The sequence below is a fragment of the Trichomycterus rosablanca genome, chromosome 5 (genome assembly GCF_030014385.1).
Source record: "Trichomycterus rosablanca isolate fTriRos1 chromosome 5, fTriRos1.hap1, whole genome shotgun sequence".
Taxonomy (NCBI): domain Eukaryota; kingdom Metazoa; phylum Chordata; class Actinopteri; order Siluriformes; family Trichomycteridae; genus Trichomycterus; species Trichomycterus rosablanca.
The window spans coordinates 50,081,098-50,198,741 of record NC_085992.1 but is presented as its reverse complement, the minus strand read 5'-3'; the positions used below and the strand labels follow the sequence as shown (position 1 = coordinate 50,198,741).

At 43.2% G+C, this 117,644-nt stretch overlaps 2 protein-coding genes and 1 long non-coding RNA gene across 3 annotated transcripts; all 3 read right to left on the bottom strand.

The window, feature by feature from the left end:
- Positions 1–4,862: 4,862 nt before the first annotated feature.
- zdhhc5a (zinc finger DHHC-type palmitoyltransferase 5a) lies at positions 4,863–41,527 on the bottom strand. The gene is made up of 11 exons (XM_062996283.1): positions 41,254–41,527; positions 29,149–29,270; positions 28,887–29,044; positions 28,581–28,753; positions 27,710–27,812; positions 25,959–26,050; positions 25,458–25,584; positions 23,174–23,288; positions 15,866–15,978; positions 8,920–9,818; positions 4,863–6,393 (listed from the first exon to the last, which is right to left on the bottom strand). Exons 1-11 carry the CDS (start codon positions 41,406–41,408, stop codon positions 6,150–6,152), a joined length of 2,301 nt encoding a protein of 766 aa, XP_062852353.1. The 5' UTR covers positions 41,409–41,527; the 3' UTR covers positions 4,863–6,149.
- Positions 41,528–42,340: 813 nt separating this feature from the next.
- On the bottom strand, positions 42,341–65,654 carry LOC134315225 (uncharacterized). Its single transcript, XR_010012476.1, has 2 exons — positions 65,402–65,654; positions 42,341–42,559 (listed from the first exon to the last, which is right to left on the bottom strand). It is a non-coding gene; the product is annotated as an uncharacterized LOC134315225 (long non-coding RNA).
- Positions 65,655–98,961: 33,307 nt separating this feature from the next.
- On the bottom strand, positions 98,962–103,112 carry rtn4rl2a (reticulon 4 receptor-like 2 a). The gene is made up of 3 exons (XM_062995333.1): positions 103,055–103,112; positions 101,397–101,623; positions 98,962–101,071 (listed from the first exon to the last, which is right to left on the bottom strand). Exons 1-3 carry the CDS (start codon positions 103,110–103,112, stop codon positions 99,977–99,979), a joined length of 1,380 nt encoding a protein of 459 aa, XP_062851403.1. The 3' UTR covers positions 98,962–99,976.
- Between the last annotated feature and the right edge of the window lie 14,532 nt (positions 103,113–117,644).

Sequence of the window (117,644 nt, the reverse complement as noted above, 5' to 3'; positions counted from 1 at the left end):
GACCTTCATCAGTGGTCACAGGATGCTGTTGGCTGGATATTTTTGGTTGGTGGACTATTCTCAGTCCAGCAGTGACAGTGAGGTGTTTAGAACTCCACTCATACCAGCACAACACACACTAACACTTCAGCACCATGTCAGTGTCACTGCAGTGCTGAGAATCATCCACCACCTAAATAATACCTGCCCTGTGGTGGTCCTGTGGTGGTCCTGACTATTGAAGAACAGCATGCAGAGAAGCAGATAGTCTACAGTCAGTAATTGTAGAACTACAAAGTGCTTCTATATGGTAAGTGGAGCTGATAAAATGGACAGTGAGTGTAGAAACAAGGAGGTGGTTTTAATGTTATGGCTGATAGTTTAACCAGATGAAGCATTTCATGCGTCCTACCTCTAATGATAATTCTAGATTAATTTATAGGCTTAATTTAACATAGCTGCCTACTGATCTGATCGTCTTCTAATCTTCTAATCATTTCCTTTTATTTAGACTGAATCATTCCTACTGTTATTTTCTTTATTATTATTAAATTAACGTTTCTTTATAGCAGGAACTGCAGTGACCAATTTTTAATGGAACGTGGGATCATTACATTTCCATCAGTAAAGCGTCGTCCAGAGACCTCGCTGTGTTCAGTATCCAGCTGCACGTCCTGCGGTTGGACGATTCTGTTCACGTAGCTCATCCCTCGCACCCCTGACCGTATCGTGAAAATAAAACCTGGATCGTTTCGCCATCGTTCAGCTGCTCAAGCTGCCGAGAAAAGCGCGTCTGTGTTACGGTTCTCGTGTAAGCGCGAGTACGTGGAACTGAATTCTCGCCGCCTGGTCCACAGACTGATCCGGGCGCTGCATGATCATTTCAAACCATAATTACTGTAAAGTGTTTCACTTCATTCCAGATGTGACTGAGATGGTGCGTTGGAACCAGAGCGTTTGGATTGATGTGTGACATAAAGATAAAAAATAAACTCACGTCTGCTTTAACAGGGTCTTGATTATGTCGACTGTGGTGTTGTGCTGTTGGATCGCTGGACGCCCTTGGTCTGATCACAACTGATTAAATTGCATCGTTCAAGTTCTTCTTAATGTTTAATGTTTTTAGTTTCGTCTGAACGGACATGTTCAGTCAGGTGACTTCAAAACCGGTTTGTTTATTAGGATTATGAGCCGATGTTTCACACACTTTGGTTTCATTCATGACAGAACAGCTACAGTAGTGTTCAAAAAAATAGCAGTGATTTAAAAAAAAAAGTGAATAAAGCACAAAATCATTAATAACTTTTATTTCCATAAATGCAAATGCACTGAAAATGCTACACTTTTAATTCTAAATGAAAACATTAACAATATTTAGCCAGTTTGTGTTCATCCTTTACAGAAAGTTAAGAAAAATGAATATCCGGCTGTTCAAAAAAATAGCAGTGCAGCATTTTTCTTTAAAAACTCAAAAAATGTATCTATAAACTGAAAATGTTTGAGGTTTCACTTTACTTTAAATTACTGAATTAATATTTAGTGGCATAACAATTGTTTCTGAGATCTGTGTTGCATGGAGTCGACCAACTTCTGGCTCCTCTGAACAGGTATTCCAGTCCAGGATGATTAGACGACATTCCACAGTTCTTCTGCAATTTTGGGTTTTGCCTCAAAAAAACGCGTTTCAGATTTCAGTCCACAAGTTCTCTATGGGATTGAAGTCAGGGGATTGGGCTGGCCACTCTATTACCTCAATCTTGTTTGTCTGTAACCAAGATGTTTTGGGTCATTGTCATGTTGAAACACCCATTTTAAGGGCATTTCTTCTTCGACATAGGGCAACATGATCTCCTCAAGTATTCTGATATATTTAAACTGATCCATGATCCCTCGTATGTGATAAATAGGCGTAACACCATGGTATGAAAAACATCCCCATATCATCATTTTGTACCACCATGCTTTACTGTCTTCACAGTGTACTATGGCTTTAATTCAGTGCTCGAGGGTCATCTGACATACTGTCTACAGCCACTAGACCCAAAAAGAACAATTTTGCTTTCACCAGTCCACAAAATGTTGGGCCATTTCTCTTTGGACCAGTCAATGTGTTCCTTGCAAATTTGAACCCATTCAGGACGTCTTTTTCTTAACAACAGGACTTTGCAAGGAGTTCTTGCTGGTAAATTGGCTTCACTTAATCATCTTCTGTACTCACTGGTAACTTCAGATGTTCCTTGATCTTTCTGGAGGTGATCACTGGCTGAGTATTTGCTATTCTGGCTATTCTTCGATCCATTCGAACAGTAGTTCCACGCTTCCTTCTGCGTCTTTCAGGTTTTGGTCGTCACTTTAAGGCATTTGAGATCATTTTAGCTGAGCAGCCAATAATTTGCTGCACTTCTCTGTATGTTTTTTCCTCCACAATCAACTTTTTAATCAAAGTACGCTGTTCATCAGAACAATGTCTGGAACAACCCATTTTACCCAGTATTTCAGAAGGAAATGTACTATGACCAACCTGTGCGACATTTGCCCCCCTCCTACCTTAAATAAGGGCCAAAATTGACACACGTTCTTCTGCAGAATGAATGACTTCACCAATTGAACTCCTCACTGCTATTATTTTGAACAACCCCCTTTCAATCAATGCTTCGATTACTCAGAATGAACGGCATGCACGTCCTAATTGTTGGGTTTGTTTTGTTTTCATTACTCTACTACACTTTCAAGTTAATTATTTGCAATGTAGAAATATATTTTCTACTAAAAACAGTGATTTATCAGGTTAATGGTGTTGGACTGCTATTTTTTTGAACACCACTGTAGTTACACATTACCCATGATTCATCAGTTGCACGTCTTTGCACTGTAGCCTCACGACTAGAAGGTCCCGAGTTCGATTCCCAGGTGGAGCAGTCCGGGTCCTTTTCTGTGTGGAGTTTGCATGTTCTCCTTGTGTCTGTGTGGGTTCCCTAATCAGTTGCAGCCTAGTGGTTAAGGTACTGGACTAGTAATCAGAAGTTCGCTGGTTCAAGCCCCACCACTGCTAGGTTGCCACTGTTGGGCCCTTAACCCTCAACTGCTTAGACTGTGTACCGTCACAGTACTAAGTAGAAAAGGTAAATGTAATCAATCAATAAATGAATATATATTTTTAGCCCCGCCTACACTGTAACAGAGGTAAACATTTCCAATCACTTCCATGGCCACAGGTGTATCACGCTTCCCCGTCTGGCGATCCGATGGACGAGTCTGGGTTTGGCGGTTGCCAGGAGAACGGTACCTGTCTGACTGTATTGTGCCGAGTGTAAAGTGTGGTGGAGGGGGGATTATGGTGTGGGGGTGTTTTTCAGGAGTTGGGCTCGGCCCCTTAGTTCCAGTGAAAGGAACTCTTAATGCTTCAGCATACCAAGAGATTTTGGACAATTTCATGCCCCCAACTTTGTGGGAACAGTTTGGGGATGGCCCCTTCCTGTTTCAACATGACTGCGCACCAGTGCACAAAGCACAAGCTCCATAAAGACATGGATGAGCCAGTTTGGTGTGGAAGAACTTGACTGGCCTGCACAGAGACTTACAGTACTGTGACAGCATGCAATCTAATCAATTGAGGGTTAAGGGCCTTGCTCAAGGGCCCAACAGTGGCAACCTGTCAGTGGTGGGGCTTGAACCGGCAACCTTCTGATTACTGGACCAGCACCTTAACCACTAGGCTACAACTGCCTGGCATCGAGCGTTTGGTGATGTACAGATATGATTCATGAGTTTGGATGGTTTGAATCAGAATGTCGACTGAGAGTCAGGCCTTCTTGTCCGACGTCAATGACTGACCCAACAAATAGCACAATTTAAAATCATCATAGTAGCCGCTCAGGTGGCGCAGCGGTAAAAACACACCCTGGAACCAGAGCTGGGATCTCGAAAACATCGTATCGAGCCTCGGCTCTGCCTGCCGGCTAAGGCCGAGCGGCCACATGAACGACGATTGGCCTGTTGTTCAGATATGGGCGGGACTAAGCCGGATAGGGTCTCTCTCTCATAACCAATGCAACTACGACTGATTAGAGGCGCCTGCACAGAGATGAGAAGAGAGTGCTCTCAGGGTGTGTCTCTCCGTACACAACGCTGGGTGGCACAACACTCGTCAAAGTGTAGGCGATAAGATGCATACGGCTTGCTGCCCACGTGTCGGAGGAGGCGTGGGTTAGCTTCGTTCTCCTCGATCAGAGCGGGGATCGGCATAGGTGGAGAGGAAGCGCGACGCAATCGGACTAAAGGCGCTAAAGGGGGAGAAAATGCATTAAAAAAAAAAAGAAAACGTCAGGTGTCCACATACTTTTGGCCATATAGAGTCTGTCTGTAAATCTAGTGCTCTCTCTCTACACAGACGCATTTTACGCCATCCTACACTCCCGAGAAGAGGGCGTGTCTAAATTCTTAGATCCCTTAAAATGCTCCTACTGAGGCGCCTTAATTCTGAGTGATGATCTGACTGAACGACGAGGGAGCATCCGACGCCTCCTCAGCGCCGAGGGCAATCCCAGCATCCAGTGCGGCACGACGTGGCGGACGAATATAATGCGGAGCAACCAACGGAGTTCTATTCAAATGTAAATAAATTCTCATTGATGTTTAATGTGTATGAAGGAGTAATTATACAAGTGTCGTTTATTTGTAAATTCGGGCTCGTCAGGGACGGTTTAACCGTTTGGTCTAAGTAGAGCGTCTAAATAATCTGACTTGTGAGCTCCATGTCTTATTAGAATCCTCTCTACTGAGGCAGCTGATCAGGTAGGCAGCAGGCAGCAAGGCAGCTCACTAGGATTACAGACAGACCCCAAGAGTGGTCATTAAAGCATCAATCAATTCTAACGCTCGACTGGTTTATGAAGTGTTTATTAACAATGCTCGACCACACACACACACACGTCCACTCATTCACGCCGATCTACACCGTCCATCCTCCCGTCCTTCTTCATGTACACACTGATCCACGGCCGAAACGTCCTGATTTTATTATTATTAATTCTGAGAAGGCATCGACCGTCCAAAATGTTGAATGTGTGATCAGTCCGGTCATGATTTACAATTCAATCAGATACTGTCGACAGTTTGAGGAATCACTGAAACACGAGTCTTGCAAAATACCCACAAAATCTTGTTTGTTTTTTTCTTTTAAAGTAGAAATGAAATAAAAAAAAGGCATTTTCATTTCAGTTCTGAATACAGCAGTCACTCACTGATCGGTTCATCCACCATCCGGACAGAACCGTGCCGCTTTTAAAAAGAATTGGTCTGCAGGACGAGGGGTGCAAGCGAGAGTCTCTTTAACGGGAACGATGACCGAACGCGGCTCGGAGACACGAGAAACGTACAAAGTGACATTTAGTGAAAATATATCCCCACCATACGGGCGCTGACCCGGGTTCAGGTGTGTCTGGATGCTACGTCTGATAAAGATCAACTGGACACGAATCCCATCAGGCCTGGTATAAAGACAAGCAGAAGGTCCTTTGACTTGTAGATCTTGGAATCAGAAGTGCTCAACACACGTCGTGTGTCAGATCAACCAACCGCCTCGAACCTGGCCGAACCGCCTGATCCGGGCGACTGCTACGTCTAAATTCATAAAAAAATAACGTAAAAAATTTAAATAGAATAAAAGCGATTTTTCCTCGGGTTCCAAAGCCGCCGCCTTAAACCATCATCTTTATGAAAGGGAGCGCAAATCAAAACAGATCGACTCCGCTCCGGGTTCGATTCTCCGGATCCGGTCTGATCTGATCTGAGCGATCTGAAGTCCCAGCGATCGTTTCAACCATTAAAACAAAAACATCGGAAAACGAGCGACGAATTTCTCTATACATAAAAACCCCACGTATCATTTACATCTTTCATAAAGCGTTATTTTACTTTCCTGTTTGCTTTGGCAGTCCAGCGATCTGCCGCATTCAAGTCAAGACCAGTCTTAAAAAAAGGGGGCCGTAGAAAAAAGGCTATGCGCCGAAATTTAAGCGACGGATTTCTCCTCCCCCTCCTCATCATCATCATCACTATCATCATCATCATCGTCGTCGTCTCACGAAACAATATAAAAGTAAATCCCGAGTCTGGAGTCGTTCCTCCACCAGATAAAAGTCGGGTTAGATAAAGTGGCCGCGCGTTCCTCAGACCGATATCTCGTAAGTGGTCCCTCCGACGCCCGTCACCTTCTTGACCCCGCCTCCGGGCTTGGGCGCGGCGCTCTGAGAGGGGGAGGTGGCGGCGGCGCTGCCGGGGTAGGCCTGACCCGGGCGGGTGGACACGCTCAGTGGATGGGAGGGGGAGGACGGGGTGGATAGAGGAGACTGAGGAACAGGCGATCTGGGCTGCCCGTTGGTCCGACTAGAGGATTTCATCTGAATCTCGTCCCTGGATGTGGAGGAAAGAGACGACAGAACGTCGATTAAAAAACGGATAAATGAATAAAATACATTCCTACGTAGAGCTGGACTCACAAGGAATTTTGTCGGCATCAGTCGAACACACTCTTGGTTATGATTTGAATGAGAACGGCGTGTTAACCAGAGCATGACCATGATAAATATTATAAGTTAGAATTAAATAAGAAACATGCTTAAACATCATCATGCAACGAGCAACTGAAGAGCTTCAGGATTAGTTCACAAAGACAACAGAGAGAATTAAAACCATATTGTCTATTATCTTTCTTTATAATTATAGTCCGATGCCTAGTTCACTACAAGATTATGTTATACAAGATATATACACACACCGATCAGCCATAACATTAAAACCACCTCCTTGTTTCTACACTCACTGTCCATTTTATCAGCTCCACTTACCATATAGAAGCACTTTGTAGTTCTACAATTACTGACTGTAGTCCATCTGTTTCACCCTGTTCTTCAATGGTCAGGACCCCCACAGGACCACCACAGAGCAGGTATTATTTAGGTGGTGGATGATTCTCAGCACTGCAGTGACACTGACATGGTGGTGGTGTGTTCGTGTGTGTTGTGCTGGTATGAGTGGATCAGACACAGCAGCGCTGCTGGAGTTTTTAAATACCGTGTCCACTCACTGTCCACTCTATTAGACACTCCTACCTAGTCGGTCCACCTTGTAGATGTAAAGTCAGAGACGATCGCTCATCTATTGCTGCTGTTTGAGTCGGTCGTCTTCTAGACCTTCATCAGTGGTCACAGGACGCTGCCCACGGGGCGCTGTCGGCTGGATATTTTTGGTTGGTGGACTATTCTCAGTCCAGCAGTGACAGTGAGGTGTTTAAAACTCCACTCATACCAGCACAACACACACTAACACACCACCACCATGTCAGTGTCACTGCAGTGCTGAGAATCATCCACCACCTAAATAATACCTGCTCTGTGGTGGTCCTGTGGGGGTCCTGACCATTGAAGAACAGGGTGAAAGGGGGCTAACAAAGCATGCAGAGAAACAGATGGACTACAGTCAGTAATTGTAGAACTACAAAGTGCTTCTATATGGTAAGTGGAGCTGATAAAATGGACAGTGAGTGTAGAAACAAGGAGGTGGTTTTAATGTTATGGCTGATAGGTGTATCTATATAATAATTATGATGTTATGGTCAATGGATAATGTATTTATTTATTTGGGTTTTACACCACCCTGTTATGGCATGATCGGTGTTATGTTTAAGTCATTTCTTCCTTGTTTCTATTTGTCCATTTATATTTTTGTTTTCTGGTCAATAATAAAGCCATAAAATCAGAATGACTCTGATCCGAATGAAAGCTATTAAGCTGGCAGGCTAAATACTAATCGATGTGCTAATTAACTGGCTTTAAAGTGCACTGCTTATACAACAGAGTCGGGATTTGACTCCACACCCTTCTACTGGGTCCTGTTCTAAATATGTTCACTGCAGGCACACCAGAGCTGACATCTCGAACTCGTGAGGTCGAATCTGGGCGCCTATAGGAACATCGATCGGCTCGTTTGTAGGGTTGGATGCCGGAGGGGATTCATCATGACTGCTGCAGTTATGACCTCTGCTGGCTGATCGATGGTGCTGCACAGAGACACGGGATCATGGAGGTCAGTGCGTGACTCTACGTGTCCAAATGAACTCGTCTTGCGCAGGTGATTAGAAGCGGTCACGACTGCACACGTGTGGATTAACCATCAGATCCAGGGTTACAGCTCCACGTGTATCTGTGTTTATCTGGATTCTCCTCCCTGTTTCACTTTTAAACTTGTGTTACAGCTCCAGCTTCTGAGAAATGGTGAGAATCAGAATCAGCTTCTCCCAGAGACTAAAACGCTTCTGGTTGAAAATAAAGCTTAACGTGGTTTAATGTAGTAAAAGAAGGAGACAGGAGCACTAAACTTCTGTTCATTATTACTGCTCATAAGTTCCTCCACTAATCACATTCCTCACTCGCTGTTTTACTACAATACGTCACGGTAAGCTTTGTTCACATTAAGTTTTTTATCAAACAGTTCGTCTCATTGGAGGAGCTTTGAAAAGGTCATCAGCACAAAAATCGCGAGCCCAAATGCAATCCTGTGATTGGATAGGACTAGATTGGCTCAGCATATTAATGTGAACAAAGCCTGCAAGTTTCCATCACCAAAATTCATGCAGAAAAAAAAGAAAAGCACCATAAATCGAGATCACTTCGACTTCTGAAGTTCCTTAGCTGAAAAGAGAAAAGCAATGCACCACAAAACACCCATGCATGAACCACGCAACAGTGCATGCAGACACGGTGAGCAAGCGTCGACCAGAAACCCAACAAGCCTGAAAATGAACAGCAGTAAAGACGAGCTGATAGATGGCGAGACGTCCACTCACAAGAGTCTGGGAGGAGGAGGAGGAGAAGTAGGAAGAGTAAGAAGGAGGCGGCAGGAGGCAGCGCGGAGCGTCGAAAGGCTGAGGGTGCTACTCACTTGGGCGCCTGGATGCCCCCGACCCCGGTTGAGGTGGAGGCGGAGGCTTTTCGCACCAGGCGGTATTGCATTTCGGCGGCCGCGGCGCTCGAATAGGACAGAGACTTGCCTAGGGGAGGGGGGTGGCCGGCACGCGGCGGGTGGGTGGACGGGGGCAGTGGGGTGTCCGTGGAGCGTGCGCGGTAAGGGTTCGAGGGCCTCTGCTGTGCCGGATCGGACAGCAGCGGGGGGCGGGAGAAGCGTGGCGGGCGGTGCTGCTGGTGATGATGGTGGTGGTGGTGGTGGCGCGGCTGGGCGTCGTTAAACAGGCGCTCGCGCTCTCGCTCCGGCAGAGGCGGCGAGGAAACCGAGCCGCGCAGGTACGAGGAGCCGCGGTGAGGCGAGGCCAGCAGGACCGAGCTGGAGGCGGAGGGCTGGTGGAGCTGCTCCTCGCGCTGCTGGGCGATCTGCGCGGACAGGAACGGAGACGTGTACCCTAACGGAGCCGGCGCGCCCGGAGAATCGAAATTCGGGCTTTCGGTGGGCGTGAGCAGGCTCTCGTAGGACAAGCTGCCATTGCGTGGATTCACGGGCGGCGTCTGATTGGCCGAGCTCTTGTAGCTAGACGTCTCGGAGAGCGGTGCGTTGTGGGCGCTGGAATGCACGCTGGAGGAGCGCGAGGCACCGCCGGAGAGCACCGTGGGGTCGGAGAAGGACGGGTAAGAGCGGCCGCCGAAGGGATAGCCGGAGATGGCGGGGGTGGACGGCGCCCCCTGGGCTCCGTGGGGTCGCTCGGCACCCGAGCGCTCCCCCCCCCCTCCGTCGCGGCCCTCCAGACTGGGCTCGGAGCGGAAACCCGGCTGCTGACTGGACTGGAGGAGAGAGGAGGACGACTCCTTCAGACTGTCCCCGCGGCTCATCTACAGAGAGCGAGAGAGAGAGGAAGCAGGGAAGCGAGAGAATGGAGGAGAGAGAGAGAAAGAGAGAGAGAGACAAACGCTATTAAAACCTGAACATTAAAAGCATGGCTGGAGTAATACATGAAAGAAATTTAACAGGAGAACGAACGACACTGACGCTGGAGATGGTTTGGCGTTGCTGTTTTCTCTTTGGCTTTAAAACGATCTGTTTTTGGTCAATAAAAGTAAACACTGCGTTTGTGGACGGGTAATTACGCACATTTAATGAAATATTTATCAAGTTAGACTCTTGAGCTGGTTCTGCACCGCACATTTCCTTCAGATGCCCTTCCTGACACGACCCTCCCATTTCTATTCAGGCTTTTTTATTTATTTATTTATTTTTTAGGATTTTAACGTCATGTTTCACACTTTGGTTACATTCATGACAGGAACAGATTCATCAGTTCAACTTTTTAATATCGAACACAGTCATGGACAATTTCTTATCTCTAATTCACCTCACTCGCACGTCTTCGTACTGTGGGAGGGAACCCACACAGACACGGGGAGAACATGCAAACTCCACACAGAAAAGACCCGTACCGATCAACCTGGGAATCGAACCCAGGACTCTGCCGTGATGCGACAGTGCTACCCACCGAGCAACCGTGTCACCTGTATTTAGGGATGGGACGGGCATACAGAGCGACACAGAAAGGACCCGTACCGCTTTACCTGGGAATCGAACCCAGGACCTTCTGGCTGTGAGGCGACAGTGCTACCCACCGGGGCACCGAGCTGCCCTGTATTCAGGGTTGGGACGGGCATTTAGAGCGCACTGACAAGTGACTAGGCTGTTTCAGCCACCCCCTCGGACATTAGCCAATCATGTCCATGCAGGCGTTCGAACCCCGGATCCCCAGATACTTTACCACTTTGCACTGTGCCAATACTTCGTACAAGTCATACTTACTTCCTCCACGTATTTTGTGCATTCCTGTTATGCTATTTTTGATTTAGAACGAAGCTAACCCACGCCGCCCAGCAGCCGTATGCATTTCATCACCTGCACTTTGACGAATGCAGCTCAGCTCAGCGTTGTGTACGGACAGACACACCCTGAGAGCGCTCTTTTCTCATCTCTGTGCAGGCGCCATCAATCAGCCAGGTCAGGTCGTAATTGCATTAGTAATGAGAGAGTCCCTATCCGGCTTAATCCCACTTATATCTGAACAACAGGCCAATCGTCGTTTATGTGAGATTCGATGAATACGATGTGTTAGAGATCCCAGCTCTGGTTCCAGCGTGTGTTTTACCGCTGCGCCACCTGAGCGGCCGTTTCCTGACTCTTAACACAGCCCCAGGAATAAACTAGAGCCCAGTAAACATTATCTGTCAGTGTTTTACTGACCCCTATTTAAACACTGCAGAAGCAGCGAAGTCTTCTTCAGAAACATGCTGCCCAACCCCACCCTCATCATTAAAAGAAAAAAACATGATTCCTGAAAGTGATGCTCAATTAATGCAGCCTGTGATGAATCCAAAACATTGAGGCGGATTTATTTGTATCATTAATCCACTATCTGTGCACTTGATTAATTAATTCTTGTGGCTTATAAGAGAAAGTGCACTAAACTGTAGACGTAATGAAGGTGGAATCTCATTAACGAGGCACTTTTAAGAAAGCGCCGGGTCCGAGCAGCCAGCTTACGTACACAGGCGCGTGAAGCCGAGATGCAGAGAGCAAAACGAGCAGCGGAAGCTTTAAGACGTTAAAGAAACTTCACTGGTGGGACCTCGTGTCCACATTTAATCCAGTTCCAGCACCACTGTAACTAACACGCGTGTGCAGCAGACGACTGTTTGGAAAGTCACGCACTGATCTCCATTATCCCCCGTCTCAATGTGCAGGAACCACCATCAACCAGCAGAGGTCGTGACTGCAGCGGTTATGAGGAAACCCTACCGGCCTCCCTCCCTCGGTCCGGCGATCACTGTCCGTGCAGAGCCGAGATTCGAACTGACGAGCTTGAGACGTGACATTTTCTTTCTACCGTGTGCAAGATTGATTATTGTATTTAAGCAAAACCTTTCTGTACACAATTCAGAGATACACAGCACTGTAAAGCAGAGCTCCCCAACCACCGGGCCGCAGACCGGTACCGGTCCGTGGGCTATTTATTACCGGGCCGCACAGAAAGAATGAATAATTAGAGACGCTAGAAAAGCAGCATTCACGGCTTCTATTTCGGGTGTTTTTGTCTTATTGTCATCTTGTTGTAACGAAAGAAGCTCATTTTACACCGTTTGTGAGCAACCTTGTCAGCCTCCTGCTGATCCGTGAAATTATATCTTATATGAAACCGGTCCGTGGTTCAAAAAAGGTTGGGAAACGCTGCTGTAAAGGAAGTGAGGGCTTAATTAAACATTAAATAATAATAATAATTGTAAAAAATATATATTTTATGCCTTTTTTTCCCCCATTTTCTCCCGATTTAGCGTAGTCAATCTGTCTTCCGCTGCTGGGGGATCCCTGATCGCAGTCGAGGAGGGTATATTGCTGCTCACGTTTCCTTTGCGGAACCCTTTTTCACCCATGCCCTCTGCACAGGCGCCTCTATCCGCCAATCAGGGCCCTTACACAGCGTTTGAAGACCCCGCCCACACAGTCCGGTCATCCCTCCCTGCAGGCACTGCCGATTATGCCCGCTAGTATATTAAATAATTATTAAAGAAACTAAGGAAAGGATGATAATGTACAGAGAGAGAGAGCAAACTGGACATTCAGGTACTATTCAGGTCTATGGTTGGGCTTTAAGGAATAGTTCAGCCAAAAATACAGTTTATATTTATTTAATCATTATTCGCTTTATCAGACTCACAGTTTAAACTCTGTGACCTGCAGTTGGGACTGAATATATTGAAGCTTAAGATCCTTGCTCAGGCACCCAACCACCGTATTGGCTATGTTGGGGCTTGGACTAGCAATGTTCCGATTGCCTTTCTAGTACCTTATCCACTAACCTGTTTTTCTGCTATGCATGTTTAGGAACTACACAAATCCTAACCGGTGTCTGGTTGATTGAAGCCGTCAGTGATATTCGTTTACTGCGGTCTACACTGTATTGCCAAAAGTATTCGCTCGTCTGCCTTCACACACATATGAACTTGAGTGACTCCCATTCTTAATCCAGTGTTTAATATGATGTCGGCCACCCTTTGCAGCTATAACAGCTTCAACTCTTCTGGGAAGGCTTTCCACAAGGTTTAGGAGTGTGTTTATGGGAATTTTTGACAATTTCTTGCCCAATTGCGTCATGCTTCCTCTCCACCGATGCCGATCCCCGCTCTGATCGAGGAGAACGAAGCTAACCCACGCCCCCTCCGACACGTGCGCAGCAGCCGTGTGCATCTCATCACCTACACTTTGACGAGTGCGATGCGGATCAGCACTGTGTACGGAGAGACACACCCTGAGAGCACTCTTTTCCCGTCTCTGTGCAGGCGCCATCAATCAGCCAGCAGAGGTCGTAATTGCATTAGGTATGAGAGAGAGAGACCCCATCCGGCTTAATATCCCACGGCAAGCAGAGCTGAGACTCGATACGATGTATTCGAGATCCCAGCTCTGTTCAAGCCGAGCGCTGAACAAAGCGGCTGTTCATTGTTAATCTGAAATTAATTAAATAAATGTTTAAAAAAAAAGTCTACCCAATTTTTTCTACCCGAAGTGAGTCGAGTTTCAAAGATTTCAAGTCTAGGGGGCGTCGGGTCACAAGGTACCGCTGTACTTTACTCGTACTAGTTGCTAATTAAGTAGCTTTCTAACAAGCAAGTCGGACTGGTGGGTTTGTTTGTTTGGATTTTAACGCCATGTTCAACACATTTGTGTCATTTAATGGCAACAATAGGTATTATGTATCTGTCTTTATATTTTGGTCCATTTTATATTTTCATCCTTATTTTTATGGCTGTGTGGTAGGTTAGGACTGTTCTTGTGTTGTCTTGTGTAAGAACTTCTTTTGTGGTTTCAGGCATGTGCACTTGTTCTCTGTACCTGGGGCATTCCATCAGAATATGTTTTATTGTTACAGGTGTTTGGCAGATTTCACAGGTTGGGTTTTTTTTTCTCCTTTTACCAGGTGTTGATGTCGATTCGGCACCTTGTGTATGTGACTTGATCTATGTGTCGTCCCTGGTGAATTCTTGGTTTAGCTTTGACGTTTGGGTGTATTTCACTCCTTGATGTAGAGATTTATTGATGGTTTAAAATCTGTTAATGGCATTTTGATGATTGTTGTATTTTGTCTTGTTTTTTTCTCTACCTAATGGATACGCTTTTTCATTCCCTGCGATCCCGCTGTGTCCTGGTTAGGGTGGCCACATTCATAGTCACAAAAAGGAGGACATTACACCTAAAAGGAGGACGTCATACCAGGAACAGGGGGACATGATACTGCAACACACAGAATGAATCCAGAAGCCATATAACAGAGTTTTTGACCAATTTAAGCAAGAATTCTATAACAAATTACTGTTTTACTCACTAAATGTTGTGTCTACTTTTCATATTTAAGTCAGTTCTTCGCTGCCTCCAAAAGTTTACTTTTTGGCATTTTCACAGCGTTCCTGAGCATGAGAGCTGACTAACTGACTCAGGTAGAGGTGTTTACATAACAGAGCGGGCGGGCTCAAATTCAACCACCCAATCACAGACTAGCATTTAGAGGCGGACCTTCTGCGATTGGCCAGTGGTAGCTCTACTGTATAAGCAGTCAAACGAGGCTGTTAGACCAATGAAATACAAAGCATTTGTTTTGACATGTACCAGAGCCAGTGACGGATAATATTAATCAAAAATGTAACCAGTTCACTCCAATAGGAGGATTCTCAAGTGTCCGTCCTAGCGTTGCGTGGATGGAGGGCTGGCAGCTGAAAAGCCGGACTGTCCGAACTAAAACCGGACGTCTGGCCACCCTAGTCCTGGTACTCAGCATAGCTGTATGTCATATTCCAGTTCTGTTAAATTGCTGATTGTCTTTTGTAGGTTATTAATGACAGGGTGGTCTGATGCGCATAATTCTAGCGCTTTAAGGCATGATTGCGAGTCTGTGCATAGTAAGATTTTGTGTTTTTGTTCTTTTTCTGCATATTTTAGTGCCATAACTATGTAGATGAAGCTGGGTTGGGGTAACTTTTCTTTGTCTGTGAATCTTTTTGTAAATACAGCTGCTGTTGTCTGGTCTGTGGTTTTGGATCCGTCCGTGTAGATTGGTAGGTGGTGGGGATATTTTTCTCTGACTTTCTCTGAGAAAGTTGTTAAGATACATGTTTGGGTGTGTGATTCCTTCCCTCTTGTCTGCAATGTCGAAGATGATGTTGGGTGTTCTGATTTCCCACTGAGGTATGGTATTGTTAGGGTTCTGGGCTATTATATTTGAACTTAGTTTTAGGTCATCAATGTATGGTTTGATTCGAATCCCAAAACAATGAATTTTATTTTCGGACTGGTGGGTAAGCAAGTTAAATGTACATGAAACACTTTTGTAACCTTAATTCATTTTAATCATTTTGTGATCAAGCAAAGCAGAAAATGATCTGAAGGTAAAATGCTTCGATCAGGGCTGAACTGTGAGCCGCATTATACCTGAGCAATCTCTCAATGTCATTTTGGGATAAAATAGAACAGTTTTAGCACTTTGTTTTGGCTAAAATATTCCTTAAATGTTAGTAAACAGACTGAAGGTGCTAGACTAGGAAAAAGGGGGCTGCTTATAAACACACACACACACACACACAAGAACACAAGAGTACAGTGACGACTTACTGATAATGTTCAACTGAAAGCCACTGGTTCAACCAAATATAAAGAAAATACATAATAAATAAAAATAATAATAAAAAAACAAACATAGAGAAGCACAGAAATGATTAATGACGAATCCATTAAGAAATAAACACAAACAAGGTCACAAAACAAATATGAATTAATATTACAATCACACGGTCAGATCAGTACACACACACAAACACACACAATGTAAACACGGTCATTTCCAGGTTACCTGGTTGGCGTAGGCGTGCGTCAGCGCTGCGTGGTTCCGTCCCGGACTGCTGTACGTTGGTCTGTACTTGTACATCGATGGAGTTGGCGGAGCTTTGTTCAACAGGCTGCTCTCTGAAAAACACACGCAGGATATTTTTATAATCTAACTCTAATTCTAATTCTAAAGTGTAAACTGGACAAATTTGGTCAGAATTTATTTAATAATCGCAAGTACTGTGGACCCCTGAGTTACGAACGGTTCACCATACGAACATTTCGAGTTAGAACGATCTTTTTCAACTTAACGTATGGACAAATTACGGATTACGAACCTAAATTTGCGATACACGTGACGTCACGAACACGTTCACTCCGACCGTCTCTCTCTCTCTCTATATATACAGTGTATCACAAAAGTGAGTACACCCCTCACATTTCTGCAGATATTTAAGTATATCTTTTCATGGGACAACACTGACAAAATGACACTTTGACACAATGAAAAGTAGTCTGTGTGCAGCTTATATAACAGTGTAAATTTATTCTTCCCTCAAAATAACTCAATATACAGCCATTAATGTCTAAACCACCAGCAACAAAAGTGAGTACACCCCTTAGTGAAAGTTCCTGAAGTGTCAATATTTTGTGTGGCCACCATTATTTCCCAGAACTGCCTTAACTCTGCTGGGCATGGAGTTTACCAGAGCTTCACAGGTTGCCACTGGAATGCTTTTCCACTCCTCCATGACGACATCACGGAGCTGGCGGATATTCGAGACTTTGCACTCCTCCACCTTCCGCTTGAGGATGCCCCAAAGATGTTCTATTGGGTTTAGGTCTGGAGACATGCTTGGCCAGTCCATCACCTTTACCCTCAGCCTCTTCAATAAAGCAGTGGTCGTCTTAGAGGTGTGTTTGGGGTCATTATCATGCTGGAACACTGCCCTGCGACCCAGTTTCCGGAGGGAGGGGATCATGCTCTGCTTCAGTATTTCACAGTACATATTAGAGTTCATGTGTCCCTCAATGAAATGTAACTCCCCAACACCTGCTGCACTCATGCAGCCCCAGACCATGGCATTCCCACCACCATGCTTGACTGTAGGCATGACACACTTATCTTTGTACTCCTCACCTGATTGCCGCCACACATGCTTGAGACCATCTGAACCAAACAAATTAATCTTGGTCTCATCAGACCATAGGACATGGTTCCAGTAATCCATGTCCTTTGTTGACATGTCTTCAGCAAACTGTTTGCGGGCTTTCTTGTGTAGAGACTTCAGAAGAGGCTTCCTTCTGGGGTGACAGCCATGCAGACCAATATGATGTAGTGTGCGGCGTATGGTCTGAGCACTGACAGGCTGACCCCCCACCTTTTCAATCTCTGCAGCAATGCTGACAGCACTCCTGCGCCTATCTTTCAAAGACAGCAGTTGGATGTGACGCTGAGCACGTGCACTCAGCTTCTTTGGACGACCAACGCGAGGTCTGTTCTGAGTGGACCCTGCTCTTTTAAAATGCTGGATGATCTTGGCCACTGTGCTGCAGCTCAGTTTCAGGGTGTTGGCAATCTTCTTGTAGCCTTGGCCATCTTCATGTAGCGCAACAATTCGTCTTTTAAGATCCTCAGAGAGTTCTTTGCCATGAGGTGCCATGTTGGAACTTTCAGTGACCAGTATGAGAGAGTGTGAGAGCTGTACTACTAAATTGAACACACCTGCTCCCTATGCACACCTGAGACCTAGTAACACTAACAAATCACATGACATTTTGGAGGGAAAATGACAAGCAGTGCTCAATTTGGACATTTAGGGGTGTAGTCTCTTAGGGGTGTACTCACTTTTGTTGCCGGTGGTTTAGACATTAATGGCTGTATATTGAGTTATTTTGAGGGAAGAATAAATTTACACTGTTATATAAGCTGCACACAGACTACTTTTCATTGTGTCAAAGTGTCATTTTGTCAGTGTTGTCCCATGAAAAGATATACTTAAATATCTGCAGAAATGTGAGGGGTGTACTCACTTTTGTGATACACTGTATATATATATATACAGTATATATATACACAGTACAGGCCAAAAGTTTGGACACACCTTCTCATTCAATGCGTTTTCTGTATTTTCATGACTATTTACATTGTAGATTCTCACTGAAGGCATCAAAACTATGAATGAACACATGTGGAGTTATGTACTTAACAAAAAAAGGTGAAATAACTGAAAACATGTTTTATATTCTAGTTTCTTCAAAATAGCCACCCTTTGCTCTGATTACTGCTTTGCACACTCTTGGCATTCTCTCAATGAGCTTCAAGAGGTAGTCACCTGAAATGGTTTTCAGGTGTGCCTTATCAGGGTTAATTAGTGGAATTTCTTGCTTTATCAATGGGGTTGGGACCATCAGTTGTGTTGTGCAGAAGACAGGTTACTACACAGCCGACAGCCCTATTGGACAACTGTTAAAATTCATATTATGGCAAGAACCAATCAGCTAACTAAAGAAAAACGAGTGGCCATCATTACTTTAAGAAATAAAGGTCAGTCAGTCCGGAAAATTGCAAAAACTTTAAATGTGTCCCCAAGTGGAGTCACAAAAACCATCAAGCGCTACAGCGAAACTGGCACACACGAGGACCGACCCAGGAAAGGAAGACCAAGAGTCACCTCTGCTTCTCAGGACAAGTTCATCCGAGTCACCAGCCTCAGAAATCGCAAGTTAACAGCAGCTCAGATCACAGACCAGTTGAATGCCACACAGAGTTCTAGCAGCAGACCCATCTCTAGAACAACTGTTAAGAGGAGACTGCGCAAATCAGGCCTTCATGGTCAAATAGCTGCTAGGAAACCACTGCTAAGGAGAGGCAACAAGCAGAAGAGATTTGTTTGGGCCAAAAAACACAAGGAATGGACATTAGACCAGTGGAAATCTGTGCTTTGGTCTGATGAGTCCAAATTTGAGATCTTTGGTTCCAACCGCCGTGTCTTTGTGAGACGCAGAAAAGGTGAACGGATGGATTCCACATGCCTGGTTCCCACTGTGAAGCATGGAGGAGGAGCTGTGATGGTGTGGGGGTGTTTTGCTGGTGACACTGTTGGGGATTTATTCAAAATTGAAGGCACACTGAACCAGCATGGCTACCACAGCATCCTGCAGCGACATGCCATCCCATCTGGTTTGCGTTTAGTTGGACCATCATTTATTTTTCAACAGGACAATGACCCCAAACACACCTCCAGGCTGTATAAGGGCTATTTGACCAAGAAGGAGAGTGATGGAGTGCTGCGGTAGATGACTTGGCCTCCACAGTCACCGGACCTGAACCCAATCGAGATGGTTTGGGGTGAGCTGGATATATATATATATATACAGTCATGGCCAAAAGTGTTGGCACCCCTGAATTTTTTCCAGAAAATGAAGTATTCCTCCTGCAAAAATTATTGCAATTACACATGTTTTGTTATACTCATGTTTATTTCCTTTGTGTGTATTGGAACAACACAAAAAAGCAGAGAAAAAAAGGCAAATTTGACATAATTTCACACAAAACTCCAAAAATGGGCCGGACAAAATTATTGGCACCCTTTCAAAATTGTGGGTAAATAACTTTGTTTCAAGCATGTGATGCTTGTTTAAACTCACCTGTGGCAAGTAACAGGTGTGGGCAATATAAAAATCACACCTAAAACCAGATAAAAAGGAGAGAAGTTGACTCAGTCTTTGCATTGTGTGTCTGTGTGTGCCACACTAAGAATGGAGAACAGAAAGAGGAGAAGAGAACTGTCTGAGGACTTGAGAACCAAAATTGTGGGAAAATATCAACAATCTCAAGGTTACAAGTCCATCTCCAGAGATCTTGATGTTCCTTTGTCCACGGTGCGCAACATAATCAATAAGTTTACAACCCATGGCACTGTAGCTAATCTCCCTGGACGTGGACGGAAGAGAAAAATTGATGAAAGGTTGCAACGCAGGATAGTCCGGATGGTGGATAAGCAGCCCCAATCAAGTTCCAAAGAAATTCAAGCTGTCCTGCAGGCTCAGGGTGCATCAGTGTCAGCGCGAACTATCCGTCGACATTTGAATGAAATGAAACGCTATGGCAGGAGACCCAGGAGGACCCCACTGCTGACACAGAGACATAAAAAAGCTAGACTGCAGTTTGCCAAAATGTACGTGAGTAAGCCAAAATCCTTCTTGGAAAACATCTTGTGGACAGATGAGACCAAGATAGAGCTTTTTGGTAAAGCACATCATTCTACTGTTTACCGAAAACGGAATGAGGCCTACAAAGAAAAGAACACAGTACCTACAGTCAAATATGGTGGAGGTTCAAAGATGTTTTGGGGTTGTTTTGCTGCCTCTGGCCCTGGGTGCCTTGACTGTGTGCAAGGCATCATGAAATCTGAAGATTACCAAAGGATTTTGGGTCGCAATGTAGGGCGCAGTGTCAGGAAGTTATAGGAAGCGATTGATTTCAGTTATTTTTTTCAAAGCGTGTGCAACCAAATATTAAGTTGAGGGTGCCAATAATTTTGTCCGGCCCATTTTTTGAGTTTTGTGTGAAATTATGTCAAATTTGCCTTTTCTTCTCTGCTTTTTTGTGTTGTTCCAATACACACAAAGGAAATAAACATGTGTATAACAAAACATGTGTAATTGCAATAATTTTCTGGGAGAAATACTTCATTTTCTGGAAAAATTTCAGGGGTGCCAACACTTTCGGCCATGACTGTATATATATATATACAGTGTATCACAAAAGTGAGTACACCCCTCACATTTCTGCAAATATTTCATTATATCTTTTCATGGGACAACACTATAGACATGAAACTTGGATATAACTTAGAGTAGTCAGTGTACAACTTGTATAGCAGTGTAGATTTACTGTCTTCTGAAAATAACTCAACACACAGCCATTAATGTCTAAATAGCTGCAACATAAGTGAGTACACCCCACAGTGAACATGTCCAAATTGTGCCCAAATGTGTCGTTGTCCCTCCCTGGTGTCATGTGTCAAGGTCCCAGGTGTAAATGGGGAGCAGGGCTGTTAAATTTGGTGTTTTGGGTACAATTCTCTCATACTGGCCACTGGATATTCAACATGGCACCTCATGGCAAAGAACTCTCTGAGGATGTGAGAAATAGAATTGTTGCTCTCCACAAAGATGGCCTGGGCTATAAGAAGATTGCTAACACCCTGAAACTGAGCTACAGCATGGTGGCCAAGGTCATACAGCGGTTTTCCAGGACAGGTTCCACTCGGAACAGGCTTCGCCAGGGTCGACCAAAGAAGTCGAGTCCACGTGTTCGGCGTCATATCCAGAGGTTGGCTTTAAAAAATAGACACATGAGTGCTGCCAGCATTGCTGCAGAGGTTGAAGACGTGGGAGGTCAGCCTGTCAGTGCTCAGACCATACGCCGCACACTGCATCAACTCGGTCTGCATGGTCGTCATCCCAGAAGGAAGCTGACGCACAAGAAAGCCCGCAAACAGTTTGCTGAAGGCAAGCAGTCCAAGAACATGGATTACTGGAATGCCCTGTGGTCTGACGAGACTGCCATGGGCCTCATGGCAGTTTTCCAACAGGATAACGACCCCAAACACAACCTCCAAGATGACAACTGCCTTGCTGAGGAAGCTGAAGGTAAAGGTGATGGACTAAACCCAATTGAGCACCTGTGGCGCATCCTCAAGTGGAAGGTGGAGGAGTTCAAGGTGTCTAACATCCACCAGCTCCGTGATGTCATCATGGAGGAGTGGAAGAGGATTCCAGTAGCAACCTGTGCAGCTCTGGTGAATTCCATGCCCAGGAGGGTTAAGGCAGTGCTGGATAATAATGGTGGTCACACAAAATATTGACACTTTGGGCACAATTTGGACATGTTCACTGTGGGGTGTACTCAGTTATGTTGCCAGCTATTTAGACATTAATGGCTGTGTGTTGAGTTATTTTCAGAAGACAGTAAATCTACACTGCTATACAAGTTGTACACTGACTACTCTAAGTTATATCCAAGTTTTATTTCTATAGTGTTGTCCCATGAAAAGATATAATAAAATATTTCCAGAAATGTGAGGGGTGTACTCACTTTTGTGATACACTGTATATATATACACACAGTGAGCGAACATTCGGACAGAGGACAGAGTTTTTCCTGTGTTTTCTTTATATTTTGTAAAATTCAATATTAAAATGTCCCCAGAGAAGGTGCAGAGAAAGCGCAGTGGTGTTTGTTGTTGTATAATGACTCCTGCCAGTAGGTGTCACTGTGTATCGGACAGTGAGTGAGAGAGAAGAAGGAATTCGACACAGTAAAGTATTCTTTCTTTCGTGTAATTACACCTACAAAATACAACATTACTGAAATAAAGAAGGAAATATTAGAGAAATATGAGAGTTATTGTTGTTTCTGGTAGATATGTTTTATATAAAAAGAAGTAAATGTATTATGGTGTATGATACAGCACACGTACTGTACTGAAATGTGATGTGTGTGTTTATGTACAGTACAGTACTACTGTGTATTGTTGTTTATTATTGTTTATTACAGTGTTATCTATTCTATAATTTAAGATTTAATGGAAAATATACTCATATTTATAACAAAAAAGAGCATTTAAGACATTAGAGAGGTTAGGGGTGGGGGGGGGGGTTTGGATGGTCTGGCATGGATTAATTCTATTTACATTATTTCTTATGGGGAAAAATAGGTTTAACTAACGAACATTTTGACTTAAGAACAGAACTTCAGAACCAATTACATTCGTAAGTCAAGGGTCGACTGTATTTGTAGGACGGTTAACTGTGAGCAAGAATAATCACGACAGGTCGACTGAAGCGTTCGTAGACTCGAACCGTGAGTAAAATATGCACATGGTGAACGAGGGGGCATTGCAGAACTGGACATGGTGAGAAAATGTCAGGCTACTAGAAGATGGAGGGCAAAAACCAACGTCAAGGACATATTCTCCCTTTTTCTCCCAATTTAACGTAGCCAATCGGTCTTCCGCTGCCGGGGACCCCCGTGGCACCCAAGGCGGGTGTATATTCGCCGGACACACGCTCCTCTCTGACACGTGTAGGGTCCCACCGACCACTTCTTATTCTCTCGTACTGCGGTGGATTTGCACGTGAGGTCGTTTTCACGCACGGAGAGCCACGCCCCGATCTCCACTTCTGTACCAGGGTCCTTACACAGCGTTGAAGACCAAGATCAAGTGCCATATCATCATTTCGTAAGTTATCTTTTCAGCATGCTAAATGCAGACATGTTGATGTATACGGAACACGGTGCTTCAGATGTCGTGTTGAGTACCTTCGGCGGGTGCTCTCGACAGGCCCGGGTATCTGAGCTCAGGTTTAGGAGGAGGAGGAGGAGGAGGCTCAGCATCAGCAGACTGACTCTCCATCATCTCTAAACTGCTCTTAGACTAAAAAAAGAAAGAGAGAGAGAGAGAGAGAGAGAGAGAGAGAGAGAGAGAGAGAGAGAGAGAGAGAGAGAGAGAGAAACATCGAGAGAGAAACGGAGAGTTAAAAAAGTCACTTTTCACCAGTTGTGCAATTGTGCCTCTTCCCCGGAGTCAAGTTTTCATATTTATCAAAACAATCGGAATAAATAACAGAAAATCTGATTTTGGACTGTCGGTGCCAATTCAGTAGCAATTCAGTGTGTCACTAACCAGTACAGAGCACTTATAACCTGTACAGAGCACTTATAACCAGTACAGAGCACTTATAACCAGTACAGAGCTCTTATAACCAGTACAGAGCACTTATAACCTGTACAGAGCTCTTATAACCAGTACAGAGCACTTATAACCAGTACAGAGCTCTTATAACCTGTACAGAGCACTTATAACCAGTACAGAGCACTTATAACCAGTACAGAGCACTTATAACCTGTACAGAGAACTTATAACCTGTACAGAGAACTTATAACCAGTACAGAGAACTTATAACCTGTACAGAGCACTTATAACCAGTACAGAGTTCTTATAACCAGTACAGAGAACTTATAACCTGTACAGAGCGCTTATAACCAGAGGCACTTATAACCAGTACAGAGCTCTTATAACCTGTACAGAGCTCTTATAACCAGAGGCACTTATGACCTGTACAAAGACACACTTATAACCTGTACAGAGACACTCATAACCAGTACAGAGCTCTTATAACAGTACAGAGCTCTTATAACCCGAGACACTTATAACCAGTACAGAGCACTTATAACCTGTACAGAGCGCCTATAACCAGTACAGAGTTCTTATAACCAGTACAGAGAACTTATAACCTGTACAGAGCGCTTATAACCAGAGGCACTTATAACCAGTACAGAGCTCTTATAACAGTACAGAGGCACTCATAACCAGTACAGAGCACTTATAACCAGTACAGAGCACTTATAACCAGTACAGAGCACTTATAACCAGAGGCACTTATAACCTGTACAGAGACACTCATAACCAGTACAGAGCACTTATAACCAGTACAGAGCTCTTATAATTTGTACAGAGACACACTTATAACCAGTACAGAGACACTTATAACCAGTACAGAGCGCTTATAACCAGTACAGAGACACTTATAACCTGTAATAACAGAGTAATTGAGTGTTCCTGTGTGGTACTGTTAGTACATTCAGACACGTTACGCTTTATTTAGTTGAAGCTTTTTGTGGATTCAGAACCTGGAGCTGCATAAACACACGTGAAGTAAATCCAGTTAAACACAGATACATGTGGAGCTGTTAGACTGGGTTTGATGGGTTTAATGGTTATTTCACACAGATGTTTGTTCGTGTCGTGGAACTTTAGTGTTTTATCGCTCGAGTCGAGCGCTGAGCAAATCGGTTATCCGCACCGAGAGTCGCGGTGAGAGTGAAGCACAAAACGCTTCTCACGTCACTGAACTAAAGAAAACAAGAACTGAGACAAACACGTCACGTCTTCTCATCACCGACAGCTGATCCATGCAGCAGCACAAATCCCCACAGTTAATCTACACGCTCCACCATCATGTTACTCTTTACTCTCGCTGTGTAACGCCCACCGTTGATGACGCAGCTCGGTTACCAAAATCTGGTGGAAACGCGGGTCGGTTCTCTACAAAACACCAAGGTTCGAAGAAACCCGAACAGAACCGGTTCAAGAACCAGAACCAGAGTTCTTTTGGTGGAAAAGCGCTAAGTATGGCACTTTCTTTTTCTTGTTTTTGACTCCACGATTAGTGTGTATTGTTTATCCTATGCTAGGAAGTGTACAGTACAGGAACTTTTATCTTTATTTGTACTTTTATCCCATAACTTTGGTAATGTTCACCCTACAAATCTGGTCTGATTGAATACCCAGGGTGCTTCGCTTTACTCAACAATTTGTTGCTCTTTTTTCCAGACTCGTCTTGTTGCCGTGCTTGAAAAATCAATGTTTCATTAATTAAGATAATTTTTGTCTGTCTGTGACCAATAAAATGCCAATTTATGACCGAATTCAACATCGATTATCTGCTTTTGCGATTGCAGGTCATAAACATCGATAGAAGCTGTAAGAGCCGAGGGAGGAGATAAAACACTGGAGGAGGAGGACAGGCGGGAGTCGGCGTACCCGGTGCAGATCTCCCTGAATCCCGTTATCAAGCACTTTGGCTGCCAGTTGGGCCTCGGTGAGCTGCGGGCGCAGAAACGGGGGCCGGACGGACACGGTCTGAGCCTTCTTCTTCCTGCCCACGTACCTGAAGAGAGGAAATAATCAAAATTAAAATAACAACATTAAGGTTAAGGCACGAGACTAGAGATCGGAAGGTTGCTGGTTCAATCCCTACCACTGCCAAGTTTCCACTGTTGGCCCCTAAGCAAGTAAATCAACTTGGATTATAGCGGCTGTAAATGCCACACATGTAAATAAAAGAGGTGCTAATCACATCACATCACATCTTATCATCACCGAGTAAAACTCGTCTGGCCCTGTTGAGCAAGTCTGGTTGCATTGCTTCACTCTCAGTACAAAAGCACTTTTACTGCAGGACTCATCACACTTTTCATATCACATTAACAGACATACATTCGTTTTAAAGAATTAGAATAGAGAATGAGCTCGAGGCCGAACCTGGGCGCCTGAGAGCTGCACAGGACACGCGTCACGTTCCTCCAGCAGCCGTTAGTGAAGGGGTTCACGCCTCCTCTGAACTTCCCCGTCACCTACACAGACAGAGGGACAATAACAGGACGGATTCGATCAGGTCTAGTCTGACGTGTACAAAACAGCCACACACGACACAACGAACTCATTTAACACAAAAAAAGAATGACAAGAAATATCAGAAACAAAATATAGTTGACAAAGAAAGTAATAAACTGTTTATAGAGCAGGAGCAGAATACTGTTTGTTCTTTTGAGGCGCAGCACAGAGAAGATCACGTGTGTAGAGAAGCACACTTTGACTACATTGATGATGGAATCCACAATGGGACAAAATGCACTTAGCGCGTAAACACACACACACACCAAACAGAAAAGTCTCTAATGCCAAGTTCACACTACACGACTTTCCAAGTCGTCAGATCTCTGTACAGTTCACACTACACGACTGGATCTCTTGTAATCGGGAGTCTTTCAGGTCAACGCGAGAAGTGACGAGGGGTTTAATGACACCACGTCCAAAAATGCACGTCAGCAAGTAGCGAGCGATCAAAGTTTGTGCGCTGATGTGCAGCGTAAAATCAAGGAGGAAAAATAAATGAATCCGAGTGGATTTGGCAACACGACCAGCATGGCTCGTTCTATAGTGAGTCGGAGGTTAATAAATATTGTTTGCAGTGCAGCGTGGGTATTATGTTTTGTAGAGAACGAGAAGGTCAGAAATACTGTAAAACGTGTGTGTGTGTGTGTGCTGATGTATTCTGATATAAACTGTATTACACCCCTGTACCACCTGTTTACCCTCCTCCCCTGCGTTTCCCCTCGCGCCGTATCCTGCGTTCTCATTGGCTGTTCGACACCGCACTCATTGCCAGTCGGGTCGGATCGAGTTGTTGGGTAGTTCACACACAGCGATTGCGAGCCGAGTCGCTCCCGAACCGGCAAATCTGGCGCCGACCCGTCAGCGAGCGAAAATCAGGGCAAAAATCGTGTAGTGTGAACCGGGCATAACTTGCATGTCTTTGTACTGGCTGGAGGAGACCGGAGCTCCCGGAGGAAACCCACGCAGACACGGGGAGAACATGCGAACTCCACACGGAACGGACCCGGACCGCTTCTCGCTGTGAGGCGAGAGTGCTACCCACCGAAACCAAAAATCGTGTAGCGTTCAGGCGCCTCACGTTTACCGGTTCATCTGCACCATGAGGCGTCCTGGCGATCCTACGGCAATTCAGTCAGCAATCGCGCGGTCGAAATGTCCAAGATGTGGAAGTGTAAAGCAGCTAAACACATGACACGGGGTAACTGAGTCTGGAAAACTAACAACCGATTCTGTGGACGCAAAGGGGGGGTCAAAACACGGATGTGAATCTTCGCATTTGAGACAGAACACGAAGCTTCGCACCGTCGCTAGATGTTCTAGGTTTACATTCGTAGCTTGTATCGTAGCTTCTATTTATTCTATCGTTCAATTTATGAGTGTAATTTAATGAGTGACGTAAATTGTGGCTCTTTTCTTTAAAAATCCCTGAAATCTTATGTTGTGAACTGTTCGAATGCAGCCATCAGCTCCCCTCCACAACAGTACGCTCAATTATTACTCGACTCAGAGAGCAGAATAAACATGCCTGCCATGAAAGGATGTTTAATTGCTGAATCTTAACAATTAATTGCAAGCAATTATGAAAATTACCTGCGTTAGAGAAACAAAACACACACCTGCTCATTAGTCGTTCTGCCTCTCGCCACCAGTACAATGTGGAAACCAGTAAGACCTGCTACTGGAATGAAGAAGAGTCCAGCGACACACATAACAGCCATACTAAACAAAAGAGTCAAGGGAACAACACGGTATACAGATTATATACACCGATCAGCCATAACATTACAACCACCTCCATTAAAACTTACCATACAGAAGCACTTTGCAGTTCTACAATTACTGACTGTTGTCCATCTGTTTCACCCTGTTCTTCCACAGAGCAGGTATTATTTAGGTGGTGGATGATTCTCAGCGCTGCAGTGACACTGACATGGTGGTGGTGTGTTAGTGTGTGTCGTGCTGGTACGAGTGGATCAGACACAGCAGCGCTGCTGGAGTTTTTAAACACCGTGTCCACTCACTGTCCACTCTATTAGACACTCCTACCTAGTCGGGTCACCTTGTAGATGTAAAGTCAGAGACGATCGCTCATCTGTCGCTGCCGTTTGAGTCGGCCGTCTTCTAGACCTTCATCAGTGGTCACAGGACGCCGCACACGGGGCTGGTGGACTATTCTCAGTCCAGCAGTGACGGGTCTTGCTGTGTCTGATCCACTCATACCAGCACAACACACACTAACACAGCACCACCATGTCAGTGTCAGTGTCAGTGCAGTGCTGAGAATCATCCACCACCCAAATAATACCTGCTCTGCGGTGGCATGCAGAGAAACAGATGGACTACAGTCAGTAATTGTAGCACTACAAAGTGCTTCTATATGGTAAGTGGAGCTGATAACATGGACAGTGAGTGTAGAAACAAGGAGGTGGTTTTAATGATCAGTTTAACATCGATGCATCCTTTAACGTCCTTATCACAGGAGGATACGTGACCGCTGAGTGGACTCGGTCCAGCTGCTGTGTGTGGTACAGGATGAAGAGCAGGCCGAAGCCAAACACGCCCATGATGTGAGTGGTCAGAGAGAGCAGGAACAGGAAGAAGTAACGGTAATTCCTTCTGCCTATACAGTTATTCACCCACGGACAGTGGTGATCAAAATCCTACACACACACACACACACACACACACACACACACACACACACACACACACACACACACACCATTTTATTTCATTTAGAACCAAAGATTTACACGGCATGCAGGACTCTGTTTATTTAAATTTGGGACGTACCTCCACGCAGTTGTCACACACAGAGCAGTGGGAGCAGCGAGGCGGTCTGTAGAAGCGGCAGGTGGAACACCACTTCATGCGCACCTGAATGCCCCTGATCTCCACCGTCTTGTACAGGGGCGCTCGGAAATCATCGTCCTTATCTTCGTCTTCCTCTGCTGTTCAACACAGAGAGAGAAACAATCTCACGCCTGGCTCGGTCCTTACCGGTCTAACATTAAGTGAAATGTCTGAAACGTTATGATCGGGGTTGTTTTCTTACCCCTGGGGAAGATCCCGGGGTCCATGAAGGTGGCCATACAAAAGTTGGCCAGGACAAAAAGAAAGATGACGCCATTGTAAATGGGCACGGCGACTGAAAACTGCTCAGAAAGCCACGGGCACCTACGAGAAAAAAAAACAAAAACATAAATGATTATTATTAGTATTAATTCAGATCCTCATGAGTCACTGCACACACGCACACGCACACGCACACACTCTGTCTGGTATGTTCATATATTTAATAATTTCCATAAAAACAGGTGGTTGTCATGGAAACACAACCCATATTTTGAGGTATATGCTGGCTACTTATTGATTCACACACACACACACACACACACGGATACAACACACACATACGGATCAACACTCACAGTAACACACAGATACAGTAACACACACTAACACACATACAGGAACGCATATAGACCAACACTCACAGTATCACACACACACACTTACAGTAACACACACACACGCATACAGTAACACATACACATTAACACACACACAAACAATAACACACACATACAGTATCACACACACACAGTAACACACATACAGTAACACACACGCATACAGTAACACACACAAGCAAACAGTAACACACACATACAGTAACACACACATACAGTAACACACACGCATACAGTAACACACACATACAGTAACACACACGCATACAGTAACACACACATACAGTAACACACACACACACACGCATACAGTAACACACACAAGCAAACAGTAACACACACATACAGTAACACGCACATACAGTAACACACACGCATACAGTAACACACACATACAGTAACACACACGCATACAGTAACACACACATACAGTAACACACACACACACGCATACAGTAACACACACAAGCAAACAGTAACACACACATACAGTAACACACACGCATACAGTAACACACATACAGTAACACACACATACAGTAACACACACACACGAATATAGTAACACACACACGCATACAGTAACACACACATACAGTAACACACGCATACAGTAACACACACATACAGTAACACACAAGCAAACAGTAACACACACATACAGTAACACACACATACAGTAACACACACAAGCAAACAGTAACACACACATACAGTAACACACACATACAGTAACACACACATACAGTAACACACGCATACAGTAACACACACATACAGTAACACACACGCATACAGTAACACACACATACAGTAACACACACATACAGTAACACACACAAGCAAACAGTAACACACACATACAGTAACACACACATACAGTAACACACACGCATACAGTAACACACACGCATACAGTAACACACACGCATACAGTAACACACATACAGTAACACACATACAGTAACACACGCATACAGTAACACACACGCATACAGTAACACACATACAGTAACACACACGCATACAGTAACACACGCATACAGTAACACACACATACAGTAACACACAAGCAAACAGTAACACACGCATACAGTAACACACGCATACAGTAACACACACATACAGTAACACACGCATACAGTAACACACACATACAGTAACACACACGCATACAGTAACACACACATACAGTAACACACAAAACAGTAACACACATACAGTAACACACACATACAGTAACACACACGCATACAGTAACACATGCATACAGTAACACACGCATACAGTAACACACACGCATACAGTAACACACACATACAGTAACACACATGCATACAGTAACACACGCATACAGTAACACACACGCATACAGTAACACACACATACAGTAACACACACGCATACAGTAACACACACACAGTAACACACACGCATACAGTAACACACACACGCATACAGTAACACACACGCATACAGTAACACACACATACAGTAACACACACGCATACAGTAACACACACATACAGTAACACACCCGCACAGTAACACACACGCATACAGTAACACACACATACAGTAACACACACACATACAGTAACACACACATACAGTAACACACACACATACAGTAACACACACGCATACAGTAACACACACGCATACAGTAACACACACACAGTAACACACACACACACGCATACAGTAACACACACACGCATACAGTAACACACACGCATACAGTAACACACACATACAGTAACACACACATACAGTAACACACACGCATACAGTAACACACACATACAGTAACACACCCGCACAGTAACACACACGCATACAGTAACACACACATACAGTAACACACACACATACAGTAACACACACATACAGTAACACACACACATACAGTAACACACACATACAGTAACACACACATACAGTAACACACAAGCAAACAGTAACACACACACAGTAACACACACATACAGTAACACACACGCATACAGTAACACACACATACAGTAACACACAAAACAGTAACACACACGCATACAGTAACACACACACACACAGTAACACACACATACAGTAACACACGCATACAGTAACACACACACAGTAACACACAAGCAAACAGTAACACACATACAGTAACACACACATACAGTAACACACACGCATACAGTAACACATGCATACAGTAACACACGCATACAGTAACACACACGCATACAGTAACACACACATACAGTAACACACACGCATACAGTAACACACACACAGTAACACACACACACACGCATACAGTAACACACACACATACAGTAACACACACGCATACAGTAACACACACATACAGTAACACACCCGCACAGTAACACACACGCATACAGTAACACACACATACAGTAACACACACACATACAGTAACACACACATACAGTAACACACACACATACAGTAACACACACATACAGTAACACACACGCATACAGTAACACACACACGCATACAGTAACACACACACACGCATACAGTAACACACACGCATACAGTAACACACACATACAGTAACACACACATACAGTAACACACACGCATACAGTAACACACACATACAGTAACACACCCGCACAGTAACACACACGCATACAGTAACACACACATACAGTAACACACACACATACAGTAACACACACATACAGTAACACACACATACAGTAACACACACATACAGTAACACACACATACAGTAACACACACATACAGTAACACACAAGCAAACAGTAACACACACACAGTAACACACACATACAGTAACACACACACATACAGTAACACACACATACAGTAACACACACGCATACAGTAACACACACATACAGTAACACACACGCATACAGTAACACACACGCATACAGTAACACACACATACAGTAACACACACACACACACGCATACAGTAACACACACACGCATACAGTAACACACACACGCATACAGTAACACACACGCATACAGTAACACACATACAGTAACACACACATACAGTAACACACACGCATACAGTAACACACATACAGTAACACACACATACAGTAACACACACGCATACAGTAACACACACGCATACAGTAACATACACGCATACAGTAACACACACATACAGTAACACACACGCATACAGTAACACACATACAGTAACACACACGCATACAGTAACACACACATACAGTAACACACACACACACACACACGCATACAGTAACACACACACGCATACAGTAACACACACACATACAGTAACACACACATACAGTAACACACACACATACAGTAACACACACATACAGTAACACACACACATACAGTAACACACACGCATACAGTAACACACACACAGTAACACACACACACACACACGCATACAGTAACACACACACGCATACAGTAACACACACGCATACAGTAACACACACATACAGTAACACACACATACAGTAACACACACGCATACAGTAACACACACATACAGTAACACACCCGCACAGTAACACACACGCATACAGTAACACACACATACAGTAACACACACACATACAGTAACACACACATACAGTAACACACACACATACAGTAACACACACATACAGTAACACACACATACAGTAACACACAAGCAAACAGTAACACACACACAGTAACACACACATACAGTAACACACACGCATACAGTAACACACACATACAGTAACACACAAAACAGTAACACACACGCATACAGTAACACACACACACACAGTAACACACACATACAGTAACACACGCATACAGTAACACACACACAGTAACACACAAGCAAACAGTAACACACACATACAGTAACACACACGCATACAGTAACACATGCATACAGTAACACACGCATACAGTAACACACACATACAGTAACACACACGCATACAGTAACACACACACAGTAACACACACACACACACGCATACAGTAACACACACATACAGTAACACACACGCATACAGTAACACACACATACAGTAACACACCCGCACAGTAACACACACGCATACAGTAACACACACATACAGTAACACACACACATACAGTAACACACACACATACAGTAACACACACACATACAGTAACACACACATACAGTAACACACACGCATACAGTAACACACACACGCATACAGTAACACACACACACGCATACAGTAACACACACACGCATACAGTAACACACACGCATACAGTAACACACACATACAGTAACACACACATACAGTAACACACACGCATACAGTAACACACACATACAGTAACACACCCGCACAGTAACACACACGCATACAGTAACACACACATACAGTAACACACACACATACAGTAACACACACATACAGTAACACACACACATACAGTAACACACACATACAGTAACACACACATACAGTAACACACACATACAGTAACACACACATACAGTAACACACACACAGTAACACACACATACAGTAACACACACACATACAGTAACACACACATACAGTAACACACACGCATACAGTAACACACACATACAGTAACACACACGCATACAGTAACACACACGCATACAGTAACACACACATACAGTAACACACACACACACACGCATACAGTAACACACACACGCATACAGTAACACACACACGCATACAGTAACACACACGCATACAGTAACACACATACAGTAACACACACATACAGTAACACACACGCATACAGTAACACACATACAGTAACACACACATACAGTAACACACACGCATACAGTAACACACACGCATACAGTAACATACACGCATACAGTAACACACACATACAGTAACACACACGCATACAGTAACACACATACAGTAACACACACGCATACAGTAACACACACATACAGTAACACACACACACACACACGCATACAGTAACACACACACGCATACAGTAACACACACACATACAGTAACACACACATACAGTAACACACACGCATACAGTAACACACGCATACAGTAACACACATACGCATACAGTAACACACACGCATACAGTAACACACACACATACAGTAACACACACACATGCATACAGTAACACACACACACATACAGTAACACACACACATACAGTAACACACACACATACAGTAACACACACGCATAAAGTAACACACGCATACAGTAACACACATGCATACAGTAACACACACACACGCATACAGTAACACACACACACATACAGTAACACACATACAGTAACACACACACACACACACACGCATACAGTAACACACACACGCATACAGTAACACACACACATACAGTAACACACACATACAGTAACACACACGCATACAGTAACACACGCATACAGTAACACACATACGCATACAGTAACACACACACGCATACAGTAACACACACGCATACAGTAACACACACACATACAGTAACACACACACATACAGTAACACACACACATGCATACAGTAACACACACACACATACAGTAACACACACATACAGTAACACACACACATACAGTAACACACACGCATACAGTAACACACACACACATACAGTAACACACACGCATACAGTAACACACACGCATACAGTAACACACACGCATACAGTAACACACACGCATACAGTAACACACACATACAGTAACACACACGCATACAGTAACACACACATACAGTAACACACACATACAGTAACACACACGCATACAGTAACACACATACAGTAACACACACGCATACAGTAACACACACACATACAGTAACACACACACATACAGTAACACACACACGCATACAGTAACACACACGCATACAGTAACACACACGCATACAGTAACACACACGCATACAGTAACACACACATACAGTAACACACACATACAGTAACACACGCATACAGTAACACACATACAGTAACACACACGCATACAGTAACACACACACACACGCATACAGTAACACACACACACATACAGTAACACACACATACAGTAAAACACACGCATACAGTAACACACGCATACAGTAACACACACGCATACAGTAACACACACACACATACAGTAACACACACACACATACAGTAACACACACATACAGTAACACACACACATACAGTAACACACACGCATACAGTAACACACGCATACAGTAACACACATGCATACAGTAACACACACACACGCATACAGTAACACACACACACATACAGTAACACACACTCATACAGTAACACACACGCATACAGTAACACACACGCATACAGTAACACACACGCATACAGTAACACACACATACAGTAACACACGCATACAGTAACACACACATACAGTAACACACACGCATACAGTAACGCACACATACAGTAACACACACATACAGTAACACACACATACAGTAACACACACGCATACAGTAACACACATACAGTAACACACACGCATACAGTAACACACACACATACAGTAACACACACATACAGTAACACACACACATACAGTAACACACACACACGCATACAGTAACACACACGCATACAGTAACACACACGCATACAGTAACACACACGCATACAGTAACACACACATACAGTAACACACACATACAGTAACACACACGCATACAGTAACACACATACAGTAACACACACGCATACAGTAACACACACACACGCATACAGTAACACACACACACATACAGTAACACACACATACAGTAAAACACACGCATACAGTAACACACGCATACAGTAACACACACGCATACAGTAACACACACACACACACGCATACAGTAACACACACACACATACAGTAACACACACGCATACAGTAACACACACATACAGTAACACACACGCATACAGTAACACACACATACAGTAACACACACGCATACAGTAACACACACATACAGTAACACACACATACAGTAACACACACGCATACAGTAACACACATACAGTAACACACACGCATACAGTAACACACATACAGTAACACACACGCATACAGTAACACACACGCATACAGTAACACACGCATACAGTAACACACACGCATACAGTAACACACACATACAGTAACACACACATACAGTAACACACACATACAGTAACACACATACAGAAACACACACACAGTAGCACATACAGTATCACAAACACAGTAACATTCACACATACAGTAACACACACATACAGTAACACACACACAGTAACACACATACAGTAACACACACACACATACAGTAACACACACACAGTAACACACATACAGTAACACACACACAGTAACACACATACAGTAACACACACACAGTAACACACACATACAGTAACACACACACAGTAACACACATACAGTAACACACACACACATACAGTAAAACACACATACAGTAACACACACATACAATAACACACTCAAATTAAAACACATATACTAACACACAGCGGCGGCTCCTGCCAAATCTCTCAGGGGGGGGCAGTTGTTGCGATGATGGCCAATATGACCAGTTCAATGGGTAAATTAAAGCTTAAATAATTAACATCCTAAGTCATCTGTCAGTTCGTTCTCACACATAAGTTTGAACATGGAGAGAGAGAGAGCAGCTTTACCATTAATCATAAAATAAAGTAAAGACTTCACACTAACAATTTAATTCAGTCCTCATGAGATAGCATTTTATTTTAGGTGCAGCAGATCCAGAATAAAGATCGGGGGCATCGGGGCTGATGTGCAATGAATAAAGAAGTACAATTAAACAATTGGGGCGATACAATAAGTGCAATCACAATTCACAATTTAAAAATGACATTACTTACTTGTAATTTACTTGTAACTTATATGATTTCCCCCCTTTGTAGATACTTGATGTTTAAATTTGGTCTGGGCGGCCCTAATTCTTTAGTTGCTAATTTATCCTGATTACTACGATGACTGAATGGCATGTCCCTTAATGACACGATGGAGTTGCTCCGAACTGAGGTGATGGTGGTCATGTTGACGAGATCGCGACACCAGGTTACGAGTGACGCAGGCACGTAAGTGCGAGCCCTCCCGGAACCCATACAGATGGTATTACAGTACCTGCAGTTCGGAAAAAAAGAGCCTTAACATGAGAGTCTATGAGAGCGATCCGGTACTGTACAGGGGCGGTACTGTACAGAACACAACTCGCTGCTGATTAGACTACGATATTCAGAGGCAAGACAGACTCCAGAAGTGTCACAATTTCTTCCCTTTCGCCCTTTGGTGGTGCGAACCGCCCATGCTAACACACACAGTAACACACTAACACACACACACACACAAACTAACATACACTAACACAGATGCAGTAACACACATTCATACACTAACACAGATACAGTAACACACACCAACACATCAACACACACAAGGTAACACACATGATAAAGAAAAACAGTAACACACACACAAATACAGTAACACACACACACACTCACAGTAACACACATACTAACAGAAACACACACACTAACACACAAGCACAGTAGCAAATCACACACACACACACACACACACACACATATAGCACAGTAAAACACACACACAAAAACACACACAAAGTAACCCAAACTAACACACGCAACAGACACAGTAACACATACAGACCAACACTCAGTAACACACAGATACAGTAACACATACACACACTCACAGTAACACACACACAGGTACAGTAACACACACACTCAGATACAGTAACACATACACACACTCACAGTAACACACACACAGGTACAGTAACACACACACTCAGATACAGTAACACATACACACACTCACAGTAACACACACACAGGTACAGTAACACACACACTCAGATACAGTAACACATACACACACTCACAGTAACACACACACAGGTACAGTAACACACACACTCAGATACAGTAACACATACACACACTCACAGTAACACACACACAGGTACAGTAACACACACACTCAGATACAGTAACACATACACACACTCACAGCAACACACACACAGGTACAGTAACACACACACTCAGATACAGTAACACATACACACACTCACAGTAACACACACACAGGTACAGTAACACACACACTCAGATACAGTAACACATACACACACTCACAGTAACACACACACAGGTACAGTAACACACACACTCAGATACAGTAACACATACACACACTCACAGCAACACACACACAGGTACAGTAACACACACACTCAGATACAGTAACACATACACACACTCACAGTAACACACACACAGATACAGTAACACATACACACACTCACAGTAACACACACACAGGTACAGTAACACACACACTCAGATACAGTAACACATACACACACTCACAGCAACACACACACAGATACAGTAACACATACACACACTCACAGTAACACACACACAGGTACAGTAACACACACACTCAGATACAGTAACACATACACACACTCACAGCAACACACACACATGTACAGTAACACACACACACAGATACAGTAACACACACACACTCACAGTAACACACACACAGGTACAGTAACACATACACACACTCACAGTAACACACACACAGGTACAGTAACACACACACACACATGTACAGTAACACACACACACAGATACAGTAACACACACACACACTCACAGTAACACACACACACATGTACAGTAACACATACACACACTCACAGCAACACACACACACATGTACAGTAACACACACACACAGATACAGTAACACACACACACACTCACAGTAACACACACACAGGTACAGTAACACACACACAGATACAGTAACACATACACACACTCACAGTAACACACACACAGGTACAGTAACACACACACTCAGATACAGTAACACACACTCACACAGATACAGTAACACACACACACAGGTACAGTAACACACACACTCAGATACAGTAACACACACACACTCACAGTAACACACACATGTACAGTAACACACACACACACACACACACAGATACAGTAACACATACACACACTCACAGCAACACACACACAGGTACAGTAACACACACACACACTCACAGTAACACACACACAGGTACAGTAACACACACACACTCACAGTAACACACACACAGGTACAGTAACACATACACACACTCACAGTAACACACACACAGGTACAGTAACACACACACACACATGTACAGTAACACACACACACAGATACAGTAACACACACACACACTCACAGTAACACACACACACATGTACAGTAACACATACACACACTCACAGCAACACACACACACATGTACAGTAACACACACACACAGATACAGTAACACACACACACACTCACAGTAACACACACACAGGTACAGTAACACACACACAGATACAGTAACACATACACACACTCACAGTAACACACACACAGGTACAGTAACACACACACTCAGATACAGTAACACACACTCACACAGATACAGTAACACACACACACAGGTACAGTAACACACACACTCAGATACAGTAACACACACACACTCACAGTAACACACACACATGTACAGTAACACACACACACACACACAGATACAGTAACACATACACACACTCACAGCAACACACACACAGGTACAGTAACACACACACACACTCACAGTAACACACACACAGGTACAGTAACACACACACTCAGATACAGTAACACACACACACTCACAGTAACACACACACATGTACAGTAACACACACACACACAGATACAGTAACACATACACACACTCACAGCAACACACACACAGGTACAGTAACACATACACACACTCACAGTAACACACACACAGGTACAGTAACACACACACTCAGATACAGTAACACACACACACACAGTAACACACACACATGTACAGTAACACACACACACACACACACACACAGATACAGTAACACATACACACACTCACAGCAACACACACACACTCACAGCAACACACACACAGGTACAGTAACACACACACACACTCACAGTAACACACACACAGGTACAGTAACACACACACTCAGATACAGTAACACACACACTCAGATACAGTAACACACACACTCAGATACAGTAACACACACACACTCACAGTAACACACACACATGTACAGTAACACACACACACACACACACACACACACAGATACAGTAACACATACACACACTCACAGCAACACACACACAGGTACAGTAACACATACACACACTCACAGTAACACACACACAGGTACAGTAACACACACACTCAGATACAGTAACACACACACACAGATACAGTAACACACACACACTCACAGCAACACAAACACACACAGATACAGTAACACATACACACACTCACAGCAACACACAGTACGCACAGTAGCAAATACACACACACACACACACACACACACAGTAACACACATATAGCACCACAGTGTTGGCAGTCATGCAGGACAGTAGCACAGCGTCAGCGTTTTGTGGTTAAATGCTGCATGAACGAAATCTGAGAAGCAGAACTACTCGTGCTTGTGATCCTACTCATCCGTCTGCGCTCCGATACTCACGTGAAGCAGAAGAAGAGCGTGGTCGCTCCCACCAGGAAGGCGGTGGCCGCCGACACCGGGATGTAGCGGCTGGGCCGGAGCGGGCGGGACGGAACGGTGGGGTGGGGTGGAGACGCAGGGTCGGATAAACCCCCGCTCTTACTGCTGCCCGGCATTACCCAGGGTGCAGGAGGTGAATCCGCCACCGAGAATGCCCCCTTCTTAACGAGAGTGTGTGTGTGTGTGTGTGTGTGTAAAGGAATCGGGAGGGGGGGGGGGGGGGGGGGGGCACTAAGGGAGGAGCGGCACTTCCACCCTCGCTCGACTCGGTGCTGGGGAATTACAGAAGGTTAGCATGATCACAGCAAAATAAATAATAATACAAATAATAATAATAATAATAATAACACGAGGAAGGACTGGAAAAGCGATCGGAAAAAAACAGCTGATTACAAAACATAAAGATTTTAAAGAGAATTAAAAAAGCATCATGTTCGATTTAGTGAGAACGATATAAAAAGCAATACAACAACAAGAAAACCCAATGTGGCTCAAGCATTTTTGGTGAGAGGAACCAAAGAGTAAAATAAAAACATTATATTAGTGTCATCAACGAACAATAAACTGTATTTTCTTTCTCTGTGGCTTCAAAAAGTAAAAAGTAATTTGGTTTTACACCTTCAGAGGTAGAACAAATGTTTTGAATGTGACCTAATTACAAGAAACGTATGTTGAGCGTCGTATAAGCATCACCCGAGCCTGATGTCTGGTTTATATGGAAGATTTAAACCAGAAAAAAAACTAAAAAGGAAGTACAAAGGGGTGTAAAAGAAAAATAACAGCGCAGTGACAGATTTAGCGTGTGTGTTTATGAGGACGGTACACAAATGGCTTCCAGCTGTCGCGAACGTCCGTCTTCATCTGATCAAACACGAGCGATATTGCACTTATTGCACGTACGGGCCACGCTCAAGTCTCTCTTGTAACAGCTCGCGTCAGATGTGGTCCAGCTATAAGCCACGACGCAAACCTCAAACTGAGACCGGATTTGCTTTCTAACAATCCCAGCGTGTCGATTTAGGTACAAAACAAAGCTGGGAGTACTGGAAGCGATGGAAAAATCACTTTTATTTTGTACTTGTGTGCCCGTTTCTCGGTGGGTGTGGTCCCGGATAAGCGGCCTGGACCATGTTCACGGGGGCTCAGGAGAGTGCGAGTGATCCTGCGAACGGAGGAAGGAGTCCGACGGGTTGCCAAGTCATAGCCGTGCCCCGGTCGTGCTGCTCTCTGGGTGGAGGGGTGAGGCGCCGGGTGTTAAGACCGATATCTGAAAAAAAATGACAAGACAAGAAAACACATTAGTCATCACCGGCAGTGATGGATGAAGCTCACTGGTGATGTTTTTAGTCACGTTGCCTGATGTTTCAGAACTGAGCGAATGTTAATATCAAAGCAAGACAACACAGCGACTTCAGACTCGACTCGTGACTCGCAAAAAAATGACTCGTAAACAACAAAAGTCAGCAGCCTGTGTTAACATAAGTTACGTGTGACAATTATATATATATATATATATATGATCCAACATCATTCCGATCGTGTCATTTTCTGCTCTCTAATAATAATAATAACGCTCCGGCCGTCTTAACCCACAACGCACGCAATGTGTAAATGTTCCAGCCAGCTTCCGGCGTAGTGATGAAGCGTCGCTCCCTACTTAAAATGGTGGAATACCCTACGTAGTGCACTTCACAGGAACAACCGGGGTGAATGGAACGCTCCTACAGAATCGGTGCTAATGATTGTAAGAACCGCTTTCTGAACCAATCAGAGCTTCTGATTGTAATTGTTAGTAAGAAATGCTGTTATCTGCATTTATTCAGTTTGCGTCACACAGATGACGTGGTAATGAAACGCTCGATCGGCTTTCTAACGACTTCCTGTTTTACTTCACGACCGGGAAAAGTTTGGAGGTTTTTAATTATAAGCACATTTACAAAATAACGGATTCTGTTCCTAATGGGACGCACGCTTATAAATGTAATAGCATCTGGAAGAACAGAAGCTCAGGTAAGCAGCGGTTATGATGGTTTTTGCTGTGTTTGGGATTTTGGCCGCTGTGCCGTGATTTATCGAGCGCTTTTGTTCTGTAATGAAAACAAAACGTATCAGTTGAAGCTTTTAACTGGAACCTTCTTGTTACAGAAATTACATTCATTTACACAATGAGGAGGAAAGTAAAGACACGAAGTAAAACGGCTAAATACACTCGCCAATCTGTTGTTGTTTTTATCTGAACTTACCGATTATTTCTTTATTTCTACGCTACATTTACAATATATGTTTTGTGTTTATTATATTGACTCAGACTCGTATTTTGTGACTTGTGAACATCTCTGATATATATATATTTATTTATTTATGCATTTTTTCTCCCTTTTAGCACATCCAATTGTCCGATTGCGTCATCCTTCCTCTCCACCAATGCTGATCCCCGCTCTGATCGAGGAGAACGAAGCTAACCTAAACTGACGAAGGTCTAGAAGATGAGCGACTCAAACAGCAGCGATAGATGAGCGATCGTCTCTGACTTTACATCTACAAGGTGGACCGACTAGGTAGGAGTGTCTGATAGAGTGGACGGTGAGTGGACACGGTGTTCAAAAACTCCAGCAGCGCTGCTGTGTCTGATCCACTCGTACCAGCACAACACACACTGACACAGCACCACCATGTCAGTGTCACTGCAGTGCTGAGAATGATCCACCACCTAAATAATACCTGCTCTGTGGGGGTCCTGGTTATAAAAGCATGCAGAGAAACAGATGGACTACAGTCAGTAATTGTAGAACTACAAAGTGCTTCTATATGGTATAATCCGTCCGACCGTGTGTTGCTAAAACAAGCTGCGTTTACAGTCGGTTTGTTTCTTTCACTCGCGTGGTGATTTGTTCTAAACCGAACCTTTACCGACATGTCTTAACCTGAGAGCGACACGCCGACTGTGAGAACATGAACGCTAAATGACACGTCTGTGAAAAAGAGCACAAGAATGTAAAAGATGGGATATAAATACGTACGTAGGTTAAGATTAGTATTTGTTCTGTGTTATTAGCACATAAAGAGTCAATTATTATTATTATTATCATTATTTGTAATGCATTTCTGCCCAATTTTCCTCTAAAAGTCGTATTTAACTACGCGCTTGCACTGTGCTTCATCTACTCCTGAACGATCTACCACGCCCTCTCCGACACGTGTGCAGTAAGTACTAAGAGACCCACATGTTGACCACGATACAGGCAACTGGATCCACTGACATGGTGCTGGTGTGTTAGTGTGTGTTGTGCTGGTATGAGTGAATTTAAACACCGTGTCCACTCACTGTCCACTCTATCAGACACTCCTACCTAGTCGGTCCACCTTGTAGATGTAAAGTCGGAGACGATCGCTCGTCTATCGCTGCTGTTTGAGTCGGTCGTCTTCTAGACCTTCATCAGTGGTCACAGGACGCTGCCCACGGGGCGCTGTTGGGTGGATATTTGTGGTCGGTGGACTATTCTCAGTCCAGCAGTGACGGTGAGGTGTTTAAAAACTCCAGCATCGCTGCCGTGTCTGATCCACTCATACCAGCACAACACACACTAACACACCACCACCATGTCAGTGGATCCAGTTGCCCGGATCGTGGTACAAATCGTGGACAACATGTGGGTCTCTTAGTACTTTTACTACGATCCAGGCAACACAAACGAAATCTACTTAATTAATGAAAACTGTGAGAATCTGGTCCCACTGTGGTTTACAAGGTGTAGCGTAAAGCCTCCACAAGGGGGCGGCCGCGTACAAGTTCATTAAAATTTTCAGCGTTTATCCAAAGTGACTTACAGTACTGTGACAGTATACTGTCTAAGCAATTGAGGGTCAAGGGCCTCGCTCAAGGGCCCAACAGTGGACACCTGGCAGTGGTGGGGCTTGAACCAGCGACCTTTCGATTACTAGTCAATTACCTTAACTGCTAGGCTACAACCGCCATCACTGAAGTGTTCATGTGCCTATTACTTTTCTCTGACGCCCATTCAGTAACCAACCGCTTCTTTTCACCTGCACTAGACGGAATCTCCGCACTGAAAGTCACGCACCGAGCTCTATTATCTCCCATCTCTAGGGGATGGTGCAGCACCATCGAACAGCCAGCAGGGGGTCGTTTGTTTGTTTATTAGGATTTAAAAAAAAAAAACGCTGCTTCACCGGTTCGAAGCTGGGCGGCTGTATGAGCAACGATTGGCCGGTTGCTCAGTTGGGGGGCGGGACAAAGAACCGGATGTGGGTCTCTCTCTGTCAGAATGCGATTACGAGCTCTGCCGGCTGATTAGAGGCGCCTGCACAAGAGATGAGGAAGAGCGCCCTTAGGGTGTGTCTCTCCGCACGCAACGCTAGGTGGCGCCACACTCATCAATGTGCGGGTGGCGAAGATGCATCCGGCTGCCGCCCACGTTTCGGAGGGGATACGGGTTAGCTTCGATCTCCTCGGCTAGGGCGGGGTTCGGCATAGACAGAGAGGACGCACGATGCAGATTGAACAATTGGACGCGCTACAAAAATGTTAAACTAAATATGCAATAAGCTTCTCCTGAACTGTAAAGAATGTAAATGTACGCTCAGGTGGCGCAGCGGAGTCGGGGTTTCGAATACATCGTATCGAATCTCGGCTCTGCCTTTACGACTGGGCTGGGCGGCTGCATGAACAACGATAAAAAGTCCTCATAATAAATAGGTCCTCATAACTGGTGCGACTGCGGCCCCTGCTGGCTGACTGATGGCGCCTGCACAGGGCTGAGGAATAATGCCGATGGGGGCGCGGCCCTCCGTACACGGTGCCCGTCGGTGTATGAACTCGACTCGTGCAGGTGAAAAATGCAAGTCTGTACTGACTGTACAACCGGAGGGGGCGTGCGTCAGCCAGCGGTGAAGGGTCGAATCAGTATAGAGGACGCAGTCAGGGTAACTGGACACGACTAGATTAGGGGAGAAAAATTGGGGGGGAATAAACGTAAAGAAGCACTAAATAAATATCCGACACAAATCAGGACCGATCACAAACGTTAGAGCGTGTTAGGACTGAGCAACAGAGCAGCAGTTCAGAGGAGACGAGTCCGTGTGAAAAACCTCCCGTTATTAAGCCGCCAGGAACGGACACGCATGCCGACCGCCCGCGTCCGTGTCTGTACTCGTTTAATTTATCGCTATGACACAAATCTAATCGCTTAACATGATCGATCATGTCTTCGTGTTTAACAAGTTCAGCCGTCGGCGCAAACGCAGATTCGATACGGGGCGACGACCCACGGGCTGAGCCGATGAGACAAGACGAGGCAAGTCGGGGTTTTACAAGATCTCGGTCGAGCGGGCACTCCGACGTGACGCTGGATTGATCTGTATCCTACTGCTGAGTGAAAACGCATCTATAAGCGTCCGTGCGTTATGAACTTCTATTTCTTATCTGTACAGTAAGAGGGCTGGGTGGTATGACCAATGATTTGGATCAGATTCTGACGGTTTCACGGTATGTTTTATTCGGTCAGGATTAGTGATCGAAAAATCGGCATTTTTTCGATAATCGGCATCGGCCGATATATGTGCGCACAAGGCCGATATTTAAACGTTGCCTCCGTCAGCTCAGTGACTGTATACAGTCATTGGTCTGGCTGTTGTTAGAGCGCCCCGTGTGTCCATTTTGCCACTCTCCAGGCAGACATCAGTGAATGCACAAGAACGAGACTTTTTTGTGAGATTGGGACCATTTATGAGAAGAAAAGGAACAGGCTCACTGGAGAAAATGCAGAGAAACTTTGTTTCCTGCATTACAACTTGCTGATTTTAGACTGGGACTACTAAAAAAAGAGAGGCTGAGAAAACATTCAGTGAGGATATTGCCATTTTATTTCAAGACTGGAAACTGTTTCCTACAATTTGCTGCTCTTGACTTGGACAGGGTTTACAACCTTTTTTGTCCCCAAATATTCCACTTTAACTTCATTATTTTTTATTCACAAATATTTTTGTTAATATTTTATTTATATTTTGATTACTTATCTGAATGCTCAAACACAATGCACACACAGTTTGGTGCTTAAATAATGGCTCCTTAAAAGAAGTTCTTCTATGTGCAACTGTCTTCACTAAGCATGTTTGTTCATTCTTAAAAACTAAGAGATACTGCTATATGCTTGTGTATGTTAAGTGCACTGAAACCTTTGAAATAATTTGTATTTTATTTAAAGTTTTTATTTTTTTTATTTTATTTTTTGAACGGCCAAAAGAGCAAACAAGAATATACAGTGATAAATAAATGTTTATTTAAGATCATTAATTCTGTTTTGTTGTATTATTATTATTGTATTTTTTTGTTGTAAAAAAATGGTATTATCGGCTTTATATATCGGCCATCGGCCACTTCTTTCGTCTAAATATCGGTATCGGCATCGGCCATTAAAAAACCCATATCGGTCGATCACTAGTCAGGATCGTGTCTCCTAGATGAGGCAGATCTGGCGTTTGTGTGCGTGTACGTGTGTGTTTGCCTGAGCCTACGATAAAGCCTGTGGTGATTGCAATGAAGAAAAATCAGCGCAGCAACTAGGGTTGGGCGGTATGACGGTATTACGGTATACCGCGGTGTTTAAAAATGTTGACGGTATTTAAAAAAATGTGAAGCGCCAAATTTGAACCTTAAAAACGGAGACTTTAGGACATCCGCGCATCCACAGTGAGGGAGGGGTGGGAGGGGTAGGCGGTTGGAGCTCACTGATTGGTCGTAGTGATGGAAATTACGGCTCCTTGAAGGGAGTCGGATCTTTTGGCTCGGTTCCTTTTAAAGAGCCGTTAAAAAAAAAAAGACTCTTCGTTCCTCGGGAAGCGCTACTGGGTAAACTATAAGACCCCGATATTAATATCGATGATGAACAATCATGAACATTTTGCTACCTTGCCTTAAATGTAGGTCTAATTCAAACAGTTAAATGAGAAAAAAAACGTACTGTGGTTGCATCGCATTAAGTTTCAGAAAAATCCTCTCATGTGCAGAGACGTGCCCGTGTTTATTTCTGCTTTAAAACATAAGCGCCATGAAAGAATCAGATGTAACATCATTAAATACGTTTATTTCTCAGTTATTTGTGCTCGTTTTCTGCATGTTCTCTCTGTAGCTCGGTTACGTCTCTCTCTCTCTCTGTCTCTCTCTCTGTGTCTCTCGCTCGCTCTCTCCGCGACATTAAAAGAGTTTTCGGATTTGAATTTCGACAATAAACAGCTCTCATTATGACTGATTGATGCCAAGCGGAACGGGTGGATTACAGCCGATAAGAACCGCGCAGAAATAAAAATATATATTATAACGGCTCCCAGAGACGCATTTACACTTATGCGTAAAATATTTATTATAGATCAGACAGGATAAGCAATGATTGATGTAATAAAACATTTGAATACTGTAATTACACTGTAAAGTTTGTCCAACCTAGGGCTGTCGCGGTGAAAGAATTTCCCCTTGCGATATTCAGCCTGTCTCAATATCGCGGTACGCGGTAATATTGCCATTTTTTTTTGTTTTTGAAAATTACTTAATTGATCTGGATTTTAGAGCTATATAAACAAGCTTTATTGTTAGGCTACGATTCGATATATTATTGCTTTATAATGACAAAGATGAGGCGGCTTTAGGACAAATGAAATGCGTGTTTAATGTTAAATACAGAACAGAGCAGGGATGCGCGTCTTTTCTCTATTAAATAAGGTTTAAATTTAGCTTCTAGAAAAATAGAATAAAGAATAAAGTCTGTAAGAGTTTAAACCTGCGTTATCATGCGCGCTAGAAGAACCAACACGTTCACCTGATGTGGTTTAGAGAGGATCTGAGTGGGGTAGCGATGTTCCCCTCGGTACTAAAACTCTCTCTGATGGGGCTCGTTACACTAATACACGTGTACTGTACCTGCATGCGACTTTACAATGCGACAAACTATCTATTGAGTAGGTATAATTAACATAACAATATAAACTACATTTCAAGTTATTATTCGTTTCAATACATTTTTATTCAACGAAAAAATACATTTAAATCATTCCAGCAAGACCAGAAAGAGAATATTTGCAGGCTGCACTGCCATATTAACCCTCATTAAGTGTTTTAGTACGCCGAGGCTGTTTGAATATAGTCTAAATTACAAGTATTTACTGAGTGTGAACTCAATTTAATCATTAATAAACTTGCCTATAATTCATGTTGCGATTATTTACATTTTAAAACACAAAGCCTGAAACTCAGCAGCAACGCATGCGAACAGGTTGCGGGAAAATGTCGCTCCTAGCTCATTTTCATTACGAATTTGTTTAACATTTATTACGCCCGAATGTAAGCGTATAAAACAAGATGGACCCTGCAACAATAAAAAAAAAAAAGAGAAGAAAGAAAGAAAAAACGTGAACACCGCAGTGTTGCGGTTGCTCGGCATGCCCTGCGGTTGGCCGGTCTACACCGCGACATTTCAAAATTGCGGTTAGCGCGACAGCCCTAGTCCAAACCCCCCAAGCGGTAATACCGTATACCGCGGTATTTTCTGAAGACGGTATGACGGTATGAAAATCGGCAATACCGCCCAACCCTAGTATCAACACGACGCTCTGATGGTGCGCACTTTCAAACTGAACAGTACGTGTCCAAATACGTAGTGTTCATCGAACGATTTCGAACAATAAACTACAAGTGGAGGGTTTAAGGATCCTCAAATCATTGACCGACAGGTTTTTTTAATGAGCTGAGCCATAACAGTTGTAACGATACACTACCCACGACGCGATGCGATTCACGATACTGGGTTCACAATCTAAATAATGAATGCCCTTTCATTTCTGAGGTAGGTACAAACTATGCAAAAACAGTTTTAAATTAAGCCCAATCTGGCTGAAAAACCCCGAATCTGGCAACCAGGCATATAGCGCCAGTGATGTCAACCAGGCGAGGTGTATTTGAAGTGTGTTTAAAGTGAATATTGATTCATTATACATGTCAAATCGATTTGAATTGTGGAATTTTTGAATCGGTTATTGACCGTCTTGTGGTGCATCGTTACATCCCTAGTTGCCTCTCGGATCAAACGCTAGCCAACATGATCAGATCATTTATAATAACTGGCCTGCGGACCACAGACGTGTGTCGTGGCCCTCAGACGCTTAAGGAAGGCTTACAGACGTATAAACACACAAATGTCTAAACGTTAAAGGGAACCTTGACGCTTGACGGGTCCTTAAAAGCAGAAAAGTAAGACGTGCTTTCTTTCATGCACTCCGTTCATCTCTGACTCTGAATCTTTTAGTTAAATCCAGCCGAGAGCTCAAAAAAAAAAATCAACCAGGCTGAGATAAAGCAACGGGTCTCTGAGTGGGGGGGTGAAGGATAGAACTGAGCAAGGATTACGTACGGGAGCGCAGAAGCCTGGTACCGTCAGGTCCATCCTGCCAGAGACGTTACACAAACCGTGTTGCAACGAGAAATGTTCAATTACAGGGGGCTGCGCGATAAAAACAATATCGTGTCTGATAACGAACACACAATTATAAACCACAAACCACAAAAAATCATTCACATTTATGTTATGACAAAGAAATAGAATAGAACGCCTTTATTTGTCATATATACATATTCAGATGTACAGCACAATGAAACTCTCTTTTCGTGTATCCCAGCTTGTGTGGAAGTTGCTCAGAACTACAGGGGTTGGACAAAATAACTGAAACACCTGTCATTTTAGTGTGGTAGGTTTCATGGCTAAATTGGACCAGTCTGGTGGCCAATCTTCATTAATTGCACATTGCACCAGTAAGAGCAGAGTGTGAAGGTTCAATTAGCAGGGTAAGAGCACAGTTTTGCTCAAAATATTGCAATGCACACAACATTATGGGTGACATACCAGAGTTCAAAAGAGGACAAATTGTTGGTGCACGTCTCGCTGGCGCATCTGTGACCAAGACAGCAAGTCTTTGTGATGTATCAAGAGCCCCGGTATCCAGGGTAATGTCAGCATACCACCAAGAAGGACAAACCACATCCAACAGGATTAACTGTGGACGCAAGAGGAAGCTGTCTGAAAGGGATGTTCGGGTGCTAACCCGGATTGTATCCAAAAAACATTAAACCACGGCTGCCCAAACCACGGCAGAATTAAATGTGCACCTCAACTCTCCTGTTTCCACCAGAACTGTCCGTCGGGAGCTCCACAGGGTCAATATACACGGCCGGGCTGCTATAGCCAAACCTTTGGTCACTCGTGCCGATGCCAAACGTCGGTTTCAATGGTGCAAGGAGCGCAAATCTTGGGCTGTGGACAATGTGAAACATGTATTGTTCTCTGATGAGTCCACCTTTACTGTTTTCCCCACATCCGGGAGAGTTACGGTGTGGAGAAGCCCCAAAGAAGCGTACCACCCAGACTGTTGCATGCCCAGAGTGAAGCATGGGGGTGGATCAGTGATGGTTTGGGCTGCCATATCATGGCATTCCCTTGGCCCAATACTTGTGCTAGATGGGCGCGTCACTGCCAAGGACTACCGAACCATTCTGGAGGACCATGTGCATTCAATGGCGGTGCCGTGTATCAGGATGACAATGCACCAATACACACAGCAAGACTGGTGAAAGATTGGTTTGATGAACATGAAAGTGAAGTTGAACATCTCCCATGGCCTGCACAGTCACCAGATCTAAATATTATTGAGCCACTTTGGGGTGTTTTGGAGAAGCGAGTCAGGAAACGTTTTCCTCCACCAGCATCACGTAGTGACCTGGCCACTATCCTGCAAGAAGAATGGCTTAAAATCCCTCTGACCACTGTGCAGGACTTGTATATGTCATTTCCAAGACGAATTGACGCTGTATTGGCCGCAAAAGGAGGCCCTACACCATACTAATAAATTATTGTGGTCTAAAACCAGGTGTTTCAGTTATTTTGTCCAACCCCTGTACGTTCTGTCACGAAGAAGTGACGAGGGGTTTAACGACACCACGTCCAAAAATGCACGTCAACAAGAAGCGAGCGATCAAAGTTTGTGCGCTGATGTGCAGCGTAAAATCAAGGAGGAAAAATAAATGAATCTGAGTGGATTTGGCAACACGAGCAGCACGGATCGTTCTGTAGTGAGTTGGAGGTTAATAAATATTTTTGCAATGTTGGTGTTTTGTTGTTATGTTCTGTAGAGAACGATCAGGTCAGAAATACTGTAAAACGTGTGTGTGTGTGCTGATGTATTCTGATATAAACTATATTATCCCCCGGTCCCACCTGTTTACGCTCCTCTCCTGCGTTTCCCCTCGCGCCGTATCCTGCGTTCTCATTGGCTGTTCGACATGTCACTCGTTCCCAGTCGCACGTCTCGGATCGGATATCTGACGTGCTAGAAAACCCGAGCGCTCGGCGAGCCGGTCGGATCGAGTCGTCGGATAGTTCACGCTTAGCGATCGAGAGCCGAGTTTCGATCGCCGAGTCGCTCCCGAGCCGGCGAATCTAGCGCCGAGCGAAACTCAGGGCAGAAATCGTGTGGTGTGAACCGGGCATAAGCAACCTTGTGGTGAAATATCTCTGTAGACCTGTTTTCAGTGCGGATGGGAACACTGTTACCTGCCGGAGGGCATCTCTCAAGCCCTCAAACAGGCTTGTGTTCCTTTCAAGGAACCTGTAAAGAACATTTTGTGGTTTTGCACTTTTTTTTTAATGTAAGGCGGTTCTGCTGCACATTATTTAAAGTGAGAGTTTGTTTGTGAGCTATTCTTAAAAAGGATATAGCTAATTAGGATTTCTATTTTGCTTTAATTATTGTTAGTTATCGTTAAAAAGTCTGAGTTAAGGCTGGGCGGTATATCGTAAATATGGATATATTCGATACCACTTTTTACACGATGTTGAAAATGACCATATTTGATATATCGAGTATGCATAGAACACACAGGTTACCTTTAGAGAACGTTTAAAACTGGGGATGTAACGATTCACCACAATACAGTTAATAACCGATTCAAAAATGTCACGATTCAAATCGATTTGACATGTACTGTATAATGAATCGATATTCACTGTAAACAGCAGAGGGCACTGGCGCTATACACCTCGCCTTGATGACGCCGCTGGCGCTATACGCCAGGTTGCCAAATTCGGAGATTTTCAGCTAAATTGGGCTTAATTCAAAATTGTTTTGCATAGTTTGTACCGACCTCAGAAATATAAGGGCATCATTATTTAGATAAATAAAAGATCAGCACAAATACAGGATTTTATTGTGTCTTTCAAAGAGACGTAATAAAAGGAAACTTTGTCATAATTTGTCTTCAATTTCAGTCTGAAAAAAAAAACGGGAAAAAAATCGTATCGTGAACCCAGTATCGTGAATCGCATCGTATCGTGGGTAGAGTGCATCGTTACCTCCCGAATTAAAACACAAAAGTGCTGAGCGGAACGCTTTCCTGCATGGAAACTGAATCACTGAGTCGATGAGTCAGAATCGACTCTTTTCAGACGAATTATTCATTGGAATCAAATCAGAAAACTGTGCTCTTATCTGCGGTAAAGATTCGTTCGTTTTTCTCACTCTGTGTGCAAAACGACTCCGGTTCGAGAGATTCAGATGTATGAACCAATCAGAGCTTCCGAATTTATAAGCTCCATTTCATTGAATTAAAAGTAAACTGTTCATTAGGGCGGCCACTAACGACTATTTTTCTATCGATTAATCTAACGATTAATTTTCCTTCAAAAAATGTAACTCAGAATCTCATTTAAGCTTCTTTTATTTTAACAACAAACTGTACAGTATAATAATATATTTATTATTCATATTCATATGATCACATTCTCAAGTGCAGCACGTGTTGATGGTGCTCCGTACACAAAGCAAAGTGCTTCAACTTATAGCAGAAATAAAATAGTGAGATGTAGCCACGTCTCATCAAGTCCGACGTACGGTAACGACAGAATGAGGCCAGATTCTAACCTACACATTCACTCAGCACTCACTTCACTTTCTGAGCCGTGTAAACTAGGGATGCACCGATCCAACTTTTTCAGTTCCGATACCGATCCGATACATATACTTTGCATATCGGCCGATACCCGATACCGATCCGATACCATTGTTGAATTAATAAACCGTATACTTTATCATGTGGGAAAGACTTAAGGCATCAGGATCGACTTAAACATGACTAAGTCTGCAAAACAAAATATAATTAACACAGATATAAATGTACTGAACTGCTATTTATTTGTCAATAAAATAATAAACAGGGTTATTTTCACTCGACGAGTGAGCATCCGACGCTGCCTTGGTGACCAAAGCAATCCCAGCATTCATTGCAGAAAAATAAACATAACTGAAAGGGGCGGAGAAACGAATGGAGTTATTATCAAACGTAAATAAAATATGACTGATTTTTAACTTGTATAAACTTGTACCGAGTGTTTTTATTTGCAAGTTCGAGCTTGTCAGGAAATGTAACCGTTATCGGTACATGAAGGGAGATGTTATATTGACGTTAGCGTTAGCGCTGTGCTACCTCAGTTCATTGTTTTTAATGGCAAGATGCTAAATGCTAAACCCGATGGAATCGCTATGTAACGCGTTCGAATAACCTGATTTATGAGTTGATGACTTATTAGAATCCTCTCTACTGAGGCAGCCGCTTATGTAGGCAGTAAGGCAGCGAGGCGGCTCACTAGGTTTTCGAACACACCCTAAATGTAGCTGCTGACGATGAGAAAAACAGTAGTAGCTTAAATAACTTTTTCAAATAAACTTATCCGTAAATATTTAGTGCAAACAGTAATTCAAAATAAAATATAGCAGCTAAACATGAGTAATAAACACGTTGCCATCGAACTTGTTAGCATAGCAAGCGTGAAATACCTCCATGCAGCCGACGCTTCGGCTCGCTCCATGTTGCTGTTTTTGTTTGTGTTATACGCCATACGTCAGCAGCGCGTCCTGTATGGGCTTAGCACGCGTCGCAAACGAACTAAAGTGAACGTATCGGCCCCATGGATCGGCCTGATTATCCGATATCCGATCCATCTCATTTTGGTCATATCGGGACCGATATCCGATCTTAATATCGGATCGGTGCATCCCTAGTGTAAACAAAGTGGTGAGTGTTAGGGGTCATTCATATGAGAAGCTTTTTGCGCTTTGTCTAACTGAACTCGCTAAGAAATACGCTATTCCAAGATCTCCAGGATTAAGAAGCGTAATGAAACAATATAGACGTGCGACATGGCGCCGGTGCTGCTGTGGTACCATCAAAGCTTTACACAGTGAACAAACCAGCTTCTAGTTTTGTTCCAGTTTGAAGTATCACCAAACTTTGGATGATTTGGGTCTTTGAAAGCTCTACACGGCTGCAGACGGCGTTTTTTAAGACGGCGCTTAATGCCGCCAACCAGTGACCGGACCAGATACGACTGAGATCCTGCACACGGCGAGTAGTGCTGAGGGAATCATACGAACGCTTATATGAATGGAGACGTTGTAGAAATTATAAAGGATCATTTATAATCAGAGATGGGACGATCGATCGGCTATGAATCGGTATCGGCCGATTTTTAATCAAAATATACTATCGGCGATCGGCCGATATTTCCTAAAAGTAGCCGATCCGATCGTGTGATATATAAAAGATCACGTTAAGTTAACAGCTCAGTGGATCGATCCAGACGCCAACCATCACATCACCATTCATCAACCATCGTACAGAAACCACAGTGAAAGCTCTTCATGACCTAAAATAACATCATTAACGTTGTGCATCGTACATACGATGTAATTTTGCTGATTGTAATATTCACTTTAAAAAGATAATTCAACCCGGTCACATCTGAGTCGATTCTATCAGCACGTTATATAAACTCCTGGTTCACTTTGGTAAATCGTAAGCGGTTCTTACTTGTGATGTAGATGAGAACAGAAAACGTTACAGAGCCAATCAGAGGCAAAAGTTTATTCATGACCAAATTCATTAGTTCAGGATCATCTGCTGAACTTTTAGCTCCTTAGACGGAACGAGTCTGACGGTCGGTTACAGATCTGTGGTAATAGCAGTTTAATGAAGCTTTTTAATGTAAGAGAGTCACACAGAATGTTCTGTAGTAGCTGGTGTTTATGCATCGACTTGGCAACAGCCCAACCGTTAATGTTAGTTTTATTGATTCTCCAGAGGAGAACTAGAAGGATGTCGTCTGCAAACTGAGTAATTATTTACACAGACTAACCACAAGTCGAGATTATTTAAACCCAGATTAAACCGTCTTACATAAACTGTGGCACAAGAACCATTGGCACTGGAAGTACCTCCAACTGGTACACCAGATGGCCTTAAAAATGCGCTTCGTGCTCTCAAGTAAATGGAAGGTTTTATATTTTTAATTAATTTAGAGTTTTGTGTTTAATAAAAAACAGGATTCGCCAGACCAATCAAGCTTCTTCCATTGCTTCAATTTCCGGTTTGAAATGCCCATGTGACCACTGTATTTGTTTGCTTGTTTAATTCTTAACGCCATCATGGCTAGCTAATAGATTATGTAAACGTCAAGGTGGTGGGTCCATTTCTTTCCCCATGTGCATATGGTTTGTGAGGGTCTAACTTATACGGTGTTTGTAACTGCAAGTGATTCCAAGAATTTAAGCAGTTTTTTGTTGGGTACTGATGTGAACATTTCCTTGACCACTGTAGGTGCTTTCAACACTGGACGTTAACCAGAATGGGCACTTTGGTCAGCGACTACACAGCCCTGGATACAAACGGGTTTGATTATAACAAGGTCACAATTGTTTAATTAGTTTTAAAAGAAAATGTGGAGGAAGGTAGGAAATAATTACCTTATTATAATAATAATAATAATAATATTAATAATATAAAAGGGTATTTTGCCTTTCCCCTGTATTTACGCGCCCCAGACGTTTTTTGCTGTACGTCATGGGCCCGGGGCTTGGATATGAACAAGGAAGACAGTGATCGGAAAAAGGAGCATGGAGGCCGGCGTTGCGAATTTCTCCCACTTGCGGAATATGCGCACGCCACTCTTTTGTGGTCGCTCGGAATCACGTTGGGAGCTGCGACGGACCCACACCACGCCAACGGGCTAAAAGGTGGTGAGCTACCTGGGTTGAGGAGGGGCCGCCGAGTCCCGGTTTAGTTTAAAAGATTTTGCTCTCCTCTGCAAACTACGCGGTGGCCGCCGAGCCTTTATTAACTTTTGAACTTGGGAGTGTGCATGACAACGTAGCTTGGTCTTTGTTTTGTAGAGTGGTACCTCGGTAGACGTCCTTAATCCGTTCCAGATCCTTGGACGTATACCAAACGAATTTTTCCCCATAAGAAATAAAGGGGAAATGATCAATCCATTCCCATGAAAAAAATCCTATTGTTATTGGCATATTATACGTTGATGGGGTTGTATAAAATAATTTATAAAACGGAAAGTTCCGGTCCTAAAATCTGATTGGCTGAGCCGCGTTCGAAGCCGTTGTAAAATCCCCGATATAAGCGCACCTATGACCACCTCACATCGTTCCATATTAATACGCCACTGAAAAGAACAAGTACAAACTTGGTTGAACACTATTTTAAGTCATGTACTATACATGGAAATGTCCAGATTAATATAAACAGTAATCCTGATCATTAAGCGAGTGTTTCGTCCAACAAATAGTGTAATAGATTGCGAATGTTATGTTCGCCCTCATGTTGCCTAGCAACACGGCACACCGTTAACGGGACTACAGTACCTGTAGCACGGTACCTGAAACTTCACAGAGAGTTATAGCGCGGGTTGTTCACTGAATGGTAGCAACTGGCGTAATGACGCTCGTGGCTTTGTCTCGCGTCAAGCTACATTTTTCGTGTCCAAACAGGACGTATACCGAGGTTCCACTGCATTCGTATTCGTAGTGCATTCGTCAAGTGTCGGGTAATCGGGGTTAAGAAATGATTTAGCTTAATAAATACATTATACGATTGTTAAAACTTTGTTTGTGCGGTGAGCTAGGGGAGAGGGAATTTACGCCGCCCCCATCCGAAAAGGTGTTTGTACGTACAGTGGAACCTTGACTTACGAGTGACCCGACTTACGGATTTTCCGAGATACGAGCCGTCACTTGGTGGATTTTTTGCTTTGTGATACGAGCCGAGATCCGAGTCACGAGCTCAGCTGAGTTCAGTTCACCTGGTTATCTTGCCGTACAAGCAAGTGAAAGCGAGGAAAATGTGACGAAAAAGCCAAAAGTCAGTGACTTTTTTTTTTTTTTTTTAAGTCGCAATTATGTTTAGCGATAAAGTGTAGCATAGTGTGTAAGTTAAATTTAGCAATATATTGTAGCATTAAGTGTGTAGCGAGTAAGTTAAGTGATAGAGCACGAAATGAAACACTCCCCCCAACTTCCTCCGCCAGCATCTCCGTCTGATTTTTAAGGTAAATACACTTAATAAAACCAGTTTATTTCTTTACATTCTCTTTAATTATGTATTATTATTTTTAATACATTATTTGTTATTTATAAAGTACATTTTTCTTATTTAAAAACACATAACAAAAAAAATCGGTGTGGTTTTTGGGGGGGCTGGAACGGATTAATAGCGTTTCGATTCATTTTAATGGGGAAATTTGATTTGATATACGAGCAAATTGAGTTACCAGCTTGGTCACAGAACGAATTAAACTCGTAAGTCAAGGTTCCACTGTACTAGCTTATTTCCATTCCATTGAACCAAATATATCAAGGATTAGAATTTAGAGTGCAATGTTACATGTTCACCATCAATAGTTACATTATTTGCAATTTGTGGCTTGTCCCTCGTCAGACCACTGTCGGTGGGAACTCCCCATGGCCGTCTATAAGCATCCCTTAATACTTAGACCCAGTAGTCTGGCCAAACAATTCAACCCTTATCAAAGTCTTTTAGGTTTTATAATCACGTCAACTGATCACATCTGCGTGTGCTCGAGTAACTACTGTCAGCCCAACATTTTATATATTCCCGACCGCGACATGCACAATTGTTGATCCTAATATTTTGGTTTATTTTATTAGGATTATAACGTCATGTTTTACACTTTGGTTACATTCACGACAGGAACGGTAGTTACTCGTCACACAAGGTTCATATCAAAGACAATAAAAAACATTTGTTGTAGCTTAGTGGTTAAGGTGCTGGACTAGTAATCGAAAGGTCGCTGGTTCAAGCCCCACCAATGCCAGGTTGGGCCCTTGAGCAAGGCCCTTAACCTTCCGTTGATTAGACTGTATACTGTCACAGTACTGTAAGTCACTTAGGATAAAATGCGCCTGCTAAATGGCGAAAATGTAAATGTAAAATGTAAAAGACGTAACTCTCTAGTTTACTAGAGTTTTTGGACTGTGGGAGGAAACCGGAGCTCCCAGAGGAAACCCGCGCAGACACGGGGAGAACATGCAAACTCCACACAGAATCAAGAATCGAATGGAACCCAGGACCTTCCTGCTGTGAGGCGACAGCGCTACCCACCGAGCCACCGACACCGGAAAATCAGTTGGAATGCAAAAAGCCTTTTGACTCATCAGTTCACATCATGTGCGCTGTTTCTCAATCCTGACCAAGTGACAATAAGGACTTTAGAAAAGTCTCACATGACGTTAATGATTCATCTGATATTACAGCTGTCTGCACCTTTATGAACATGTAGGATTCAGAAACCCGGTTATTAATCACAGGCAAACGTGTAATAACTGAGACAGGTCGTGTTGATATAGTGGAAATTAGGGCTGCAACGATTAGTCGACGTAATCGATAACGTCGACTATAAAAATGTGTCGACGTGGAATTTCATTGTCGACGCGTCGTTATTATTGCAACGCACTAAAGGGACTGCAGGGGGCGCAGCGTCGCTTCCATGGCGCGGCGGGGAGTTTATGAACACAGAGAGGCAAAGACAGAGAGACCGAAACTTTCTAAAGTATTTCAGCCAAAATAACCCAAAGAAACGAGCTGGACGCCGACGCTACAGAGCAGAGTCGTGGTTTCACGCCGGCAACACGGTGAAACGCCTTGCAGCCGTGATGACCAGCGTTATTACGATAAGTTTGTACACCGCTTTGTGCTTTAACCAACGTAGTTCATGTTTGTTAATGCTAGAGTACTTGTCGGAAAACTTCCTAAGAGTTCGCTATTTTTCAGGTTTGTTACGCATTAAGTGCAATAGTTAATCATTTATATGAGTAACGTTATATAACTTAACATTATAGCCTAACGTTACCCTGTCTCGTCTTCCATATTTTTTGCTCTCGTTAATAAGAGCATTCGTTCTAAATAATAAGCCTCATCCACTTAATGATCGCTAGTTAGCTCAGCAGATAATTCAGTTAAGATATTTAACCCGTTATGGTTTAGTTGGCATAGCCGGTACACTATTTGTGATTAACTATGATACATAGCCTTCAGTTTGTGATCATTAATACAGCTTTCTCTTTTGCTCTTTCTATTAATAGCACTAAGCAATGGAGTGTGGATGTGATGAGAAGAGGTTCATGCACCCCTCAGATGGCTGAGATCTTCACAGACAGCATTCACATGTTTCTCAAGCACATGTTATAAATGTTCTGAAACATAACAGCTTCTAATTCTGTCCAAAGCTTTCTTATTTCATTGAATTTTTTTTATTGTGATTGTGTATTAATGTTTCAAATATATTTAATTAAACTATCAAGCTTAAGTTTCATATTCGTGTTTCATGGGTCATTATTTTAATTCGATATTGGAACTTAAAGAACATAACAGGGTTTTGTTATGTTAAGGCAGAGATGGGAGGGTAGGACATAAATAATCGTCGACTAGCCGACTAATAGAGAAAAATAATCGTCAGATTAGTCGACTACTAAAATAATGGTTATTTTATTTTAGTGGAAAGGGGTTTAAATACCGCTGAACTGGAGAAGATGGTGCATATAGACAGAGGTAGTGGTAGCCTGACTGATAATGTACTGGACTAGTTTGTTTGTTTATTTATTTATTAGGATTTTAACGTCATGTTTTACACTTTCGATTACATTACACAGGAACGGTAGTTACTCATTACACAAGATTCATCAGTTCACAAGTTTATATCGAACACACTCATGGACAATTTAGTCTCCAACTCGCCTCACTTGCACGTCTTTGGACTGTGGGAGGAAACCGGAGCACCCGGAGGAAACCCACGCGGACACGGGGAGAACATGCAAACTCCGCACAGAAAGGACCCGGACCGCCCCGCCTGGGGATCGGACCCAGGACCTTCTTGCTGTGAGGCGACAGTGCTACCCACCGAGCCACTGTGCCGCCCGCCCTGCACCGGACTAGTAATCAGAAGGTCGCTGGTTCAAGGCCCACATATATATTATATTATTATATATTATTATTATTATATTAGATAACATATTATATTATAAACGGTTAATTTGGCATAAATCAAAAAATACTTAAACTCTACAAAGAACGTACGAACGTATAACATAAAAAATTTCTATTACATTATGAAGGTGTGTGTGTGTGTGTGTGTGTGTGTGCGTGTGCGTTTTGGGTGTGTTTGGCCGCTCGGTGGTCAGAGCGGGGCGAGCCACCGCTGTCAGCCCGCTTACGACCGCGCACGCAGCGCATCACGTCTCAACTAGACCGCGGTGATGAAAATGCGGCCTATATGGGTGGGGAATTCTCACCTGTGTTTTACACACATCTAACCACTTTTTTAAAGCACAAACAGCTTAAAAACAACGGCATGAAACACGCCTGTACATTAATATGTACCTAAAGCGAATGAAATGATCTATAATGTGTAAAATAAGCGTCAGGCTAATTGAAATGAGATCCGCAGGCCGGTGAGCGAGATGCCAAAATGCACTTACCTCAGCGAAGCTATGACAGCTAGCCGAGAATTACGGTTAACTCGAGTAAAAACACCACCAAGCTTCATGACACGCGTTAATTCGATTAGCAGCAACATAACAAAACAGATGTGACATTAATTATAAATAAAAAATGCCTACAGAGAAGAAGCAGTTGGGCGGCTATGTAGCATAGCATAAGAAACTAAGCTAGCCGAATAGCTAGACATTGCTAGGAGTCATTCCCGAAGAGTCGATTCAGCAAATTTGACCGTTGAAAATGAGAGTCGATTCCTTAGCTCGGAATCGACGAAGCAGAAGAGATAAAGCAGATAGAGGTGAACTAGGGCTGGGCGGTACGACCAAAAATGTGTATCACGGTATTTTTTTAAGATTCTGACTGGTTTCACGGTATATCAGGGTATGTTTTGTGTATAGTACTGTCATAAGTACATAAAATATGAAGGTTTTGAGTACTTGGCTTCACAAAATGACACAATATACTGTATGATGGAATCAGGACGTGTAAAACAGGCGCAATAACAAATAAACACCTTTAACAAATAAAACCACGTTTACAAACTCCACTGTACAACCTGCCCACAGGTCTGTTGTAGAAAAGTGGACGACTTTAAATCTCTCTAACTCCAGTCCGCTTATAACGTTGGTTTAGCGACTGACCTGAAGTATCCAGTGTTTTAATTATGGCTCTGAAAGCTTCTTTATCGACTGTCTGTAGAGGAATCGTGTCCTCGCGTGTGTGGATCGTTACTGCGTCCGTAACGTCGTCGTTTGCACCAGCCGTGGCTTTTTTTTTTTTTTTTTTTAACAGTATTTTAGTCTGTTCTAAGCTGCCGACATCCGGTGCATATTTGGTCTCCCTCTCTTCATCCTCCATCTGTTTTTTGTTTGTTTTTGTCACCATATAGAGAAAACCTCTGTCATCTGTTAACACCGTCATGTATCTAATCTGCACGGCGTATGGCGGTATATGAAAAATCCATACAGAGTGAGGAATCAAAGACCGTCATACCGCATAGCACTAAGTAGAAGTAACAATTAAACACACTATCAAAAATACACACATTCATGGATCGCCTTATTTTAACTAACTAACTAACTAACTAAGACAGATACATTACACGTGTAACCTAATACCTTACTAGTACATGCAATATGTTCCTTTGGGGAGTCACTGGATAAAAATATGATCTGGCTGTAGATGTACTAGACAAATTATTTTAAGCTGATGCTTAATGCCTAAAAAGTTATGATTATTTACACGACAGCTTTAAATAATGAGACACGATAACAGATAGCTATAGGATTAATCATACTAATGCATCTATTAAAATGAATGTAGGTAATTTTGCTAGTTTTAAAGACAAGTGCCCCACCCCAGTTCTAGATCAAGATCATTTATTGTCATTCATCAGCACACACAAGTATAAAACAACATAAAGTAAATTTTTCTAGCTGTTCTGGTGGCGCAGCGGTAAAAACACACGCTGCAACCGGAGCTGGATCTCGAGTACGTCGTATCGAATCCAGCTCTGCCTTACCGGTCGAGGCCGAGTGGCTATATGAACAACGACTGGCCGGTTGTTCAGGTGGGCCGGACTTAATCTCTGGCTGATTAAGAGGCGCCTACACGGAGATGAGGAAGGAGTGCTCTCAGGGTGTCTCTCTCCATACACAACGCTAGGTGGCACAACACTCGTCAATGCGTGGGTGGCAAGATGCATGCGGCTTGCTGCTCACGTGTCGGAGGGGGCGTGGGTTAGCTTCGATCTCCTCGGTCAGGGCAGAGATCGGCATAGAAAGAGAGGAGGCGTGATGCAGATTGGGCAATTGGACGCTCTAAGGGGGGAGAAAGAGGCACGTCACATCTACTGATGCCCGGTGACAGCCTGGCGACAGCCTGGCGACAGCCTGGCACCCTCTCTAAGGTATCTTTTGTTGTGTACAGGCTGTGGATCAAACCCTACCCTGATTGGGGTTGAGTATAAAAGGACATCATTAATTGTACAGACACCTTGTGTCCAAGAGTAATAAAATCATAGCACAAAATGTAATTCAGCTTGCACATTTTTCCCTTATACAGTTAATGCACATATGCACCTTACCTACTTGTAAATAATCTCTATTGCACACTTTTTTTATCACTGCTATATTGTTTATTTTATTCTATGTTTATATATATATATAATATACCCTTTCTGTTTTTTACTTAGTCTGTCAGTGTACCGAGCCGTACATCCTCATTGCACACTTTGCCTGATGTTGCACTGTTCATGCTGCTGCTATATTGTTTGATTGTTTATTATACGTTTAGATATAGTGTCCCTTTTTATTATTTACCTTGATGTATGTATGTTGACACCTGCACCAAAAGAAATTCCTTGTACATCTGGTACTTGGCGAATAATAAATATTCAGATTCAGACATATTATTTGACTTCTCAGATAAAAAAGCATATTATATCATTAATACTGCAGTTACATTAATGATATAATTCGCTGGCTCTGTACTTGTTTACTCTGCACAATGACAAAGTTGAATCTAATCTAATCTACATGGCACGGTGGTGCATCTGGCTGAGTGGGTGCAGCACATCATCTCGGGTCCTGGACCTGGGTTTCCTTCTTGTACTGATGTCCTACAACCTCCCCAAACCTTTAGAAGGTGAAATAGCCACTCTAAACTGCTCATGTGTTTTATTATTTGTAAATGTACAGCAGTTGGTACTGTAAATTGAATGGGTGATTAATAAGACAGTGGGAATCGACTCGTGGAACCGACTCTGAAATGAATGAGTCGAATCCTAGATTCTTTTAAAATCGAAAGCGCTAATACTGTACTATCTATTATTAAATCCTTTCCAGGAGACAATTTAATCTAAGCCAGAGTTACATTTTAAAGCAGTCGAATATAAAATGCGTGTGTCTTATTATTTAACGTTTACGATTCAAATGACTCTATTGAGTCATTTAATAAACACAATCTGATAACGCTGTGTGCAGTCAATGTAAATGTCAACGTTCGCTCAGATAAGAAACTGAAACATCAGCTTTTTCATTTGTTTAGTTATTTATTTTTTATTTATTTTAATCCAACCAAAAAAGGAATTAGCTTAGCTGCCAGGCTCAAAACTGTCCGGTTAGCTTGTGCTAAGCTAACGTTAACCAGTCGTATATTTCAGTATGTGTTAATAACAATAATAAAGCAGCGACTAACCTGTCAGTCCTTTAACGTTCACTCTTCAGTACTGGTTAGTCAGTGTGGTCTGTAAAAACACCGGATATCCAGTCAGATACAATGGCTTTAATCCGTTTGATCTTTGGGTGGTGGAGCTCCTCCAGCTAGCCAGGCAGCTAATCTGGTTCTCTATATTAACGTATTTCTTCCGATAGCTACATTATACGGCGTGACAGTTTATGTTATAGCACCTCTTATAGTACAAAGGAACGCCGGACTTTCCCATCAATTTCCGTTCACCGCAGGATTCGGTTTCCACGAGCGGCTGGCCACGCCCCCTTCAATCCGGGAATGTCGATCGGATCATCCCGACCAATCAGAAAGCGCCGACTTGCATATTTAATTAGGTCAGGAACCCACAACCTCTCAGGTCCAGCACGATTCATTGAAACAAAACTCACCTGCCACATCTGCACTTACATTTTCACTTACACTTACATTTTCGGCATTTAGTGGACGTCCAAAGCGACTTAGAGACAGTATACTGTCAAAGCAGTTGAGGATTAAGGGCCTTTATGTGATAGGGCTTGAACCAGCAACCTTTTGATTACTAGTCCAGTATCTTAACCTACTGAGCATGGCCCTAAATCCTCATTGAAACAAAACTAACCTGCCACGCCTACACTTACGGCATTTAGCAGACGCTTTCATCCAAAGTGACTCACAGTACTGTGACAGTATACTGTCAAAGCAGTTGAGGATTAAGGGCCTTTATCAAGGGCCCAACAGTGGCAACGTGGCAGTGATAGGGCTTGAACCAGTGACCTTTTGATTATTAGTCCAGTACCTTTTGAGCATGGCCCTTAATCCTCACTGAAACCAAACTTACCTGCCACGCCTACACTTACGGCATTTAGCAGACGCCTTTATCCAAAGCGACTTAGTTAAGGGCCTTTATCAAGGGCCCAACAGTGGCAACGTGGCAGTGATAGGGCTTGAACCAGTGACCTTTTGATTACTAGTACAGTACCTCAACCTATTGAGCATAGCCCTTAATCCTCACTGAAACAAAACTCCCCTGCCACGCCTACACTTACATTTGGACTTACAGTACTGTGACAGTATACTGTCAAAGCAGTTGAGAGTTAAGGGCCTTTATCAAGGGCCCAACAGTGGCAACGTGGCAGTAATAGGGCTTGAACCAGTGACCTTTTGATCACTAGTCCAGTACCTTAACCTATTGAGCATGGCCCTTAATCCTCACTGAAACCAAACTTACCTGCCATGCCTACACTTATGGCATTTAGCAGACGCCTTTATCCAAAGCGACTTAGTTAAGGGCCTTTATCAAGGGCCCAACAGTGGCAACGTGGCAGTAATGAAGCTTGAACCAGTGACCTTTTGATTACTAGTCCAGTATCTTAACCTACTGAGCATGGCCCTTAATCCTCATTGAAACAAAACTCACCTGCCACGCCTACACTTACGGCATTTAGCAGACGCTTTCATCCAAAGTGACTTATGTACTGTGACAGTATACTGTAGTGCGACTTAGTTAAGGGCCTTTATCAAGGGCCCAACAGTGGCAACGTGGCAGTAATAGGGCTTGAACCAGTGACCTTTTGATTACTAGTCCAGTACTTTAACCTACTAAGCATGGCCCTTAATCCTCATTGAAACATAACTCACCTGCCACGCCTACACTTACAGCATTTAGCAGACGCTTTCATCCAAAGCGACTTAGTTCAGTACCTTGCTGCACGTATTATTATGCACAAGAGTAAAGCGGTCGAAAGTATGTGGACACGCCTTCGGGTTTCATTCGCACTCATTTTAAACCTTGTATTTTTTTTTTTATTCCTTTGTTGTAGCCTAGTGCTTAAGGTACTGGACTAGTAATCAAAAGGTCACTGGTTCAGGTCGCACTACAGCTAATGTTGCCCTGGACAAAAGTCTGATGCTCTACCGACTGAGCTTTCCAGGCTTGACCATGAGCATGGCCCTTAGTCCTCATTGAAACAGAACTCACCTGCCACGCCTACACTTACATTTTTGTCCAAAGTGACTTACAGTACTGTGGCATTTAACTGTCTAAGCAATTGAGGATCAAGGGCCCAACAGTGGCAACGTGGCAGTGACGGGGCTTGAACCAGCGACCTTTTGATTACTAGTCCAGCCTTTTAACCACTAGGTTACTACATCTGCATGGATTACTGTACATCAGAGTATGTAGATACGCCTTCAGGTTTCATTCGCACTCATTTTAAACCTCATGTATTTCATTTTCACTATTTATTTTATTCCTTTGTTGTAGCTTAGTGCTTAAGGTACTGGACTAGTAATCAAAAGGTCACTGGTTCAAGTCCCACCACTGCCAGGTTGCCCCTATTGGACCCTTGAGGATGGCCCTTAATTCTCACTGACTTACATTTACGGCATTGAACAGACTTTTTTGTCCCAAGTGACTCACAGTACTGTGTCATTTTACTGTCTAAGCGATTGATGATCAAGGGCCCATCAGTGGCAAATTGGCTGTGACGGGGCTTGAACCAGCGACCTTTTGATTACTAGTCCAGTACCTTAACCACTAGGCTACATCTTATTTCTTTTTTGTAGGACAGTTGTAGCCTAGTGGTTAAGGTACAGGACTAGTAATCAAAAGGTTGCTGATTCAAGCCCCACCACTGCCAGGTTGCCCTTATTGGGCCCTTGAGCAAGGCCCTTAACCCTCAATTGCTTAGACAATATACTGTCACAGTACTGAAGCAAAGCACCACACCCACACACACCTACTCACTGACGTAACACACCTCAGGACAACCTGCAGCTGCCAACCCACAATTTGCATCAAAATAGGAAATAAGAGGAAACCAGAATGCCCCAGGGGAAACACATTCAAAACATGGGGAGAACATACAAAACTATAAACTATATATAGTGACCAGGGATTCCAGGGCCCTTGAGCTCCCTACAGCTGTGTCACAGTTGCGGCCTTAATAAAAAACTTAATAAATAGTAACTTAATAAACTTAATTAATAAAAATCCAATCCTTTTTACCCTCTTTCCCTCTGGCAAAGATTAGCTGCCAGATAATAATGCTCATGGTTTGGGAATGAGATGTCCAACAAGCTTATGTTTAGGTGTCCACATAGTTTTGGGCCATATAGTGTCCTTTTGACAATGTCTTAACCGCTTATCCAATTAGGGTCGCGTGGGGGGTGCTGGAGCCTATCCTGGCTTCCCAATGGGTGCAAGGCACACAGTAACACCCTGGACGGGGCGACCAGTCCATCTCAGGGTACACACACACACACACACACACATTCTCCTATAGGGCAATTCAATGTCTGGACTGTGGGAGGAAACCCACACAGACACTGGGAGAACATGCAAACTCCACACAGAAAGGACCCGGACCGCCCCGCCTGGGAATCGAACCCAGGACCTTCTTGCTGTGAGGCGACAGTGCTACCCACCGAGCCACCGTGCCGCCCTTGATTGTTATGTGTACCTAGTAAGTTGGTCATTTTTTGTATTTATACATTTTAAGGTGGTAGTATTTACATTATATAAAGAATTAAGTCACGTTTTGGCTTCCTTTGTGTAGCCAACTGGAATTTTTGTCGCTCTCGATCTTATTTTACTCCAATAGCGAGAGCCTTGCATTGACAGAATGTGTGTGTGTGTGTGTGTGTGTGTTTGCTTGTACTGCGTTTGTGTGAATTTATTAAGCCAAGGATTAGAAAGATGGTCAGAGCTTTAGTGATAAGCCAAACCACAGACAAACACCTCCTCCCCAATATCCCCACAAAGCCGCCCAACATCTGTCACACTCCTTTTTTGGACCGAATAACACAGCTGAGATAATAATCTAGGGCAGAAGGAGCACCGCCTTTATTGTCATATATACACATACACAGGTGAAGTAGAATGAAATTCTTTATTTGCATTTCCTTGGTTCGTTGGAAGCTGGGGTCAAAGCGCAGGGTCAGCTATTTTACGGTGCCCCTGGAGCGAGAGCCTTGCTCAAGGGTCCAACAGTGTTGAATAACCCACCAACACCTGATAAAAGGAGAAAAACCCCCAACATGTGAAATCTGCCAAACACCTACACTATATTACCAAAAGTATTCGCTCACCCATCCGAATCATTGAATTCAGGTGTTCCAATCACTTCCATGGCCACAGGTGTATAAAACCGAGCACCTCGGCATGCAGACTGCTTCTACACACATTAGTGAAAGAATGGGTCGCTCTCAGGAGCTCAGTGAATTCCAGCGTGGTACCGTGATGCCACCTGTGCAACAAGTCCAGTCGTGAAATTTCCTCACTACTAAATATTCCACAGTCGACTGTCAGTGCTATTATAACAAAGTGGAAGCGATTGGGAACGACAGCAACTCAGTCACCAAGTGTAACCATGTAAAATGACGGATGCTGAGGAACATAGTGCACAGAGGTCACCAACTTTCTACAGAGTCAATCGCTACAGACCTCCAAACTTCATGTGGCCTTCAGATGAGCTCAGGAACAGTGTGAAGAGCTTCATGGAATGGGTTTCCATGGCCGAGCAGCTGCATCCAAGGCTAACATCACCGAGCGCAGTGGTGTAAAGCACGCCGCCACTGGACTCTAGAGCAGTGCAGACGTGTTCTCTGGAGTGACGAATCACGCTTCTCCGTCTGGCGATCCGATGGACGAGTCTGGGTTTGGCGGTTGCCAGGAGAACGGTACCTGTCTGACTGTATTGTGCCGAGTGTAAAGTGTGGTGGAGGGGGATTATGGTGTGGGGGTGTTTTTCAGGAGTTGGGCTCGGCCCCTTAGTTGCAGTGAAAGGAACTCTTAATGCTTCAGCACACCAAGAGATTCTGGACAATTTCATGCTCCCAACATTGTGGGAACAGTTTGGGGATGGCCCCTTCCTGTACCAACAAAGCAAAGCAAGGTCCATAAAGACGTGGATGAGCCAGTTTGGTGTGGAAGAACTTGACTGACCTCAACCTGATAAAACACCTTTGAGATGAATTAGAGCGGAGACTGTGAGCCAGGCCTTCTCGTCCAACATCAGTATCTGACCTCACAAATGTGCTACTGGAAGAATGGTCAAAAATTCCCATAAACACACTCCTAAACCTTGTGGAAAGCCTTCCCAGAAGAGTTGAAGCTGTTATAGCTGCAAAGGGTGGCCGACATCATATTAAACACTATGGATTAAGAATGGGAGTCACTCAAGTTCATATGCGTGTGAAGGCAGACGAGCGAATACTTTTGGTAATATATGCCCCAACAAGTTCACAGGACAACACAAGAAGAGTTTTAACCCACTATACAGCCATAAAAATACAAATGAAAATATAAAATATGTGTTAAACATGGCATTAAAAGCCAAATAAATAAATAATGAAATATTGATTGTAAATATTATATTAAATATTCCATTTCACATCCCCTGCATGTAAAGATCTATGGACTGTGGCTGATATTTGAAGATGCCATACCTAAAAAGATAATAAGAAAATTTTATTATTTGTGTAGATAAATCAAAAGATCAATAGTACCGACACTCCTACATACACGAGGTAAATAAAAGCCATTCAAAGCTGTTAAAATACCAGTTGCATTGACTCTGTGATTACAATTGAAGGCTTGGCCTGCTCATAATGCATTCTAAATAAAGAGGATAGTACAATAAATGTGACTCTGCATGAATAACACACACAGATGCTTTTGATATTTTCTAAAGTGTTTTGTATGTGAAAGACTTTCTATTTCATGTTGGTCTGCTGTGCAGAAAAACAAACACTGATCAGCCACCTCCTTGTTTCTACACTTACAGTCCAGTTTATCAGCTCCACTTACCATACAGAAGTGCTTTGTAGTTCTACAATTACTGATCTGTGTCATGCTGTTTCATGCTGTTCTTGTGTGACACTGACATGGTGCTGGTGTGTTAGTGTGTGTTGTGCTGGTATGAGTGGATCAGACACAGCAATCCATTCTCTGTCCACTCTATTAGACACTCCTACCTAGTCGGTCCACCTTGTAGATGTAAAGTCAGAGACGATCGCTCATCTATTGCTGCTGTTTGAGTTGGTCGTCTTCTAGACCTTCATGAGTGGTCACAGGATGCTGCCCACGTGGCACTGTTGGCTGGATATTTTTGGTTGGTGGACGATTTTCAGTCCAGCAGTGACAGTGAGGTGTTTAAAAACTCCAGCAGCGCTGCTGTGTCTGATCCACTCATACCAGCACAACACACACTAACACACCACCACCATGTCAGTGTCACTGCAGTGCTGAGAATCATCCACCACCTAAATAATACCTGCTCTGTGGTGGTCCTGTGGGGGTCCTGACCATTGAAGAACAGGGTGAAAGCAGGTTAAAAAAGTATGTAGAGAAACAGATGGACTACAGTCAGTAATTGTAGAACTACAAAGTGCTTCTACAACCCCTGGCAAAAATTATGGAATCACCACTCTTGGAAGATGTTCTGTCAATTGTTTAATTTTGTAGAAAAAAAATAAATCACAGACATGCCACAAAACTATCATTTTTCAAAATGTCAACCCTCTGGCATTAAGAAACAATAAAAAAAAAGAAACAAATATAATAGTTGTGGTCAGTCACAATTGCTTTTTTTAGATCAAGTAGAGGAAAAAAATATGGAATCACTCAAATCTGAGGAAAAAATTATGAAATCACTCTGTAATTTGCAGTTTAAAAACAAAACATCTGCAGCAGATTAGATTTGCTAATTATTCTTCAGTTTAAAAAGAGTGCTTACACCTCGGAGAGCTGTTGCACAAAGCAGATTGTCATGAATCATGGTTCCAACACAAGATATGTCAGTTGAAACAAATGAGAGGATTATAAAACTCCTTCAAGAAGATAAATCATTGTGGAATGTCGCAAAAGATGTTGGTTGTTCCCAGTAAGCTGTGTTTAAAATCTGGACCAAGTACAAACAAAATGGGAAGGTTGTAAAAGGGAAGCATACTGGTAGACCAAGTAAGACATCAAAGCATCAAGATAGAAAACTTAAAGCAATATGTCTTGAAAACAGAAAATGCACAACAAAACAAATGAGAAACAAGTGGCCGGAAAGTGGAGTCAATGTCTGTGACTGAACTGTAAGAAATCACCTAAAAGAAATGGGATTTACATACAGAAAAGCCAAACAAAAGCCATCATTAACACCTAAAAAGAAAAGAACAAGGTTAAAGTAGGCTAAAGAAAAGCAATCGTGGACTGTGGGTGACTGGATAAAAGTGATCTTCAGTGATGAATCGCGAATCTGCATTGGGCAAGGTGATGATGCTGGAACTTTTGTTTGGTGTCTGTCCAATGAAATTTATGAAGATAACTGCCTAAAGAAAACATGTTAATTTCCACAGTTGTTGATGATATGGGCCTGCATGTCGGGTAAAGGCACAGGGGAGATGGTCTTCAATAAATGCCAAAGTCCACATTGAAATTTTGGACGCTTTTCTTATTCCATCAGTTGAAAGGATGTTTGGTGATGATGACTTCATTTTTCAAAATGATAATGCATCTTGCCATAGGGCAAAGGACGTGAAAACTTTCCTTCAAGAAAACATATAATGTCAATGGCATGGCCTGCAAATAGTCCGGATCTCAATCCATTTGAAAATCTCTGGTGGAAATTGAAGAAAATGGTCAATGACAAGGTTCCAACCTGCAAAGCTGATCTGGCAACAGCAATAAGAGACAGTTGAAGGCAGATTGATGAAGAATACTGTTTGTCATTAGTTAACTCCATGCCTCAGAGAGTTTAAACCATTATAAAAGCCAGAGGTTGTGCAACAAAGTAATAATGGTGCAGTGTTTTCTAATGATTCCATAATTTTTTCCTCAGATTTGAGTGATTCCATATTTTTTTCCTCTACTTGATCTAAAAAAAAAGCAATTGTGACTGACCACAACTATTATATTTGTTTCTTTTTTTATTGTTTCTTAATGCCAGAGGGTTGACAGTTTGAGAAATGATAGTTTTGTGGCATGTGTGTGATTTATTTTTTTTCTACAAAATTAAACAATTGAAACATCTTCCAAGAGTGGTGATTCCATAATTTTTGCCAGGGGTTGTATATGGTTGCTGTATATATAGCTCCATATGCAGTACCCTTGGTTAGCCGAGAGGTGGTGAGAGTGTCCTTCCTTATTTTTCTGTATGGATTCTAGGTCGCTGTTCCTGTCAAATGGCCACTGGAACAACTTTATTACCAATAGGGGGTCTAGTGGTCCTGAATTGGTAATACAGATGGACTTCATTACTTCATTAATCCTTCAGAGCACTGAAAATCCTAAATTTATTGTTTGTTTTATCCAGTTCACCAGGCGAAAGGTAGGAAACACACCAGACGCTCCACCAGTCCATCACAGGACAAACACACACACATCAAGGGCAATTTTAGTATCTCCAACTAGGTGGTGGATGATTCTCAGCACTGCAGTGACACTGACATGGTGGTGGTGTGTTAGTGTGTGTTGTGCTGGTATGAGTGGATCAGACACAGCAGCGCTGCTGGAGTTTTTAAACACCTCACTGTCACTGCTGGACTGAGAATCATCCACCAACCAAAAATATCCAGCCAACAGCGCCCCGTGGGCAGCGTCCTGTGACCACTGATGAAGGTCTAAAAGATGACCGACTCAAACAGCAGCAATAGATGAGCGATCGTCTCTGACTTTACATCTACAAGGTGGACCGACTAGGTAGGAGTGTCTAATAGAGTGGACAGTGAGTGGACACGGTGTTTAAAAACTCCAGCAGCGCTGCCGTGTCTGATCCACTCATACCAGCACAACACACACTAACATACCACCACCATGTCAGTGTCACTGCAGTGCTGAGAATCATCCACCACCTAAATAATACCTGCTCTGTGGTGGTCCTGTGGGGGTCCTGACCATTGAAGAACAGCATGTAGAGAAACAGATGAACTACAGTCAGTAATTGTAGAACTACAAAGTGCTTCTATATGGTAAGTGGAGCTGATAAAATGGACAGTGAGTGTAGAAACAAGGAGGTGGTTATGGTTGGTTATGGTTAGTTAGGGTGGTTATGGCACTGTCACAGCAATAGAGCTTTTCTACCGCAAGGGGGCAGCAGGGTACAAAAAATAAGCGATTCCCCCAGAACTACTGCTGGCTGAAAAGAGTCTTTTATCACACCTGATTGTTAATTGACTTAATGATGTTGAACCAGATGTTTTAGCTTGGTGCACCTTATACCACACAGATCAGTGATCACAATTGGAACTGGTGATGTCTACCCCATCAGTCTTGTCCACAAAAGGTCTGTTTTACAACAAGCACACGTTGGTCAGGTGATCTGCACCTTATTGTCATAAATGCATTAATAAACTACACAGAACCAGATTAGAATTAGTGAATGACCATGTGTGATTAATGCTTCATGGATTACGTGACGCCATGAGAAGCGAGTGAGAGTAAGTTTTACTCATTCATGTTTCTCCTCCACCATGTCATGCATTATTAATAGTCAGGCCCGGATTTAGAAAGGAGGGGGAACAAGCCCCTACACTGACGCCGAAACACAGACGCGCACGCAACCAACATGCCGAGGCTAAAATTTCCCTGGACTTTATTATCAGACAGCCCACACGTTCGTATATCTAGCAGATGATGATGTGCACCATGTGGCGAGTGATCTAGCCTACTCCCAGCATCACAAGCATCCTTACCCGACATTAGGAGCCATACAAACCCACAGCCAGACTGTCACTGGAAATATGGAGATGGTGCCACCCACTGATGCAGATTTCCTGTGCAGAAATGGAAATCACTTTTGCAACCTTTTTTCACAATGATTATTAATACAGATTTAAGATTATGAGTTATTTACATCATAAACACAGTAATTATACCGTATGGTATTGCAGTTGTACCATATATCAAGTCTATCTGTTATGCACCGATGAGGCATAACATTATAATCACCTTCTAGTTTCTACACACAGCTCCACTTACCATATAGAAGCACTTTGTAGTTCTACAATTACTGACTGTAGTCCATCTGTTTCTCTTCATGCTTTGTTAGCCCCCTTTCACCCTGGTCTTCAATGGTCAGGACTTCCACAGGACCACCACAGAGCAGGTATTATTTAGGTGGTGAATGATTCTCAGCACTGCAGTGACACTGACATGGTGGTGGTGTGTTAGTGTGTGTGGTGCTGGTATGAGTGGATCAGACACAGCAGACAGACAGACAGAGAATGATCCACCACCTAAATAATACCTGCTCTGTAGTGGTCCTGTGGGGGAAAGCAGGTTAAAAAAGCATGTAGAGAAACAGATGAACTACAGTCAGTAATTGTAGAACTACAATGTGCTTTTATATGGTAAGTGGAGCTGATAAAATGAACAGTGTGTGTAAAACCAGGAGGTGGTTTTAATGTTATGGCTGATCGGTGTAGTTATCATATTTATTTATTAAAATCTGTCTCTTTAATAAGATCAGCTTCACTAACCACATGCAGCGTGTAGCGAGTTATCTTTTTTTAAATAAAAGTTTTAATCAATTTGTATAACGTGATAGGTCTACTTTCTATTATACAGCGGTACCTTGAAACTCGATGACAGTTGAGATGTAAAGACGTTGAGTTTCAAGGTATTTTTTCCCATAAGGATGTTTGGGAAACCTGTTAATGCGTCCATGGTCCCGTAGAACTGCATATTTTTAGGCTCATGTAAAATAATGAGGTTGTTTTTGACACTTATACACTGAAAATAACACAAAGATAAGATGAACACACTGAAATACAATAAACCTGCACTTTAGCTTTGCTTCTTAATTGTTTCCTGATGCTTCTTAATGTGGAGATGCTTGATGTTGGAATATCGTATTCCGTTCAGCACCGGCACATTCACATGAGAAGCGGCAAAACCGCTTTTGTGCTGCAGTGCTGTTATTTCCTATGAAGTGTGGTGGTGGTGCACAAGGCTCATTGATGCACGTGTGGTCCGATCCAACAGACGAGCTGCTGTAGCTCAAACTGCTGAAGAAGTTCATGCTGGTTCTGATAGAAAGGTGTCAGAATACACAGAGCAGCACAGTTTGGTGCTTATGGGGCTGCATAGCCCCATGCTGACCCCTGTCCACCGCCGATCACGTGGATGGCCGGCTGTGTGTGCGCGTCACTTACCTGGGGAACACATGGCACCAGGATGCACTATGGGACGAAGGCGAGCCGGTGAAGGGAGTGTGATGCTCTGGGCGACGTTCTGCTGGCAAACCTTGGGTCCTGCCATCCATGTAGATGTTACTTTGACACGTAGCATCTACCTAAGCATTGTTTGCGCCCTGCCACAAAGCTAAAATGCTTCAGGAACGGTTTGAGGAGCTTGAGGTGTTGACTTGGCCTCCAAATTCCCCAGATCTTAATCTAATCGAGCATCTGTGGGACGTGCTGGACAAACAAGTCCGATCCATAGAGGCCCCAGCTCACAACTTACAGGAGTTAAAGGATCTGCTGCTGACATCTTGGTGCCAGATACCACAGCTCACCTTCAGAGGTCTAGTCCATGCCTCAACAGGGCAGCAAAAGAGGGACCAACACAATATTAGGAAGGTGGTCATAATGTTATGCCTGTTCAGTGTATTTCCTGCACATAGCTTTATATCCCAGTCTACCTTAACATCAGGACCTCATTGCAATCGCTGACCATGCAGTGTAATGTAGGTACTGGCTACCATGTTCCAGTATTGTGACCACTGCTAGCTCCTCAAAATCTGGAGACGATGAAATGTGAACGGTTGGTTCGAGGGCTTTAAGATCAGACAGACGGCAGGACAGATGAATGGAGTGAGCTGGCGGCTGACTCATCGTCTAAGCGGCCATCTTTAGAGCGATGACTTGATCTGAATGAGTATCTTGGGACCAGACTACGCATCTGCCCCCTTTCTATTTTTAAAAAGCAAGATCTCTTCAGCATCCACAAACCAATGAGATGCGGCTAAAATAAACTGGTGAGGGAATTAAGACGTAGAGAAGACGGAGAGATTTAAAAAGCCGAGAGAAAACCAGGTACTGAGGATGAGAGTGGATAAAAAAAGCTGAAGTTTCTCTATTATTTCCTGCATTTCAGGTCTGCAACACATTCCAAAAAAAGTTGGGACGGGAGCAATTTAAGGCTAGTAATGAAAGGAAAGGCTGAGAGTCTCTGATGAGTAAAGATGATCAGTGGATCCAGTTTGTATACAAATGTGTGAGAAAATGATTGAAATGAACCTTAAAGAAAGATTGGAAGGGATTTGCATGTTCTCCCTCTACAGTGCAGAATATCATTAAACCATTCAAGGAATCAGGAGGAATTTCAGTGTGTAAAGACCAAGGGTGCGAGCTTAATCTGAACGCTCGTGATCTTCCATCCCTCAGACGGCGCCGCATCAAGAACCTCCACTCAACACTAGCTGATATAACCACATGGGTGAGGGATAAGTTTATCAAACCTTTATCAAGCTCTACAATACAGAGTTACTGCACAAATCATACTTAACACTTTACTGTGCAAAAAAGAAGCCTTATGTTAACCATGTCCAGAAGCGGCGTCGACTTCTCTGGGCTCGGAGGCATCTAGGATGGACCATCACACAGTGGAAACGTGTACTGTGGTCAGACGAATCAGCATTCCAGGTCTTTTTTGGAAAAAATGGACGCCGTGTGCTCCGGACCAAAGATGAAAAGGATCCAGACTGTTATCAGCAACACGTCCAAAATCCAGGGTCTGTCATGGTATGGGGGTGTGTCAGTACCAGGGTGTGTCATGGTATGGGGGTGTGTCAGTACCAGGGTCTGTCATGGTATGGGGTGTGTCAGTACCAGGGTCTGTCATGGTATGGGCGTGTGTCAGTACCAGGGTCTGTCATGGTATGGGGTTGTGTCAGTACCAGGGTCTGTCATGGTATGGGGGTGTGTCAGTACCAGGGTCTGTCATGGTATGGGGGTGTGTCAGTACCAGGGTCTGTCATGGTATGGGGGTGTATCAGTACCAGGGTCTGTCATGGTATGGGGGTGTGTCAGTACCAGGGTCTGTCATGGTATGGGGGTGTGTCAGTACCAGGGTCTGTCATGGTATGGGGGTGTGTCAGTACCAGGGTCTGTCATGGTATGGGGGCGTGTCAGTACCAGGGTCTGTCATGGTATGGGGGTGTATCAGTACCAGGGTCTGTCATGGTATGGGGTTGTGTCAGTACCAGGGTCTGTCATGGTATGGGGTTGTGTCAGTACCAGGGTCTGTCATGGTATGGGGGTGTGTCAGTACCAGGGTCTGTCATGGTATGGGGGTGTGTCAGTACCAGGGTCTGTCATGGTATGGGGGCATGTCAGTGCCCTTGGTAAAGGTCATTTACACTCTGTGATGCAGCATTAATACAGAAAAGTACATTGAGATCTTAGAGCAACATGTGCTGCCTTCAAGACGTCGTCTCTTCCAGGGACGTCCAGCATTTTTCAACAAGACGATGCAAAACCACCTGCTGCACACATTACAAAGGCGTGGCTGCAGAAGAAGAGGGTACGGGTACTGAACCAACCTGCCTGCAGTCCTGATCTGTCCCCAATAGAGAACGTGTGGAGGATTTTGGAACGACGACGACCCCCCGTACTGCTGCACATCTTAAGACATGTTTACAGGAAGAACGAGACAAAATAAAAGCTGAAACACTAAATCACTTGGTCTCCTCGGTGCCAAAACCTCTTTTAAGTGGTGAAAAGGAACGACAACATTACAAAGTGGTAAAGGCTTTACCGTCCCAACTTTTTCCGAATGTGTTGCAGGCCTGAAATGCAGGAATGGATGTTTATTAATAAATGAAATGAAGTTGAACAGATAAAAGATGAAATATCTCAGGTTCATCCTGTCTGACATCAAATAAAAGTCAAAGTAAATGTAAGGAACTCTGGGTTTTTATTTATTATTTGCATTTTCCATACTGTCCCAACTTTTTCTGATTTGGGGTTGTAAAAAGACACATCATACAGGGAAAAACAAGTATGTGATGCATCAGGATTACTCATAGTGTGATTGGTAGAACAGTTAAGATACAAAATAAGTCTTACACTAAACTTTACACACCGCTTACATTTAATTCATTCATTCATTGTCTGTTTTACCACTGATTTATCCTGGTCAGGGCCACTGTGGTCCCATTCACTGAGTGAAAGGCAGGAAACACACACACACACACACACACACACAGGGCAATTTTTAGTATCTCCAATTAACCTGGCTGCATGTTTTGGACTGTGTGAGGAAACCAGAGTACCCAAAGGAAACCCACACAGAGACAGAGAGAACATGCCAACTCTACACAAAAAAGGACCCTGGCCGTCTGCCCGGGGAATCGAACCCAGGACCTTCTTGCTGTTAGACATCAGCGCTACACACTGCACCATATTAATAAAACAAGTTCAGTTTTTTACCCCCAGTGTAATCCATAATACAGTGAACACTGTGCCAAACTGGAGGACAAAAGTCTTAAAAATCCTTAAACATTTTAAGATTGAAGTTTTCACACCTACTGCAGTTAAAATACTAGAATTAATTTCATGGAAATTTTATCCAGAAGCGATTTACAGTACTGTGACATTATTGCTTAAGGGCCCAACAGTGGCAACCTGGCAGTGGTGGGGCTTGAACCAGCAGCCCTAAGATTACTAAGAATTTCAAAACCAAATGACATTGCTTTTCTACATCGTGACCAACTTGTTAATGTCATCAGCAAAACATGTTTTCGGTTGAGCTCGTAGCCACTGATGCGCCGCTGCTTTCACATCATCATCACATGAAAATCTTCTTCCTCTTAAAGCTTCTTTAAGTGTCCAAAAAGGTTGAAATCAGATGGAGCTAAATCCAGACTATAAGCGTCTCTCAGTCTCTCAGACACGACCGATTACTCTTCCTACTGCACCCTCACCGCTTATAACCACAATATACAAGTGTGGAAACTTTTTGAAGATCCCTCGTATATTTGGGGTTTTAAAATTTCGTTAAGCTGCCTTATTTTAGGGGTTCAGTGAAGGCAGGTCATTTTTGACCCTTAGGACAAGGTAGGTCAAGTCAAGTCATTTATTTATATAGCACCTTTTACAGTAGACATTGTCTCAAAGCAATTTCGAGAATCCAGGACCAACAGACCAAAAACCCCTATTGAGCAAGCCGAGGGCGACAGTGGCAAGAAAAACTCACTTAAAATTACAGGAGGAAACCTTGAAACCTGTCATGAAGTGTAGAGAATGTTAAAATTAAAGAAATGAAAAGAAAGAGAATTATGTTCTTAAGAGACTCAGATAACTGTCATTTGACCTTCAGTCCATAAATAAACTGAAAGAACGTGAAAAAATGATTAATTAATAATCGTTACCTTTCTTTTTACAGTTTGTACTGAGAAAAAATGACTCCATAAGTTCCCAGTCAAATTAATACAAATTCCAGGTAGTTCAAGTCAAGTCAAGTCAAATGTATTTATATAGCGCTTTTTACAATAGACATTGTCTCAAAGCAACTTGACATAATCCAGGACCAACAGACCAAAAACCCCTGTTGAGCAAGCTGAGGGCGACAGTGGCAAGAAAAACTCACTTAAAATAAGGAGGAACCAGACATTCCAATTACTCACTCACTTTCTTAACCGCTTATCCAATCAGGGTCATGCTTGGGGGATGCTGGAGCCTATCCCAGCTTTTCAATGGGTGCAAGGCACACAGTAACACCCTGGATGGGACGCCAGCGCAGGGCAGACACACATACATTTTACATTTACATTTTCGGCATTTTAGCAGACGCCCTTATCCAAAGCGACTTACAGTACTTTGACAGTATACAGTCTGAGCAATTGAGGGTTAAGGGCCTTGCTCAAGGGTCCAACAGCAGCAACCTGGCAGTGGTGGGGCTTGAACCAGTGACCTTCTGATTACTAGAACAGTACCCTAACCACTAGGCTACAACTGCCCACACACACACACACACACATTCACACACACACATTCACCTATAGGGCAAGTCAGTGTTTCCAGGGAACGTGACTGCATGTCTTTGTACTGTGGGAGGAAACTGGCGCTCCTGGAGGAAACCTACACAGACACGGGGAGAACATGCAAACTCCACACAGAAAGGACCCGGACCGCCCCGCCTGGGGATCAAACCCAGGACCTTCTCGCTGTGAGGCGACAGTGCTACCCACTTAGCCACCGTGCCGCCCCGCCCAGTTCCAATTATGTTTCTTAAAAATACTTGTTTACTTTTATTAAGCAAAATAATGATAAACTGCCTACGAGCTGTAATGTATAAAGTCTATTGGTTAAGAAACATGAGCGGAAGTGGTGGGACGGACGATCGATTCACGTAAACGCGTCGCAGAGCAGTTCATGTTTTTTTATGAATGGATGACGTTGTGTGAAAAGAATTGGCACAAAAGAAGTGCGAGTGACATTTTCATCTATTCATGTTCCTCCTTCCCTGTCTGCCAACGATTTATTTATAGTTTGATCCCAGATTTGTGAAAGAGGGGGAGCGTGCGCCCCCCTACACCGACAAAACATGCAAGAAACACACTGACGCTTGAGCTGTCATGATGTTATTATCTGAGAACCCTCCCTGACACCTTTCTGGTCTACACACACACACACACACACACACACACACCCCTGAGGTGATGCTCTGAGTGGTTTTCTGATCACAAACATCCTAAACCAAGATAAAAGCCAAACATCCAGCTGGTCTTATGCTCTCCAGGCCACTATTTATTTATTTATTAGGATTTTGGTTACATTCATGACAGGAGACGGTAGTTACTCATTACACAAGATCCATCAGTTCAAGTTTAATATCAAACACAGTCATGGACAATTTAGTGTCTCCAGTTCATCTCACTTGCATGTCTTTGTACTGTGGGAGGAAACCGGAGCACCCGGAGGAAACCCACGCAGACACGCAGAGAACATGCAAACTCAACACAGAAAGGACCCGGACCTCTCCACCTCTCCACCATGCCGCACCATACTGAAGTGACACTGACATGGTGGTGGTGTGTTAGTGTGTGTTGTGCTGGTATGAGTGGATCAGACACAGCAGCGCTGCTGGAGTTTTTAAATACCGTGTCCACTCACTGTCCACTCTATTAGACACTCCTACCTAGTCGGTCCACCTTGTAGATGTAAAGTCAGAGACGATCGCTCATCTGTTGCTGCTGTTTGAGTCGATCGTCTTCTAGACCTTCATCAGTGGTCACAGGACGCTGCCCACAGGGCGCTGTTGGCTGGATATTTTTGGTTGGTGGACTATTTTCAGTCCAGCAGTGACAGTGAGGTGTTTAAAAACTCCAGCAGCACTGCTGTGTCTGATCCACTCATACCAGCACAACACACACTAACCCACCACCACCATGTCAGTGTCACTGCAGTGCTGAGAATGATCCAACACCTAAATAATACCTGCTCTGTGGTGGTCCTGTGGGGGTCCTGACCATTGAAGAACAGCATGAAAGGGGGTAAAAAAGCATGCAGGGAAACAGATGGACTACAGTCAGTAATTGTAGAACTACAAAGTGCTTCTATATGGTAAGTGGAGTTGATAAAATGGACAGTGAGAGGTCTCTAGGTCCAACAAGCTTATGGTCAGGCATCCAAATAGTACATTCGGCCACATAGTGTAACTTTCGATGTGATGTGATGTGATGGGGGTTGAATATTTCCGATTGTAACCGGAGCTATATAAATCGGGCGAGGCTGCCCTCCAGTGTCCAGGAGGTGCAGTATATCTGGTCCCTGATACCGTGGACTTCAGACCGAGCTGGACGCGGCTTGGCAGATTATTTTGTATGTTGATGATGCAGGTTCGAACTTGTCATGAGACGCTGTTAAAATTCACAGCCACAATAAACATGCCAGGCCAACATGATGACAGCAGAACAATGTGTGCTGTGAAATCTGTAAACCACGTCATTTCTCACATCATTGTGAAGCTGTTTTATTAGTGAGGAGAAGAGCTGCTGGGGAATGAATTCAAAATGATTTTGAGATACTCTCCACTTTGGACTTTTTCTTCAAATTATTAGACTCTCGTGTTTAATTACCTGCACCTTTGTGTTGTGCCATTCAAGTGAAACACAGACCTGCTAAAGAGACCCATAAACAGGCATTACTGGGTCAACCTGGCCTGACAAAAGTCATGTCATAAAAAGAAAATGAGTTCATTATGTTAGATTCATTTGTTGGGTTAATATTAAGTCTAGGGGTCTGTGTGGAAAACCTAGTGAGCTGCTTTGCTGCCTACCTGATCAGCTGTCTCAGTAGAGAGGATTCTAATAAGACATGGACTCATAAGGCTCATATCTTGTCCCGGCTTGGAGATCTCTCACATCCTCAACGATTAATCCATTAGTGTTATGAAATAAAACAAACTGCACCGTTTCCCGTTTTCCTCTTAAAAATCCAGCTGGGTTTTGTAATAAGTGCGCTTTGGTTTTTAATCATCTAAAAATGTGACAGAACTTTAACGGAAAATCTCAACCAATTTGGTCCATCGCGTTTGATTGACATCCACATCTTCCAATTGTAGACACTTTTGTTAAAGAAGCCTAAAATGCTGCTAAATGTTGTGTGTGTACAAGTGAAAATAAAAACAGCAGTTGTGTATAAGTGTGATGTTGTAGCTTCTGTATTTATTCCTTTAGAATATTTGTTTCACAGTCTCTCTGTCCTGGCGTTAATCCCGCAGTGCAGGGTCTTCTCCATTTGGCGCGATCTAAGATGTCTTCTGGCGCTGCGTTGACAATCTTCATGTCTACATTGATACGATCCAGCCAACGCATCTTTGGTCGCCCCCTTGGGCGGCGCCCTTGAGGGTTCAGTTGCAGGGCTGTTCGGGCCACTGAATCTGCATTTGTTTCACAGTCTGAGTGTTGTTATTTAGATAGCTAGTTTACCCATGGTGCATTGAGACGTGTATTATTACTGCTTAGTTGTTTGAGAGGAGAAATTATGGTATCGGATTAGTATCGGTATCGGCAGATACTCAATTTGCAGTATCGTATCGGACATAAAAAAGTGGTACTGAGCCAGCCCTAGTTTGTATAGAGAATGGATGAATGGATGAAGTTGGGATGTTGGGTTAATACTGTTTATTCTTACTAGAAAACATGTTCAAATCGTTTCATGTATTTGTCCTTGAAAGCCAAGAGCTCCCATGACATACACATGAACTATATGTAGGCCAGTTGTAGCCTACCGCTTAAGGTACTGGACTAGTAATCAAAAGGTCGCTGGTTCGAGCCCCACCACTGCCAGGTTGCCACTGTTGGGCCCTTTCCCCTCAATTGCTTAGACTGTATACTGCTACAGTACTGTAAGTCACTTCAGATACATGATTTACCTTCAACTTTGTGGTAACAGTTTGGAGAGGGTCCCTTCCTGTCCCAGCATGACTCCCGTACCCGTATACAAGCAACATTTTGACTGTGGTGTTGAGGAACTCCATTGACCTGCACAGAACCCAGATTTAAAACTTATTAAAAAACTTACTTGTTGAACATCAGTGCCCAACCTCACACATGTACTTTAACTGAATGGTCATAAGTTTGGTCACATCCAGAATCATGTCAAAACCTTTACTAGAGTTGTGGAGACTGTTATAGTTACAGTGGTTCCTTGTAACTCGTTTGATAAGCGCTCGACTTGAGCGGTAAAACGTCATCAAAGTGTGAATCTGAGCTGAATCTGCATTAGTGTGGAATAAGCGTCAGGTCCAGGGTTACAGCTCCACGTGTATCTGTGTTTATCTGGATTTTCCTCCCTGTTTCCTTTTAAACTTGTGTTACAGCTCGAGCTTCTGAGAAATTGTGAGAATCAGAATCAGCTTCTCCCAGAGACTAAAATGCTTCTGGTTCAGAATAAAGCTTAACGTGGTTTAATGTAGTAAAAGAAGGAGACAGGAGCACTAAACTTCTCTTCATTATTACTGCTCATAAGTTCCTCCACTAATCACATTCCTCACTCGCTGTTTTACTACAATAAGTCACGTTAAGTTTTGTGCACGGCCGTCACACTTCATAGAAAAAGCGGTTTTGTCACTTCTCATGTGAATGCGCCGGTACTGAACGGAATATCGTATTCCAAGATCAAGCATCTCCATGATTAAGAAGCGTAAGGAAACAATAAAGAAGTAAAGATTTAAACTGTTTTTATATATTATATTTGTGTTATTTTCAGTGTATAAGTGTCAAAAACAACCTCATTATTTTACATGAGCCTAAAACAGCTGCAGTTCTACGGGACCATGGACGCATTAACAGGTTTCCCAAACATCCTTATAGGAAAAAATATCTTGAAACTCAATGTCTTTAAAACTCAACGCCACTCCCAGAAGGTACAGCTGTATCTTAATGCACATAGATTTGGAATGCGATATCGATCGAGCTCATGATCCGGTGTCAGACTCCGCAGATAGTAGCCAGAGTTGAGAATCAAACCCACGTTCCAGAAACCGAAGATAAGATAACTACACTTGCTGCACCACCCACGCCTCCCGATGTAATAATGTGAGTTTTGTCCAGTGTGAATATTTTACTGACTGGGATAAAAAACCCATATTTTATTGTGGTGACAATGTTGTATTTAAAAAGTTCCAATTTTTGTCAGAACAGACCTCATGGCGTGTTTCTAACAAGAAAAATCCATCACGAGAACGAGAGGTTGACACATAAATGAAATAATTGCTTAAAAATCTCCACCGAACCACAGCGTAATCACAACATAATCTAAAAAAAATAACATCCATCCGGGCTCTGCCAAGCCTGTGGGTTACTAGTGCCACAAATCTGATGTTTTTGACAGGGCGGCTGGTTTCATTCTCGTTAACAAGATTAGCCAACAGCTAAACTTAAATAAAAATAGGTGTTGAGCAGTCGAAGGTCCTGACCGGTTATGACCATAAAATCAACGTTTCCTGCAGCACTAAATATGGGGGGTAAAACATGTGGGTTCTTCATAAAAATCATTATTTTATCCTTAATTTTTATTTATTTATTGATGCATCGTTTCCCCTTTTCTCCCTGATTTAGCGTAGTCAATATGTTGTCAAGTCAACTCAAATGTATTTATTTATTTTTACAATGAACATTGTCTCAAAGCTACTTTACAGAATCCAGGACCAACAGACCAAAAAACCCATATTGAGCAAGCCGAGGGCGACAGTGGCAAGGAAAACTCACTTAAAATTACAAGGAAGAAACCTTGAGAGGAACCAGACTCAGACTCAGCAGGGACCCCCGTCCTCCTACTCAGGTGGCCTGGAGGAAACTTTAAATAAATAGGATTTACACAAATCATATAAACACTAAATTAAATTGAACTAAAAGTTATAACTAGCAAAAATGATGTGAGTTCTTCATTGTTCAGTCCAGTTTGTGATAAAGTCAGTTGTAAGTTCTGGACATTTTTGGTGCAAACTTGCAAGGTTCCATCACATCTAGCAGGAGCAGCATTGTTGGCACTGTAAAACAACAGAAATGAAGTTATAATGTGAAATCGTTAAGAGTAAAATATCAGTTTTACAGAGAGTTTTAAATATTACAGCATAACTAAAAGGGAGAGCGAGCAGGTAACAAGGTCATGAACCTTCAAGCTCTACGCCTTTGTCTATATATATATACAATGGGGCCAAAAAGTATTTAGTCAGCCACTGATTGTGCAAGTTCTCCTACTTAGAAAGATGAGAGAGGTCTGTAATTTTCATCATAGGTACACTTCAACTATGAGAGCCAAAATGAGAAAAAAAAATCCAGGAAATCACATTGTAGGATTTTTAAAGAATTTATTTGTAAATTATGGTGGAAAATAAGTATTTGGTCAATAACAAACAAGCAAGATTTCTGGCTCTCACAGACCTGTAACTTCTTCTTTAAGAAGCTCTTCTGTCCTCCACTCGTTACCTGTATTAATGGCACCTGTTTGACCTCGTTATCTGTATAAAAGACACCTGTCCACAGCCTCAAACAGTCAGACTCCAAACTCAACCATGGCCAAGACCAAAGAGCTGTCGAAGGACACCAGGAAGAAAATTGTAGACCTGCACCAGGCTGGGAAGACTGAATCTACAATAGGCAAGCAGGTTGGTGTGAATAAATCAACTGTGGGAGCAATTGTAAGAAAATGGAAGACATACAAGACCATTGATAATCTCCCTCGATCTGGGGCCCCACGCAAGATCTCATCCCGTGGGGTCAAAATGATCATGAGAACGGTGAGCAAAAATCCCAGAACTACACGGAGGGACCTGATGAATGACCTGCAGAGAGCTGGGACCAAAGTAACAAAGGCTACCATCAGTAACACACTACGCCGAGAGGGACTCAAATCCTGCAGTGCCAGGCGTGTCCCCCTGCTTAAGCCAGTACATGTCCAGGCTCGTCTGAAGTTTGCCAGAGAGCATATGGATGATCCAGAAGAGGATTGGGAGAATATCATGTGGTCAGATGAAACCAAAATGGAACTTTTTGGTAAAAACTCAACTCGTCGTGTTTGGAGGAAGAAGAATGCTGAGTTGCATCCCAAGAACACCATACCTACTGTGAAGCATGGGGGTGGAAACATCATGCTTTGGGGCTGTTTTTCTGCAAAGGGGACAGGACGACTGATCCGTGTTAAGGGAAGAATGAACGGGGCCGTGTATCGTGAGATTTTAAGCCAAAACCTCCTTCCATCAGTGAGAGCATTGAAGATGGAACGTGGCTGGGTCTTCCAGCATGACAATGATCCCAAACACACCGCTCGGGCAACGAAGGAGTGGCTCCGTAAAAAGCATTTCAAGGTCCTGGACTGGCCTAGCCAGTCTCCAGACCTCAACCCCATAGGAAATTTGTGGAGGGAGTTGAAAGTCCGTGTTGCCCAGCGACAGCCCCAAAACATCACTGCTCTAGAGGAGATCTGCATGGAGGAATGGGCCAAAATACCAGCTACAGTGTGTGCAAACCTGGTGAAGACTTACAGGAAACGTTTAACCTCTGTCATTGCCAACAAAGGTTATGTTTCAAAGTATTGAGTTGAACTTTTGTTATTGACTTATTTTCCACCATAATTTACAAATATATTCTTTAAAAATCCTACAATGTGATTTCCTGGATTTTTTTTTCTCATTTTGTCTCTCATAGTTGAAGTGTAGCTATGATGAAAATTACAGACCTCTCTCATCTTTCTAAGTAGGAGAACCTGCACAATCAGTGGCTGACTAAATACTTTTTGGCCCCACTGTATGTATATACTGTATGTATATATATATTAACGCAATCAGGGATCCCCTGCAGTGGAAGACAAAATACATACAGTGCCTTGCAAAAGTATTCAGCCCTCTTGAACTTTTAAACCTTTTGCCACATTTCAGGCTTCAAACATAACGATATGAAATTGTAATTTTTTGTGAAGAATCAACAACAAGTGGGACACAATCGTGAAGTGGAACGAAATTTATTGGATATTTTCAACTTTTTTTAGAAATAAAAAACTAAAAAGTGGGGCGTGCAATATTATTCAGTCCCCTTGCGTTAATACTTTGTAGCGCCACCTTTTGCTGCGATTACAGCTGCAAGTCGCTTGGGGTATGTCTCTATCAGTTTTGCACATCGAGAGACAGACATTTTTGCCCATTCTTCCTTGCAAAACAGCTTGAGCTCAGTGAGGTTGGATGGAGAGCGTTTGTGAACAGCAGTTTTCAGCTCTTTCCACAGATTCTCGATGGGATTCAGGTCTGGACTTTGACTTGGCCATTCTAACACCTGGATACGTTTATTTGTGAACCATTCCATTGTAGATTTTGCTTTATGTTTTGGATCATTGTCTTGTTGGAAGATAAATCTCCGTCCCAGTCTCAGGTCTTTTGCAGACTGCAACAGGTTTTTTTCCAGAATGGTCCTGTATTTGGCTCCATCCATCTTCCCATCAATTTTAACCATCTTCCCTGTCCCTGCTGAAGAAAAGCAGGCCCAAACCATGATGCTGCCACCACCATGTTTGACAGTGGGGATGGTGTGTTCAGGGTGATGAGCTGTGTTGCTTTTACGCCAAACATAACGTTTTGCATTGTGGCCAAAAAGTTCGATTTTGGTTTCATCTGACTAGAGCACCTTCTTCCACATGCTTGGTGTGTCTCCCAGGTGACTTTTTATAGATATCTTTGAGAAATGGCTTTCTTCTTGCCACTCTTCCATAAAGGCCAGATTTGTGCAGTGTACGACTGATTGTGTCCTATGGACAGAGTCTCCCACCTCAGCTGTAGATCTCTGCAGTTCATTCAGAGTGATCATGGGCCTCTTGGCTGCATCTCTGATCAGTCTTCTCCTTGTTTGAGCTGAAAGTTTAGAGGGACGGCCGGGTCTTGGTAGATTTGCAGTGGTCTGATACTCCTTCCATTTCAATATAATCGCTTGCACAGTGCTCCTTGAGATGTTTAAAGCTTGGGAAATCTTTTTGTATCCAAATCCGGCTTTAAACTTCTCCACAACAGTATCTCGGACCTGCCTGGTGTGTTCCTTGGTCTTCATGATGCTCTCTGCGCTTTAAACAGAACTCTGAGACTGTCACAGAGCAGGTGCATTTATACGGAGACTTGATTACACACAGGTGGATTCTATGTATCACCATCAGTCATTTAGGTCAACATTGGATCATTCAGAGATCCTCACTGAACTTCTGGAGTGAGTTTGCTGCACTGAAAGTAAAGGGGCTGAATAATATTGCACGCCCCACTTTTTAGTTTTTTATTTCTAAAAAAAGTTTAAAATATCCAATAAATTTTGTTCTACTTCACGATTGTGTCCCACTTGTTGTTGATTCTTCACAAAAAATTACAATTTCATATCGTTATGTTTGAAGCCTGAAATGTGGCAAAAGGTTGAAAAGTTCAAGGGGGCTGAATACTTTTGCAAGGCACTGTATATATATATGTATTTTGTCTTCCACTGCAGGGGATCCCTGATTGCGTTTAAGGAGGGTATGTTGCTGCTCACGCCTTCTCTGACCCGTGTGCAGTCCTAGCGGACCCCTGCTTTCTGCACAGGCGCCGCTATCTGCTAATCACTCATGTTGCACAAGTGACAGAGGAATTGCAGTAGAGAACTGGAAGCTACAACTGTGATAGAAGATGGAAAATGCAATTAATCAATCAATAGTTTGCAAAATATGTATATAATAACATTCATTCATTCATAGTCCAAAGCTTTATCCTGGTCAGGGTCGCTGTGGGTCTGATTCATTGGGCAAAAGGTTGTAAACACCCTGGATAGGTCACCATTTTATTTACAGCATTTAGCGGACACCTTTATCCAAAGTGACTTACAGTAATGGGACAGTATACAGTCTGAGCAATTGAAGGTTAAGGGCCTTGCTCAAGGGCCCAACAGCAGCAAACTGGCAGTGGTGGGGCTTGAACCAGCAACCTTCTGACTACTAATCAAGTACCTTAATAATCACGCAACTCCACTACGGCTTGTCAGTCCATCACAGAGCACACACACACACACACACACACACTCACACCACCCAACCAGTCTGCTCAGAGCCCACAACAGATCAGACCACTCAACACACTCGGTAACTCACTCTGTAACACACTTGGTAACACACACACACACACACACACACACACACACACTCACACCACCCGACCAGTCTGCTCAGAGCCAGCAACAGATCAGACCACTCAACACACTCGGTAACTCACTCGGTAACACACAGAGTTACAGACCTGAGTGCACGTTTTTGGACTTGAAGAAACCAGAGTACCTGGAGGAAACCCACACAGAAACAGGGAGAACATGCAAACTCCACACAGCTGGGGAATCAAACCCAAAACCGTCTTGCTGTGAGGCAACAGTGCTACCCACTACACTGCAGTGCCACCTTATATTATAACATACAGCTCCTAAAATTAGAATTACAGAATGTAGAATTAATTTTAATAGATTAAACGAGCACACGGGTGGCGGCGACACGTGAACGCTCCACTCGAGTCGCGCTGGTCCGATGACAGACGATGACGCACCCCGTTTAAAACCGTCTGCCTCTCGGTAGGACAAGTGAAATGCAGAGGGGAGAAGTGTGATCATGCTCAAAGCCATGTGAGTGTGTTAGTGTGTGTGTGTGTGTGTGTGTGTGTGAGCTTTCCAAAGGTTTGTTAGCAATTAAGCATCCAAGAACGTGACTCAAATTTCTCACTCCTCCTCCTCCTGCATCTACCTTCTCAATCCGTCCCTCCAGAACTCCAGAACTGATGGCCTGCTGATGTTCTTCTCATTACACACGTTCCTCACACGTTCCTCACGCGTTCTAGATTCTTTTATTTTCTTCTCTCGCCTCTGTACAGATTATTCTGCTTATATCAGGTGAAACCGAAGATCTAGAAGTGAGTTCAGACCACCGTGTGCAGCAGAGAAAGTTGCTGGACTTAAAATAACAACACCCACTCAGATCTGGCTTCACTCCTTCATTCTCACTCCTTCTTCATCTGAAATCTTCTGAGATCCATTTTCTCCTGGTGTAAGGCGAGCAAGTGCACAAATACAAACCAAGAGAGCAAAGTAATACAAATCAGACCAGGATTTAAGGATCCACAGACGTGAATACAGCTAGACAGGTGGACAGATTTCTCTAGAACCAGTGGTGTATAGTAATGAAGTAATAATACTTCGTTACAGTACTTAAGTATTTTTTTGGAGTATCTGTACTTTATTGGAGTATGAAATTTTTTTTTTATACTTTTACTTTTACTCCACTACATTTACTAAAGAAATTGTGTACTTTTACTCCGATACATTTGCCGTATGTAAATTCGTTACTCATTACTACAAAATAGAACGACAAGAATTTTTTAGATAAGTGATGTAAGATGTGTGACACACCGCACACAGGTTTGGCGAATCTGCGCTTGTAAGTTAGATCGGTGGTTAAGCGCATTAATGCACAGGTGCAAACATGTTTTCTAAAAGCGATCAGAGTAAAGCGCGTCTTATGTTCACCCAAAGACACGGAAATATCGGCATTTCAGAACCTCAACGTCCAACACACTGATGTAAGTTAAGAATGATCAACAAAGTAAAGCTGCACCATCGTTGTTTTTATTTCTTATTATGAGCATGAACATTGTTTAGATATCAAGCTACCATTTTCGATTACATTCGAACCACAGATAAAACGTTTCACTAAAATTGTTTGGAATTAATTCAGTGCAAAACCCATGAAGACACGACCATCATTTACAAAAACTCACCTGCCGACAAATATTTCTTTTATATAACTTAGATAACTTCTGTATTACACCGGCAGAGGAAAGATTCATGGTGTTGAGGGAAATGCACATCTTTAACCCTTTAATGATCTCAACAAGAAAATAATGTTTAAAAAAATTTTTCTTAGCTTTTTCTAGTTTTTAACTTTTCCAACTTGGATGATTTTTCAGCTGCTGCTTCAAGTTGACACATAAGTTAGAAAGTGCTTTCTTTAAACTAATGGTTGAGCAGATCATTAAAGGGCTAAAAGTGGGGTCTTATATAAACCCAATATATTTCATGTTTTGTCTGGTCAACTTCATTTCAACTCTTAACATGCATAAACATGCGTTTTAAGCCTTCAACACAAAAGTTGGAACAGGGTAATTTAGGGCTGATTACAGGGTAACAGGTGATGTCAACAGCTGATTATAATCATGATGTGGCACAAATCATGTTTACATTTACATTTACATTTATATTTTCAGCATTTAGCAGATGCCTTTATCCAAAGCGACTTACATTACAGTTACAGTATACAGTCTGAGCCATTGAGGGTTAAGGGCCTTGCTCAAGGGCCCAACAGCAGCAATCTGGCAGTGGTGTTTAGATAAAGGAATAAAATGTATTTTGTTCTATAAATTCTTATGACGTGAAGACCTGGTTTTTCTGTAGATGTAAGGTCGGCTTTATTGTTAAGGTGGTTTACAGGCTTAAAAGAACAATCTTCATAGTTTTCAAAATTCTGACCACTTCAGTTTATATTAACAGCATTTACTTTTAATACTTAAGTACATTTAATATCATAAAATTACTTTTGATACTTAAGTACATCAGATACTTTTAGAGTTTTGCTCAAGTCATATTTTAAAAGGTGACTTTTACTTTTATCAGAGTAAATTTCTGGTAAGATACTTGTACTTTTACTCAAGTCTGGCACTTTATACACCACTGTCTAAAACTCAGATGCTCCAAAATAAGATGACCACCACAATCTCGGATCTGCTACCAGTCGGCTGGGCGCCCCTAGCAGGCACAACTGGCAATTGCCTGCAGCAAACAAAATTGGCCCCCAGTCTGCGTAAGACTGTGTAAGAACCCTTTATAGAAAGTGGAGGAGCACAGAGATCAGGGCGTGACCTCGCACGCAAATGCAATGAAGTATGGGAAAATATAAAGGGATTGGTGGACTGTCAAGCAAAAATACACCCTCCCTGGATGCCATCGGGGTCCCCAGCAGTGGATTGGCTACGCTAAATTGGGAGTAAAAGGGGGGAAATGAATTTAAAAAATGATTTTTTCATGTGGACCAGGCACTGATTAAAACAAAAGTTGAAAACATTTTAAAAAGCACGGTATAGATTGAGTATAAAAAAACTAGAGCAGCCACGCCCTTAAAAAAAGACTTTTTTGGAGTTGTAGTTGTAGCCTAGAGGTTAAAGTACTGGACTAGTAATCAGAACTAGTCACTGCCACTGTTGGGCCCTTGAGCAAGGCTTTTAGCCCTTAGTTGCTTAGATTGAGTACTGTCAAAGTTGCTTTGTATAAAACATACATATTAATGACTAATTCTGAAATATCATTCACTTTAAATACTGCATAGATATAGATTTTTTTATTGAGGCAAAATGTCTCTCACATCAACAAAACTGTGAGGGAAGCATAAATAAAACCTCCGGAGACCCTGCGGCCACATATGGGGATGTTGCATTTCGGCTTTGTTATGCCTTATGATGAAAAATACATTAAAAAAGTCAAGCACGGGTTCAAGAGGTTCAAAGGATGTTTCTTGCACCATTGAAGGCCTCGGCATACTTCATGCAGAGATGACGTTCGCCTGGCTTTGACGACCAATGTGGCGAACAACCACGGATGTCGCGCACATGGAAGCTGGGCGAACTCCGCGGACGAAGACACTCCGCGCCAACGCCTGTGATTGGTCGGTAAAAAAAAGAGGCATGACATGAAAACAAACATGAACGATTTTGAGGAGCGTCTCTGTGATCATCGGCTGTGTCTGAAATCGCATACTTCCATACTGAACAGTACGCAGGAGCGGGTGTGTCAAAATATGTAGTGTTCATTAGACAGTAGGTGAAAAGTACCCAGTTAATCTATTGCTTTGAAGCATAAATAAAACCTCCGGAGACCCTGCAGCCACATATGGGGACATTAGACATTACATTTCGGCTTTGTTATGCCTTATTCCTCGTTCTGCTTAATTTAGACCTGTTGTCCTCATTAGTAGACACTTGTGTCTGCCATCTCTAGTGGTAATACAATAAATAAGATAAACACAAAATGAAAAGTACATTACAAAAGTCAAAGCACGGGTCCTAAAAGGTCAAAAGGACGTTTCTTAGGCCTCTCAGGTGGCGCAGCGGTAAAAACCAGAGCTGGAACCAGAGCTGGGATCTCGAATACATCATATCGAATCTCAGCTCTGCCTGCCGGCTGGGCTAAGCAGCCACATGAACAACGATTGGCCTGTTGTTCATATAGAGGTGGGATATTAAAAAAGCTGGATAGGGAGTCTCTTACAACTAATGCAATTATGACCTCTGCTGGCTGATTGATGGCGCCTGCATAGAGACGGGGAAGGAGTGCGTTAATCAGGGTGTGTCTCTCCATACACAGTGCTGATCCGAATTGCACTCGTCAAAGTGTAGGTGACAAGATGCATACAGCTGCTGCCCACGTGTCGGAAGGTTAGCTTCGTTCTCCTCAATCAGAGCGAGGATCAGCATTGGTGGAGAGAAAGCAATCGGGCAATTGGACGCTCTAAAAGGGGAGAAAATGTATAAACAAGAATAAGGACATTTCTTGCACCATTAAGATTGTTAAGAAAACATTAGTGTTGAATTGTGAAGCGAATCCTCAAACCTGCAAGTGGAAATAGAACCTAAATGGCAGATGATTTATCAAGGTAAAAGAACAATATATAAGTGGCCAAATTAATAGAAGAAAAAAAATACACAAAAATATTCTCAACCCACAGTGGAGAAAGTGGACAGAACAGGGACAGAGCAGAACTGAAAACTGGACGTCACAATATGACCGGCTGCTTTGGCCTGTAACCAATCCATCACAGGGTAATAGCGTGTAGAGCTTCATGGAATGGGTTTCCATGGCCGAGCAGCTGCATCCAAGCCTTACATCACCAAGCGCAATGCAAAGCGCCGGATGCAGTGGTGTAAAGCACGCCGCCACTGGACTCTTAATGCTTCAACATACCAAGAGATTTTGGACAGTTTGGGGATGGCCCCTTCCTGTTCCAACATGACTGCACACCAGTGCACAAAGCACAAGCTCCATAAAGACACGGATGAGCCAGTTTGGTGTAGAAGATCTTGACTGTCTTGCACAGAGTCCTGACCTCAACCTGATAGAACACCTTTGGGATGAATTAGAGCGGAGACTGTGAGCCAGGCCTTCTCGTCCAACATCAGTGTCTGAGCTCACAAATGCGCTTCTGGAAGAATGGTCAAAAATTCCCATAAACACACTCCTAAACTTTGTGGAAAGCAGAAGCGTTGAAGCTGTTATAGCTGCAAAGGGTGGCCGACATCATATTAAACACTATGGATTAAGAATGGGAGTCACTCAAGTTTATGTGTGTGAAGGCAGACGAGCGAATACTTTTGGCAGTATAGTGTACATTAATTTATTATAAACTGGTGAGTGAAATACATGACACTGTGGACGATAGATCATTAATCACTCAGATAAACAGCTCTGTTATATTTTTATTTCTTTTATTACTAAAGACTCCGTGTTTGCATGTTTTTAACTCCATCTGGCCCCCGACAAGAAAAGTTTGGACACCCTTCAGTAAACTACATGAACGGATGAACAGACCGTCTGACTGACTCCGGACAGCGCGAGAGCAAACAGTAATGGAGAGGAAAGTTGGCGACGCTGGCACTGACGTAAAGCAAAGAGCGGGAAAGGAAGGAGGGTGTGAGAATGAGAAAATGTGTTAGTGAGAGAGTTTGTACATGATGGATAAAACATGACAAATTCATGCTAATGTAGCACCCAGCGGGAACCAATCAACCTTTCAGGCTACGATCTGTCTGAGTGTATTTATAGACTTACGTGCGTCTCATCGAGAGGACGGACGCAAAACAGCGAAACAGCTACACAAAGCGTAAACGCCCGACTGTAAGTGCTAAAGTTTGTCAGTGTGAGATCATTAAACGCTGATGACACACCGATATCTCGGCAAGGTTTTTTCATCTCATTGTGTTTATAGAAGCTCGTACGCACATCTCACATGTGGGAGAGGTTCCACTTCCGGTCCCCCCAAAATAAAAAAAGACGTCACCCGTCTCCCCACGACTTTCTCACTTTCGGTTTTCTTCATTCGCTCCTTTCGTTCAGGGGAGTAAATCACGGGCGCTCGGCGTTAATATCATCAATGGACCCATTGTGTCTCACTTATGACTGGCGTGGCGGGTACCAGTAGGCTCACAGATGGCGAGTGGGCTCGTGAGGGGGCACTGTTTGCTCGGCACGTGGTGGGAGATCATTTAGCTGCTCTTTCCGCGGACGCCATCTATCCAGGAATGCTTGTGCACACAACGTAATCATTCATTTATTGTGTCTGAATGCTGGACTGTTTATTTATTTATTGTGTGTGTGTGTGTGTGTGGCTGAATTTAAAAGCACGTTTTAATCATAATTGCAGTGTTAGTGGGAAGCTTAAGTGTGTGTTAATGGTACTGGAACGCTCACACATGGCTGGATGGCTCCCAGAAAAAAAGCAGACACCCACACTAGGTAATGTTGAAAAGCTTAAATACTCATTTATTTCTCTTTCGTGGAATGATAGCACTTGTCGTTTGACACTCTTACATTCGTTGTTCAACACAGAGACACTATGCACAGGTAATATCGGGTAAAAAAGGTACAACTAGGCTTTGGTCATCTGTGAGAGACCTAATCGATAAGGTCACTCTGGAGCACCTCTTTGCAGTCTGACCTTTCCCCAGTGGTATGAGACACACATATTAAACGTACACGGAGAAAACGCTGGTGAAGCAGTGATATGCTTTTGCGTAAACCACAGACTAGACCTCATATTGCTCAAATAGACATAATAATAAAAACCAAACAATAATATGTGCAGCCGTGCATCTGCATTCGACTTCCATCCCTCTTCATAATATTCAATTCTCTCTGTCAGCATGAGATGACATTCAGCATCCTTTTGTTTCCCTTTGAGCGTTTCTTTCTCACAACCACCCACATCCACCCGTCCACCCCCGTCTCCTGCGCCCACTCCCTCGCCATGACCCCACTCCTTTAACCCTCCCGGTTACTTTTTCGCACTACTTTCAAGGACCATCAGTCCTCTCTATTTTTCTATTTTCATCTCGTCTCTCTCTCTCGTAGCCGCTCTTGAGGCAGAACAGCCGAGCAAAAAGGCGAGACCCCGAGGATCCTTCGGCGCAGCTGGATAGAGCGAGGCAACGTTTGAAGTGCAAATCGAGCCGAGAAGATGGTACACGTCAGGAAGTTGATTAGTGCATCGGCGTGCGGATTCACGCTCCCACAACAAGTTTAGAGAGAGAAACTTTGTTCTAATTTGATCTAATTTAGTTGATGCTTGCTGATTCCCATCTATCGCACATCAGCTACCCTTCTGTGAGGGTGAAACTTAGCCCTGGGGTCCATAAAGACATTTTTATAAGAGAGATTTGGGTCTAATTGTGTGTTTCTCACACAGAAATTGGATTTCTAACTTAAGAAAGCAATAGCAATCAAGTATTCTTAAGTACAAGGGTTTAAACAAACCCTATTGAACTTAATTAGGGCTCTAATGCTTAACAATCTCTTCTACCTACCTACTTTCTACCTTCTGTCTCATACAAAGGAAAACGCCACCCCAACCACCTTAAGAGAAGAGCTCATTTTCTCTTTTTGACTCCCAATAACAGAAAGCTATGCCATCCGACCGCAAAATAAACACTTGCATTTAAGTTTGGGAGCCTGAATGGCTTTCTTTGCACTCTCAACTCTTCAACCAGTAAGTCCATTGGCATCCATATGTATTCAATTCAATTCAATTGTACTACAAAGTGCACGGTTGCTCTGCTGATTTACTTATTGCCTATCTTGGAAGTTTGATCCATGGGGTAACACGGTGCTTCTCTTTCTTTTTTGGTGGGTTTGCGTGGTTGGGTTGGGTTGGTTGTCATCTTGGATTAAGTCCACCAATTTGATTTATGTTTTAGGTTGGTTCCAATGGGTTTGAGGCAAAACAGCCTGAAAAGAGTCTCACAGTGAACAAACTCGTACACAAAGGTCTTTATATTTGAAAAATAAAGCAGGAAAAAAAACAACACAGCAAGTCAATCTGTTTAAAAAATTACAAACTCGTACGACAAGGTTTAACGTCGTTCCATTCACACACACAGGAAAGCACAAAGGTCATTTGCATTATGCACAGCTCTTTTGATTATGATGTCATAGTACAGTATATCTAGATGATGTGATAGTCGGTACGTGGCACAAGAGCAGATAACCGTGTTTGTATTTGTTTCGTTCTCTCTCGCGCTCTTTCTCTCTCGCGCGTTCTCTCTCTTACATAACTCCTCTCTCCTGGCTTTCATTTTTCATACCACCTGCTTCTTATGACAGTTTGTCCTCGTGCATTTACATTCCATCTGTCTGGTCTGATCTCCCTGAATCTTTAGATATCACTGATACCTGCGATAGCTATACGACTGTTAAAACCAGTATGGTTTTAGAAAACATGTCTATCTAACATTACTATGAGTGGTGCCATGATGGCACTGAAATCGGTGTGTTCTGAGTACAGTAACAGTGTTTGTTGCTTAAAGATAAAAGTTGTAGTCATGGGACCATCACAAGCGTTAGCACTAATGTTGGCCAAAAAAGGCAGAAGTATACAAATGTTGTACAAACCCTAAAACGGAACCATATATCCGCAGTCCGTACGGACTGTGCTATATATGAAGCGTCCACAAGGAAGGAGGACAGCGTACCTGTTGACTAACCGAGCCCCCCGGTAGTACCTATCGTTCCCTTCCATTGTATTAATGGCCTGCACAGCAGTACCCGCCCTGGATTCCCTGTTTTTTTATTTTCCTACTGTATCCTAAATCAGTATAGCGCCCTCTAGCTGCCTGCAGCTTCTAGAGGCTCAAACTGAACAGAACAGAGATACAGTAAAGGTGGAAGGAATCAGGTGTTCGAGAGTTAGGTTGAGTAAACGGGGTCTTCTTTCCTCCATAGAGGCGAAGACTAAACGGGGAATCGAGATTCCTCACTAAAGCGGAGACATTCAGCCGAACAGGAGGTGGATACATACAGTCAGAATGCACGAAACGAGCAGCAAGAGAGTGGAAGAAGAACAAGAAGAGGAAGAAGAAAACGGCGGAAGGGTGTCAAAGTCGGGCGGGCATTCCAGCTCGAAGCAGCGCAGCGATGTGATGCCGGCGTCTTCATTGCCGTAGTTGGCCCAGTACTCTTCCGGATCCAGCTTGGGAAGCAGCGCCTCTTCCTCGCCCAGCTCGTACTTTGTAGACGTTGATGTAATTGAGGGTTTGCCGCCGGAGTAGGGATGGGCCTTCACGGTTTCGGAGCTTTTCTCAAAGATGCCCTTGGTGGAGCTGACCGGCTTGTGCTTGGAGAACCACCAGCGGGTCTTGGTGCTGAAGGTAGTGGTGGTGGTTCCAGCCAGGGAACCGGGGTCTGGCAGGGGGCACAGGGCGAAGTCCATCTCACGCAGGAAGCGGAGGTCCAAGCCACGACGGGCAGCGGGAGAAGCGCAGATCAGCTCGGAGCTGGACAGCCGGTTCGACCTGAAGAATTCCCAGAGCGGCTGTGCCTCACAACCACACGCCCAGGGATTGTTATTGAGCCTCAGGAACTCGATGGACTCGATATCACGCATGGCTTGACCGGGCATCTCGGCCAGGGAGTTGTTAAACAGAAAGAGCATGGTGAGGCGGCCCAGGTCGCGGAAGGCGCGGCGGTTGACCTGGCGGATGCGGTTGTCGTGCATTAGCAGGCGGTCCAGGTTGACCAGGCCACGGAACACGTTCTCGGACAGGGTGCGGATGCGGTTCCCGTGCAGGAAGAGCTGGCTGAGGTTGATCAGGTCAGCGAACAGGTCGTCCTGGAGGAAGTGGAGCTGGTTCTCCTGCAGGTAGAGGTAATGCAAGCTGTAGAGCTTGTGGAAGATGTCGTGGGGGAGGGCGGCCAGTCGGCAGCGGTGCATGTGGAGACTCTGCAGCTTCTCCAGCCCACGGAAGGCTCCGCCCTCCAGACGCCGCAGGTGAGGGTTGTCACCCAGGTCCAGTTCCTCCAGGTCACGCAGCTCGCTGAAGGCACCAGCCTCAATCCAGGTGATGTTGTTAGAGAAGAGCCACAGGACCTGGAGAGGGCGTGAGGGGGCAACAGAATGGTGGAAAGTCATGAAGGGGGATGAGGAATGTTAGAATATGGTGAAGAAAGCAGGGGTTTGAGCAAAAATAATAGAGAGAGATGGAGAAGTGGAGAAGAATGAGATGTGGGAGGTAGTAGAAGATGAAGTGAGCACAAGAAGTGTGAGGAGAAGTGGTAAGATATACTGTTCTACAATAAAAAAAACAAATTTTATATCATATTTTCTCTTATTACCCAGTCTAGTTAGTTCCAGTTTAATTACAGCCAATGGAACCCCCCCCCCCCCCCCCCCCCCCCCACACACACACACGTACCTGAGTCCCGAAACCGAAAGAGCCTACTCGCAGCTCAGTGATACGATTGTTCTGCAGAAAGACGCGCTGGGAGTCGTAAGGAACGCCGGTGGGCACCAAGGTGAAGTTCTGCGCCTGGCAGCTCACGGTCATGGGGCTGGGGTAACAAACGCAGAGGTGTGGACAGCCCTGCACGGGAGCGGGCTTTACCACCACCAGCCAGACCACCAGCCAGAGCGAGAGACCACCTGACAAAACACACACGACATTCATTATTAACTGTGATTTGTGTTGCTTTGGAAAGACTAAGAAGTTACATCATGTCTGTCTGTCTGTTTGTCTGTCAGAGCTGTCAGTTTCGATTTTAACATCACAGGGAGATCTACAGGGATCAGCGTTCCAGATTTAGACACTCAGCTCTCAGCTAAAGCCCTGTGCTGGATTTGGCATCCTGGATTGACCAGGATGAAGTGGTTGATCAATGTGCATATTGATTTTCTGCTTGAAACCATCAGATTACTCTGCACAACAACTGAAGTTCCATACTGCAGCTTTAAATATTAAGCTCCATACTGCAGCTCTAAATGCAAAGTTCCATTCTGCAGCTTTCAATACTAAATTTCACACTGCAGATTTAAGTACTAAGTTTCATATTGCAGCTTTAAGTACTAAGCTCAATAGTGCATCTTTAAATACTAAGTTTCATACTGCAGCTTTAAGTACTAAGTTTCATATTGCAGCTTTAAGTACTAAGTTCTATACTGCAGCTTTAAGTACTAAGTTCTATACTGCAGCTTTAAGTACTTAGCTCTATTCAGCAGCTTTAAATACTTAGCTCCATACTGCAACTTTAAGTACTAAGTTTCATATTGCAGCTTTAAATACTAAGCTCAATAGTGCATCTTTATATTAAAAGCTCCATACTGCAGCTTTAAGTACTAAGTTTCATACTGCAGCTTTAAAGGATAAAGTTTTAATATTGCACCTTTAAATACTAAGTGCCATACTGCAGCTTTAAGTACTAAGTTTTATTCTGCATCTTTATATTCAAAGCTACATACTGCAGCTTTAAGTACTAAGCTTTACATTGCAGCTTCAAAGGATAAAGTTTTAATATTGCAGCTTTAAATTCAAAGCTCCATACTGCAGCTTTAAGTACTAAATTTTATACTGCATCTCTAAATACTAAACTCCATATTGCAGCTTTAAGTACTAGATTTTATATTGCAGCTTTAAATATTGAAACCAATTCTGCAGCTTGAATTACTAAAAAGCCAATAAATAAATATAAAAACATCTTTAAATAGACATCAAATATTAATTTCTTAAGTTTTTAGGGCATTTTGTAGAAAACAAAACCCTCTTGTTTGTCAAAGTTTGCTTAGTGAGAGTTCAATCTGACATAAATGTACATTTTATCAACAAATTTAAATGCATTTCTAGTTCATTCTTGATTTAACACAAATTAGTGCATCAATATGAAATATTTAAAGTCTAAAAACTTTTATAAACTTGTGTTTAGACTTTACAAAAGTTTCTAATCTGAAGCATCTTTCTCTTCAGCATGGCTCACACTCATTCATTCATGATTCAAAATTATTCCATCATAAAAACACAGTAATTAAGAGTCACCAGTAAGGATCAAGTCCAGGGACTGAAGACCCGCAGCAGGTACTTACTCTTCAGGTCGCGTGTCATGGAGCTTCGTCTGCTCCGCTTAAACACCGAAGTTTCCATGGTGAACCAAAGCCGAAAGCGAGTTAGCCTTAAGGAGGAGTGATGGAGGTCCTCGCTATCTCCGCTGATGCTCTGGTTCCTGAGTCGGAGAGACTGGTGAGAGCGAGTGTGCCGACAGCTCGGACCGCGCCGCTTTTATAGGCGCCCGGCGGTCCGGTGCCTACGTCGGTGGGCACCACGGAATCTCTCCTACGTCATCAACCGGGTCAGGCACCGGCGAGGGCGGCGGAACGGAAGAGGAGGGGCGGCGTTGCCAGATTGGATGATGCGCCTTCAGATTTCCACTCATGTATTGTTTCCCTCATTTTGCCCAAACATAAGGCGCAACATGTACTTTTAATAACTTAATTATTATTCTAACTTTTTCCTTTCGATTTTTAGATTTAACTACATTTGATAAAATGTTCTAGGGTTTTAAACACTTGCCCAATATTTCAGGCACCTAATTCGATACCAAATAGGCTACAGTAAATAAAAATCCCTCACAAATAGCTCTTACAAGGGAGGTATGAGGTGAATACAGTGGCACAAAAACGAAATATTAGTGACGTATAACTTAACATATACATTAATAGTATAAATAGCAAATTATATTTGTTAAATAAACATGAATTGTGTGAGTATAACACATACATAAATAATAGGATATAAATAAATTATGTTTCTTAAATAAACTGTCACAAAAATCGACATATATTATATATATTATTATTATTATGTTCTTATATTTTTCGTTTTATTTTATTTAGGCTGGCTGATTTGGGCTTGCTTAGAGAGACTTACACATATGAGAGGGCCAGTGATTAAGGTACTGGACTAGTAAACAGAAGGTTGCCGGTTCAAGCCCCACCACCACCAAGTTGCCACTGTTGGGTCCCTGAGCAAGGCCCTTAACTCTCAATTGCTCATCGTGTTCAGCTCATTGTGTAAGTCGCTTGGGATAAAAGCGTATGCTGAAAATGTAAATGAGATATATTCCTTACTAATATGTCTTTTATCATTATTGCTTTACAAGTACTCTGTTTAATGCACACATTTTTTTTAAATTCTGTATAAAACGCATAAAATCTGTGATAATTGGTTGTTTTTTTCCAGTTCGGGTTGCCTTTGTGTTTAGTACTTATTTTGCTTCACTTTGGTGACTTGCAGAACATTATTTCCCTCTGATATCCACCCTGAGGTGTCCATCCAATCTGGCAACCCTTGAAGAAGCGCGCACTTGAGGGACTGAAGAGGAGTGAAGGCTGTAAACGGGCGCGCGTAACGGGAGCGCGCAGGACCGATAAGGTAATGTGGAAGTCGGACTGAGCGCTGATTGGTCCACACGCACCAGTTACGCACTGGGCGAGACGCGCACTGGGAGCAGTAAAACAATGCGAATGAAAGAAAGTAAAGGAGAGAGAAGGGAGTATAAGGGAATGGGCGTGGTGAACGGAGCGGGAGCGGGAGGACACCGTGCCCGGTAATGATGATGATGCACCGGCTGAATGAAGGAGGGAATAAACTGTGCACATGAGGCTCGTTTTTTGGGCATTGATTAATATCCTACTGGGAGAAGTTTTCGTGCGCTTTCCAAAAGTCAGAGTGTTAATAGTCATGATTTACAGAGGAGAGGATTCGTTCTCTAGGGTGCAACAAAACACGCAGAATTTAAATGATGTATTTCATGGCCCTAAATTATGGGCCATAATAATTTTCCCTATTTTTTTTTTAGATAAATGAATACTGAATACATAAGCACTGTCCTAAATGTGTTTAATAATGTAAAATAAATAACCTGATTATGTTTAGAATATATTTTCATTGTAAAAAGACAAATATGACGCACTGAAACGTAATTTATTTTCAATATTTATTAATTTGGGCGGCATGGTGGCTAAGTGGGTACCACTGTTGCCTCACAGCAAGAAGGTCCTGGGTTCGATCCCCAGGAGTTTGCATGTTCTCCCCGTGTCCGCGAGGGTTTCCTCCGGGTGCTCCAGTTTCCTCCCACAGTCCAAAAACATGAAGCCAGGCTAATTGGAGACACTTAATTGTCCTATAGGTACCCGGCCGCTAGGATGCACAAACCAGTGCATTGTAGTGCTGGTCCCAAGCCCGGATAAATAGGGAGGGTCGAGTCTGGAAGGGCATCCGGCGTAAAAACTGTGCCAAATCAATAATGCGGATCACGATCTGCCGGCGACTCCTAACGGGAAGAAGCCGAGGAAATAGGTGGATAGATTGTAATCAGTAATTTCCTTCAGGATAAATAAAGCATCTATGTGTCTATCTGTCTGTCTATCTATCTGTTTATTTATTAAGATTTTAGGGTCATGTTTTGCACCACTGGTTCTCAAGAGAGGGAAACTAGGGGGTCCCATTACATTTAATTGGGAGTAAAAAAAATCTAATAATAAAAAAATATGACGTAACGGGAAAATCAATAGGCTATTAACATAACAGAGATCAGAGGTTATGTCATATCAGTCTATCTATCTATCTATCTATCTATCTATCTATCTATCTATCTATCTATCTATCTATCTATCTATCTATCTATCTATCTATCTATCTATCTACCTATCTATCTATTCATCCATCCATCCATCTAGGACCCAGTTGCAAGCTATGCAAGCATTTTGCAAGCTTTTATATTGATAAAATATATTTACCTGTATCATGGATTCAGCAAATTTCCCATGAGCATTAAGACAATACCTTATGTCATCTTGGCTGAAAGCATATAAACTGTCTAAGCAATTGAACGTTAAGGGCCTTGCTCAAGGGCCCAACAGCGGAAACCTGGTTGTGGTGGGGTTTGAACCAGTGACCTTTCAATTACTAGTCCAGTACCTTAACCACTAGGCTACAACAGCCTTTTGGTTCCATTAATGACAGGACGGGTAATTAAAGGTTACCCATAACTCATCAGTTCAGGTTCAATGTCAAACACCTTCACGGCCGATTTTGTATCTCCACCTCACCACATTTACACATCTTTGTACTGAGGGAGGAAACCGGAGCTCCTGGAGGAAACCCACGTGAGGAGAACATGCAAACTCCACACAGAAAGGACCCGGAATTCTCCGACTGGGAATCGAACCCAGGACCTTCTCGCTGTGAGGCGACAGTGCTACCCAGCCTTTCAACGGGCGCAAGGCACACAGTAACACCCTGGATATGACGCCAGTCTATCGCAGGTCAGACAAACATACACACACACACACACACACATACACACATTCATTCACTTCTAGGGCGATTCAGGGTCTCCAATTAACCTGACTGCATGTTTTTGGACTGTAGGAGGAAACCCATGCAAGGAGAACATGCAAACTCCACACAGAAAGGACCCGGAATTCCCCTACTGGGAATTGAACCCAGGACCTTCTAGCTGTGAGGTGACAGTCCTACCCAGGGTTAATGGTGTCACATTCTTGGACCTTTAGTGGCCCTTTAAATACAAAGATATATTATTAAACCCCAAACAGATATATACTGCATTGTATATACAGTATAATATACTGTATAATATAAGTCTATTTTATTATACTATGCTGTACTGTCATTTAAAAACTTTAAACATTTAAAACTTTATTAAATACAGTTACAAAATTGTATTTCCTATTTTCTGAATCTGGTGCCAACATGGTCTTGATTACGATATTAAAGCATCTATGGAAGAACAGGCCTATAAAAAAGGGTCCTATATTATCTATACATCCAAACCAGACCATCAATTATTAACTATAAATTCAACCCTGAACTTCCTGAATACTTTAGTGCAGTGGTTCTCAAACTGTGGTACGCGTACCACTGGTGGTACGTGAAGCAGCACGAGGTGGTATGCCAGATAATCTCGGAAAAGTAATTACATGCACCGAAAAAATAAATAATTTAATAATTATAAATAAAAAAATATGAAACAAAATGTGTAAATTACTAATAAAATCTGTTTCAAAGTTATTATAATTCTGTTTTAATAAAATCAGTTTAATTAAAACGAATGTGTTTTTAAAAATATTCGGGGCTACGCAGCAGACACCGTACTTCATTACGTCTATACTTCAAGTTCGCGGTTTCCATCTCGAAATTTCCGAAACGCTTTTGTCAGAGCAGATCTGCGTTTGAATCTCACTGATCTCGTTCCTGACATCACCAGGCTGCTCCGCTAAACAGGCGCACTCACTGAAATGGTCAGTGGTAACTGCAGATATACTAGTGATGAGTCGTTTGTGAACGGTCCGATTCCGGTTCTTATCGACTGTAATCCACCCATTCAGCTTCGCATCAGTAGAGGGAATTAATTATAACTGGTAATAAGAGCTGCACTTTCAGTATCACGGAAAGCGAGCGAGACACACACACACACACACACTTACATTCACATACACTAACACCACACACTCGCACGCATGCATACTCACACACACACACACACACACACACACACACACACGCAGAAAGCTAGAGCTAGTAGTATAATGATAAATAATTGAGAAATAAACTATAAACTTGTTTAATTGTGTTAAATCTGGTTATTTCATTGTGCTTATGTTTTAAAGCAGAAACAAACAGTCGCATCTCTGTACAAAAGAGGATTTTTCTGAAACTTAATGAAATGCAACCACAGTATGTCTCTTCCCTGTGGTTTTTTTTCCTTTTGAAATAAATCTTTTTTTCTCATTTAAGTGTTGTTTGAATTAGGAATACATTTAAGGCAAGGTAGCAACATTTTATATTAATATCGGGGGTGTCTTATAGTTTACCCCCAGTAGCGCCTCCCGAAGAACGAAGAGCCATTTTTTTAACGGCTCTTTAAAAGGAACCGAGCCGAAAAGATCCGACTCCCTTCAAGAAGCCATAATTCCCATCACTAATATACTGTATATACACACACACACACCTAATTAATGTGTGCCATATGTGGTTCTGTGATGAGAAACATAGGTGGTACTTGGAACTTTTGGTTTGATAATGGGTGGTACTTGGTCTAAAAAGTTTGAGAACCACTGCTTTAGTGTATATAAAGGAAGTAGCTTTCTGTTACCAAATATGGTGAAGGATCTTCCACACAAAATGACACGCAGGATTAGACAGTCAGACACACAGATACAGCGACAGACAGACAGACAGCTAGTCTTAGAGCATGAAAAGCCTGAGGATGTCCATGTTATTCAACACCACCTCCGTTCTCTTTCAAGTTTGGATGCTACATCTTTTTCTCCCTCTCCACCTCCACACCAACACTGCATGACTGGACGAACAGGCTTTCCCCGCTCCACCTACACCAAGCAACCAGCTGGGAGTTTTGTGTACATGTGCACGCTTGTGTTTAAGCACTATACTGTGTGTGTGTGTGTGTGTGTAAGTGACTTCATTATGTATTTATCATCACCAGGTTGAAGATTTGCCATGACGGACACCCTTTAATCCACAGGAAGAGAGAAAACAGGATAAACACGGCTGAGGTTCTGGAGGATGATGGCAGTCAGTAAAAAGAGAGAAGGATAAACCGTGTTTTAAAAAGAAGAAATTCACAGCATCAACAGTGATGAGGGTACTGAACTAATAAGCAGAAGGTTGCTGGTTCAACCACCACTGCCCCACCACTGCCAGATTTCCACTGTTGAGCTCCATTACATTTAGCAAACACTTTTTTCAACTTACAGTACTGTGACAGTATACTATCTAATGCCTGGTTCACACTACACGATTTTTGCCCTGATTTTCGCTCGGTGACTGGTCGGCGCTAGATTTGCTGGCTCGGGAGCAACTCGGCTCTCAGTCGTGTGAACTACTCAACAACTCGATCTGAAGCGAGATTTCTAGCATGTCAGATATCTGGATCTGAGTTGCCCGATTGGCAATTCGCAAGATACGGTGTGAGGGGAAACACAGGGGAGGAGTGTAAAAAGGTGGAACAGGGGAATAATATAGTTTATATCAGAATACATCAGCACACACACAAGTTTTACAGTATTTCTGACCTTATAGCTCTCTACAAAACATAATACCCACGCTGCATTGCAAATAATATTTATTAACCTTCAACTCACTACAGAACAATCCATGCTGTTCATGTTACCAAATCCACTCAGATTCATTTATTGTTCCTCTTTGATTTTACGCTGCACAGCTGGAGGGGAGGGGAGGGGGGAGCGGGGAGGGGAGGGGGGGGGTTAAAACAGCCTGGCTTTTGGCACCCTCTCTCCAGTCCCAAGCCCAGATAGAGACTGGTATACAGACCTGATCTAATGTGGTGACCCAAAACACTCACTCACTTTCTTAACCACTTATTCAATTAGGGTCGAGGGGGGGGTGCTGGAGCCTACCCCAGCTTTTCAATGGGCGCAAGGCACACAGTAACACCCTGGACGGGGTGCCAGTCCATCGCAGGGCAGACACACATATACACACACATACACACACGTATTCACCTCAAGTCAGTGTCTCTAATTAACCTGACTGTGGGAGGAAACCGGAGCTAAAATCAAATTTTTCCATAAGAACATGTAGGAAACCCTTTAAAACAAGCATCAGTTCCTAGAAGTTACCTAATCCACTATGAGGCGAGACATTAAAATGGACGTTTCTTCTAAATCCCATCATTTCTGTAAATGTTTTTGTCATAATGGAAGTTTTGGCATCGTTATTGACTAAAACGAACCACAAACAGCAATTATGAAGCACTTATCACATATCCAGCTCCGGAGATGTGGACCAAACGTTAATGCTACGTGCGTCATTCACTGACAGTACATCTCAGACAGTACAAGTCTTTGTTTTCGAGACTGAGGCATAATGGTCACAAATCCTCATCAAACTCACACAAACCTACATTTTCCTTTAAACCTTTGAATAAATCAAACTTGGCATATAAATCTAAACAATTTTTAATGTACAGTTTTGAGTGCCCACGTGTTAGTTTTATATAGAAATGTACAATCACAATAAATAATAACTGTTTTATTTGTTTATTTTTTTTTTTTAAAGCAAACATGTTAAACAAACAGTCAGTCTGTCTGGAACAATGACAGAAAGTTAGAGTTGGCTCACATCTCTCCACAGCCCTCAGACTCAACACTGGGTCTCCACAGGGCTGTGTGCTGAGTCCACTACTCTATACCCTGTACACGTACAACTGTGTCAGTAGCCATCCAGACAACGTCACAATTAAGTTCGCAGATGACACCACCCTGGTCGGGCTTATCTCTAATGGCGATGAAACGGCATATAAGGAGGAGGTCCAAAGGCTAGTGTGGTAGCACTTTGTAGTTCTACAATTACTGACTGTAGCCTATCTGTTTCTCTACATACTTTTTTAACCTACTTTCATGCTGTTCTTCAATGGTCAGGACCCCCACAGGACCACCACAGAGCAGGTATTATTTAGGTGGTGGATCATTCTCAGCACTGCAGTGACACTGACATGGTGGTGGTGTGTTAGTGTGTGTTGTGCTGGTATGAGTGGATCAGACACAGCAGCACTGCTGGAGTTTTTAAATACCGTGTCCACTCACTGTCCACTCTATTAGACACTCCTACCTAGTTGGTCCACCTTGTAGATGTAAAGTCAGAGACGATCGCTCATCTATCGCTGCTAATTTAGTTGGTCGTCGTCTAGACCTTCATCAGTAGTCACAGGACGCTGCCCACGGGGCGCTGTTGGCTGGATATTTTTGGTTGGTGGACTATTCTCAGTCCAGCAGTGATCTGATCCACTCATACCAGCACAACACACACTAACACACCACCACCATGTCAGTGTCACTGCAGTGCTGAGAATGATCCACCACCTAAATAATACCTGCTCTGGGGTGGTCCTGTGGGGCTCCTGACCATTGAAGAACAGGGTGAAAGCAGGTTTAAAAGGGTATATCAGGATGCCATCCAAATAGACCACCATCCATTTGTGCATGTCTACAAGCACTTTATTCATGAAGGACAGAAAAACAGAGAGCGCACCAGACAGTCCAAATGGCATTACTGAATATTCATAACTCCATTCATCTCTCATTAATGCGGATACGATTACATGCATCACACAAATCCATTCATTCATCCATTCTTTTTCTGTTTTACCACCACATTAGCCAATTTAGTATCTCCAGATCGCCTGACTGCATGTCTACACAGACAAGGGGAGAACATGCAAACTCCAGACAATATGGGCCCACACCGCTCCACCTGGGAATCAAACCCAGGACCTTATTGCTGTGAGGCAACAGCGCTACCAGGTAACAGTAGGCAGCTGTAGCCTAGTGGTTAAGGTACTGGACTAGTAATCAGAAGGTTGCCGGTTCAAGCCCAAGGCAAGGTAGTATAAGGTTGCCAGTTCAACCCTCTGCTAGGTTGCAATTGTTGGGCCCTTGAGCAAGGCCCTTAATCCTCAATTGCTTAGATTGTATACTGTCACAGTACTGTAAGTCACTTTGTATAAAGGCGTCCGCTAAATGCCGAAAATGCAAATGTAAATGCTACCCACCAAGCCACTGTGCCACCCTACACAAATCCAAATAAGTAAACATGGTAGCTCTGTTCACCTGTTTAAGACCTGAGGGAACTACCTGAAGAGAATAATGATTGTTAAGGTCACGACATTTAGCCCTCTTGTTTTACTCCGAGGTGGTTCTGACGGGAACCTGTTTATCCACTCGAGGGTGAATCCTGCAAGTCGAGACTACTGTGCCAACAATGCTGCTCCTGCTAGATGTGACGGCAGCCTGGCGTATTTTCACCAAAAATGTCCAGAACTTACAATGAGAATGGACTGAATAATGAAGAACTCACATTGTTTGTGTAAATCCTATTTATTCAAATTATCCTCCAGGCCACCCAAGGAGGACGGGGGTCCCTGCTGAGTCTGGTTCTTCTCAAGGTTTCTTTGATTTGCATGGTTTTTTTTTTTGGTCTGTTGGTCCTGGATTCTGTGAGGTTGCTTTGAGTAAATGTCTATTATAAAAAGCACTATACAAATACTTTGGCTTGACTTGATTGTAGACTCAATCTGGCGAGGCCCTGGAGTTTGGATGGTTTCTCCAATCACAGATAACCAAAACCTACAAGATTTGAAGCACATTAGGTAACAAATAAGGTAATACTCCTGTCTTAACTGTGAGGAGACTGTTAGTCTTCCACCCAGGGCACTAATTCTTATTGTGGTGACATCAAGCCTTGGTCAAAATATATTACCAGCAGCTCCAGGATCGATTAATGCAGAGAGACAGATACTTTTAGCTCCTCATTCAGGCGTAATAGGCACAACACAAAGCTTATTGATTTTATTATGGGTGGAAAAAAAAAACCTTTGGAATAAAACACTGCACACACTCCTCTTGATAATGTTCCTTCCACCCACAGTGCAAGTGAAGTCCATGATCTGTTCTTGTTTTTCCAGCTCTATTTTTATTTACAGAATTTAGTAGACACCTTTATCCAAAGTGACTTACAATTGAGACTTTATAGATTACAAGTAATTGAGGATTAAGAGCCTTGTCAAGGGTCCAGCAGTGGCAACCTGGTGAATGTGGGGCTTGAACCTTCCAGTCCATTGACCTACGGGTGACCTTTCAGTCCAGTGACCTTCCAGTTACTAGTCCTGTACCTTAATTGCTGAGCTACCACTGCTTTTAAAACTGTGACTGAATACAATGCAAGCATTTGAGGATTAAGAGCCTTGCTCAAGGGTCCAACAGTGGGCAGATATGGAGCTTTAACAGCTGAGCTACCACCGCCCTTACAACTGTGACTGATCACATAGCAAGCAATTGAGGGTCCTTGTCATGGGTCCAACATTGGCAACCTGGTGGGCCTTCCAGTGTCTAGTCCTGTAATCGCTGAGCTACCACTGCCTTTACAACTGTGACTGAATACAATGCAAGTAATTAAGGGTTAAGGGCCTTGCTTAAGGGCCCAACAGTAGCAACCTGGCAGATGTGGGGCTTGAAACTTCCAGTCCAGCAACCTTCCAGTGATGTTCTAGTTACTAGTCCTGTACCTTAACCACTGAGCTACCACTGCCCTTACAACTGTGACTGAATACAATGCAAGCAATTGAGGGTTAAGGGCCCTGCTCAAGGGCCCAAAAGTGGGCAGAAGTGAGACTTTAATCTTGCAGTCCAATGACCTTCTAGTCCAGTGACGTTCCAGTTACTAGGCCTGTTTTTTAACCACTGAGCAAGCAATTAAGGGTTAAGGGCCCTGCTCAAGGGCCCAACAGTGGGCAGATGTGAGACTTTAATCTTGCAGTCCAGTGACCTTCCAGTTTAGCAACCTTTTTGAGGGTTAAGGGTTAATTGAGGGTTAAGTTACCAGTTCTGTACTTTAACTGCTAAGCTACCACTGCCCTTACAACTGTGACTAAATACAATGCAAGTAATTAAGGGTTAAGGGCCTTGCTTAAGGGCCCAACAGTATCAACCTGGCAGATGTGGGGCTTGAACCTTCCAGTCCAGTGACCTTCCAGTGTCTAGTCCTGTAATTTAACCGCTGAGAAACCACTGCCCTTACAACTGTGACTGAATACAATGCAAGCAACTGAGGGTTAAGGGCCCTGCTCAAGGGCCCAAAAGTGGGCAGAAGTGAGACTTTAATCTTGCAGTCCAATGACCTTCTAGTCCAGTGACCTTCCAGTTACTAGACCTGTTTTTTAGCCACTGAGCAAGCAATTAAGGGTTAAGGACCCTGCTCAAGGGCCCAACAGTGGGCAGATGTGAGACTTCAATCTTGCAGTCCAGTGACCTTCCAGTTTAGCAAGGGTTAAGGGTTAATTAAGGGTTAAGTTACCAGTTCTGTACTTTAACTGCTGAGGGTTAAGAACCTTGCTCAAGGGCCCAACAGTGGGCAGATGTGGGGCTTGAACCTTTCAGTCCAGGCCAGTGACCTCCTAGTTAGACCTTCCGGTGAAGTCCTGTATCTTAACAGCTAAGCTACCACTGCCCTTACAACTGCGACTCAATACAATGCAAGCAATTGAGGATTAGGAGCCTTGCTCAAGGGTCCAACAGTGGCAACCTGGTGGATGTGGGGCTTGAACCTTCCAGTCCAGTGACTTTCCAGTCCAGTGACCCTCCAGTTACTAGTCCTGTACCTTAGCTATTGAGCTACCCCTGCCTTTAAGGCTCTTTCCTCTGCCGACAGCTTGACTATCATATTTTCTGGAAGGAGATTACTCGTGCATTGTGGGATTTGCAGGACCTGAAGTGATTTTCCAAACAGATAGCAAGATGAATGTACTGTGACAGGGTAAGATGATCTTCCTTAGATGCTAACTCATTCCATGCACAACCAGCAGTGAGTGTGAAACGTCTGAGATAATTCTGATGCTAAATTCTTACATTTTCACACCAGAGTGGGGAATAGCTCCCAGACCTCATTAACTTACACTAAGTTAGTCTCTTAGCAGTTAGCCCAGTGCTAAGCTTTTCAGGTTGGCACTGATGAGTGTAATGAGCTGAGTAATGTGTAGAACTCTGTGTAGGTCTGTCCCCTGTTTCTCCAGTGTTCCAGTGTTCCATCTCACTTTTCTGTAACGATAAACGAGCCTCTTCACTTCTTCTGGATCTCTTTTTCACCAACAAAGTGCTGGTGTCGGTTCCTGTGAACTAGCAAACAGACCCGCATTTTCACTGGTTCAAAAGTCAGTGGACACTGTATAAACAATGCTGTGGGACACACTCTTGTGCAAATTTTACCCCACAGGGGTTGGAGGGGGGCATGAATAGGTCTAAGCTTATCTATCTATCTATCTATCTATCTATCTATCTATCTATCTATCTATCTATCTATCTATCTATCTATCTATCTATCTATCATCTATCTATCTATCTATCTATCTATCTATCTATCTATCTATCTATCTATCTATCTATCTATCTATCTATCTGCCTGCCTGTCTTTCTGTCTGTCTGTCTGTCTATCTATCTATATGTCTGTCTGTCTGTCTGTCTGTCTGTCTGTCTGTCTGTCTGTCTGTTTGTCTATCTAATGTTAAAAAACAACAACTTTATATACATCTTTATACAAATCAAGATTGATACAATTGTACAGGTGGCTTGGTGGGTAGCACTGTCACCTCACTGCCAGAAGGTCCTGGGTTCGATTCCCAGGTAAAACAGTCCGGGTCCTTTCTGTGTGAAGTTTCTATGTTCTCCCCGTGTCTGCAATGGTTTCCTTTCGGGTCAATTGGAGCTACTAAAAATCAGCCTTAGGTGAGCGTGTTTGCCCCGTGATGGACTGGTGACCTGTCCAGGGGGTCTTACAGTTTCGGCCAGTGAATGGCAAGAAATAATTGTGTAAACATGATTTTCTTGGTGAGACTATTAAAGGAGTTAAGGCAAAATGAAACTGTACAGAAAGGTCCATGCTTATCAGCCAACCATGATCAGTGTGTTAGTGTTTAGTTATACAGACCTTAAATATCTTATACTGACTGTTTTCTCTAGTGAACTATAATCAGCATCATCACAGTGCTGAACGTGACCACACAGACGGCTGAGAAGATTTACTGTGTTTGGATCGATCCACAGCCAGAGATTTCTGTCTAATTCTTCCATTTTCATTTACAGAGTGAACAAGATTTCCTCAAACAGAACATCAACAGCCGTTCTGATGTTTACTGCGCAGTGATAAAGCATATTAGCCAAAAAGCTTGTGAGTTCGAATCTCAGCTCTGCTAACGGCCGGTCGGGCACCTACACAGACATGATTGGCTTTTCTGATGCATTTTGGGAGATTTTGAAACTGGAAACGCTGTCTGGACAAGGCGACAATCTATAACGTGGCAACACACATCCACTCACTCACTTACCCACTCACTCACTCACTTACTCATCCCCTCACTCACTCAACAACTCACTCAACAACTCACTCAATAACTCACTGACTAACTTACTCAACCACCCACCCAGTCATCACCTCACTCACCCACTCACTCACTCAACAACTCACTCACTTACCCACTCACTCACTTACTCATCCCCTCACTCACTCAACAACTCACTCAATAACTCACTTACTAACTTACTCAACCACCCACCCAGTCATCACCTCACTCACCCACTCACTCACTCACTCACTCAACAACTCACTCACTTACCCACTCACTCACTTACTCATCCCCTCACTCACTCAACAACTCACTCAATAACTCACTTACTAACTTACTCAACCACCCACCCAGTCATCACCTCACTCACCCACTCACTCACTCAACAACTCACTCATTTATTCACTCACTCACTTACCCACCCACTCACTTACTCAACAACTCACTCACTCTACATCTCACTCACTTATTTAACAACTAATTCACTCACTCTACAACTCACTCACTCACTCATTTAACAACTAACTCACTCACACACACACTCAACAGCTCATTCACTCACTCACTCAACAACTCACTCACCCACCCACCCACCCACCCACTAACTCACTCACTCACTCACTCACCCACCCACCCACTCACTCATTTACTCACACACTCAACAGCTCACTCAAACACCCACCCACACACTCATCCCCTCACTCACTCAATCACTCAACGACTCACTCACTCAACAACTCACTCACTTACTCTCTCAACCACCCACCCACCCACCCAGTCATCCCCTCACTCACTCACTCACTCACTCACTAAACAACTCACTCACTTACTCATTTACTCACACACATACACACTTAACAATTTACTTAGTAACTCACTCATTTACTCACGCACTTACTCAACAACTTACTCATTTACTCATGCACTCACTCACTCACTCACTCACTCACTCAACAACTTACTCATTTACTCACTCACTCACTCACTCACTCAACAACTTACTCATTTACTCACTCACTCACTCACTCAACAACTTACCTTACTTATTTACTCACTTACTCACTCACTCACTCACTCAACAACTTACTCATTTACTCACTCACTCACTCAACAACTTACTTATTTACTCACTCACTCACTCACTCACTCACTCACTCACTCAACAACTTACTTATTTACTCACTCACTCACTCACTCACTCAACAACTTACTTATTTACTCACTCACTCACTCACTCACTCACTCAACAACTTACTCATTTACTCACTCACTCACTCAACAACTTACTTATTTACTCACTCACTCAACAACTTACTCATTTACTCACTCACTCACTCACTCAACAACTTACTTATTTACTCACTCACTCACTCACTCAACAACTTACTTATTTACTCACTCACTCACTCACTCAACAACTTACTCATTTACTCACTCACTCACTCACTCAACAACTTACTTATTTACTCACTCACTCAACAACTTACTCATTTACTCACTCACTCACTCAACAACTTACTTATGTACTCACTCACTCACTCACTCAACAACTTACTTATTTACTCACTCACTCACTCACTCAACAACTTACTCATTTACTCACTCACTCACTCACTCAACAACTTACTTATTTACTCACTCACTCAACAACTTACTCATTTACTCACTCACTCACTCAACAACTTACTCATTTACTCACTTACTTACTCAACAACTTACTC

Coding starts and splice junctions, on each gene's coding strand:
- zdhhc5a (XM_062996283.1), bottom strand. CDS start 41,408: ATGCCGGGCAGCAGTAAGAGCGGGGGTTTATCCGACCCTGCGTCTCCA. Junction 23,289..25,457: donor TTCAGGGAGATCTGCACCGG/GTACGCCGACTC, acceptor TTCTTTTTTTAG/TCTAAGAGCAGTTTAGAGAT. Junction 15,979..23,173: donor GTCGAGAGCACCCGCCGAAG/GTACTCAACACG, acceptor TGTGTTTTTCAG/AGAGCAGCCTGTTGAACAAA.
- rtn4rl2a (XM_062995333.1), bottom strand. CDS start 103,112: ATGGAAACTTCGGTGTTTAAGCGGAGCAGACGAAGCTCCATGACACGC. Junction 101,624..103,054: donor CATGACACGCGACCTGAAGA/GTAAGTACCTGC, acceptor GTGTTTTGTCAG/GTGGTCTCTCGCTCTGGCTG. Junction 101,072..101,396: donor CTTTCGGTTTCGGGACTCAG/GTACGTGTGTGT, acceptor CGCCCTCTCCAG/GTCCTGTGGCTCTTCTCTAA.